The sequence below is a fragment of the Schistocerca nitens genome, chromosome 5 (assembly GCF_023898315.1).
Source record: "Schistocerca nitens isolate TAMUIC-IGC-003100 chromosome 5, iqSchNite1.1, whole genome shotgun sequence".
In the NCBI taxonomy this organism is placed as follows: Eukaryota; Metazoa; Arthropoda; class Insecta; order Orthoptera; family Acrididae; genus Schistocerca; species Schistocerca nitens.
In genome coordinates this window covers 855,944,979-856,089,157 of record NC_064618.1, presented here as the reverse complement: position 1 = coordinate 856,089,157, position 144,179 = coordinate 855,944,979, and the positions used below count along the sequence as shown (strand labels likewise).

General features: G+C 41.5%; 1 protein-coding gene across 4 annotated transcripts; it reads left to right on the top strand.

The window, feature by feature from the left end:
• The first annotated feature begins 25,354 nt into the window (after window positions 1-25,354).
• LOC126259275 (zinc finger protein 84-like) lies at window positions 25,355-101,015 on the top strand. Of its 4 annotated transcripts, none has more exons than XM_049955912.1 (9): window positions 25,355-25,443; window positions 32,788-32,993; window positions 37,181-37,433; window positions 41,225-41,757; window positions 48,272-48,380; window positions 48,465-48,619; window positions 71,579-71,714; window positions 81,830-82,034; window positions 98,583-101,015. In XM_049955912.1, the coding sequence occupies exons 1-9, from the start codon at window positions 25,401-25,403 to the stop codon at window positions 99,541-99,543; spliced, it is 2,601 nt and encodes an 866-aa protein (XP_049811869.1). In that variant the 5' UTR covers window positions 25,355-25,400; the 3' UTR covers window positions 99,544-101,015. The 4 variants fall into 4 exon arrangements, with proteins under 4 accessions (XP_049811869.1, XP_049811871.1, XP_049811873.1 ...); XM_049955914.1 differs by lacking the exon at window positions 25,355-25,443 and adding an exon at window positions 25,567-25,629; XM_049955916.1 differs by lacking the exon at window positions 25,355-25,443 and adding an exon at window positions 29,027-29,153.
• Window positions 101,016-144,179: the final 43,164 nt, after the last annotated feature.

Sequence of the window (144,179 nt, the reverse complement as noted above, 5' to 3'; positions counted from 1 at the left end):
GATACACAGTTGAACTTGGGGGAACATTGTTCCATATACAGGAAACAGTCGCCAATGATAAACGACCACTAAGATCGTCTGCACGAAGGACAAACCAATTAAACTGTGGGCAAAATCAATAAGATTCAATTTGTCTAATGAAGTACTGCAAACCTCAGTGAACTGTAGCATTGGAAGAAGAATTCAGGCTGTGATTGGCGCTAAAGTGAGGGAAATAAGTGGAACTACCTGCCAACATATCACATTTAAAAGTACCTTATGTGGTTTATGTATGAGCCTAATTCTAGTGGTGTATCTTCAGGGAAAACATAAGCACTCCGTCTTCAGGCCACAAGTGGCCCATCGGGACCATCCGACCGCCGTATCATCCTCAGATGAGGATGCGGATAGGAGGGTCGCGTGGTCAGCACACCGCTCTCCCGGTCGTTATGATGCTTTTCTTTGACCGGAGCCGCTACTATTCGGTCGAGTAGCTCTTCAATTGGCATCATGAGGCTGAGTGCACCCCGAAAAATGGCAACACCGCATAGTGACAGGATGGTCTCCCATCCAAGTGCCGGCAACGCCTGACAGCGCTTAGCTTCGGTGATCTCACGGGAACCAGTGTATCCACTGTGGCAAGGCCGTTGCCAGGGAAAACATAAGGCGAACTGTTATTGCAAATACAAAGTTCTGTATTATGTACCTACACAGTGAATGGATAATCTGGTGGAGATACGTGAGGAAATTTCGAGCACAAGAGTTCAATTGAACAGGACCATTTGCTATATAAAAAAAGTTTTGTTAAACGAAGGAGTAAGAGTTTTGGTAATTCTGTTTTACCAGTTTATTACATGACCATTCAGTAAGGTGAGCGTATTTGTGGTTAAGAGGGATGTTGACTAGTTCAGTTATAGGAAGTAGGGACTAGTAAAATAAGGAAACAGTCTGGTAACGAGGGGAAGTAGAACTGCAGGGAAAACAAGTTCTACCATGAAATTTGGCCACATTGGCTATTTCCAGTAGTCGAACACTGCCTCCTGATCACTGGTCCCACTCTGAACATTGGCCAGTGCTTTCCATCATTGGTGTTGCACACCAGCTTGTTCCATGTGCAGAGCTAAACTATGCACAACCAGCAATGTCGCCACCATGCCCTATTGGGGAATGCGCTGACATTGGCACCGCTTCACCTGCTATCCCAATCTGGGTCACCAACACCATTCTGCCATCACCCACTCTTATGGAGCTTTTATTTATGCCTCTGCACCCAAGAACTCAACAAATTGTTTGTCACCACTGGCTGCCTATAACTTCTGTTCCATCCTATCGCTCCCACAAGTGACCATTCACCCACATCGACTCCACACTTCACAACAACTACCCTGTCACTTCCGATTTCTGAGTCACTTTCCTGTCTAGAAATTTCAGAATTTGTTTTTCATTACAAGCACATCTCTATTATTTTCCATCATGCAAACTTTTCCATCTTCATAAACTGTTGACTCCGCCATGCTATTACAATTGCTTTCTCCATTTTTCAAAGATATATTCTTAATTAAAGAAAATTGCTGACCAGGCCACATTTCATAGTTCACCCTTAATCAACATCATCCTATGAGGCGGAGCTACATAAATGCTGACACCATTAATTAATTCTACAGAATTGCCATTTCTGAGGATTATGTGATGACAGGATACCCAACTTTATCGCTCAATTGTAACACCCTCTTCTCCTTCCATACCCATAGAATGTGTACATAGGGTGTCAAGCAAGATGATTTGCAGAAGCTATCACTTTAAGGTTGGGGGTTTGTTAGTTGATAAAGAACACAAGTAGTGTGATACAACTGGACTTGCGATTTTGTTTAACACTTTTTGTCAAGTGCCCTCTTATTAATGTTTGAAACATCAACTCCACTATCTCACAGTGCTCTTCCCACATTTCCATTGCAATCAGTATTCATCTACGTATACTGTAGTTCTACAGTTCACTTCTTTTCTTAATTCTTGGTCAAGTGCCTTAATAAACTCAGACACAGGCAACTTTAATCCATATGGTATAACCTTGAATTGGTACCATTTACCATCAAAAAGGAATGCTGAATATTTTCTATCATCTTTGGTTAACGGTACTTGCCAATAACCATTTCTTGGATTTAAGGTGGTCTTCTATTTCACTCCATTAAATTTCTGTATAATTTCGTCCGCAGTCTACGGCTTGTCGTTCTCTGTGTCCAAGGATATTTAGAATTCTAACAGCGCTTACTAACTGGACACTTCCATCTCGCTTTCCTACCACTACCATTGGCTTGTTATTATTCTCATTTTGACTCCATTCTATTACACCCCATCCTTCAATCTTGTCTAACTCTTTAATTTCTCTCTTCCTCTTTCAATAGGAATAGAGTAAGACTCCACGTTATGTGGCTCATGAGGTTCAGTACTGGGTTGATATCGTATTTCATTACTTGTTGAGGTTGGTCGAAAAATACTTTTATATTTCTCCTTACAACATTCAGTAATTCTCCCACTACATGACTACTCTACGATTCATAGTTAAGTGCCTGGCATAGGGCCATGAGCTGGCTTCCATCTCCATTAAGAATTTTGTTACCATAATGAAGATTGTGATCCAAGATTGGCATTAGGAGCAGCACAACAGATTACGTGGACTGACTGAATTTTAGAAAACATAATTTGCATAACCCAATTTGGTATTAGTTCTATGTTGTATGATTGTTTGAAAGAACTCGAATATCTTTTCTTAATGACTGCAGGTTCTGCACATGCAATGAGTAAGAATGGACATTGTAAATCAGTACTGCTATCACGACAATGGCGAACCGGTGCCACAACGAAGTGCTGCATATTTCCCGCTAGATGCTGAAAAATAAAAGTAATAATACAATGAATAATGAAGTTAAACACGTAGACTGGAGGATTAACAATAAACAGCACCTAAGTAATTCAAAATAAGTCAGTATATTGTGACAGCTCACAATGCTTACATTACGGTGGCTAAAAACAGAACAACAGACAGACTTCTCTTATCTGCTCTTTAAAAAGTTGAAGGTTGCACCTTCCTTTATTACACAGATAACACTGGTATGAACATCGAGTCTTTTATCGCAAAATGTTTTACACATATTTTTACACAAAATATAATTTCTTTTAGAAAGGGGCATTACAGGATTCATCGAACCATCTTCAAGCTGTTTCTCAACCATTGCATTCTCGATCACTATAGGGATGGAAGAAATTTAAATCTTTAGGTACAAGCTTTGATTTATCTTAGTTTACAACAATGGTCATTTCTCTCTGTTTAGATCTGCGCCAACAAAATATTTTCACATTCAGAGGAGGAAGCTCTGACTTGAAATTTTGTGAAAAGATCATGCCACAACAGAAAATGTCTTTGTTTTAATGACTGCCACCCCAATTCAGTTATCATATCTGTGACAATCTCTTTCCTATTTTGTTATAATACATAATGACCTGCTCTTCTTTGAATTTTTTCAATATCCACAGTCAATCCTATATGATGTGGATTCCATACCACACTGCAATACTGCACAAGAGGACAGACAAGTTTAGTGTAGGCAGATTCTTTAATAGAGCTGTTGCATCTTCTAAGTGTTCTGCCAATAAAATCCAGTCCGTGGTTAGCTGCCTCAATAGCATTATCAATGTAATTGTTCCAGTTGAAGATATTTTAGTTGTAATCTCTAAGTATTTAGTTGAACTCACAGTCTTTATATATATGTGATTTGTCACATAACCGAAATTTAGTGGATTCCTTTTAGTATTCATGTTAATGACTTCATGCATTTCATTATTAAGAGTCAATTGCCGTTTTTTGCTCCACATGGATATCTTACCTAAATCATTTTGCAATTGGTTTTGATTATTGATGACTTCAGGTGACTGTACAGGACAGCATCCTCTGCAAAAATTCTAAAAGGGCTTGACCTGTCTTTTAAATCGTTTATAAAGATCCAAAATAGTGGTAGGCCTAAAACACTTCCCCGAGGAACGCCACATACCACTTCTGTTATACTCTATGACTACAAACAGTGACCTTGCTGACAGGAAATGATGAACCCAGTCACACAACTAAAATGACACTTCATTAGCACAAATTTGATTAGGGATGGGGTCAAAAGCCTTCTGGAAATCTAGAAATATGGAATCAATTTTACATCCCTTGTCGATAGCACTCATTACTTCTTGTGAGTGTAGATCTAGTTGGGTTTCATTAGCAAGTCAGAGTCTTTACTGACTATGTGTCAATAAATCGATTACTTTGAGACAATTACAATTTTTGAACATAGTATATGTTCCAAAACCCTATTGCAAATCAACGTTAGTGGTATGAGTCCGTAATTCAGTACATTACTCCTATTTCCTCTCTTGAATATAGATGTGACCTGTGTAACTTTCCAGTCTTTGGGTATGGGTCTTTCAGAGAGTAAGCAATTGCATATAAAGTATGGGGCTATTATATCAGTATACTCTGAAAGGAGCCGAATTGGTGTGGAGTATAGACCAGAGGACTTGCGCTTAGTGATGTAAGCTGATTCCTTTCACTTTGGATAACTAGTTCCAAGTTACTCATGTTGACATCTGTTCTTCGTTAGAATTCTGGAAGATCTAGTTAATCTTCTTTTGTGAAGGAATTTCAGAGAACTGTGTTCAACGACTCCATTTTAGAGATCCCTGTCATCAGTAACATTACAATTGGTATTGTGCAGTGAATCTATAGATTGTGTCTTGCACCAGGTGTACTTTACATCTGACCAGAATCTCCTTTTTGAGGTTCCATTACTTATCCAAGCTTATTGATTATTTATCAAACTTGTCGTTCCCTTTTATCCTCAGTAACCTCCCACTCATTCCTTTGCAGCTCTCCTGCATCTTCATTTCTCCAATTTAAGGGCAATAGTTTTAGTGATAGCACTACTTTTTCCAATCCTTTTTACTATCACTTAGTTAAAAGCTACTACAACTACTTCTTCCTTCCGTTTAACCTGCAAACAGCTAGTCTCACAGTTCATTTGTACTTTGTATTTTTGATCATCCAGTCCATTCCTAGAATAACATTTGTACTTAATCCAGCAATGACTAAAAGCCAATGCTCCAAACTCAGTTGCCCTATGATAAACTCCAGAAATGCTGGCTTCATAATGAGCTTACTCAATTGGCCCATTGACCCTATGACCTTGTAACAGTCACTGGTATCTGTATTAATTTTGATTGGTCTTTCAAAACTTCGAACATGGAGACTGAGACAGCAGGTATTTTGCTAAATGAATCAATTAATATGATCTCTGCCTTGCTGTATAATGTTATATTAATTATGGATTGACATAGATTAAGCTCTTCCTCCAGAATTTCCTCTTCTAGTGGATCTTCTTCTAACATCTCATACTGATTTTCTTCCACTTTTCCCTACCCTGACATTTTTTCATCACTCCTTTGTAAAACAAAAGGCCTCACATTTTTGTCATTCTCTTGGATTAATCCTTTATCTGGTGGCTTTTTCCTCGTTGGCTCTTCAGTTCCTCTGTCATTGCTCTCATATGCTTGGCGATTTACAGATAACTTCAGTCTGTTCTCATCTTTGTCATTTCTGGTTTTGAACACTTCCCCTTCCTTTTATAAAATATACTAATTTGGTTGTTCTTGTCCTTTTCTTCTATTATCACTCGTTTGGTTGCTGGTGTAACTATTTTGTTGTCTGTATGCCCACCATGTAATTCCTCTTCCTGGTCATCTTTCTTCTAATCATCTTCCAACTGCTCCTTAAAATATAGTCAGTCTGAACCCCCTTCACAGTGCTTATCACTTTTTGTCTCATTATTCATTTTCATCTTCTTCATTAACTAAGTCTTCTCTTTCTTTCTTTCTATTATGTCTGCATTTGAACCTTTTACCATTTTCCCCCTTATATTCCAGAAATCCAGTCCACATATGAAATAGCTTGCTCTAACATTTTTCAAACATTTTCCCAGGAAAGTGCTCTTTTGTTCCATATTAACCGAATATTTTCAAAACAAGATGTAACACGACAAACCCAAGCATGTTTCAAAAACGATTGTGCGTTTACATGGGAGCGAAATCTATTGGAGAAGTGGAAAACAGGCAGCTAGAAACAGATTTCCTGGATCGATTTTGAAGCGATTTCATGACCAACCAGGAGCGGTATTGGAAAATTTGTTTACGAAATCCGATTTTGGTAGCCCTATCTAAATGGGGTGCCTGACAGCTGACATTTCACCAACGGTGGTGGGCGATGATGGCTTGCTGGACAGGGTTGTCAGGGCCGAGATCACCTGGTAAAATGCAATTCTCACTGCCAACAGTCCACCTGTATCTCCCCTGCGGTTCTGTCATTAGGAGTGACTGAAACATCACCTCCTCCGAGTCTTCCCCCCACCAAGGGACTCTCACATTGGTTAGTTTTTTTCCTTGTCTCCTATTAACGTATATAACCTTTGTTTTCCCTTCTTTGTCAGTATTAGATTTAACATTATAAGTACTCTGAAGTTATTTTAGAAACATACATTATACATCTCGCTGCCATCCTACTGACGACAGGCTTCTCACCTGTTGCTGGAGCTGGCTCACGACGTCACAGCAAACAAGGCCTTCGGTTTTGGTCCCTTGACGCCTTACTGCACAACATTACTACAATTTTCAAAAACATTCTATTGACATGGAACATAACCGTTACAGTTTGTGATCGAGTCTTCCCCCGTGGCTTTGTTGTTCTTCAGTTCCGTAACAACCTTCCAAAACTCATCAGGGGTAGGACGGGTTGAACTGTTATTTCTTGGGCCTGGAATTATTCTCCGCCATTTTTCGTCTGGGTTCTTCACTGTTAAGTAGTGTCACAAAGTACTTGGCTAGGATTTCACACCATTCCGTATTGTGCACTGCCAGTTTCCCATTGTCACTAGTGAAGTTCAGACGAAGTGGTTGGCAGCCATTTACATGCTGGTTGTGAAAGATCCTCCAGTTGTTTCTTTTTAATTCTGACTGAATACGCTCGATTTCTTCTGTGACTTTTGTCCTTTGGCTTGACAGAGATTTTTTTGCAGTCCCCTTCCACATTTCTTTGTACTCTATGCGTTTATATTCTGTTTTGGATTCACACCACAGTTTTTAGGTTATTGCTCTTTGGTTAACTGCTTTATCGCTATGATCCATCCAGCATGAATGCTTGCACTCGTTCATACAGGTTTACTTTTTTGCAGTATGTGCCATATTCTTTCGGATATTCAGCCAGGTATATGCTTTTCTTTGCTGCAGCAGTTCTTAAAAATTAGGTTTGTTTTTCTTTAGGTTTTTGGGGTCAGTCATTATAAGTTTATTCTGAGGCTTTTTATTATCATTTAATGGGACCTTTACACTGGTCAAGAAAGCGATACAAGTCCAGATTGGTTCCTTTTCTCACTTCTACATTCATAATTACCCTACTCCATTTCGATATTGTGACGTGGTCCAACTGAAATTCAGTAAGATCTGCTCATGGAGAGGCCATGCTTTCTTTTCACTGTGACATGTATTAAAATGAGTTTGAGATCAAAGGCATCACAAACGTCATTATCATTTTCTGTTTAATTGTGGGTAGAGTAATTGCCAACGATATTCGAAAAATGTTGTTCCTTCCCAATTTGTGTGCTGGAATCGTCCATTGGAATTTTGAGACCGCCTGTTGGGTTCTTTGTATTTCTCTCCAGCTGATCTCCGAACATGGCTACTTTTTTGGGGGTTTCTACGGTTGCCTAGCTTTATAGGTGCATGGTCACTGAACCTCTTTTTCATTTTTGAATTTTAGTGTAGAGAGTCTATCAGAAAGGGAGCTGAAGTCTGATATAGAGTCTATTGTTTATTTGTGAACACAGAATGCTGTGCTGAGCTGCTATAGATTCGTTCCCATTCATGTTTTAATCTGTGTATCATGTCTCCTATAATGCATGTTTTTCTATGTTGTTGTTGTTGTGGTCTTCAGTCCAGAGACTGGTTTGATGCAGCTCTCCATGCTACTCTATCCTGTGCAAGGCTCTTCATCTCCCAGTACCTACTGCAACCTACATCCTTCTGAAGTATTAGTGTATTCGTCTCTTGGTCTCCCTCTGCAATTTTTACCTTCCACGCTGCCCTCTAATATTAAATCGGTGATCCCTTGATGCCTCAGAATATGTCCTATGAACCGATCCCTTCTTCTAGTCAAGTTGTGCCACAAATTTCTCTTCTCTCCAATTCTGTTCAATACCTCCTCATTAGTTATGTGATCTACCCATCTAATCTTCAGCATTCTTCTGTAGGACCACATTTCGAAAGCTTCTATTCTCTTCTTGTCTAAACTATTTATCGTCCATGTTTCACTTACATACGTGGCTACACTCCATACAAATACTTTCAGAAACGACTTCCTGACACTTAAATCTATACTCGATGATAACAAATTTCTATTCTTCAGAAACGCTTTCCTTGCCATTGCCAGTCTACATTTTATATCCTCTCTACTTCGACCATCATCAGTTATTTTGCTCCCCAAATAGCAATACTCATTTACTACTTTAAGCGTATCATTTCCTAATCTAATTCCCGCAGCATCACCCGATTTAATTCGACTACATTCCATTATTCCTCCCCCCCATGAACCATGGACCTTGCCGCTGGTGGGGAGGCTTGCGTGCCTCAATGATACAGATAACCATACTGTAGGTGCAACCACAACAGAGGGGTATCTGTTGAGAGGCCAGACAAATGTCTGGTTCCTGAAGAGGGGCAGCAGCCTTTTCAGTAGTTGCACGGGGCAACAGTCTGGATGATTGACTGATCTGGCCTTGTAACATTAACCAAAACGGCCTTGCTGTGCTGGTACTGCGAACGGCTAAAAGCAAGGGGAAACTACAGCCATAATTTTTCTGAAGGGCATGCAGCTTTACTTTACTGTTTTTCTATATCATCTAGAATTCCCCAGTCTTAAGTAGAATTTGTATGTCCAGAATAAGATTTTCACTCTGCAGTGAAGTGTGCGCTGATATGAAACTTCCTGGCAGATTAAAACTGTGTGCTGGATCTAGACTCGAACTCGGTACCTTAGCTGTGAGGATGGGGCACGATTCGTGCTAGGGTAGCTCAGTTGGTAGAGCACTTGCCCGCGGAAGGCAAAGGTCCCGAGTTCGAGCCTCGGTCCTGCACACAGTTTTAATCTGCCAGGAAGTTTCAGTTTGTACTTTGTGTGTTTCAAAATTCGGGCGCTTCATAAGTTGTGAATTAGACCTTTTTACATTGACTAGTGTGTTAGTCTGATTTTTATTACCTAAAGGGCTCCCAGATAGCTCTGACTCCATTGTCCTGTGTGTACTATCCAAAATAATGATAGGTTCCCGTTGCCAGTTACCACCTGAAATAGTTCTTTCCAAAAGTGATTTTATCATGCATATTGTTATTTCACAGTACGTTTTTGGAGGACAGATGTCTCTGTCCATTTCTACAACCATAGTTGTAACCATAGAGCCATTTCTTCCATCCCATCTGCCATTGAGAATGTTCCTTTTCCGCTATCTAGTCCATTCACTAATGTCCTGCCGTCATTATTTGATCCTTGTGTACAAATCTTTAACATATTGCAGCGTGTCAGCAACTGTGAAATGTACAGCAAATAAACAATTTTTTTCAGCCTTCAGTTGCAAGGTAATTTTACTCGTTTACCTAGGTTTCGATTCCAGTAATGGAATCTTCTTCAGAACCTATAAATTAAACCACATACGGACATATATTACTCACTAAAATGCATTATCTGTCTAATGATTGAATATTAAAGAAATTGTGATACTTACAAAAAATTAAATTATTTTGTGAGCCAAACACTGGCCATGTCACAGATTAAAAATTAAAACAATAAAGATGCATAATCATAAGATTATGTCAGTCAAAATTAAAACCATTAAGGCGAACGTAGACGGAGCTACGCCGGCCAGAAATCAGGACCACACGAAAGCGGCTCGAAAACTAGGCGTTGTGAGCAGTTACGCGGCGAGGCTCGGCCGCGGCCAAGCGCATGCGCGAGCGCAAGCGCAGGGGCGAGAGACAAACTGTCTCAAAATTACTTAGAGCAAATATACATATCAACAAAATGTGACAAAGCCGTCCTACAATTGGACAAACCTATCTATTGGTATTGCAACATTAAATAATTTTCCTGAGAAACTACAAAGCCGAGGTATAATTTTTTTTTTTTTTAAATACTATAGTAAGAGGGCGTAGCCCCGCTACAGTAACTAAAAATTAGTGTCAAAACCATGCGTGCTAAGCATAAAATGTCTTTAACATAAAAACGCCTTAGCAAGTATGTGTCATTACCAAGCATAAAACGAAATGCAAAGACACACATGTGCAATCGCATTATAATAAAGGGACAAAGCAGATAGGGAAACAGCATCGGCCATTCGAGGCGGACTGTTGGTCAACTCCACTGGAGTAAAGGTTGAAATCCTTCGAAATAACTTCTATTTTTTAATTGCAGCTGATCATTAAGTAAGTTGTCTCTATCAATACTAAGATGTTTAAAAATTTGCAATTCTTCGAGGGTGTCTAGCCTACATCCCTTTACTTCATTATGCAAAAGCTCTGCGTCTTTTAAAGGCTTGGGAGCATGCGCCTTTTGGACCAGATGTTCAGCAAATGTAGATCCTCGAGTTCCATCACCGCTTTTTGTCGGCAGATGCTCTTTAAACCTAACAGACAGGGCCCTTCCTGTCTGGCCAATGTAATAAGAAGGACATTCAGCACACTTGATTTTATACACACCTGACAGCGATGATTTATCATTACCTTTATCCAGGGAATGAACCAAGTTCTTTTTGAGGTAGTTGGTGGTAGAGTATGAAACTTTACACCCTAGGTTTTTTAATAAACGACCTACCTTATAGGATATGTCACCTATAAAGGGAACTGATATGTATTTTGTTGGCTGGTGTTGATTGTGAGTATCTGAACTGGAAAGGGTGGTAGTCTTCTTTCGTGTTTTTTTATTAAACAACTGTCTCACTATACTGGGATTATATCCATTATTCTGAGCGATGTTTTCGAGGACTTTTAATTCGTTCTGTAAGTTGACTGGCGAAAGTGGAATGGAAAGAGCTCGATGGATACTCGAGTGAAAAAAGGCCATTTTTTGGGCCTGAGGATGGGTGGAATCAGCTGGGATGATGATGTCGGAATAGGTAGCTTTCCGAAAAATTTTAAAGTCTATTTTGTTGCCAATAATGGATAGAGTCAGATCGAGATAGTCTAAGGTCCTATCAGCTGTCTGATTCTCTTGCGTGAGACTGATTTTTTCATGTAGGTTATTGAAAATGGTAAATAACAGTTCTAGCTCTTCATGGGAACCTTCAAACACAAACAGCAAGTCATCTACATATCTCGCATAGAATATTATATTATTTGCCAAATCTGGATAATTCCGAAAAAACATCTGCTCCATTGAGTTTATAAAAATATCTGACATGATACCAGCTAACGGGCTGCCCATAGCTAGACCACAGGGTTGCGAATATATTTTATTATTGAAAGAGAAATAATTGTACTTGAAGGTGGTGCGTAACAGAACCATTAGTTCATCGATCTCAGGGGCCGATAATTTTTTATGGTATCGCAAATTGGTTTCTATAATGTCCATCGTCTGTTCAACAGGTACATTAGTGTATAAATTTTTAATATCAAATGATACGAGTTTTGTGATGTCAGAACAGGCTAAAGTTTTAAGTTTGTTGGCCACGTCTACCGAATTTTTGACGGAGAAATTTTTTTCAAACACAAAATTCTCTTTCAATTTACGATGTAGGAACCTAGCTAGTTTGTGGTATGCACTTTTGGTACTGTCAACGATCGGACGGATAGGATGGGAAATTTTATGAACCTTAAACTGGCTTCTCAAAATAGGTGGTTTCGGATTCATGTTTATAAGGCATTTTTTATAAAATTCACCGATTAACTTTTTTGTACTGCTAAGAGCCAACCTTATCTCTTTTTGGATCACGGGTGTGGGGTCCACCTCGATTGGCACGATGCCATTTTCCTCAAAAAACATTTCCGTTTTACGGATGTATTCGCTTTTGTGGGCGATAATTAGGGAATTGCCTTTGTCGGCCTTAGTTATTAGTGCTTCATTATTTTTAAGCTTAAGATTAATGCTCTTCAACTTTTGATGTACAGCAGAAACAGGATTTTGAACAGAGTAATCTTTTTGGACGATTTTACAGGCGTCATAAGCTATTCTTGTTTGCGCATTTTTTGCTATTTTAGAACAATCAAGCCCAACTTTGAGGTCGACAATTAAATTTTCTACACTTTGAGGAGTACATTTAGGTTGTACATTATACTTTAAACCTTTACATAAAAGCTCGTTCTCAGCTTTGGAGAAACAAATATTAGTCTTATTCACTACGCGTTCGTAAAATTGGGTTAGGGCGGGCGCCCCTTTACATGTGTTAGGAACGCCAGAAACCTCAACACAATTTAATAATTTGGCTAGCTTTCTTTCATTTATAGGTTCTGAAGAAGATTCCATTACTGGAATCGAAACCTAGGTAAACGAGTAAAATTACCTTGCAACTGAAGGCTGAAAAAAATTGTTTATTTGCTGATCCTTGTGTGTTTATTCGGCTAAACAGCCGTCCTGTATGATTACAAGAGCGTTCCCTACCGTCCACTGGGACGCACTGTGTTGGGTTTGGGGCCCAGGCACCAGTCTCTTATTTAGGGTTAAGACCAGCCCTTAGTTCAGAACTAAATCCAAAAGTGAGCTAACTGGAGATCAGTAATATTAATAGTGATTATTATTTCGCTTTTATATGCTTGATTCTGTGATCTCAACTTCTTCCATGAAGTTGAATGTTGGCTTTCGACATTTTTTTCCCGTGAATTCTGTTCAGAGTTCAGGGTGATCTGGAGTAGCAGTTTTAGCGTATGAATTTTAACTTTGCAACTAGCTGCTGTGACTGAATGTGTGGTAGAACAAGAGAGAGCGGCTACAGAGAGTGATAGCGTCCCAGGGTCTGGCTTGTTGCCAGGGTGTTGATATTTTGTGACTGGGTTCATGGCTGCAAGTGCAAGGAAGAGAGAGTCACTAACCAATTCTTTAAAAAAAATGGTTCAAATGGTTCTGAGCACTATGGGACTCAACTGCTGAGGTCATAAGTCCCCTAGAACTTAGAACTACTTAAACCTAACGAACCTAAGGACAACACAAACATCCATGCCCGAGGCAGGATTCGAACCTGCGACCGTAGCTGTCGCGCGGTTCCAGACTGTAGCGCCAGAACCGCTCGGCCACCAGCGGCCGGCTAACCAATTCTTTAGAGTGTGGTTTTCTGTCACTGATATCTTTACTTTGAACATGCAGATATTAGAATAACGAATCTGAGTAAATATGATAACCCTTACAAAGACCGATAGCCACAAAACCTTTGCAACCTACAGAAAAAAAAAACATGAGAGTTCTGTGACAATTAGTGCTTGCTGCGCTATAGGCCACAAAATAACTAATGAAGTGCCTAATAGAATATATATATATATATATATATATATATATATATATATACACTCCTGGAAATTGAAATAAGAACACCGTGAATTCATTGTCCCAGGAAGGGGAAACTTTATTGACACATTCCTGGGATCAGATACATCACATGATCACACTGACAGAACCACAGGCACATAGACACAGGCAACAGAGCATGCACAATGTCGGCACTAGTACAGTGTACATCCACCTTTCGCAGCAATGCAGGCTGCTATTCTCCCATGGAGACGATCGTAGAGATGCTGGATGTAGTCCTGTGGAACGGCTTGCCATGCCATTTCCACCTGGCGCCTCAGTTGGACCAGCGTTCGTGCTGGACGTGCAGACCGCGTGAGACGACGCTTCATCCAGTCCCAAACATACTCAATGGGGGACAGATCCGGAGATCTTGCTGGCCAGGGTAGTTGACTTACACCTTCTAGAGCACGTTGGGTGGCACGGGATACATGCGAACGTGCATTGTCCTGTTGGAACAGCAAGTTCCCTTGCCGGTCTAGGAATGGTAGAACGATGGGTTCGATGACGGTTTGGATGTACCGTGCACTATTCAGTGTCCCCTCGACGATCACCAGTGGTGTACGGCCAGTGTAGGAGATCGCTCCCCACACCATGATGCCGGGTGTTGGCCCTGTGTGCCTCGGTCGTATGCAGTCCTGATTGTGGCGCTCACCTGCACGGCGCCAAACATGCATACGACCATCATTGGCACCAAGGCAGAAGCGACTCTCATCGCTGAAGACGACACGTCTCCATTCGTCCCTCCATTCACGCCTGTCGCGACACCACTGGAGGCGGGCTGCACGATGTTGGGGCGTGAGCGGAAGACGGCCTAACGGTGTGCGGGACCGTAGCCCAGCTTCATGGAGACGGTTGCGAATGGTCCTCGCCGATACCCCAGGAGCAACAGTGTCCCTAATTTGCTGGGAAGTGGCGGTGCGGTCCCCTGCGGCACTGCGTAGGATCCTACGGTCTTGGCGTGCATCCGTGCGTCGCTGCGGTCCGGTCCCAGGTCGACGGGCACGTGCACCTTCCGCCGTCCACTGGCGACAACATCGATGTACTGTGGAGACCTCACGCCCCACGTGTTGAGCAATTCGGCGGTACGTCCACCCAGCCTCCCGCATGCCCACTATACGCCCTCGCTCAAAGTCCGTCAACTGCACATACGGTTCACGTCCACGCTGTCGCGGCATGCTACCAGTGCTAAAGACTGCGATGGAGCTCCGTATGCCACGGCAAACTGGCTGACACTGACGGCGGCGGTGCACAAATGCTGCGCAGCTAGCGCCATTCGACGGCCAACACCGCGGTTCCTGGTGTGTCCGCTGTGCCGTGCGTGTGATCATTGCTTGTACAGCCCTCTCGCAGTGTCCGGAGCAAGTATGGTGGGTCTGACACACCGGTGTCAATGTGTTCTTTTTTCCATTTCCAGAAGTGTATATATATATATATATATATATATATATATATATATATATATATATATATATATATATATTCGTTTAGTCGGTTCTGACTCTTCGTGACCCCATGAACCAAATCACGCCACTTTTTCCTGTCTTGCACTTTCTCCCGTAGACCTTCCAGGTTGGAACACATTGCTTCTGTGATGCCATCGATCCATCTCATCCTCTGACGTCCTCTTCTTCTAGTTCCTTCAATCTTCCCCAGCATTAATGTTTTTTCCAGCGAGGCATGCCTTCACATTGTGTGTCCAAAGTAGGTCAGCTTTTGTTTTAAGATTAGACTTTCCAGGGAGAAATCTGGTTTAATTTGCTCCAATATTGATCTGTTGGTTCTCTTTGCAGTCCATGGAACTCTAAGAAGTTTCCTCCAACACCACAATTCGAAGGAGTCAGTTCTTCGCCGTTCAGCCTTTCTAATGGTCCAGGTCTCACATCCATACATCACAACTGGAAAGACCATAGCCCTCACAATACGGATCTTTGTTGCTAGTGTTAGATCTCTGGACCTTATAACCTTGTCAAGGTTTGACATCGCCTGTCTACCGAGCAACAGGCGTCTCCGGATTTCATGGCTGCAGTCACCGTCAGCAGAGATCTGGGAACCGAGATAACTGAATGTGGTCACTACCTCCATGGTTTCTCCTGCTATATCCCACGAATTGGTAGGTGTAGTTGCCATAATTTTCGTTTTCTTCACATTCAGCATAAGACCAGCCTTTCCACTTTCGTCTTTCACCTTCAGTAAGAGTGTTCTCAAATCTTCTTCACTTTCTGCCAATAGGATCGTATCATCCGCGTACCTGAGGTTGTTTACATTTATTCCAGCTATTTTAATTCCTGTTTCTCCTTCATCTAGCCTCGCATTCCTCATGACATGTTCTGCATACAGATTGAATAAGTACGGTGACAGTATGCAGCCTTGCCGGACCCCTTTCTGAATCTTTATCCATTTCGTTGTTTCATACATAGTTCTCACCGTGGCTTCTTGGTCAAGGTACAAATTCCGTATCAGATGAATGAGGTGATCTGGTACACCCATGTTTTTCATTACGTTCCATAATTTGTTGTGATCGACGCAGTCAAAGGCTTTGGCATAGTCAATAAAGCAGAGGTACACATCTTTCTGGAATTCTCTCGCTTTTTCCATAATCCACCGAATGTTAGCAATTTGATCTCTAGTTCCTCTTCCTTTCCTAAATCCAGCTTGTTCTTCTGGCAGCTCTCGATCTAGATATTGGCGAAGTCTATTTTGTAAGATTTTCAACATAACTTTGCTAGCATGTGAAATAAGTACGATTGTTCGGTAATCTGAGTATTCTTTAGAACTTTTCTTCTTTGGAATGGTGATGAATACTGATCTTTTCCAGTCTTCTGGCCACTGCTGCGTGATCCATATTTTTTGACATATTGAGTGCAGCACTTTTACTGCATCCTTTCCAGTGACTTTAAACAATTCTGCTGGTATTTCATCATGTCCACTAGTTTTGTTATCAGCCATATTTTCAAGGGCCCACTGGATTTCGCTCTCCAAAATATCTGGCTCTAGTTCTAAATTAACATTAACATCAGCAGTAGGAGCCCTGTCATGATGCAGTTCTTTCTTGTATAGGTCTTCTACATATTCTGCCCATCTTTCCTTAACAACCTCTGCTTCACTCAGATCTTTCCCGTTTCTATCTTTTATCATTCCAATTTTTGCCTGGAATTTACCTTTAATTTCTCTAATTTTCTTATAAAGATCTCTTGTCTTCCCCATTACGTTACTATCTTCAACTTCCTTGCACTGTTCATTAAAGAATATATTTTTATCTCTTCTAGCTAATTTCTGAAAATCTTTATTTAATTCAAACATAGCTGATCTATCTCCCTTGATTTTTGCTTTCCTTCGTTCTTCTGCAACTTGCAGTGCCTCAACTGATAGCCATCTAGCCTTCTTACTGTTCCTTTTCTTGGGAATGTGTTTCTCTGCGGCCTCCTTGACAGTATTAGCTACTTCTGTCCACATCTCTTGCGAGCATTTGTCCTCCAGCTGTAATACATTAAATCTGTTTTGTACCTCTGCAGCATAGTCGGAGGGTATAGAGTTAAGGTCGTATCTGCAAGTTGGGATACTTTTTGGTACATTCTGAAGTTTCAGCCGAAATTTTGCAATCAGGAGCTCATGATCTGATCCGCAGTCAGCCCCAGGTCTTGTTGTAGCTGACTGAACCGCGCTCTTCCACCTCTGATTACAAAGTATGTAATCAATTTGGTTCCGGTGTTGGCCATTTGGCGAAGTCCAGGTATATAGGCGTCGTTTTGGTAGTTGAAACAGTGTATTAGTAATTATCAATGAATTTTCTTGGCAGAATTCTAGGAGTCTCTGTCCAGCTTCATTTGTTGTACCGAGACCATATTTTCCTGCTATACCTTCCACAGCTTCATTTCCCACTTTTGCATTCCAATCTCCAACTATGAAGACGATATCCTTTTTTGGTGTTGACAGTAGTAATTCTTGTAAATCTCCATAGAACTGGTCAATAATTTCCTTTTCAGCATCGGTTGTTGGTGCATAAACTTGAATTACTGTGATGTTGAGGGGCTGACCTTGAAGTCTGATGGACATCATTCTATCATTTTTATATTTGCATCCCATCACAGCTTTTCTCACTTTATCACTAACTATGAAGGCTACTCCATTACTTCTGTTGTTATCGTGCCCAGAATAATACACCATATGGCCATCCGAAGCAAATTCTCCCATGCCAGTCCACCTCATTTCACTTATTCCCAATATGTCGATGTTAATTTTCTCCATTTCTCTTTTCACTATGTCTAGTTTTCCTTGATACATGGATCTTACATTCCATGTTCCTATGCAGTGCTTCTCTTTGCACCATCTTACTCTTCGTGAAGCTCCTCTCAACCTGGTTCCCCCCGGAGATCCGATCGGGGAACTTGAAACTCCGGAACATTTTGAGCTGAGCGAAGCCATGGGGTTTTCTTGGGATAGTTCAGTGGTGGTTTCCCGTTGCCTTCCACTGTCCTCCAACTCCTATCTGCTCACCGACTCATATATATATATATATATATATATATATATATATATATATATATTAGACTTGTGTAGAACACAAGTCATTGTTAAAATATGTATCTTCGGTTATATAAACCAATTTTGTCAAAAGTAAATGCCAGAACATTTGTGTAACAGGCTAATTTACTGACAAGTAGCATAACTTATTCACTTCATGTGGTTATGGAATAATGGCCTAAATCCAAAATCTAGAGTGTGGAATAAAACCTGTTGTACAGTCAAATGGCGGTTATGTCTTTCAATAAAATATTTGTGTAAATCTGTGTAACATACCAAAAATATCTGTCTGTATATCAGTTTTCTGCAATAATCGATTAGGGTAATAATACATTTTATTGATGTATTCGTGTAACTGCGGTTTTAAACTCCATGTAAATGTGACATGTGCAAGAATGTGCTACAGAATGATAGATGGGTAAATAAAACTATTGATATTACTATCAAGACGCAACTCTCCTCCCCTCAAAGTCAACACTTTCTTCCTGAGAATCTCTGTTAGATTTTGTTGGAGATTTATGTGAATGCCACTATTTGAAATATGTTGTATGATGTTTTGGCATTCCACTCTGTGATATCCAGTGTGACTCAACATTAGCTTGTAATTTTTTAAAAATATTTTATGTTCTTTCAATTGCACTTAATGACTTATTTCGAAAGCATCATCCGATTTACTCGTTCCCTGGTACATGTTTGGTGTTTTTACTGTGAATTCAGGTACCACGATTAATCTCTTGGTCACTGGGAGATCATATATAGTTGTAATCTTGTTTACCTACAGCATGAATCAAGCTAAGTATACAGTATAAGTTCATAAAAAATATCTCACTCATTCTTAAATTCACTCACTGTTATGTGCTGGTCCCCAGATTAATGTACTAACTTTTCTGTCAGTCAACAGACAGTGTAGCAGAGTTTTTACATGTTCAAGCTAGTTTGTACCATTCGACAGAGTGATCAGTCTGCTCTTAACCAGTGCTACTTTTCTGATAACATATAGCAGCTATAAAAACTAGCATCAACATCTGCTAAGTCCCCATCACCCCATGTTTAGACAGGTCAATTTAAACTTGCAAAATGTCCATGATTATAGACAGAGCAACACCTCTGAAAGTATACATAGCTGTAAACCTCTTCACCAACAGCATTTTACAATAGTTCAGACAGCATCGGAACATGCTGTCTAATCAGCTAGAAAACTTCTTCATATTTACTGACAGACCAAAGCAAGAGCACAGTGTCAACTTCAGGGTGTTAGCCACAGCTAGCTGATGCATCATTTCGCCATATAAGCAGTGTCCTCAATACCGACCCAGCTTTCTGGGCCCTGATCATCCTCCAAGGAGTGTCAGCTTCCCTAAACTATAAGGCAGTATTCGTCTTCCATATCAAATCTACACCTACATCTACATGGTTACTCTTCAATTAACACTTAAGTGCCTTGAAGAGGGTTCGTTGAACCATTTTCATACTACTTCTCTACCATTCCACTCCCAAATGGCACGTGTGAAAAAGGAACACCTAAATCTTTCCGTTCGAGCTCTGAGTTCTCTTATTTTGTTATGATGACCATTCCTCCCTATGTAGGTGAGTGTCAACAAAATATTTTCGCATTCGGAAGAGAAAGTTGGTGATTGAAATTTCGTAAATAGATCTCAGTGCAAAGAAAACAGCCTTTGTTTCAGTGACTGCCACCCCAACTCGCGTATCATATAAGTGACACTCTCACCCCTATTGCGCGATTCCACGAAACGAGCTGCAATGAAGTTTGATGACACTGAAAATATGCAGCAGTGCCGGTCTTCCACTTTGACAAGTCCATGCTGGGTCAGCTGAGCAGGTCATTAGAGTGGCAATGCTATGAATGTCTACCACCATGTGTTGTCTTTGCCAGGGGCTTGTGATGTACTACCAACACAGTTACCTTCATCGCATTCTAACCAATGACCACCTGCTGGAAAACTTGCTGCAACATCATGGTCCGAGCAGTGGCAGAGTTAAAATTTTTGCGCCTGTAGGCACGCAGTAATATATGCGCCACACCAAAAAAAGCTTTAAATAATAACTAAATAGTTTTAAATCACAATGAATGTACTTTAAGTTGCTACTTAAAATCTTATTACAACACGAAATTTTTAAAGCTGATATGAAGACATAAACAAGACTCACCAGTCAGCAAAGTTTGCATCTGACTTTGATGGCAGTAGACTCGTTAATCATGCCTTCATAGCTGAGATAGTCAGTTAGGAGGTCAGCTTCGATGTGAAGAATGGACAAGGATTTCAATCCCTCCCCAGGCAAAGTAGAATACAGGTGTGATTTCAGGCTTTTAAGAGCCAAAACCGAGCAGTCTGCTGACCAATTTCTAAGTGCCGTACATATAAAAATTCTAAGAGCAATATTAACATTCGGAAACATGGACTGTAGTCGCTCCTTTCATAGAATTTTACGCATTTAGACTGGTACATCACTTATTTTACGAGATTTCAAAAGTGCCGCAAAATGTACACTTCCACTTGGGAAGGAAGATTCTCAATCAAATGGTTCAAATGGCTCTGAGCACTATGCGACTTAACTTCTAAGGTCATCAGTCGCCTAGAATTTAGAACTAACTAACCTAAGGATATCACACACATCCATGCCCAAAGCAGGATTCGAACCTGCAACTGTAGCGGTCGTTCGGTTCCAGACTGTAGCACCTAGAACCGCACGGCCTCTCCGGCCAGCATTCTCAATCAGTTTCATATGATGTTTGGAGTTTTGCTGAGTGTTCAGAAATAAAGTCTGGTGAACTATTCTTAAGTTGACTGAAAATTATGAAGAAGTCTAACAGTGTTCTGTAACAGGCCTTCTTCCTCACTACTTCGTTGTACAAGTAGTCAAGTAATGGGCAAAATGTTTCTGCTCAAAATTTCTACCTAGCAGTCAGAGGAACTTCTTCAGTGTCCACTTCTTCATCAAAATGAAGTTTGCGTTTCCTTGATCTTTTATAGATGCATTCATAGTCTATATCAGTCATAATCGCCATAGATTTATTTTCATGATAGTTAAACATGCAAGGAACAGAGCTGGTAAATCCTACAAGTGATTCATATAATTCATGCAGTATTTCAATACCAATATTTACACTTTGCAATTTCACATTTACACAATTAAATTTCTCGAGTATGTCCTTCCAAACTGTCATAATGAATTCTGTTTCTAGTCAACTGAATTGGTTCAGTAAAGCTGAAGCCTCATTTCACGCAAATAGTTTCTGACAGGTAATATTAGTAACATGTGTGAGGGCATTGATAATGTTCTCTCAATTTTCATTTAGACTTACACATGCTTCCTCTGCATTGTGATAAAGTTTTAACTGTTTTACTTCCTGGTTTTATGAAAGAATGGACTTGATACCAGCATCAGGTAGAATCAGATAAAAAAATATAAATGTGTTGCACTAAATTGAAAAATGAACATTGTTCCTGGTGACAGCTTGCAGCACTAGTGCCAACTAATTTCAAATGTGCTGAACAAGATACATAACGCTCTTTCGGATTTCGTTGTTTAGTTGCTTAGTGCCTGCCTGCAAATGTGTATAGGCACAAATTGCTTACAGTGTCATGTGACTGGCCTCTACAGTCAGTAATATCAATGGAATATTTAGACAGGATTTTCAGTATGGCCTCAGCTACATTTGCAGGCTTGTATCCCAGTTTTGGTAGAAACAGAAGGAAGCGTTCAACAGGCTCACCATTCTCGTTTACACATGAAAGAAAATTGATCAATATGTGAAATGTCTGCAGTAGACTCTACTATTACAGAGCAATATTTGACCTGTTTGCTATTACTTATGATAATTCTTTTTATTTGTTCAGAAAGTAGCTCTATTATTTCATCACTTCGTTCAGTGTGCTCTGTGAGAAAAGGATCGAACTCGGCTGTAACTTCAAGAGACATCAGAAATTGGCCATTATATGATGAATAGAATTTTTCAACGTGTCAACTTAGGGAAAGTCCACTACTTTTTAACTTTTTCACTATTGCAAACGCCCTTTTCAACATATTGCTCAGTAATTTTTTTCTGTCTCAGCGTATGACTCAATATAGTTTTTTATCGTTCCAAGTGATATTTTTCTTGTTAAAAGTGAAATTTCATGTGAATTTTCATGATGATATACAATATTAGAAATATCTCTCCAATCTGAAATACCAGTAGTAGCAATCATGGTCTTACCTCTGAACAATTTACATGTCGCACAAAAATAGTGCTACAGATGCATACTAAGTAACTGCGAAAAGTTAAGTCACCATTTAAAAGTTCATGATAAAATAAAATTTTGTTCAAATATCTGGTTTTATTGCCTATTGACATTCGTGAATTAGAAAAAGCACCACTAAAATTTCGATTAATGACACAATGTAAAAGAATGTTGATTGTTGATTCACTAACACACCATACCACAGGATCATCACTACCGCCATTATTTCTTTGTTTGATATATGATTCGGCACTTAGCTTTTGATGAGACTCGAATTCAGGTGCAATTTGTTTTTCTTCATTTTTAACTATTGTTTCGTTCGTATTTGCTGGTTTCACTACAGCTGCAGTGTTGGACCTGTCATCAGTACTACTTGAACTCGAAGTCGAACCAGCAACATTTTTTGTGCATAATTTGTGTACTTTGCCAAGCGTTTTTAAAACATTAGCTTCTCATTCTCGCTTTTCCTGCACTAATTTCCGAAATGCTGCCACTCTTAATTTTGCTTGTCTGTTTTGGTCACTTATTGATGTTACCACCTATGAAATTGTCAACAAACACCGATCCAAAAGCAAATAAGTTTGTAAATAAAAAGTATCCACTTCAAAATCGTACCACACAGCAGACAAGCACAAAGCTTTTTACTTCAAACATGACAGTGATCAACTGACTAGCTTGGATTACTTGACAAAACTTCTATGAAATAAAATGGTGAAGACGATAACGTCAAAGCAGAATAATTTAATTTCATTGTCACCACTTTCTCGATCCTTAATGAACAGACGTTAGAAGCCGACAGCATTCTCAGAGTAATAATGTTTCAAAGCCCATATTATTGGTTGTCTTCCTGATAGCTTACTTTAAAATATTATTGTACAGTTTCATAAAAATGATTCCAGACCGAAATTGAGAGTTTGAATTTCCATTTTGTCACCAAGTAAACTAATAATATTTTCAAGCTTGTATTGTCAATTGTCATTCTTATGGCTTCTTTAAGCTATCAAGTTATTTCATAGTATTAATAATTTTTGTCATTTATAAGCGCAGTTGTTTTAAAAGGTAAAATATTAAAACAAACACAGTGTAAAAAATGCCGCCCTCTAAAGCTGCCGTCTCTAGGCCCATGGTTAGTGGGCCTATATGTAAATCTGCCTCTGGGTCTGAGGTACAAACTGTGGTTCTCTCTTCTCTGTGCCGCTGGTGTCTTTCGCCTCCTGACCCACTGTCATAGCCAATGGTCCTGAGTTCGCCTCATGGGCCACGCAGCCATCTGTCACGTTTTTGAGACACTGGGCCACTGCTCGTTTGCCGCCAATCCGAGCAGAGTGCTGTGACTGCTGCCACTGTATCAGCATCTGGTATGTCGGCATTTGCCGTGTTAAGAGTCCTGCATCTAGGCAGTATGCCTGAAATGCAAGGATAGCTGCCACGGCTCCACACTAACATGGGGATATCACAGGCTGCGCCCAAGCTGAGGGTGCGTACTGAGATTGTTCGAGTAATGTGGAATAATAAATAATTCTCATGTCCACCGACAGTCTTTGTTTAGGCACCACTATGGACTCCTATTTTTTTCCAGCGAATTATTCTGCTGAGTCCGGTGTAGTTCAGTAGACAGAGGTTATGAGCATAACTGGAGTTGTCAAATGTCAATTCACATTGATTCCCCCCTAAACTGAATAATTGTGCTTCTACTCCAACATATTTAAAGGCGTACAACGACTTCAGCATTAGAACATACCAAGTAAGGTTAAACTGAATCCAGGCTAAATACGAAACCAATTTTTTACAATTTTTTCGGATGTATGTTTGTCTCTCAACAGCTACTTTTTGAATGTTATTTTATCGTTTATGTGGCTACATTCCGGTAAATGAAACGGCCGCGTTTACCAACGTCCTAAAAGAACAAGGGAACTATGTGTAAAACCACATGGAGATGAAGAGCAAAGGAGTATGCCTTCTGCACAGTGCTTCTCTAGAAGGAACTATAAAAAAGATCGCTAATATCACCAGGCTAAACATGCGCCCTGTACAATACGAGTGAATTTTCAGCTAACGAAGGCAACTATTTGTCTGAATACAATCACCCCAAATTAGTAAGGTATGAATTTTGTTTCTAGCTTTTATAAATTAAATTATGTAATCTACATCTGTACACTGTGAAGCACTATGAAATGCTTGGCAGAGGCTACTGTCCATTGTATACATATTAGGGCTTCTGTTATCGTATTTCACAGTCCCAAGTCACACAAATAGGTGTGACCTGAGGCTGAGAAAAACAATAAAGGAATTTCGTTACACGATGGTCGCTGTGTTCCCTTTTGTATTAAGATTTTTTCGTGCTCCGTTCGCTCATGGAGAGCGCGAAGGATGATTGCTTAAATGGCCGTGAGGATGTTGGCGTCTGTCTTAAAGCGTACTGGTATGTCAGTTCAGGCTTATCAGCATCTTGGTAGTGTTCTTCCGTTAGTTATACGAACCTCATAGAGTTGAGTAATATTCTGTGATAGACGATACAAGTCTTTTGTAAGCAATCTGCTTTGTAGACATGTTGCATTTTCCACGTATCTGAACCTTCTTTACCTACGACTGAGCTTTTGTCATAGTGACATTTCACGTCCTTACATACTGTAACACCCATGCGTTTATACGGGTTAAATGATTCCAGTTTTCACTCATTGATGTTGTAGTATAGGGATACTTCACTTTTGAGTTTTATGACGAGAAAAATTTTACTTTTATAAATATCATTTAATGCAAGTTGCGAATGTATACCACTTTTAAATTTTGTCAAGATGTGATTGAATATTTGTGAAAACTGTACTCCATTAAACAATATCCATTGTCGCCATAAAAGACAAATATTTATTGATTAGCTTAATTTCTTCTCAAACTTCCTCGTTTCTATATCCATTTACCTTGGGGGGGAAAAAATGCTAACCAATGATAGTGTTGTTTTGTCCAACTTTGTATTTTCTGTAATTATCTTTGATATAATGTATCGCTGAAATGAAAAGTCAGTGTATAAGAAAATGTTTAACGAAAATGCTTTTGAAAATGGGGGGTACCAAAGCAGTGAGTATTATTAGAAAATATTAGATTCCATTGTGATGTGTTTACAATAAGAAATAGAACATTACAATGTACGGTAAGTGAAATAATCTTAGGTAACTTATCATGAAAGGCGTCGGCTGCTAGCGCGTCTCTATGGCGTCTGCTAGTGTACAGAAAACCGCGCCAGACCAGAGTATTTGTTATATGGTATTTATAAAATATTTATGCTCCAAATTTAAGCACTGTAGTATGTTATGTAGTTGATAAGGTTTGCGTTGTCTCGTAAGTCGCCTACGCTCCAAATGAAGGGGAAAGGGCGTTGTCAGTTGAGTGGAATGCCACTGCCTGCATAATCAAAATGACGCCACTTGTACGATCTGGAAGTTTTCATTTTCTTTATATGCGAGTGCCATATTTTGAAGGCAGCTGACATAACTGGTGTGATGATTTATTAATTTAACCTTTTCATACTGATATGTGTCGCCTTCTTCCAAATTCCGCGCCAGTTGGTAAGGTAAAATTTTTTGTAAGGGCTACCAAAATTTCTCTAAGAAATGAGTCTCCTGTTGTGATATCGGGCGTTTGAGTAAGGGAAAAAAAAAGTACCACAGACTATGTGTATTTACCTTATTGTATCCTTAAAAATTAGCCAAACCAGTTGTTTGTTTCCAATAACATTGTCTCTGGACGTTCAAAAACCAAAATGGGTCAATAGATTCTTTTCTTAATAAACCACCCAACGAATTACTGGCCATATATCAACAATACTTCGAAATATCATTACTTACTGTCATTTGCCTTTGGAATATTCGTTGTACAAAGAAGCAATTACTACCTTATAAACAAGGGTCATAATAAACATATATGTGGGAATGGGGAACATACAAGATGTAAAATTCTTTAACGTGTTTCTGAAACTAGATATTCATGTAGGGTTACAAATGCCCACCTTTGTATGACAATGTGCCACTTCAATCAGTACCAGCTGAAACTTACTTGGAGAATAAAATTGTGTTCAGAACCAGGGGCAAATTTTGAATTTTGCCTTTCATAGTCTCTCAGGCACTTTTAATTGTCCAGGCAGTCTGAAAAAATGCACACATCATTGCTGGATGCAAGATTCATTGTAAAATACCGACTGGCCTGTTCTACCTAATAGTATAGTTTATTTAATTATCATAAATAACGGAGCAAAATAGATTCAGAAAGGCTTGACGGAGCATAAGGCAAATTGTTGATGGGAGGCACTGTGTGTCCCTTAATATATTTTCCACCCACAAAAAGGAAAGATCAACTAAAGTGTGTGATGCTGGGTGCTGGTATATCCACTCTTCAGTACTACTGACTTAAGCTGCATTGTTTCTGAATGTGTGTTCTTTTATAACTCTACAATAAACAAAATGTCTATACAACTGAAGCTGGAAGTTACCCTCTCCATTTGCTGTTACAGTGTTCTTTTATGTACATGTTGAGTGGTTGCGCTTGTGCACTATAATATTTGTACAGTAGCGAGTACAAAAGTTACAGTTCCAATTCCTGACCATAAGAAGACTTTTTCTAAGGCACGTACATGACCTCTGATACTGCCCATCTTTACGAATATCAAGAAGAGATACAACTGCTAGAAACTAAATCTGAACTCTGTAGGAACAATAAACTATCCAACATTAATCATGTTGATGTAGAATAAATTTATGTTGTAGCCTAAAATTAACATGTCAGCCTGTACTTTAGGGAGGGGGAGAAATGAATTTTTGGCGTAATATGTGCGTGACTACACTGGCATTTATGAAAGAGTAATGTTTATCTAAATGTGTAACAATTGAGGCCAGTTTATGATGAATTACACTTGTCAGGTAGCTAACAGGAACATCCGGGGATAATATGATAATGGTGTAGCGTTATTTTTCATTATTGTGCAGTAAAATTATAGCTCAAATATACATACATAAGGAAATAAGGATGTTTTTCTGAGGATAGGTCACGTGATTGGCCATGGCCTTGCTGAAGGAACCATTAGCAATTGCCTGAAATTATTTGAGAATACCTGAATCAAGATGCCAGGACAGAATAAACTCTGTCCTCCTGGAAACGAGGTGTCTTAAGTGCATTTCCTCATTCATTTGATTCATAATGTGCAGTTTTCTTTTTCTCACGCACAATTTGCACAAGGTAACTTACAATGAAAGAAATAATTTTACCATGTTACCAAACATCTCCCTACACTTTCACTGTACACACTACTGGCATCTGCTTGTGATTTCAAGATCATGGGCATGATGTTATGCCCCTTGTAATCCCGTCAGTCTATCCAGAAAACTGACTCAGATCATAAACATTCTACCATGCCCCATGCACATCTCTATGCTTTACATCAGTCCGTCTGTATAACTGAGTCAGCACCACTGCATGATGAGTGAGATGTTGCTCAGCTGTAATGGCAAGACATTAGTATCATGCACGTTAGGTCTTTGACACGTGATTCTCTTTTAATAAGCATTACATTGTGCTCATGTATTGTAATGGGGCCATTTGGTGCCAAGTGGGCTCTCATATCAGACTCTTGAGTCACCAGTGAAAGTGTTTGTGCGCTATTTGAATCTTCCGGCAGGAAGTATAGGCCATCGACGATGATTGTAATGTGACAGTGTGTAGTAGTTGTCTTCTGTAGTTATTAACCCTGCTCTTCAGTTCTCTAAGCAGTCTCTAGATATTTTAGTGGTCTGACTGCTTCCAGTGATCTGAAATTGTCTTTCTGCCTATTTATGTGCAATATGTTAAATTTGTTTGTACTTTTGGCACGTATCTCTCTAATAGATATTGTACAATAGGCTTGGACTTTGTTCATTGATAGTCAACATTTTTGATCTCGGATGTGAATTTTTCATGTTGACCACGCAGGAAATCTGAATTTTTTGTCACTTTTGTTAAGCAGAAATACCTTGCTACCTCTCTTTACATTCTTATTTACAGCTGTATTCAGTGATGCTGTAACAACTTAATTGCCACAAATTCTCTGTTTTACTCTTGAGTCCAATGTTTGGGCCTCTTGCTGACTGGGATATATAATTTTTAACATTCACTATTTGGTTATCTGATTAACTGCTCAAGATAATTTGTGGATAAGTCATCAGAACACTTCCACATGATACCCTGCCCCTATCACCTGCATTAAGGAATTGAGTCTATAGCTGATAAGTTTAAATCTCCACCAAGTACTATAATATGACAAGGAAATTTATGCAAAATCTAGCCCCAAGTTTCTGCCACCACCAATCCAGTGGCAGGAGGTCTATAAAAGCATTCAATTATTGTTTATGATCCTATTTTAACACTTTTTACCCAAATTATTTTGCTTTAGGAATCTGTACTAACCTCTGTTTTGGTATATGATATCTTCCACGTGCCTGTTGAAGAAATCTCTTAGTATAGGTTGACACTCTTGGAGGAGGGGAGGGGGGGGGCGCTAAATGGTATTTGATCATTTGCGGCTGCTTACCAACTTGCTATACTCTCTCTAATCAGCACCACCAAACTCCCCTGTCCTGTTGTGGTGCAGATCGTGCTTAGTGTAACAGCATCTCCCAATAATTCGCACAGGTACCAATGCAATGTGAGGACGGTCATTAGTGTGATTTCCATCTCCACATTAACTCGCTGTGCAGGACTGCCAAGAGGAGGCTGATTGTGTTGCCAGAACAGCTTGAACAAGTGCACATTGGTGCTACCAGGTAAGTAAGCTATCTTGTTCATGTCATCACCTGTGTGGTACATCTTGTCCTTATCCAAATTGTTCATTGGCACACCTTATATTACTGTCTGATCACCTTCTGTGAAGTCATTCAAAGGTTTTAAGCCTCTCATGGCCTGATTCAGCCCAGCTCTCGGTTAGAAAGTGCTGGTGTCCTAACACACTGTCCCTAACTGCTCCTATAACTGAGTGTCTGTACCTCTGTCTAGCAGCAAGACTCTCCTCTTCCTAACATTTGTGGTATTTTCAGACCTGCTCAGGGACAGAGTCTGCTGTGCATTTCCTACTCCTACACAATCTTGAGGCTCCTTTCCCCTCAACTCTTGTAACTGGAACCTGTTACTTGTGGACACAAGAAATTTTCCAGACCATGTCCTCATCCTCCTAGCCTTGCTAGCAAGGTAAATTTCAAGAAATGGAGCAACTTTCACCTCTGAAGGAGACCCACAACCTTCGTATTTAAATATATTATGGAACTCGTACATAATCACATTGTATTTTATTTGAGCAGAAAACTGTTTTCACCTTCACAGCAATAATCAGATCTTATAACATGAGACGTGAGGATGCATAATTGTATTAATGTCTGATGATGGCTGTAAAGTTGAAACTATTCATTTATTCTAATAAAATACAAGTGAAGAAGACTGTGAATATTACTGTTTGCTTAGATGAATCTCAACCTTGAGAAATAATTTGGTGTTATCTTCTTGCATTTTTCTTTTCATTAATTTGCTCTTTCATTTGTCATTACATGGAAGGTCTCCAGCCATGCAAAAGAAGTGCCTTTAAACAGTTCCATGGAAGTCAAACAAGTTAATAACTGCTCACAATTTACGCTCTGAAAAGTGAAAAGTTTTAAATGTTTTTCCTAAATCACTTCAGGCAAATACTGAGATGGTTCCTAGAGCAAAGCTATGACCAACCATGTCCTCTCTCCATTAAACGTATGTTTGTAGTCATATGTCTGTGTACATGACTTATGTTTTCTTTGTATTAAGCTGACAGATTAACATGTTTTCTTTCTATTAAGCTGACAGACACATCATTTTAAAATAATCCTTGGATAAATAAATTACTACTGCTACTAGACCTTTCTTTACATGCTGAAGTGCTTGTATTAGAGGCTTTTGTGCAACGAATGTAATTTAATCTTGGCATATAATGCTTAGATTTTCTATGCTCATTTAAAAAATATAAATATCAAATGAGATATTACACAGTATGTAGAGACACGCTTCTAAATTAATCTGACACCATACATTGGAGAACACATTTTCAGGTACACTGTGATTTGTTGGAATATACTGATGTAGATGTTTTGTAGTTCTCATCTGACTCCAAAAATGAGAGGATGGCATTTGCAACAGTTGAATAGCGCAGAAATGCAATGTTAAGCTTCTTCAAGAAACACATTCCCCAGCTTCATAACAATCATGTAAGGCACTGTCCTGTGGTAATGTTGGTGATAATTCCTGACAGTCGAGTGGGCTCGGTGGAGCTGCTTTGCACTTCAGCGTCAACTAATCACGTAACATGATTTTGTATTAGTCTCTGTGGGAATGCCTCAGTGTTGCTGCTCCTCTGCAGATGATTATCATTTTCACCTGCAGCAGTTTGCACTCAGCAATTGTGAAAGCTGGCAACAGTGCTGCTCGCTGTCAGGAATCTTCCTTCTACAATTGTACTGTAGTTATGAGGGGCAGTCAAATGAAAACTGAACACCTGCCACAATGGGTCCATGGAATGGTTCCATTCATAGGTAATCATAACATGCATTGAGACATTCATCTCGCTGGGAGACGAGGCGATCAATTCCTGTTCTGCAGAATCGGTTGGGTACTGATGGATCCACAACTGCACACATTCCTGCACTTCCTTGTCTGACTGAAACAGATGTCTACAAATTTCTTTCTTCAGGTTGCCGAAGATGTGAAAATCGCACAGTGGAAGATCTGGGCAGTACAGAGGATGTTGCAGTATTTCCCAACCAAATCGCCGAATTGAACCATTCGTCGGATTGGAAGTGTGGGGCAGGCATTATTCTGTAACTGGATAAATCATCCGACAGCATCCCTGGGTGTTTTGGCTTTACGGTACATCACAGTTTCTACAAAGTGTCTTCACAGCACTGTGGATTGAGTGTGGTTCCACGCTGGAGGAACTTGATTACCAGAAGGCCCCGGCAATTGCAGGAGGAGATCGTCATGACCTTACCAGAACATGTTTGGAATTCTGTGGTGGGAGAGATGCAGGATGTTTCAGGCTGTCAGAATGCAGTTGAATGGATTTATACAGTTGCACGATAATGCCTATCCCCTCACTGCCAATTATATGAAGGCTGCACTTCAGCAGTTTGGTTGGGAACACTGCAACTTTGTCCTTCCAGCTTGGATATTTTACCATGTGATTTTTACATCTTTGGTGACCTGAAGAAAGACATGCGTAGATGTCTGTTTCAGTCTGATGAGGAAGTGCAGGAGTGGATCTATCAGTGGCCAACTACATTCTATGATAAAGGGACTGATCATCTCGTCTCCCACTGGGATAAATGCCTTAACACTTACGGTGATCACTTTTGAATGGAACCATTCCATGGTTCCATTATGATGGGCTTTCGGTTTTTGTTTGTCTGCCCCCTTATGTTTTCCAAGTAAATCCGTGACCTGGTTAATATTTTGAAGCCTGTGGAGCCCGCTGGTGCTCCCACTCGATTAATGCCCTTACCTTTGTTCAACAGCTCCTCTTGACAGGTATGATTATAATTTTCTTCCACAAAAGGAATAGAAGGACTGTTGATGTAAGTTGCATCAGAAAGCAGCCATGTTGATATCTGCCAGAGATCGATCCTGCAAATGCATTCCGTTCACCATCAGGGTGGTGGAAAGTTGTGCCTACAGAAGTGGGGTGGGGACTGAATAGAGAATAGGGTGCTGTGCTCTTTTCAGGTACAAACATGTGATTTTTAGACTGGGCCACTGCTAAATTTAGATTTTTCAAAGAATAAAATATAATTCCATCCAGTATACTTTTATTTATAGCAGTTTTTCTAAAATGTCTTTAGGCACTTTACGGGACTATTTTAATTTGTGGTACTCTGCAAACATGTATGCATTATTGTCTACACCTTAGATTGTTGTTGCTCTTTGTCACTCTGTGCTAGGCCTGCTGATATGCTGGCTTCTGTTGCCAATTGACCCAAAATTAATGATCATATCTGGTTGTTTTTGTACATGGATTATCTTATGCTGATATTCTTCAAATACTTCTTGTTGTTTGAAAGCAAGTCTCCTCCTCCCCTAGCCTCCACATGTCCCCTCCTCTCTGTCCTCTTAATTGACTCAGTACATCACAGATTACAATTAATCACCATTAGTAAAACATCACACCACCTGTGATTGTGCTGCGAAGTGAAAAGTGTCACAGAACTCCATTGACTCTTGGAAATTCAATACATAATCTGTTACCAGTTGTGTCTGGCTGATGTTTCTAGATATATAATGGCCATGTGGATTGTAGTAGTGGTGTTGGTGAGTGATGGTTTCATTGCTGAAGTCTAGTTTGTTTTACTCATTTTACAAATGCAGTAATTGTGCATATTTTTTTGTGTTTAGTGTCTGGCATCCAGACATCACCTGAAGAAATGGATGAAAGATATATTAGTACTGGCAGCGGTTCTGGTGCTCTCCTGGAATTACTTGCTGAAGTGGCATCTCAGAAACTCCGTTCTGATCCTAGTGTTAAATGCACTAATACAGCTGAGCCACGCATTTCTCCTAGGAATATTATTCAGAAGGGCAAATCCTACATTAAGAAGAAGGTGAGTTGTAGTTTGTGTAGAAATATCCATAAAGTTGTAAAGAATGATGTTTCTACTAGGTATGCATATGTGCTAAGAATCTCATTGTGAAACATTTTCACAGCTGAACTGTTACTCTGTGTCGGGCACTAAAAACAAATATGAGACATGATAAATTTGGATCTTATGATCTGTAAAATGTCTACTTCCTTTATATTCTGTGTCTGACAGGTTGAGCAGCAAGTGAAATATTGATGTATTCAGTATGAATTGAAGAATGTGCCTTAGTTTATTAAATTCAGCAACACACTGATTTGTTTTGCTCCTTAATTATCCTGCCCTAGGAATGACATCTGGATCACAATATTGCTCTTATCATACTCCCTACTCCAGGTAGTGTTTGGCTGATTTTATTGACTGCTTTACCTAGGTATGTAGCTGACACTATTTACATTTCTCCTTCATTGTTCTAATACTCTGCCCCATGTATGACAAGCTATGTTGACTTGGAGTTGTGAGACCTAGCTCCTTGAACCCTTTGACTGCTCTGGACGTGTTAACGTGCATGCCTTTGTACCTGTCCCTGTGTGCTCTGAACATGCTTATGCGCCACCATTCCGTCTACCCGGTACTACGCATAGACACATTCAGAGTACCGGGCAGAAGGACTGGACGCGCGTGTAAACACGTTCAGAGCACACAGGGACAGGTACAAAGGCGTGCACGTTAACATGTCCAGAGCAGCCAAAGGGTTAATGTTTCAGAAAGTCTTTTTGCTGTCAAATGGGGGGATTAAGCTCTGTTTTGAAATAAATTGGTTTTCTTGTTTCTGCAGGAATCGGCAAATTTGTAGCAAAATTCTGCCAAGGTTGGGAAAGGTCTCTGGAAAGGTACTGAATTCTTCAGTGCTCATGCACTTTGCTGGTCTTTGGAAAACTGTTCATAGTTGTTACTTTTTGAAGAAGCTCTCCTTGTCTGAAAGCACATGGAGTCTTATCAGGGTCAGTTACCTACGCCACATGCCACCTTGCAGTGTGTGATAGAGGGATACTTCTGACAGCACTGTCAGATGCCCGTTTGCTGTTGGATTTCCTCCAGAGTGAGTGAGTGAGTGAGTGAGTGTGTGTGTGTGTGTGTGTGTGTGTGTAGATAACAACCCCGTGAGCTCTGCCATTTAGTGAGATGTAGGTTTGTTGATGCGGTCTTCAGTCCAGAGACTGGTTTGATGCAGCTCTCCATGCTACTCTATCCTGTGCAAGCTTCTTCATCTCCCAGTACCTACTGCACCCTACATCCTTCTGAATCTGTTTAGTGTATTCATCTCTTGGTCTCCCTCTACAATTTTTACCTGGTGGCTGTAGGCTTGGATGTGGCGAACAGTTATGACGGCTACACTACCCGCAGTATGGCCTGCAAGTATCTTGTTGTATGGTCTCCATTTCTCGTCTTCATGTCATTCAGTTTTACATACAGTAGCCCAACAACTCACAGGTTTGCTGTAAGCTGTTTGCAGTCTTCATCTGAAGCAATTTTGTACAAATTTGCAGGCAAAGCTTCTCCTGCTCCACATGGTGTTGCCTCAATCACTGCTGCCTACAGACTGTGTGACTTACTTCCCGCACTTGCTGTAGGTAGCATACCAGTTCGCCCTTTCCATCTTTTCCACTCCCTAGAGCCACTTTTGTTTCAAACCAAAGCACATTGGCTTTTGCGTAACACCTATTTCTTACTTTGTTCCTATGCATGACCATTTCTTAAATTGTCAGATTTACATCAACGCGTACAATTTATACACACCAACATTTTTAAATACAAAATGTCACCAGAAAATTATTTAACATAATAAACAAATTACATAGTATTTTGCATACATTACTCACATACACTGCAAAGAACTCCAGTCTAGCACACTTTACTTTACATCTACAGAAAATATAATACCAATATGTGAAAATTTTTAAAGCAAAAAATTTAAATGAACCATAAACAAATAATGTTATAACTTCAAGAACTCACTTTTTGTTATGGTGTTCAGCTCCTCCAGCAATTATGTTATCTCATCAGTAGTTCTCTTTTTTCATGGTTCTCTTCAGCCTCAAAATAGAAATTGCAGGGGGCCATGTCCAGCAAATAATATGGTGGCTGAGGCAACATAACGTTTTTTGCCAAAAAGATCATTAACAGGCATTGGTGTGTGAGTGGGACATTATCATGATGAAATTTCCATGAGGCATCTTACCACAATTCTGGATGTTTTCTTCAAGATTACTTCACGCAAATGGCACATAATTTTCAGATAGTATTCCTTATTGACTGTACGACCGTAAGGCAGGAACTCATGATGCACTGTCCCATTGTAATCAAAGAAAACAGTGAGAAAAACCTTCACACGTGATCGAAATTGTCGAATTTTTTCGGTCTCGGCTCTTCAGGCAATTTCCATTAGTACAATTGGGCCTTGGTTTCAACGTCGTACCCATATACCCATGTTTTGTCACTTGTTATAACCTTCTTTAGAAGTTCTCAATTGCTGTTGACTTTATTCAGCAATTCCTCAGCTATGTCGATGTGACGTAATTTTTGGTTAAAATTCAACAATTTTGGAACAAACTTTGCTGCTACACGTGCCCAATAGTCTGGAAGAAATTCATGGGATGAGCCAAAAGATATGCCGACATCGTCAGCAACATCTTTGATAGTGATTTTTCAGAACCATTTTCGTTATTTCTTCCACATTGTTATCAGTAATTGATGTGCTAGGGCATCCAGGGCGGTCGTCACCTTAAATGTGTTATTGACTCTCTTTGAACTGTTTATAGCACTCATAAACTCTTGTCTTATTGATAGTAGATTAGCCAAAAGCCACAGTCAACATTTCAAATGCGGCGCTGCACTTCATTCCATTTTCCAGACAGAATTTAATGGAAACTTTTTGAACCATGTTTTTTGAAAGTAAAAATTTGCTGAGCACTTAAAAACGTGTTTATCCTTTTCATTTGTTAGCAATAAACTACATATTCAAAACATATGAAAATGCAAACATAAATCAGGAACATGTGTAGGCCTACAAACAACATAAAAAAATTAAAAAATTGAATTTATAAATCTCATGAAATTAAAAAGTTACAGTTACTTTTTGACCACACCACATATGTCTCACTGCCACTGTTTCGTCTCATAGTCTCCTTTTGTCTTTATTTCCCACTGCCACTGCATATGGCATACCTTGGCAGCTCAAAAATTCTTGGGACATGCAATTAATTTTTTCCCCCATATCCATGTGTTTAAAATTTCGATCCCGTCTTGAGCAGATCAGTTTAGCTAGGTTGCATATTGGGCACTGTCTTTTTAGCCGTCACCATTTGTTAAGTGGTACTCCCCCACCATTTTTTATTCATTGTATTCAACCTTAGATGGTCTGCTATTTCCTCATGGAATGCCTTTTTTTTTTTTTTTTACATTCTTGTTTGTGTTTGCCGTCTGAGTTATCAGGCATTTTAGCAAACAACACGTGGGCTGTCGAATGCCTTTTACCTTTTATCCGACGTAGAAACACGGTGAAGGCCATTTAAGTTTTAGTTCAGGACCTCTATTTCTCTATAGTGTATTTGTAGACCTTTTGCCATGTCCCTGTTTTTAGCTGAATTCTCTTCCATTGTTTGGGATTAATGTGTAGTGTTTTTTAACTCCTCTCTTTGTCTTCCTGTTCTTCAGTTCTGACATCGGCGCGTATGACCCTAGTTGTTTTTCCGTCCCAAAACAAAACAGACATGAATAAACAAGGTTACCATGTTAATAGATTTCAAAGCAGGAGATCATAGATGTGACTAGGCAGATAAACTTAAGAAGTTCTAGAGATATAGACAGTTCAGTCACATGTTAATTCAGTTTTCGTGTAATTCTGAATTATTTTATATTTGAAAATGTTGTGCATTGGTAGATCTGGTAACCATACTAAAAATCAACAAATGTTTAGCTGCAACTAAAATAGATGTAGAGAAAGAGACAGGAAGAATTGGTTCTGATTTATGTGCATTTATATTCTTTGCAGGTTAAACATCTAATCACATGTTCGGATGTAATTGCTGTAGGTGCACTTAAGTTTACTTATAAAATTAATTTCCAAAACAAATGGTACTTAACATGTAATATACTAAGAATGAAATGAAATGCACACAAACAATAAACTGCTTTAATACTTATTTCAGCGTACATCACATAGAGGACGAAGTCATGGTGTTGTGGATGTAGAATATGTTAAAGCACTGACTGCAAACCAGCTCATCAAAACATTTTCTGAATTTGATGGGGATGAGATGAAAAGAATGTTCACCTACAAATGTACATTTGACCCTCAGCACTGCAATAAACATTTTGCAAGTTTTGGAAGTGAAGGCAAAGCACGGCAGCAATTAAAGATTCATTTGTTAGAACATGTGAAAAAGTTGGAGAAAAATGAATGTAAGTTTCTACTTATAGAACAATATTTTACAAATATAGCAAAATGTAGTCATTTTATATATAAATAAATATGGTACATTCTACAGAGCAAAATTATTTTACTGTTTGTGCTGTTTAAATGACAGAGATGCCTGTTGATATCTGTGAAAGTTGAATAAAATTTGTGAAAGCACTGTACCCCAATTTGAAACAAATTTAGCATTACCGAGCGAGGTGGCCCAGTGGTTAGCAAACTGGACTCGTATTTGGGTGAACTACGATTCAGACCCGCATCCAGCCATCCTGATTTAGGTTTTCTGTGGTTTCCCTAAATTGCTGGGATGGTTCCTTTGAAAGGGCACACTCGACTTCCTTCCCCTTCCTTCTCTAACAGATGGCACCACTGACCTCACTGTTTAGTTTCCTCCACCAAATCAACCAACCCAAGATTTGCATCAGCAAGCTCCATGTCAATAAGTCACAACTACACTATAGTCAAAACTTATTTTCTTCTTAATTTGACTGCAGATTTTTTGGTTAGCATCAAGAGATACTGTAGGAGAAATGTGGGTGACCGGTAAAGTTGCAGTACAGTTCTTGAAAGCTGATGATTAAATGTCTTCAGTGTTTCGAAACAAAGTGCACACACTACTACTAATAGGGGCAGTTGTATAAAGCAGTTGACCTTAGATCAACACAGAAAATGATCTCAGATCAAGCTGAACTCAGAAATCTGTGTTGATTAGACATTAATTTCTGATGAAATTGCTGTAAACAAGTCATCTTTGATTGGGAAATTTCATGGATCAAGTGAAGTTCAACTGCTATCGTCAGTTTACAATGTGATGACGTTACAAAGCAGTGATTTTGTGTTATATAGATAAAAGTTGAAAGTAAATTTATCTATTGAAGACATAAAGTGACAATGAGTCCATGATCATATTTTGGCACTTTATTTTACATGGTATCGAGACAGACCTGAAAAAATAAAGGAGCAAATGATGAAAAAGTTGTTATTAACACAAAAATGTGAAGTAAATTTGTGAATATCCTACTCTCACTTTGTTGAAGATCTAAACATTTTTTTTTGGTCTGTAAGGTTAGGTAAGCAATGAGTGCAGACAATAACTGATCTCATAATAATTCTTGGAGATGACTCATAATTACTGTGACTAGTTTAAAAGTGTTTTATAGCTACTTAGTGGCAAAGTAAGAAAGATATAGTTGGAATTGCGTGGAGATTGACAGCAGCAAATAACAGTTGAATGCCTCTTACAAAAATGCTCTCTTGATTCGAATGAAACAAGTGCTTAACTGCTATGACAGCTACATACTCATTGATGAAAAATGTTAATAAGCATATGTAAGTCGATTAGCAAAGTGATATTTATCTTATCAAGTAGTATTCTGTTGGCTCAGTTGTTGCATCCTGGAATAGTCACGAGGATCTCAGGTTTTATCCCAGTCAGTCTTTGGAATTTTTTTCCCACTTGTCACTTCTTTTGCCTCTGGCAGTATTTGTTAGTGTGCAAAACGCCAAGTTGTTTTAGGACTCAGAGAAAAACTAAATTGCATAGTAGTTGTTATAGTTGCAGCTTTTGACTTGAACAATACAGTATAGCCGTCGTCCTGAATGCGAGTCCAGTATGCTAACCACTGCACTCGGTGAGCACCAGAACTAGAAGTGAACAGGAACATAATGAATGATATTATAAACTACCTTTTATGCAGCCAGTTGATTTCAAAAAATTAATCTGAACACATTCAAAAGTATACAAACCACCACATACAACTTCTGAATGAAAACCCACATTGTCATATTAGGAGTTGGAAATGGGAATAAATTGTGGTTTCAAGGCTGCAGCTAATCTCTGGCCACTTTCCTTAACAGTAGGCATGACAAAATTACCATCTCTAGTTTTATGCAGCAGCTTTTTCCACCAATAAAACTTTTTCAGCTGTAGAGAAATTTGAAGAATGCATGTTCTTCTGCTTATTTTCCTCCATCTTTACAACCCGCCAGTTTCAATAATGAATACTGAGCACCTAGGATGTACGATTAACAGCTGCAGTCAAAGCACAATAATAGTGTCAATAGCTGGTTTTGGCAGAGAGTGTGTGTGTGTGTGTGTGTGTGTGTGTGTGTGTGTGTGTGTGTGTTTTGTCTATTTTTGATGAAGGCCTTGTTGGCCGAAAGCTCACATTCTGACAATTGTTTTGTTGTGCCTGTCTGCCACTCAGCATCTTCGCTATATGGTGAGTAGCAACTGTCCTTTTCAAAATATTGTTGGGTTTCTTGGTAATTTAGATCAACACTATACCACCTTCAGTTGATCAAAATGTTATACAACATAGCAAATTTGTGAACTATGTTCTTCTTCTGAACGAAGGTCAAAATTAATCATCAGCCAACAATATTTATACAATCAGCTCTTACTAGATTTGGATGATTTAATGACTTTCACAAAATTTCAGTCATGGGAATGTTCTTGATGATGTAGGTCAATTCCATCAGTCACTAAAGAGAATTTTACCGTAGTTTGAAAACTGCAGAGGAACAACTGCTGTATGTTACACTGCTTCTACATCTATACTCTGCAAACCACCATAAAGTACATGGCAGAGGGCACATCCCATTTTATAGATATTAGTATTTCCTCACGTTCCATTCATGTATGAAGGATGGGAAGGAGGATTGTTTGAAGGCCTCTCTGTGTGCAGTAATTATTCTAATCTCATGCTCACAATACCTTTGTGAGTGATTTGCAAGGGGTTGTAGTATATTCCTAGAGTCATCGTTTAAAGCTAGTAATTGAAACTTTGCTAACAGACTTTCTCAGGATTCAGAAAACTGTGACTGATGCCCAAACAACAGGGAACTGACATGCATCGAGACTGGAAAATAGTGCATTGATAATGGCTAGGCATTCTCTGAAATCTGGATTTTCCAAATAAAACCTGTAAAAAAAAAAGGACAACGACTGATTGCGACACTGTATAATTTATAAATTTCTCAGGATAGTTTACGTGTATTTTCAAGAGTTTTCCAGTTCAGTTGCTCCGGTATCCTTCCCACAGAGCAAACAAACCTATGGCCATTTGTGCTGCATTTCTCTATACATATTTAATATCCACTGTTAGTCCTGTTTGGTTCGTGTCCCACACACTTCAACAGTATTGTAACTGGTCACAAGAGTGATTTGTAAGCAATCTGCTTTGTAGACTGATTGCACTTACCCAGTACAAGTACTACCACCTGCTTTACCTAGAACTGAGTCTATGTGATCATTGAGCCTTTTTGTTGTTACATCAAAGACTGTAGCTTACATGCATCACTGTATGATGAAAGACTGACAACTATTTATGTCTGCTGCAGTAATTTTGCTGCCTGTGTTGGCTCCAATGTATTGTCAAGATGGGTATCCTTGGCTGTTAGTGTTTCATAATAGGTCACTGCATACTTAATTTTCTTTTAAAATATGTTAGAATGTAAAGCCATGTTCAGCATATGTGACTTTTCCATGGCAGTGATATAAATTAACATTTGGTTTATTACAAGCATGTTCAAGGTAAAAGATTGTGTACTATTGCTGATTTAAGGAGATATGTTCTTGTTGTTACAGAATAAGATACAAAAAAATGGGTTCTTTTGCCATTTCTCAGGCTTGCAGTTCATTCTATCTCTTTGTTCTATTTTTCTTCAGAATATAGCTATTATTGTAAAATAAGTGAATTTACTCTTTGAAAACATTATTCTGTATTTAACATTTAATTACAGGAGATGTTAATTTATAAGTTGCTGTTCATTGCAGGTGAAAAATATTTTTCATCAAATGTACGTGATACTGAATATACACAAGTAGCTGCCAAGTTAAAGGCTGAAACCTTTAAAAGAACATTCCATAAAGAAGACATATGTGATGAGAATGATAGCAGTTTGTCAAACAAAGAGCTTGGAAGATGCATCGAAAATAATGCAATTAATACATATGTGCTTAGTCCCAATTCTTTGAGAGAAAACAATGTCATAAAGAGGGAAAAAGCCACCAGTTGCTGTACTGCAGATGCCCCTCAGAGAACTGAATTGGCTGAGAAGTCTTCATATGCTAGCAACCACGATAATGAAAAGGAGCTAATACACGATAAAATTTACAATGAACATAATTACACAACATTTGGTGCTAAGTTTTGTAGTGCATCTTCAGACATACATAATTCAGTTAAAAATGAAGGAATGAAACTGGAAGATTCAGATGAAAATTGTGCTCAGCAGGGAGACACATCATTGGACAAGATGCAGTCAAAGTGCCTTGGGAAACTTGCTGAATCTGATGTTTGTGATGTGGTAATAAACACATTTTATTGTATTGTTTCATTCATAGTCATATTAGGATTAAATGCAGTTATTATGTTTGTATGTTTGTTTGCCTGATAAAGATAAGCAACATAGCAGTGATTTGTCTTCAATTCTTTTTGTATTTACATTCATTCAGGTATGCGCAGATGTGTCAACAAGACACCAGAAAAGCGAATGTGATGTACATGTGGTGCTTTCTTTTCATGTCTCTCGATACCAGATTTCTTGTTAGGATCTTCTTCCTTAACTGAGATGGCTGAACTTTCCATATCACATATAATGCTTGGAAGAGGTTTCCATCCCTTGTACCAGATGTTAGGGCTTCTTCCCATTCCATGAAAGAATGGAGCACAGAAAGAATGATTGCTTAAATACCTATGTGCATGTTGTAATTGGTCTGATATTGAATTCCCACTTCCCTATTCTGTGAATATTTCGGGAGTTATAGTACATTCCTCGATTCTTCACTTAACTCTTTCCCTGCTACAAACGTGCGTATCACAGGCCATGTTGATTGCTGTGTCATTATGTCCTAAGAAGACTATCTCACCTGGACCATTCCTAGTGGACGCTTCTGTCTGTGCATGTTAGCACAATAATTCATTCACATATAGTTCACAAGAGAAATGAAGTGCTTGGTGTAAGAAACTTCTGACATACCCGAATAAGTTTAGAGTGTGTTGCTCTCAGGTGAACTTAAAGGCAAAAAATCAATATTTTCAAATATAGTCTTTCCTTCACATTGAAATAATTTGCTCTTATTATAAAATATGACTCTGCATAATTTTTCTTTTCTTAAAAAGTAATGAAATTTTAAAAATTAACAGTGCTAAGTACTTGCTCTCTCCTGCTCAAGTTTTTAGGTTGTCCTTCATGAATTCTTCAGCTGAATAATAACATTTCTGCACTATTTTCTCATATAAGGTTTTTTTCAGCATTTCTAAGTTTATATTGAACAGTTCTCTTCCTTTCACTTCATCGTAAATTTTCATACCCATGCACTATGGAGTTTGAGCATAAGGTTTTAAATGATAATATGATTTGCTACAGATAATTCTTTATTAATAGGTAATACTTCATTATAGATGACTACACCATCTGTGAAAAATCTGAGATTACTATTAATATTGGTAGCCAGGTAATTAATATACAACATGAACAGAAAGGGTCCCAACACACTTCCTTGGATCTCTCCTGAATCCAATAAATCACTAGTCCATTTCAAAGTACCTTCAGCAATAGGCATGATACTACTTCAAACACTTTCCAGAAGACAAGAAATACTGCATGTATTGACTGCCTTGATGCAAGGGTTTCGGGATGTTATGTGAGAAAAGTGCGCGTTGGGTTTCACATGATTGATCTTTTTGTAATCCGTGCTGGCTGGTATGGAGGAGGTCATTCTGGTCAAGATACCTCATTATGCCTGAGCTCAAATGGTGGTTTAAGGTTTTACAACAGATGGATGTCATAGATATTGGATGTTAGTTTTGTGGGTCTCTTTTACTACCATTTGTGTTGATAAATAAGACATCTGCTTTCTTCCAACTGCTGGGCAAATTGTTTTGTTCAAGGCATCTATGGTATTATGGTTAAAAGAAACTCTACCTCAGCCACAACTTCTGTACAGAATCTGACCCAGATTGCATGGGGCCCTGAGGGATGTTCAGTATTAGTGATTTCAGCTGCTTCTCAGTGTCACTGACAATAGATATGTCAGTAATCTTTGCAGTAGTATGAGAATTGAGCTGAACCAATATTCTGCAATTTTCTTTTACAAAGGAATGTTTGAAAATGGTGTTAAGCAATTTGCACTTTTGTTGTGCTGCCCTCAGTTTCAGGTCCCGTGCTGTCTGTGAATGTCTGTATATTAATGTTGATGCCATTTATTGCCTTCACATATGACCATAAGTTATTTGAATTTTGAGAGAGATTTTTCAGTAAGATTCTGCTATGGTGGTCAATGATGGCTTCAGACCAAGCTCTTTTGACAGCCAAACACATTATTTATCATTTCTCCCTCTATAGTCCTGTGCAATATTTTACATCTGTTGTGCATTTGTAGCTGCTTCTTTAAAAAATGTTGACACTTGCTCTATACCATAGAGCTGTACCTCCCAATCAGGAATTGTTGTACTATGTACATATGTATCCAGTGCCTAGTCAACTATTCATCTGAAGTTCAGCCACAGTTCCTGCACATGCTACTGTCCGTAGCTGAATTTTGAAGTTCGTAATTGAGGTATGACACTACTGCCTCTTTATCTAATTTGCTGAACATATAAATGTTTCTTCATTTTATAGTTTCCCTTTGTACTTTAATAATCATTGTTGCTACAAGTGCCTCATGGTCACAGATACCAGTTTCAGTGGTCAACAGCTTCAAAGAGGTACTTTTGAAGAAGGCATTTAATATTGTTCATTAAATGTCATCCTGCCCCCCCCCCCCACTTCCAAAACTGTAATCATCCCAGCTGATTGTCAGCTGGTTAAAGTCACCTCTGACGATGACATTATGAATGGGGAATGTATACACTAGGGAGGGAATGTTTTCTCCCCATAAAGCCATACGGGATAAATTGATAGATCTTAAGCAAAATGAATCAGTGCCGGTATGGTGTTCATTCTGTTGTTCCTAATGAGAAGCATAAGGAGTGTGTCTTACATATTGGTACTGTTTATATACTAACTTGTTTATTTGGAATGCTGTGAAAGTATGCCTGGTGTGACATGATTTAGTAATGCATGTTGATAACAACACGTTTGAGTGAATGTCTGTTTCATACACTCTGTGTCACTCTGAACACCCCCCCCCCCCCCTTTTCCCCTTGTAGATTGTGGTAACTGAACATTGCAAATATAAATTGAAAATGCAGGTTGATGGATTGGTTCAGTGATAAGCAGCACTACAAGTTGACTAGAGCTTTCTGAAACAAATCTTAAATAGTGCTACAATAATGTGAAAAGGTTAGATTGCTATTCACCATACAGATGAGGCTTTGAGTAGCAAATAGGCACATTAAGAAAAGACTGCCAGATATTATTAGCTCTTGTACTAAGGCTGTAATTAGACACACACACACACACACACACACACGTGTGTGCACACTGTCACCTCCGGCACTAAGGCTTAACTGTGACTGCATCTAAGGTGAGCAGCGATCATTACTATAGGTACAGAAAAGGTGTGTAGCAGGGTACGGGCAGTGGAAGATGCTAGTGTTGCATGCTGTAGTGTGCAGGGACATGGTGGGTACAGGATAATTTGCAGGGGATGGTGGTGGTGGCAGAGGGGGAGGAGAGAAGTAGAGAAGGGGGATAATTTGCATGTGTAGAGCTGGGATGGTAGCAGGGAAGGGGGTAGACAGCTGGAGGACAGGGACTAGCAAAGATTGAGGCCAGGGATGTTACAGGTGTGAAGGACGTGTTGCAGGGATAGGTCCCACGTGCATACCTCAGAAAAGGTGGTTTTGGTATTAAGAATCTAGATGGAGCAGGCTGTAAAGCAGTCATTAAAATGAATAATGCCCCGTTAAGTGACATGTTCAGTAACTGAGTGGTCCAGGCATATCTTGGCCACATTTCGGTAGTGACCATTCGTGTTGGCAGACAGCTTGTTAGTGCTTGTACCCATGTAGAATTCCTTACAGTGTTTGCAGCTAACTTTTTATGTCATATGGCTGCTTTCAAAGGTGGCCGTGCCTTGGATGGGGGTAGCAAATTCTTGTGGTAGGGACAGACAAGGCTATTGTATAGGTTGGGTGGGTGGCAGAATACCAGTATGGGGAGGATTGTGGGAAGGATATTTCTCAGTTAAGGGCACAATGAGAGATATTCTAAACCCTGTTAGAGAATTCAGTCAGGAGGGGGCTGCTCCTACATGACAGGACAGAGGATGTGTGGTGGATGATAGGTGACTGGGGAGACAAGGGACAGGTGGTTAGTTTGTGGATGCAATGGGGAGGGTAAATTTGGTCTGTGGAGACCACAGTGAGACCTGTCGTATTTGGAGAGAAACTGCTTGTCATCACAGGCGTGATTACCGTGAGGTCTAGGGTTTAGGGAAGGGACTTCTTGGTGTGGCGTGGGTGGCAACTGTCAAAGTGAATGTATTGTTGGTCTTTGGTAGGCTCGGCGGGGACGGATGTACTGATGTAGCCGTCCTTGAGGTGGTCAACATCGAGGAAGTTGGCTTTTTGAGCTGGGGAGGAGAAGCAAATGGAGGAGAAGGTGTTGAGATTATGGAGGAATACGAATAGGGTGACCTCATCCTGCGTCTAGGTCGTGAAGATGTCATTAGTGAATCTGAACCAGGTGAGAGGTTTGGGATTCTGGATGGATTTCTCTAAGTGGCCCTCGAATAGGTCGCCATAAGTTGATGTCGTGTGGGTGCCCATTGTTGTACCAAGCATTTGTTTCTAAGTGATGCCCTCAAAGAAAAAGTAATTTTGGGTGAGGATATAGTTGGTGAAGGCGATCAGGAAGGGAGCTGACAGTGTGGAGTCAGTCATGCACCGAGAAAGGCAGTGGGGGGGGGGGGGGGATGTTGATGTAGAGGAAGTAATCAACAGAGATGAACAGGTTACTGGATAGTAAAGGAACAGGAACTGTGAAAAATTGGTGTACCCTTCCCACCCTCGTACAGTGGTATTTCTCTGCCCATTCACTCTGTGCAATAACCTTGTCTGTTGTTATTCCTCTCCTGCTCCCAACCCCTTGCCTCCATGGCTCATACCTCTGAATATAGACATATCCTACTCATCCTCCCACTACCACCTACTCTAGTTCTGTCACAGGCATCTCCTACCTGTCACTGAAACCATATGACCTACCAACTTCACTGCAACTGCTGTGCAGCACTCTGCATGCTCATGACCGTTAGCAAGCTGTGTGAATGGTGTGCACATCTCTGTCTGCCACATTTTAACAGAGTGAATTTTATACCATGATGCAAGGGCAGAAGCAGAAATTGGTGGGGATCTGCCCTCTATTTTAGCTGATGATGAGATGTGTGTAACTAGGGTATTAAAGTTTTGAGATGTGTCTGGACTCTGGCCTAAACTATTAGGCTGGAGGTTTTAGTGTATTGCAGAGTGGCTGGCTCATTCCTTTTTTCCTTGTGGTCAACCAGCCACTTCCATCTGCTATATGTTTTAGCTCCTTCTACCACTTCCTTCCTGTGCCATTCGTGTTTTACTACCGCCGCAATGCTTCATCCCGTGCTTCTGTGTGGGTACGCACATAGTTTTCCGACCTTTGTTGCCTGTGTTTTACATTCTGTTTTATCTTCCTGTTCTGGGTATTTTCTTGACACCCGTCTCAACCTGTTTCTGCACGGGCGCTGAAGACCTTTCCATCTTGTGCCCGTACAAACCTCTGCATCTCCAGCTCATCACCTCTCATCACCCAACTTTGAGCAAGAAATGGCTGGATCACCTATTTGCTGAGGATGCCACCCACCATGATGTGCTTGACTGCCACAAATGATTCCCAACCTGTGCCATGTGAGTTCTTCCCAAAACTATCAGATTTTCAGAATTGCACTGTTGGAAACTCTCCCTGCAATTTATCCTTCATTGATGTAACCCCTCTAACTTCAACCTTTGCTGGTCTGTCCTCCACCTGTCTACCCCCTTCCCCCTGCTTCTGCTCCAGCCCTACATGCACACAGTCTCCTGCATATCCCCCCCCCCCCCCCTCCTCCAGCACAACCTCCTATTGCTGCACCAAGCAGCCCACTATGATGTCCCTGCAAACTTCGAGAGCCAGCGCTAGCATCTTCTACCACTGCTATCTGGCTATCTCTTCCCCAATCTGCACCTTTTCTGTACTCCCACTACCCACCCCAGGAAAGATCACTGCTCTCCACAGTTGCAGCAATAATGACCAAGTGCGTGTGTGCGCGCGTGCGTGCATGTGCGCACGCGTGTGGGTGTGTGTGCGTGCGTGCGGTAAAGAAAGCAATAACAATCACATACACTTATACTTTTCTTTGAGTGGAAAAAATACCTTTTGAAAGAGGTCTAAATTAGGAAAACTTGTAAATATACTTTTATTTGTTGATGACTAGTAGTATTAGGAACTAAAAGGGAGAAACTGGTGAAAAAGAGTTTTGTTATTAATTGACAAAAATAAACAAAGATTGAAACTGAAAGGCTGCATAATATAGTCTAGAATCCTGTTAACTTATCAAGGAAAAAAAAAAAAAAAAAAAAAAAACTGAGGTTGTCCCACAAAACTGTTGCTTTATGCTAGTGCTGACTTAGTAATTCTGACAGATTTATTAATGTAATTTTAGTTTAGATACATTTTTGGTAAAAATAAGTTTCAGGTGTCTGTTTCTGAAGTAGTAATATGACTTATTTAAATTTAATAGTACATAAAAGTTGATATGTTTATAAAATACCCTTAAAACGCATTCAGTGGACTAGAGAAACCTATTAGAATTGGTAGAGTAAATGGTATTTGTACATTAAACACAGCATTTAATTGAATGTTTCAGGTAACAGTGAGTCTAACAGGAAAGAATCAGTTTAATTCCTCCCAGTTGCCATGTGTTGGGCAAGAAGTGGATGTGAGCACTTGTGTATCACTGAAAAATACAGAACCAGGTAGAAAATGAAATGAAACCAATTACATACCAGGTGCTTAACGTGTGCCAAATAGTTCTGTGAAAGTATGTCATTCTGTTACAGGGACTCATTTCATGTTGCACAACAAATCTGAAAAAATTGAGGCAAAGACTGCAACATTCAGAGAAGTCAATAAGAATGTTGAGAGAGATGAATATCGTTTAAAGAAGAAACCAAAAGGGAAAGCAAAATTTATTGGGCAGTCAAAAGCAGAAAAGGTTAGTACTTAATGTTTCTGATAAGCCTTGTGCCTGAACTGAAGAAAATACACTGTCACTGTATTTTTGTTAGGCAGTCCAAAAAGATACATAAGAGCTTCTGAAAGTAAGTTACACATGTCATCCCATACTAAGACATTTGCGTAACAAGATGGTGCATTGTCAGAAGAGAGTAAATGTTCTGGGTTTCTGCAGACATAGTTCTGCTGAACTGGGATAACAGTTGCATCACAGTGTGGGAGTGAAATGACATGAAATGACACGGAAGCTGCCATACTAAGTTTACTCTAAAGTTGGGACAGTATTGTTCTTATGGGAAAAAATGTATAAATTGCAAACACATTCATTGCGAAATTAATGTGGTATATGGACCAAATGTTGTGCAACATGCATCTATAGTTGTATGGTCCCAACAATTTGACTAAGGCCCCACAGATGTGGGTTATTGTGATCAGTAAGTCAAGATCTTGTACCATGTCATTTATATCATTTTGGCAAGCTGAAAGAACGTCAGGGGAAAGAGCTTTTCCGACAATGAGGATGTTCATCTAGTGGCTCTGGAATGGCTGCACAACCAAGGAGTGATTCTCTGTTGTCATGGAAATGGGCAAGCAGTAGAATATTCGGACAGTTGTTTACAGAGACTTGGTGACTATGTTGAAAAAATAGTGCCATTTATGTGTGTCACTTTGAAGTAGAAGTGCAGCATCAAATAAAAGTTACTTGACCTTCTGTAATAATATGTAACTTACTTTTTGAAGTCCCCCTGTAGCTTTTATTTTCCTGTTTTGTTTAGGGACACTTATGCCCAACTTAGTATACCTGTTGATTACTAGTGAAACTGTGCAATTCAGCTTGCACAGCTGTGCTAAATGACTCCTGAATTCTAAATGAATTCAGTAACTAATTGAAGTCTTCTATGTGCTCTTCCAGCAACTCATTTTATGAGTTTGTTTCTGTTTATAGGGGCATACTTTGATGTTATTGTTGTTATTATTATTATTATTATTATTGGTTAAGTAGCATATTAGTAATGCTCTAGTCTCCATTTCTTAACTGCAGACTCCCCATTCATGCAAACTGATTATCCCTGCCAGTTATGTGGCATTTATTGCATAGAACCTAAGGGCCATTTGATTAACCAGACAGACATGTTTTCTAGGTTCTACTGATAATCGTTAAATCTAGTCAGCTGTATCATGACAGTGATAATTGCTCTATCCAATATTGTTTAATACTGGAACAGCCAAGAATAACACGTGTGTCCAGACCACTCTTGTCTGAGTCGACACTTTTCCCACTACCATACCACAATTGAATAGCTTCCACACGGCTTGGTTTCATTTTAAGCTATATAAGGAAATTTGAAAATCTGAAGTTCTGTGCAATATATTGTGAAGAGCAATATTGTACCATTACTGTCGGTACAAGAGAATATGCCCAAAAAAAAAAAAAAAAAAAAAAAAATAGTTATGTTTGGTTTGCAGCTGCTGCTGTCTTGACTAAGAATCCAGTATTAGATGCTATTCCGTCGCAACCAAGGAGAAATAATATAATACAACATGCAACTAGCTCCTAGAAAGAGCAGGATATCGTACAGCTTGTCTTGAACAAATGTTTTCTCAGCATCGGATTTGGTACAGAGATCTGATAGAAATATAATTAGGTTGTGGATAAAACTAAACAAAGTTGTTTTGGAATAACATGCTAACATGACCAAATTATTTGGGCAGCTGGAATAAAGCACCCTACAAGAGCACTTAACCTGAAATGCTATGAAAGTTGCAGGGGTTGTTGTGTGCAATGTTAAAAATGTTGTTTTCTGTTGCTCTTGGGTGTCCAGTCATTTATGAAACACAGTATTTTGGCAGCGTACCTTGCTGTTATCTTCAGGTGATAACTGTAGAATGAGTGTCTTAGCTGCATCGCCCTCATTCTAAAATATCACATGAAGGTGATGGCAAAGTACACTGTCCAAATATTATGCGTCATAAACATCTGTAGCCACTAAGCAGTGAAAATAGTTGACTTAGTGAAAAGCTAAAGATCGCACATTAAAAATGTCAGCTGTATGCAGAGCCTCCAGGTTTAAGAAATAGCTGCACTGCTCTCTCCAGCAATTAACTATTGCCATTCAGCGGTTCCTGCTCCATACACAGCCTCAGTCCATCAACATGGGTATACCTACTTTTTGTAATTTTATAGCTAATTTTAAGTTCTTGTGAGGTATCCCTCTAATTTTTATCCTATGTTGTATTTCAGTTGTACATCTGAAGATGATCATGTTGTTGTTGTTGTTGTTGTGGTCTTCAGTCCTGAGACTGGTTTGATGCAGCTCTCCATGCTACTCTATCCTGTGCGAGCTTCTTCATCTCCCAGTGCCTACTGCAGCCTACATCCTTCTGAATCTGCTTAGTGTATTCATCTCTTGGACTCCCTCTACGATTTATACCCTCCACGCTGCCCTCCAATACTAAATTGGTGATCCCTCGATGTCGCAGAACATGTCCTACCAACCAATCCCTTCTTCTAGTCAAGTTGTGCCACAAGATCCTCTTCTCCCCAATTCTATTCAATACCTCCTCATTAGTTATGTGATCTACCCAACTAATCTTCAGCATTCTTCTGTAGCACCACATTTTGAAAGCTTCTATTCTCTTCTTGTCTACACTATTTATCGTCCACGTTTCACTTCCATACATGGCTACACTCCATACAAATACTTTCAGAAACGACTTCCTGACACTTAAATCTATACTTGATGTTAACAAATTTTTCTTCTTCAGAAACGCTTTCCTTGCCATTGCCAGTCTACATTTTATATCCTCTCTACTTCGACCCTCATCAGTTATTTTGCTCCCCAAATAGCAAAACTCCTTTACTACTTTAAGTGTCTCATTTCCTAATCTAATTCCCTCAGCATCACCCGACTGAATTCGAGTAAATTCCATTATCCTTGTTTTGCTTTTGTTGATGTTCATCTTATACCCTCCTTTCAAGACACTGTCCATTCCGTTCAACTGCTCTTTCAAGTCCTTTGCTGTCTCTGACAGAATTACAATGTAATCGGCGAACCTCAAAGTTTTTATTTCTTCTCCATGGATTTTAATACCTACCCCGATCTTTTCTTTTGTTTCCTTTGTTGCTTGCTCAATATACAGATTGAATAACATCGGGGAGAGGCTACAACCCTGTCTCACTCCCTTCCCAACCACTGCTTCCCTTTCATGCCCCTCGACTCTTATTACTGCCATCTGTTTTCTGTACAAATTGTAAATAGCCTTTCGCTCCCTATATTTTACCCCTGCCACCTTCTGAATTTGAAAGAGAGTATTCCAATCAACATTGTCAAAAGCTTTCTCTAAGTCTACAAATGCTAGAAACATAGGTTTGCCTTTCCTTAATCTTTCTTCTAAGATAAGTTGTAGGGTCAGTATTGCCTCACGTGTTCCAACATTTCTACGGAATCCAAACTGATCTTCCCCGAGGTCGGCTTCTATCAGTTTTTCCATTCATCTGTAATGAATTCGTGTTAGTATTTTGCAGCTGTGACTTATTAAACTGATAGTTTGGTAATTTTCACATCTGTCAACACCTGCTTTCTTTGGGATTGGAATTATTATATTCTCCTTGAAGTCTGAGGGAATTTCGCCTGTCTCATACATCTTGCTCACCAGATGGTAGAGTTTTGTCAGGACTGGCTCTTCCAAGGCTGTCAGTAGTTCTAATGGAATGTTGTCTACTCCGGGAGCCTTGTTTCGACTCAGGTCTTTCAGTGCTCTGTCAAACTCTTCACGAAGTATCATATCTCCCATTTAATCTTCATCTACATCCTCTTCCATTTCCATAGTATTGTCCTCAAGTACATCGCCCTTGTATAGACCCTCTATATACTACTTCCACCTTTCTGCTTTCCCTTCTTTGCTTAGAACTGGGTTTCCATCAAAGCTCTTGATATTCATGCAAGTGGTTCTCCTTTCTCGAAAGGTCTCTTTAATTTTCCTGTAGGCAGTATGTATATTACCCCTAGTGAGATAAGCCTGTACATCCTTACATTTGTCCTCTAGCCATCCCTGCTTAGCCATTTTGTACTTCCTGTCGATCTCATTTTTGAAACGTCTGTATTCCTTTTTGCCTGCTTCAGTTACTGCATTTTTATATTTTCTCCTTTCATCAATTAGATTCAATATTTCTTCTGTTACCCAAGGGTTTCTACTAGCCCTCGCCTTTTACCTATTTGATCCTCCGCTGCCTTCACTATTTCATCCCTCAAAGCTACCCATTCTTCTTCTACTGTATTTCTTTCCCCCATTCCTGTCAATTGTTCCCTTATGCTCTCCCTGAAACTCTGTACAACCTCTGGTTCTTTCAGTTTATCCAGGTCCCATCTCCTTCAATTCCCACCTTTTTGCAGTTTATTCAGTTTTAATCTACAGTTCATAACCAATAGATTGTGATCAGAGTCCACATCTGCCCCTGGAAATGTCTTACAATTTAAAATCTGGTTCCTAAATCTCTGTCTTACCATTATATAATGTATCCGATACCTTCTAGTATCTCCAGGATACCTTCTTTCATTTCTTAGCCCCAATCCATATTCACCTACTGTTTCCTTCTCTCCCTTTTCCTACTCTCGAATTCCAGTCACCCATGACTATTAAATTTTCGTCTCCCTTCACTATCTGAATAATTTCTTTTATTTCATCATACATTTCATCAATTTCTTCATCATCTGCAGAGCTAGTTGGCATATAAACTTCTACTACTGTAGTAGACATGGGCTTTGTGTCTATCTTGGCCACAATAACGCGTTCACTATGCTGTTTGTAGTAGCTTACCTGTACTCCTATTTTTTATTCATTATTAAACCTACTCCTGCATTACCTCTATTTGATTTTGTATTTATAACCCTGTATTCACCTGACCAAAAGTCTTGTTCCTCCTGCCACTGATCTTCACTAATTCCCACTATATCTAACTTTAACCTATCCATGTCCCTTTTTAAATTTTCCAACCTACTTGCCCGATGATCATATGATGATTGAAACTGGTCACCTTCAATAAATGTGCCTTGCGATCTAGACTGTTACAATTAATTTCAAAGATTATTGTAAGACAGAGATTTCAGAATCAGATTTTAAATTGTAAGACATTTCCAGGGGACGATGTGGACTCTGATCACAATTTACTGGTTATGAACTGTAGATTAAAACTGAAGAAAATGCAAAAAGGTGGAAATTTAAGGAGATGGGACATGGATAAACTGAAAGAACGAGAGGTTGTAGAGAGTTTGAGAGTGACTATTGGGGAACGATTGAAAAGAACAAGGGAAGGAATACAGTAGAAGAAGAATGGGTAGCTTTGAGAGACGAAATAGTGAAGGTAGTAGAGGATCAAGTAGGTAAAAAGACAAGGGCTAGTAGAAATCCTTGAGTAACAAAAGAGATATTGCATTTAATGGATGAAAGGAGAAAATATAAAAATGTGGTAAATGAAGCAGGCGAAGGAAATACAAACATCTAAGAAACAAGAGTGACAGGAAGTGCAAAGTGTTTAAGCAAGGATGGCTAGAGGACAAATGTAAGGATGTAGAGGCATATATCACTAAGGGTAAGATAGATAGTGCCTACAGGAAAATTAAAGAGGCATCTGGGGAAAAGAGAAGCATCTGTATGAACATCGACAGCTCAGATGGAAAGCCAGTCCATAGAAGGGTAAGCAGAAAGTTGGAAGAAGTATATAGAAGCTCTATACAAGGGAGATGTACTTGAGGGCAATATCATGGAAGTGGAAGAGGATGTAGATGGAGAGGAGATGGGAGCTACAGTACTGTGTGAAGAATTTGAGAGAGCACTGAAAGACCTAAGTCAAAACAAGGCCCCGGGAGTAGACAACATTCCATTAGAACTATTGATAGCCTTGGGAGAGCCAGCGATGACAAAACTCCTCCATCTGGTGAGCAAGGTGTATGAGACAGGCGAAATACCCTCAGACCTCAAAAAGAATGTAATAATTGCAATTTCAAAGTAAGCAGTTGTTGACAAATGTGAAAATTACTAACTATCATTATAATAAGTCACGGTTGCAAAATACTAACATAAATTCTTTACAGAAGAATGGAAAAACTGACAGAAGCAGACCTCAGAGAAGGTCAGTTTGTACTCCAGAGCAATTGGGAATATGGGAGGCAATACTGACCATACAATTTCTCATAGAATATAGGTTAAGGAAAAGTAAACTTACATTTATAACATTTGCAGACTTGCAGAAAGCTTTTGACAATGTTGACTGGAATGCTCCCTTTGAAATTCTGAAGGTAGCAGGGGTAAAATACAGGGAGTGAATGGCTATTTACAACTTGTAAAGAAATCAGACAGCATTTATGAATCGAGGGAAATTAAAGGCAAGCAGTGTTTGAGAAGGGAGTGAGACAGGGTTGTAGCCTGTCCCCAATGTTATTCAATCTGTACATTGAATAAGCAGTAAAAGAAACCAAACAAAAATTTGTAGTAGGAATTAATGTCCAGGGAGAAGAAATAAAAACCTTGAAGTTTGCTTATGACATAGTAATTATGTCAGAGACAGGCAAAGGACTTGGAAGAGCAGTTGAACGGAATGGACAGCGTCTTGAAAGGAGGATATAAGATGAACATCAACAAAAGCAAAACAAGGATAATAAAATGTAGTTGAATTAGATCAGGTGATGCTGAGGGAATTAGATTAGGAAATGAGACACTTGAAGTAGTAGATGAGTTTTACTTTTTGAGCAGCAAATAACTGATGGTGGTCAAAGTAGATTGGCTATAAAATATAGAGTGGCAATAGCAAGAAAAGTGTTTCTGAAGAGGAGAAATTTGTTGACATTGAATGTAGATTTAAGTATCAGGAAGTCTTTTCTGAAAGTATTGAGGATGACGGTTCAATCCCGTCTCTGGCCATCCTGATTTAGGTTTTCTGTGATTTCCCTAAATCGCTTCAGGCAAATGCCGGGATGGTTCCTTTGAAAGGGCACGGCCGATTTCCTTCCCCATCCTTCCCTCACCCGGACTTGCGCTCCGTCTCTAATGACCTCGTTGTCGACGGGACGTTAAACACTAATCTCCTCCTCCTCCTCCTGAAAGTATTGTATGGAGTGTAGCCATGTATGGAAGTAAAACATGGATGATAAACAGTTTAGACAAAAAGAGAATAGCTTTTGAAACATGGTGCTACAGAAGAATGTTGAAGATCAGATGGGTAGATCTTGTAACTAATGAGGAGGTACTGAATAGAATGAAGTAGAAAAGAAATGTGTGGCATAACCTGACTAGAAGTAGGGATCAGTTTGTAGGACACATGCTGAAACATCAAGGAATCACCAATTTAGTACTGGAGGAAAGTGTGGGGGATAAAAATCATAGAGGGAGATGAAGAGATAAATACAGTAAGCAGATTCAGAGGGATGTAGGTTGCAGTAGTTACTCAGAGATGAGGAGGCTTCCGCAGGATAGAGTAGTAGCATGGAGAGCTGCATCAAACCAGTCTTTGGACTGAAGATCACATTAACATCTTGTGATTGATTTCTCCAATAACGTTTTTAAAAAAATGTGTACAGTTAATGGCTAAAATTTAGAACTCTTCTCCTGCAGTAGCCTCACATACTATGCAACTATTCTCTACCCAATTAGAACCAATACTGTCGGAGTGCAATGATGATGTGTGAAATATCTGCAATAGAATTCAGTAACAAACTTCACTGTAATTCATGTCACCTCTGCAATCCATTATTATAGAAAACTTCGCAGTGTTTCCAGTGAGATGTGGGGTGTGATACTGTTGCACATCTTTTCCGGTAGTGTCTCTTAATGTTTTAGTCTCTTGTGTACTTGTGTGCTGTGAGGAAATGTTATTCACCTAATGGCATTAGTTAGATGTATTCACACACTAAGTTAGTAAATGGAATGTTATTGAAAGTGTACAAAGTTTGGAGACTGTTGGGTAAAACTGTTACTTTTCTGTGAGTAAGAGTTCATGTAAGTGGTATTGCGTGGAATTGTAGAGGTTTAGTAAGTCAGCAGACAAAATTAAATGTGCCATCACAGCAATGAGTAAAAGATAGGATTAGTTTATGGGAGGTAGAAATGCGTATGGGCTACAACCATTACAAAAAATGTTGTTATTCTGAGGAGACCATGATTTAAAAGTTTTAGAAATTTTCAGAAAATCATGGTTTGCACAAAGCCATATTGTCACTTTATTAAACAATCAGTTGTCATACATGTACCATTGTCTGGTATAATGTAACATGATAATCCGTCATAATCAGATGTATGACAAACTAAAACTATTATCTAGTGTCACATCATAAACCAACATGTTAAATTAAGAACCTGGAGTATGTATAGCATACAGTAGATTTGTAGTGAAGCACATTGCATGACTGTGAAGTGTCATGTCAATTCTGTACTTCATATGTGCTCCAAATTTATATTTGAAATAACATGTTGGTTTATGACATGATGCTTGTTAATAGTTATGATGTCATATATCTGATTATGAAATCATATTATACCTGAGGATGGTTTGTTTATGACTGAACCTGGTTAAGTGAAAGTTATGATCAAAACTGGTTGTTTAATAAAGTGACAATACAGCTGAGTGCAAACTGATTTTCCAGAAGTGTTTCTCTCCGGAAATGTACAGTCTTGTAGCAGATTGCATGCAGACCCTGGTGCTTCTGTGGCGGTTTTATGAATGACTTCCTTATCACTGTAATTATCACCTTTAGTGCTTCATGGACCCACCTTGAGCTTTGAAAGACTGATACCATAGTCTCTTTGTTGGTGAACAAATTGCACTTTCAAGCCTTGGTGAAGACAGAGCTGTATCTGTGTAATTATATTTTCAACCCTATTGTATTGTTGAAACTAATGAGAAACATTCAAAATTACCTTCATTGCAGTATTCATTCTGTATCAACCATATATTGAACTGAGAACATTTCCAAAGCTCTTCTACAATTTCGATGTAGCACTGAGTGTATTACTGTGAGATTGCATTTGGCATCTAGATGCTTTTCTCCTTTCGTAGCCACAGTCTTTCTTTTATTCATTGATATCAGATGCAGTATCAATTCTATGCAAGTTGATCTGAGCATTCAAAAACTGCTGCTATCGAATGAGCTCATTTTGTGTTCAGATAGTGAATGAAGAGTATGCCAGCTGTGTATTTCAATACATTCAGTTATATGATGATTGTGCATAAATTTTGTATCAGAAATAATTGTAATCTGTTGATTCCAATGTTGGGCGGTTTATGCTTGAAATACGAATGAATGAATGTTGATGCAGATACCTGTACTGTGAAACAATTTGAAAAATACGTTAGTCTATAATTCTTTGGACATATCATTCAGTACACTGATGTTGGCTGCTACAGCCTTTCAGCTAAACAAAATCAATGCCTTCAAAACTTTTACTTAGTCTTAGGTATCATTGGATGTGTGTTTAATTGAAAACTCTAGGTTGGAATATTGACAAGTGAACCACATCCTTCATCAGGGCTCAATGCATCATCATGCCCTGAAATCCTATCCAGGATCCAGTCCACCCCTCTGAAGGTGGTGTTCCATCACCCACCGAACCACCTCAACATCCTAGTCCATCCCTATGCCATTCCCAAACCCTACTCCTTGCCACAAGGATTCATATCCTTGTGGAAGACCTAGGTGCAAGACTTGCACAATAAACCATCCCAGCATTTCCTATTCCAGTCCTGTCACAGGGTTAATGCTGCAATCATTGCACAGCTTTTGTATTGGTACGATTACCAACCAGCTGCCCACCAATATGAAGGACCACCATCAAACAGTGGCAAAGAGCAAAGTGAATCACCCTGTGGCAGAACATGCAGTTGCAAATAACATGCTTTATTTCAGTAGCTGTCTCACAGTCTGGGCCATCTGGATCTTCCCCTCTGCCACCAACTTTTGTGAACTGCCAAAATGGAAGTTATGCTTAAAACACATATTCCACTCACAATATCATCCTCCCCTCAACCTATGGTAACCTACTACCCCTATGTCTTCCACCCAGTTGTTTTTGGGGCCTTTGTCATATAACCTCTGCCCAGTTCATGTCCCTGTCACCCTCATTGTGTTGCTCTCTGACGACACACCCACCTGTTGTTACCGTTCTTTGCTGCTCTCCTTTCTGCTCCCCATCCCCCCTTCCCTCCCCCCTCTCCATGGCCTTGTGATGCTGTGTGTGGCAGTCTTGTCCTGCCACATCCAATTCCAGAACACACTGCCAGGCAGCCCTGACATCTCTCCCCACATTCGTACCCTGCTATCCCACCGACTTCCACACCCCACTTTGGATTGCTGCTTCCATTTGACGTGACACAGTTGCATTCTGACTGGAGTGGTTGGAAATAGTGGACATGGGTACATGAGGTGTGTGTGTATTTTTCCTTCCTGTTTTGGTTTTTTTTTCCTCCCTGAAGAAGGTTTTGGCTGAAAGCTCAAATGTGTACCAATATTTTTGTAGTAACTGCCTGCAACTCTCTGTATCATATTTAACACATGTAGCATTTGATTCTTTTCATGATACTATTAACTGAAAAGTGTGGTTGGGGCAGCATGTCCACTTGTTCTGTTTGAAACAAATCAAAGCTCTTGGTTGTTTGTGAGCTGGTGATTTCTAGTACAAATGGAAATGAGTTTTCTGTGACTGTGGATATTTCAAACTCTAAGAGGGAACAACTTAATCAAACAATGTGATATACTGTGCATTTGTTACTTTCAACTATATCTGTACTCCTGAAGCCACTCTGAGCATGTGGGAGAGGGTACATTGTGTAGCAGTTTCATGCACCCCCCCCCCTCTCTGTAATTCCATTTAAAGCTGACATGCAGAAACATGGATTGTAGGTATCCACCTGTAAGAGTTCAAACTTATTTAATTTTACTTCTGTTGTTAAGCACATTGTGAGAGTAAGATCACCAAATTAAATGCTAGTCACTTTTAAAGATCAAGCTGGTAGCTTTAGAGCATTTTAGAGTGTGTGGAACTGGTTTGCTAGGTTCAAATGTATCCAGTGCTGGAACATGTGATTCCCTGTCCCCTCTCCTCCCTCCCCCCTCCCACCCTCACACACACACAGCAACACTTACGTACATCATGGCAATAAAGCAGTGTGTATATGACAGTCAGTTATATGGAATTGGCACAGAAACATGGGTCGACATGGAGATTTGATGGAATGGTATAAATAAGCTGTAGTGTTCATGTCTGTCAGTGAGAACACCAGGAGTGATGTTATCTGATTTGTTAGAGTATAAACACAGACTGCCCAGTGTGTATACAAGGAGTAATCCAGCATTGTGTAAGAACAGGACCGGAGACAATTGGTGCTGTGAATTGGTTTAAAATCCCCAGAAATTGCTGTGGTCAGTGAATGAATGGCACTCTATCTCAACCAGTTTCCAAGCAAACATTGCAAAAGAAACTGCTTGCGATGGATATTTGATGCCAAGTGCCACACAAAAGGCCATTGGTCACTCTGACACACAAAGCATTTTCAGTTGGTCTAACAACACACAAATTGAACAGTAGCTGCTGGTGGGAGGCTCGTAGTGTGATTTGATGAGTCAGAATTTTGCTTCCTTTCAAGTGATTCGAGGCCTTGAATGCGCCGATAGCCCAATGAGGTATTTAACCCACAGACTGTAGTTAAATCTGAGATAGTTCTTTGATGTTTTGATGCCACAACTTGGACCTACTCATTCGGTTTCTGTGAACATTCTCAGTGACCCAGGTATTGCCCTTCCGTCTGTGTCTTCTTCATGAGGGTACTATGCACACTACTCTTCCCCAAGGTGATGACAGCCATGTTCACATGGCTATGCAACACTTCAGCATCTATTATACATTGACTGACCCACTAAATCATTGAATCTTAATACCGTAGGAAAGTCTAGGATTATTTGGATCAATTGGTGAGATATAAGTCAGCATCCCTACAGTTGTATAGCTCTGTGATCTCACCTTCAATAAGAAGCCCAGCTGGATATAGCATACCTGAAGAAACTTGCATACTCTCTTCCTCACAGAATCGAGCCTGTGAAGTCAGTCTGAAACCTCCGGGCAGTTTTACCAAGTATGAGTGTGATGCCCCTTTGGGATAACCAATTTGTCAGCGGGCGTGGCATGTTTATTGACTCATTTTGGAATGTGGACTCTCAGAATTTCATAAGGCTCTCCACTATGCACAACATCTTCCTTGTAGTTTTTACCTATGTGTCTCAACGACACATTGGTCAAACAAACCCATTACAGATTGTGTAGTTTTTCTTTAATCTTTTAATCTCTTATATTATCCAACATGGTGAGGACCTGTACCAATGAACAGTACTTTGAATTCTTTAAACAAGTGTTTTGTAAACGACATCCTTTGTGTGTCACTTGTACTTTGTTAAAACACTTCTGTTAAATCAGAATGGGTTTTAATTAGTCGGTGCCTGGGGAAGACATCTTGATTCTTATATACGATTTGTTTTGTCTCCAGAAATGTAATCATGCAAGTACAGTATATGTTTCCATTCTACAACAAATTGAGGTCTGTGAAATAGAGCCATTGTTCTGCTTAATGGTCTTGCAATCTTTCTCATACATAGGAACAACTTGCACCTTTTTAGAGTCACATGATGTGGTTAGTTCTTCCAGTGACCTACCTGAAACTGCTGCCATTTCCTTTGCCTAAACAATCTAATGGGCACCCATTGAGACCTGCGACCTTTCCTCTATTGAGCTGTTTTTAAGTTTCCACAGCTGTGTGATCATCATATGTAGAACCATTGTGGTCTTCTTTAGTATACAAATTTCAGAAGACAAGACTTATTATTTTGCCCTTCACCTGCTGTTTTCTATTTTGACAGCACGAAGGTTAATGATGGACTACTTTGTTCCATTGATTGATTTTACGTAGGAGCAAAACTTTTTAGAGTTTATGACAACTCAGCAGATAAGATCTTGCTTTAAAACTTACTGAATGATTCTTTCTAAGCTATTTTGTTTGTTTGGCACGTTCAGCTTTCATTTGTCAGTTAGGATTTGGCTTCATTTGAATCTGCTATGTGACACATTGATTTTGTAGTAACTTCGTAATGTCATTGTTGAAACATGGTGAATCATTTGCAGATCTCACTGTCTTCCTTGGCACCAACTTATGTAACACAAGTCGTCATGACCAGTTCGAGAACATTTTTCCATACTAACAACTTATTAGAACTCCTCTCCCCCGACCTCTTCCCCCCTCCCCCGACCTCTTCCCCCCTCCCCCGACCTCTTCCCCCCTCCCCCGACCTCTTCCCCCCTCCCCCGACCTCTTCCCCCCTCCCCCGACCTCTTCCCCCCTCCCCCGACCTCTTCCCCCCTCCCCCGACCTCTTCCCCCCTCCCCCGACCTCTTCCCCCCTCCCCCGACCTCTTCCCCCCTCCCCCGACCTCTTCCCCCCTCCCCCGACCTCTTCCCCCCTCCCCCGACCTCTTCCCCCCTCCCCCGACCTCTTCCCCCCTCCCCCGACCTCTTCCCCCCTCCCCCGACCTCTTCCCCCCTCCCCCGACCTCTTCCCCCCTCCCCCGACCTCTTCCCCCCTCCCCCGACCTCTTCCCCCCTCCCCCGACCTCTTCCCCCCTCCCCCGACCTCTTCCCCCCTCCCCCGACCTCTTCCCCCCTCCCCCGACCTCTTCCCCCCTCCCCCGACCTCTTCCCCCCTCCCCCGACCTCTTCCCCCCTCCCCCGACCTCTTCCCCCCTCCCCCGACCTCTTCCCCCCTCCCCCGACCTCTTCCCCCCTCCCCCGACCTCTTCCCCCCTCCCCCGACCTCTCCCCCCCTCCCCCGACCTCTCCCCCCCTCCCCCGACCTCTCCCCCCCTCCCCCGACCTCTCCCCCCCTCCCCCGACCTCTTCCCCCCTCCCCCGACCTCTTCCCCCCACCCCCGACCTCTTCCCCCCTCCCCCGACCTCTTCCCCCCTCCCCCGACCTCTTCCCCCCTCCCCCGACCTCTTCCCCCCTCCCCCGACCTCTTCCCCCCTCCCCCGACCTCTTCCCCCCTCCCCCGACCTCTTCCCCCCTCCCCCGACCTCTTCCCCCCTCCCCCGACCTCTTCCCCCCTCCCCCGACCTCTTCCCCCCTCCCCCGACCTCTTCCCCCCTCCCCCGACCTCTTCCCCCCTCCCCCGACCTCTTCCCCCCTCCCCCGCCCACCTCACCCCTCCCCCGCCCACCTCACCCCTCCCCCGCCCACCTCACCCCTCCCCCGCCCACCTCACCCCTCCCCCGCCCACCTCACCCCTCCCCCGCCCACCTCACCCCTCCCCCGCCCACCTCACCCCTCCCCCGCCCACCTCACCCCTCCCCCGCCCACCTCACCCCTCCCCCGCCCACCTCACCCCTCCCCCGCCCACCTCACCCCTCCCCCGCCCACCTCACCCCTCCCCCGCCCACCTCACCCCTCCCCCGCCCACCTCACCCCTCCCCCGGCCTCCTCCCCCCTCCCCCGGCCTCCTCCCCCCTCCCCCGGCCTCCTCCCCCCTCCCCCGGCCTCCTCCCCCCTCCCCCGGCCTCCTCCCCCCTCCCCCGGCCTCCTCCCCCCTCGCCCGGCCTCCTGCCCCCCCCCTCGCCCGGCCTCCTGCCCCCCCGCTCGCCCGGCCTCCTGCCCCCCCCCCCCTCGCCCGGCCTCCTGCCCCCCCCCCTCGCCCGGCCTCCTGCCCCCCCCCCCCTCGCCCGGCCTCCTGCCCCCCCCCCTCGCCCGGCCTCCTGCCCCCCCCCTCGCCCGGTCTCCTGCCCCCCCCTCGCCCGGTCTCCTGCCCCCCCCTCGCCCGGTCTCCTGCCCCCCCCCCCTCGCCCGGTCTCCTGCCCCCCCCTCGCCCGGTCTCCTGCCGCCCCCCCCACGCCCGGTCTCCTGCCGCCCCTCCCTCGCCCGGTCTCCTGCCGCCCCCCCTCGCCCGGTCTCCTGCCGCCCCCCCTCGCCCGGTCTCCTGCCGCCCCCCCTCGCCCGGTCTCCTGCCGCCCCCCCCTCGCCCGGTCTCCTGCCGCCCCCCCCCTCGCCCGGTCTCCTGCCGCCCCCCCCTCGCCCGGTCTCCTGCCGCCCCCCCCTCGCCCGGTCTCCTGCCGCCCCCCCCTCGCCCGGTCTCCTGCCGCCCCCCCCTCGCCCGGTCTCCTGCCGCCCCCCCCTCGCCCGGTCTCCTGCCGCCCCGCCCTCGCCCGGTCTCCTGCCGCCCCGCCCTCGCCCGGTCTCCTGCCGCCCCCCCCCCTCGCCCGGTCTCCTGCCGCCCCCCCCTCGCCCGGTCTCCTGCCGCCCCCCCCTCGCCCGGTCTCCTGCCGCCCCCCCCTCGCCCGGTCTCCTGCCGCCCCCCCCTCGCCCGGTCTCCTGCCGCCCCCCCCTCGCCCGGTCTCCTGCCGCCCCCCCCTCGCCCGGTCTCCTGCCGCCCCCCCCTCGCCCGGTCTCCTGCCGCCCCCACCCTCGCCCGGTCCCTTGCCGCCCCCCCCTCGCCCGGTCCCTTGCCGGCCCCCCCTCGCCCGGTCTCTTGCCGCCCCCCCCCTCGCCCGGTCTCTTGCCGCCCCCCCCTCGCCCGGTCTCTTGCCGCCCCCCCCTCGCCCGGTCTCTTGCCGCCCCCCCCCCTCACCCGGTCTCTTGCCGCCCCCCCCCCCTCACCCGGTCTCTTGCCGCACCCCCCCCCCTCACCCGGTCTCTTGCCGCCCCCCCCCTCACCCGGTCTCTTGCCGCCCCCCCTCACCCTGTCTCTTGCCGCCCCCCCCTCGCCCGGCCTCTTGCCGCCCCCACCTCACCCGGCCTCTTGCCGCCCCCCCTCTTGCCGCCCCCCCTCACGCGGCCACTTGCCGCCCCCCCTCTTGCCGCCCCCCACTCACGCGGCCTCTTGCCGCCCCCCCCTCACGAGGTCTCATGCCGCCCCCCCCTCACGAGGTCTCTTGCCGCCCCCCCCTCACCCGGTCTATTGCCCCCCTCCCTCACCCGGTCTCTTGCCGCCCCCCCCTCACCCGGTCTCTTGCCGCCCCCCCCTCACCCGGTCTCTTGCCGCCCCCCCTCACCCGGTCTCTTGCCGCCCCCCCCTCACCCGGTCTCTTGCCGCCCCCCCCTCACCCGGTCTCTTGCCGCCCCCCCCTCACCCGGTATCTTGCCGCCCCCCCTCACCCGGTCTCTTGCCGCCCCCCCCTCACCCGGTCTCTTGCCGCCCCCCCTCACCCGGTCTGTTGCCGCCCCCCCCTCACCCGGTCTCTTGCCGCCCCCCCTCACACGGTCTCTTGCCGCTCCCCCTCACCCGGTCTCTTGCCGCCCCCCCCCCTCACCCGGTCTCTTGCCGCCCCCCCCTCACCCGGTCTCTTGCCGCCCCCCCCTCAACCGGTCTCTTGCCGCCCCCCCCTCACCCGGTCTCTTGCCGCCCCCCCCTCACCCGGTCTCTTGCCGCCCCCCCTCACACGGTCTCTTGCCGCCCCCCCCTCAGCCGGTCTCTTGCCGCCCCCCCCCCACACGGTCTCTTGCCGCCCCCCCTCAGCCGGTCTCTTGCCGCCCCCCCCTCTCACCCGGTCTCTTGCCGCCCCCCCCTCTCACCCGGTCTCTTGCCGCCCCCCCCTCTCACCCGGTCTCTTGCCGCCCCCCCCCTCACCCGGTCTCTTGCCGCCCCCCCCCCTCACCCGGTCTCTTGCCGCCCCCCCCCTCACCCGGTCTCTTGCCGCCCCCCCCCTCACCCGGTCTCTTGCCGCCCCCCCCTCACCCGGTCTCTTGCCGCCCCCCCCCTCACCCGGTCTCTTGCCGCCCCCCCCCCTCACCCGGTCTCTTGCCGCCCCCCCCTCACCCGGTCTCTTGCTGCCCCCCCCCTCACCCGGTCTCTTGCCGCCCACCCTCACCCGGTCTCTTGCCGCCCCCCCCTCACCCGGTCTCTTGCCGCCGCCCCCTCACCCGGTCTCTTGCCGCCGCCCCCCTCACCCGGTCTCTTGCCGCCGCCCCCCTCACCCGGTCTCTTGCCGCCGCCCCCTCACCCGGTCTCTTGCCGCCGCCCCCCTCACCCGGTCTCTTGCCGCCGCCCCCCTCTCCCGGTCTCTTGCCGCCGCCCCCCTCACCCGGTCTCTTGCCGCCGCCCCCCTCACCCGGTCTCTTGCCGCCGCCCCCCTCACCCGGTCTCTTGCCGCCCCCCCCTCACCCGGTCTCTTGCCGCCCCCCCCCTCACCCGGTCTCTTGCCGCCCCCCCCCTCACCCGGTCTCTTGCCGCCCCCCCCTCACCCGGTCTCTTGCCGCCCCCCTCACCCGGTCTCTTGCCGCCCCCCCCTCACCCGGTCTCTTGCCGCCCCCCCCTCACCCGGTCTCTTGCCCCCCCCCCTCACCCGGTCTCTTGCCGCCCCCCCCCTCACCCGGTCTCTTGCCGCCCCCCCCTCACCCGGTCTCTAGCCGCCCCCCCCTCACCCGGTCTCTAGCCGCCCCCCCCTCACCCGGTCTCTAGCCGCCCCCCCCTCACCCGGTCTCTTGCCGCCCCCCCCTCACCCGGTCTCTTGCCGCCTACCCCTCACCCGGTCTCTTGCCGCCTACCCCTCACCCGGTCTCTTGCCGCCCCCCCCTCACCCGGTCTCTTGCCGCCCCCCCCTCACCCGGTCTCTTGCCGCCCCCCCCTCACCCGGTCTCTTGCCGCCCCCCCCTCACCCGGTCTCTTGCCGCCCCCCCCTCTCACCCGGTCTCTTGCCGCCCCCCCCTCTCACCCGGTCTCTTGCCGCCCCCCCCTCTCACCCGGTCTCTTGCCGCCCCCCCCTCTCACCCGGTCTCTTGCTGCCCCCCCCTCTCACCCGGTCTCTTGCCGCCCCCCCCTCTCACCCGGTCTCTTGCCGCCCCCCCCTCTCACCCGGTCTCTTGCCGCCCCCCCCTCTCACCCGGTCTCTTGCCGCCCCCCCCTCTCACCCGGTCTCTTGCCGCCCCCCCCTCTCACCCGGTCTCTTGCCGCCCCCCCCTCTCACCCGGTCTCTTGCCGCCCCCCCCCTCTCACCCGGTCTCTTGCCGCCCCCCCCTCTCACCCGGTCTCTTGCCGCCCCCCCCTCTCACCCGGTCTCTTGCCGCCCCCCCCTCTCACCCGGTCTCTTGCCGCCCCCCCCCTCACCCGGTCTCTTGCCGCCCCCCCTCACCCGGTCTCTTGCCGCCCCCCCCCTCACCCGGTCTCATGCCGCACCCCCCCCACCAGGTCTCTCGCCGCCCCCCCTCACCCTGTCTCATGCCGCCCCCCCCCACCCGGTCTCCTGCCGCCCCCCCCTCACCCTGTCTCCTGCCGCCCCCCCCACCCGGTCTCCTGCCGCCCCCCCACCCGGTCTCCTGCCGCCCCCCCTCCCGGTTTCCTGCCGCCCCCCCCACCCGGTCTCCGGCCGCCCCCCCCACCCGGTCTCCTGCCGCCCCACCCCCACCCGGTCTCTCGCCGCCCCCCCTCCACGTCTCTCGCCGCCCCCCCTCCCCTGGCCTCTCGCCGCCCCCCCTCCCCTGGCCTCTCGCCGCCCCCCCTCCCCCGGCCTCTCGCCGCCCCCCCTCCCCCGGCCTCTCGCCGCCCCCCCCTCCCCCGGCCTCTCGCCGCCCCCCTCCGCCGGCCTCTCGCCGCCCCCCCCCCCGCCGGCCTCTCGCCGCCCCCCCTCCGCCGGCCTCTTGGCCGCCCCCCCTCCGCCGGCCTCTTGGCCGCCCCCCCCTCCGCCGGCCTCTTGGCCGCCCCCCCCTCCGCCGGCCTCTTGGCCGCCCCCCCCCTCCGCCGGCCTCTTGGCCCCCTCGCCCCTCTTCCTCTCCCCCGCCCCATCCCTCTTCCCCCCCTCCCTTGTATGCTTTCGCTGTCATCTTTCACTATTTAATTGGGATACATGGTGTGTTAAAGTTTTGCACTTGGGTATCCTGGGCGACATTCTCCATTTGGTGCCCCAAGTGGCTACTATGAATTAATAAGACTTGTATGGAAATGTCAACAGTTGTGGCATCTTTAGCACCCCCTCTCAGCTTGGCACTCCCCCTTAAACTGGCTCTGCATGGCTTCAAAACATCTGAATTTCTGTGTGAGATCCCCCATGTGTGAAAGGTGAAATCAAACTGAAATGGGCGTGAAGACCCAAGAAGAAGAAAAAATAAGTAGAAAGACTGTAACGGGGTTGCATGTCTGTGGGTGGATAAGTGTGAAGAAGGGGGACGGCAGATCTGACTAGAGTAGGTGAAGTTAGTAGGTGAGAACTGGAATAGAAAGGAGGAGTGGGGATGGGGAGGGATTTCTAGGATGAGATACAACTTCGTATGGCCCAGGAAGCTATGGGAAGTAACACGACTGGAAGAGTGACTATTTGGAGGTATAGGATTAACAATATTGCCAGGAGTAATGCAGGACATGAGGTACTACACAATCAAAGTGGTCTTGCAGTTGTCTGTTTTACTCGGCTGAGATGGTTGATATGGTGTGTCTCATAAATAGAGTATGCAGTATTGTTTGTAAGCTGACAACAGAAACACAGGAAAGAAGAGAAAGAAGGCTGGACACTGAGTATAGTAGTGCATTAGAAAATAGTAACAAAGGAAAAACAGCACTGGGTTACAGGGTGGAAGAAGAGCCGTGAAGAGTAATGCGGGACCCGAGATGCTGCACAAACAGCATTCCTATCTGAGATGAATCAGCCAGGTCTAGTACATTGGTGTCGGGTTTCCCACTGAATGTGTATGGAATGTGACATGAGAAATCCTATTGTCACTAAAGGCTTGGTCATTAGTCTGAAGTTTGTCAGCTGTGGCCAATGCTGCTTTTATTATATGAAGACTGTGGCCAGTATTCTCCCTACATCCATCCATACCAAGCACATTCCAAGTGCATATTTCTCTATTAAATAAATGTAATTAAGTACATGAAAGAATTAAGATCATATAAAGATGTCTGTTCTATTCGTTTAAGGAACTAAGATGATGAAAATGTGTAAAGGTGGCTGAAATGCTCTGCATGACTAGAATTGGAGGACATCAACACCCATAAAATTAAAAAGCTGTACTTAGTCAAGATAAATAGTTACTGTTCACTTCTGCACAGAAGTAGCTGTAAAAGTCTAAACTGGTTGCAATATATAAATGGTATAACATTGCAGTTGATTACTGCTCACAGTAGTGGATGATCACTCATTACATGTCATGTGGGTTTGCAAAAGATACTAAACTGTACTTTTGAAGCCATAGAATTGGGCCTTTTATCATAATGACATTTTGAAATGGGCATGTATAGGTAGTACTTTCCAGGAATTGTGGAATGTGAATATAATTCCTTTGTTGATGTTAATAGTATATTTTTGTGGGAGTGGGTAATCTGACACCAATCAGCCCTATGTTATTGGTATTTGCTGCCCGACATTTAATTGAGTAATGGGGCTGGTTAAGGGCCACTGTTAGTCACAACAGTGGACAACATTGAACCTGTCGAGGCTATTAGTGTGCATCTCGAGACTCCCCTAATAGTATTCAAACTTGTGTTAACTCAGTGGCTCCTGCTTGATGGTCTGTTGACTGTGCTGTGTAAATAACCATCCTCTTCATTTGTGTGATTAAAATGTTATCAAATTTTCATATAATTCTCACATGTCTTACTAGGTAATCCATCTTGTGTACTTGGCAATCTAGTGCAGGATAAATGAATTACTTGAATTTTAGGAGCTTCCTAATAATGTTCAAGTTCCCAATTATGTGACGAACGATGTCAGTGCAATCGTCTGATTTCAGTTTTGCTTTCCAGTCACAAACTTCAAACTTTAAGTCTTATCCTTCCTGGTAGTGACAATTTCAGAAATAGTTGTACAGCGGAAACTTACATGAGAACTTGAAAGATTATTTTAAAATCTTTTAATACTTGCTTTGGTAAATGTCAGGTTGGTATCTGAGAAATGCGTAAAACTTATTTTGGTATTGAAATTTGTAAATCTCAGGGCATGGCAACAGAACAATGTGAAAATTTAATTTTGAACGGTAATATGTGGAGCTCACACTACACAATGTGAAATCCAGAGTAACTGATACATTAAACAATTCATCTACAAGGAAGCAATCTGTTTTTAATGAAATTACCATATGTCATCTGACTACAAAACAAATGACTGAGATTAAAATGTTAGTCCCGAATATTGCTAATCCTTATCTTTAGTCTTGCAAAAAATCACTGTACCAGAACTGCTATTGTAATTGCACAGCAAATGAACATAAAAATTAATGCATCTGACTTTCTGATAAAACTGCATAAAAATTTGCAGGCTAGCACTTTACTGAAACCTTCTACTGGTATTAAGCCTCTGAAGTGATATGATATTAGTTTCACAAATAAACTCTGACAATCAATGTGTCTTACAATGAACATAAGCCTTGGTGGTAATTAAATCCATTGGGTCATGTGTACATGGAAAGCTTGTCTTCCCTGCAACCGGTTGCTATTGGGAATATTGATGTGATTGTCAATAATCAAATTTGATTTGCCATACTTGCGATGTGCAGTGCAAGATGGTATTTTACCAATTTTCATAAAATGCTTCTCAGTACCCCACTCATGATGTGCAATGGAAGTGTGCAGAGAGAATCATGTAAGTACAAATGCAAAATGAGGAACTAGACATAACAACTGATAAATGAGAACAGATACTCCAAGTTTAACTAGGCTTCATTAAGCCACGACAACACTACACCTTTTCATAAGTTCTCACACCCTACAAGTTAGCAAAAATATTTCTGAATAACTCTTGTGTACAGCTGTCTTCCTGGATATTTGTTTCAATTATTGGACAAGTCCGTGTGCTTCACTATAAAATTTCTACAGCAAACTTTAACCGTACGTGCCGGCCGGAGTGGCCGAGCAGTTCTAGGCGCTACAGTCTGGACCTGCACTGCCGCTACGGTCGCAGGTTCAAATCCTGCCTCGGGCATGGATGTGTGTGATGTCCTTAGGTTAGTTAGGTTTAAGTAGTTCTAAGTTCTAGGGGACTGATGACCACAGATGTTAAGTCCCATAGTGCTCAGAACCATTTTAACCGTACACAGTGTTCTAACAGCAAGAAACTCCACAGTTACAAGTATATAAAAAAAGCTGGGTTACCTTAAAAGTTGACTTTATCATTTTTCCATAAATCTCATTTCCTCAGTATTTTTACTCAAAACATCTTATTACAAAATCCCTTTTAAATAATGCTGCCTCCATTATACGGTACACCAGGTTCCATTTATTTCAAACCAAGTACATTGCCAGACTGTCCAGCGTACACTGACTGCTACTCTCTGCCGTACTCTGACCAACATATTTGATCTCATACACAGTCTTACAAAGAATATGGTTATGTCAATATCTCAGAAGTTCAGTACTGTTACCAAATTCACAACTTAATTCACATTTATGACCAGTACTTACTGAAAATCAAAATGGCAAAAAGGACAGCACCCTTTCAAACTGTAACAAAAAATAAGCATTCACTAAGAACTTAAAAGCCACCATATATATTGTGAAGCTTTCTCCATCGAACAACAATGAAATATTGGTAAAAAGAAAAAATTATGACTTCCGACCTTATAAATTATATTTTTTTCACAGAACTTGGAATGTTTGGTTAGTTCTATGTAAAAGCATTTTGAATTTTATACTTTCAGGAGAAGCAAATAAGCAGAAAATATAAAACAAATCATTGCCATGTCTTATACACTTGTGGCTATTACAGTAAAGTGAGACACAAGTTGCAGAAGAAACCAGTTATCTGGAATAGGAACTTACTTTTACTCTTTCTGCCTTCACCTGTCCTTAAATGAAGATGCGCAACATTTGTGTGATTGTTTTGAAGAGAAGAAGAAAAAATTATTCCAGAATTGTAATACCAAAAGCTGTGGTATTTTTCAACCAGTTATAATGAAAGAGAGTAACATGTACTATTCTTAATAGAGTCATTATTTCAGGAAATGGCTATCCAAATGATTGATTCAATGAAGCGCAAAGAAAATGTTGTCGAATCATTAGAGTGCCACATCTGCAACCCTCCACGAACATTCACTGCTCCTACAACACTTATCAGTCATTACAGGAGCCATGCAGGTAAATGAAGAAATAGTGTACATATTTGTTTAATTATTTTTACTTACAATTTTTTGCATTTAAATAGTCAGACTGACATCTTAGCTTTAATATTGGTCTTGCAGTAGTATATTAAATGTAATATTGCTTATGGTAGTAATAATAATTATTAATTGTGTGCTTCCAGGTGTTGTGCTGAGCTGTTTCCATTATATACACAATATTTCGACAGCTGATCCAGCTGTCTTCCTCAGGTGGTGTGGGTTTTGCTGTTAGGTGTAGTCATTGCTAACCATTTAGGACCCCAAGTAGCGACTACACGTAACGAACCCTGAAGCCGACTGACCTTGTGGTCACATGAAACATGTTTCATGAGGAAAACATCTGGATCGTCTGTTGTGTGTGTGTGTCTGTCAAAAGTCAAAAGAATCCATCCATTCAATCTTTATTTTGCAGCCTGGCGGCAGACATTTGTTTTGAGGAAGCGGAGGTTTCTTTTTGTAGGCAGGGTCTTGACATGAACACCCGTTTCATTATCATTATAAATATGGTCCTTAGTGTAGCCTTCGGTGTAATCTTTATGCTCTGTTTTGTAAACATCAACTGTGTCTGGATCTGTAGATAACTTCTCTTAATATACATACAGTTGCCAATTGCTGTATCTGTTCTTAAACCTGTCTAACCACCCAGAGCTTGGATAAAATACATTCCTGACCTGACATCTCAGCTGACATTGTAACATTTTCCTACAGTATCTTTCTATGAAGATTTTTTACAGCTTGTTCTCGAATATAGATTTAGAATTCAGCCATTCTGATGTCAGGTTTGTTGACATTGTCAACCAGAGTTGTGAGATCTGCTGTGAATTTTTTTGTGTTTGGGATTGAAAACCCAGAAAGTCAAGATCACACATGAAATCTCTATTTGGATTGATCCAAATAAAGATGCTTTCATGTGCAATCTTGACTTCATGGGTTTTCAATCCCTTACATTAAAAGAAAATCTGAATGGTAGAAACACAGACTCTGTAATGAGCTGCAACAATTTTCCTTTTTCAGCGTGTTTGTTACCAACTAATTTATAAGTGAAAGTAATCATAACATGTGTCTGCTTAGTTACCATAGCACAAAAATATGCGTACAACAATCTGACTGCATTTTTGTTGGCAGTGTAGCTATATTTAGACTAGTGAGCAGGTAGCTGTAGAAGCAACTCAAGTTCATGTGTTTACCCCTCCCCGCTAGCCATAACTGATAACTGAGCAACCCCCCCCCCCCTTCCCACTCCCCCCCTCACCATGGGGGCTCACCACCCTTTGGTGGGTTTGTGCTTGGCTACCACAGGGCCCCAGCCTTTGCAGCATTTTTTCCCTACCGTGCTGCATGTGTATTCTCTTGCTATTCTTTTTCCCCTCCCTTTGGGAACAAGTCTCAGGTATTATTGGGAATGTTCTGCATTCTGTCGCTGACATAAGCACAGTCTCACCTTTTGTTTTTCACTCTCTTTTCCTTTATTTGTTTCCCTTCTCCTCTCATTCCTCTGCTTCGGTGTTTGAGGATCCTCATTTCTCTTTTTTCTTCTTCCTCCTTGTGCGCCCCTGAAGGCCAGCCCATGCGTCTGACGTGTAACAGGTGACTGGGTAACGTGTAATTCCCAGCCCCAGGTCTACAGAGAGGATTCACGCATACCCCTTGGTACAGACCAGGCCCAATGAGGGGAGATTGCCTGAGCTGTAACCTTTCCAAATTGCCGATTGGTCCCTCTGTTAGATGTTCGGGAGGTGTGACCTGAGGTGTGAACAGTCACCTAAGGCGGGTGTGCCCCATTGTGCAGGGGGCCTCCAGTTGGAAGGAGCGCACCATCGGAGACGCTGGCAATCGTGGGAGATTTCCTTGCGATGAGTCAATCATCTTCCCACTCCACGTCTACAAAACTTGAACATAATGAGGCTAATGATTCCAAGAGCCTTACCACTGCACCACGGCCCCTCCTGGTCTCACATGCGGAAGATTGTCAGTCCTTCACCACTGTCAATCCGTTTATTATTCAAAAGGGTATTGATGCAATTGCTGGCCCTGTGAAACCCTGCTCTCATTTACGGAATGGCACTTTGCTTTTCAGGACCAATTCTGATGGTAGGGCACAACAACTGCTTGCTGCCTCGCTTCTCCCCAGTTACGCTTTTCATGTCAAGGCCCGTAGAACTCTGAATTCTTCCCGTGGTGTAATTTACACCAGGCTGCTCGACAGTCTCACAGAGGCCGAAATCCAATCTTACCCCTCTAATCAGGGTGTCATTGCCGTCCATTGTGTAATGGAAAAGGTTGATTCCTCCTTAGTGCCTGCCCGATCTCTTTTTCTCACTTTTGATAGAGTGGTGCTTCCATCCGAGATCAAAGCAGGCTATGAAATTATCACAGTCCGGCCGTACATTCTGAACCCAATGTGTTGCTACCAGTGTCATCGTGTCGACCACACTAGAACGTCTTGTCGACACCCAGCCAAATGTGTCACCTGTGGTAGGGATTCACACGAGGGCGATTGTCCACCTCCTTCTCCCCGTTGTATCAACTGTAATGGTGGCCATGCCCCCCTCCTCACGGGATTGTTGCATGTATCTTGCTTGGTGAGTGGGCTGTTAAAGAGATCCGGGTAAAGGAAAAGGTGCCTTACCCAGTAGCTCGCAAGTTACTGGCTAGTCGCATACCCTGTGTTCTCCTGTCTGGTACCTATAGTTCTGTTGTTGTTACCCCTCGCTCCATGAAGGACATGGCCAAGCAGACACACAACCTCCGATCCGAGGTTGTGAATTCACGCAGTGTCAAGGTAGCATAGTCATCTCCCTGTCCAGCTGTGCAACAAGCCGCCAAACTACCACCTCAAGGGGCGAAGCCACCAGCTATACAACTGGTAGGCCGGAAAGGACAGAAGGAGTACTCCGGTGAAGACTTCCTTTGTCCCTCCAGCCAAACAGCACCTGAGTCTTCCTCTAACTGGAAGGGCTTGAAGAAGTCCACCAAAGGCAAATGGTCTTCTCCTTCACCAGTTCAAAGGTCCCTTTCGATGGTGTCACCACATTTCTCCCTCCGCCACACACCGTCAGGTGGCTTGCGGAGTATGGATGTAGATGTAGATACCCTAGCTCGGCCGGCCTCTGCATCACTCCCCACCGGCTGTCACTTGGCATCTGCCGAGTTGACACCTCCACATCTCTTACTCCTCATGACTGTCCTCCAATGGAACGTTCATGGCCTTTGGTCCCACAAAGAGGATTTACGGCTGCTTTTAACTTCACAGGATCCCCTTGTACTCTGCTGTCATGAAACGAAATTGCGCCCTCACAACCGCTTCGAGGTTTCACATTACTTACCGATTTGTTCTGACCTTCTCCCTGAGATCCGCATTCCATCTCATGGGGGCGTCATGCTCATCATACAGGATGACAACCGTAGTCAACCCATCTCCCTGATTACCCTTCTTCAAGCTGTTGCAGTTCGCCTTTTCCTTCCCCGCCTGACTTTTTCCCTCTGTACCATTTGTGTCCCTCCGTTATTCGATGTCACCAGGGCAGACTTCCTTCAGCTTATTGGGCAACTACCTCCTCCATTTTTGCTACTCAGTGACTTTAATGCGCATCATCCCCTGTGGGGTTCTCCCAGGACCTGTCAGAGAGGTGCCTTCTTGGCTGACCTTCTCAACCTCTTCTGCCTTAACACTGGAGCACCCTCTTTCCTTTCTGCTCCTCACACACCTATTCCCATTTGGACCTATCTTCTGCACCACCCAGCTTGCCCATCATCTTGAGTGGTCCCTTCCCAGTTGTGATGACCAGTTGGACTATCTCACCAACGTTATCCTTACTGCTGCTGAATGTTCCATTCCTCGCACGTCCTCTTTACCACATTGTGTCCCCGTCCCTTGGTGGACTGAGGCATGCCGCGATGCAATTCGCACACAGAGACGTGCCCTTCACGTTTTCACTGTCGTCATACGGTGGTGAACTGGATTCATTATAAACAGATTTGTGAAAAGTATCGTTGCATTCTTCAGGATAACAAGCAGCTAGCTGGATTTCATTCACTAGTTCTTTTAACAGTTCCACTCCTTCCTCTCTCGTGTGGGCCAACCTTGATAGCTCTCTGGGACCAAGATCCATTCCCCCATTTCCGGCCTCACAGTAGCAGACGATGTTATCATGGACCCTATTGCTATCTCAAACACGTTGGGCCACCATTTTGTGGAATTTTCAAGCTCTTCCCACTATCACCCTGCCTTCCAACATTGTGAGTACGGAGGAGGCTCGGGCGATACCCTTCTCTTCTCCGAATCATGAGTGCTACAATGCTGCCTACGAGGGAGCTAAAGCATGCTCTCAGTTCATCCTGATCCTCCGCCCCAGGGCCAGACGCCATCCACATTCAGATGTTGCAGCACAATTTCTCTTGTGGGCAAGCACTTTATGCTTAACACATACAACAGCATCTGGGCAGAGGGCACATTTCACGGACTTTGGTGTGAAGCCACTGTCACAGCCGTACCTAAGCCCAGTAAGGACAAAAACCTTCCTTCTAGCTACTGGCCCAACTCACCAGCTGCATTAGCATAGGTGATGGAACGTATGATTCATGCCTGGCTGGTATGGTGGCTCGAGTGTCGCAATTTACTGATGAATGCAGTGTGGGTTTCGAGCCTGGCGTTCTGCAGTTGACCATCTCATTACTTTGTCCACCCATGAAGGGTTTTCTGCAGAAATCCCAGACTGTGGCTGTGTTTTTTGATTTGTAGAAGGCCTGCGACACCTGCTGGAGAACTGGTATCCTCCGTACGCTTTACATTTGGGGCTTCTGTGGCTGCGTGCCCTATTTCCTTCAGGCATTTTTAAAATATCACATTTTCAGGGTGCATGTAGGATGTGCCTTGTTGGACACCTTTATCCAGGAAAACAGTGTGCCTCAGGGTTCCGTCCTGAGTGTCATCCTCTTTGCTATTGCATTAACCCGATCATGACCTCCCCACTGGGCATCTCCAGCTCCATTTTTGTTGACGATTTTGTCATTTATTGCAGCTCTCCATGGACCTGTGTCACTGAGCAGCATCTTTAGTGATGTATTGATCATCTTTACTCCTGGTGCATTGACAGTAGCTTTTGCTTTTCCACTGACAAAACTGTCTGTATGAATTTCTGGCGAAGCAAGTGGTTTCTCCCACCATCTTTACATCTTGGGCCTGTTGCCCTTCTATTTGTTGAAACAATGAAATTTCTCATGCTCGATAGGAAACACTATTGCTCCTCCCATGTGTCTTACCTGGCAGCCCGCTGTATGCAGTTGCTCAATGGCCTATGTGTCCTTAATGGTCCTTCCTGGGGTGCCGATCGAACCACCCTTCTCCGTTTGTACCGGTCCCTTGTCCGTTCGAAACTCGACTATGGGTGCTTGGTTTATGCGTATGCACACCCATCCCTCTTAAGCCATCTCAACACTATCCACAATTGTGGCATCCGTTTGGCCATGGGCGCCATTTACACCAGCCTGGTTAAGAGTCTGTATGCTGAATCTGCTGAATTGTCACTGTCCTACTGCCGTGACTTTCTCCTCAGCAGGTACACATGTCGTTTGTCTTCCATGTGTGGCCACCCATCCTATGCCTCCTTCTTTGATGATTCCTTTGATTGTGAGTATGGGGCTCGTCCTTCTTCTTTGTTACCTCCTGGAGTCTGCTTTCATCACTTGCTATAACGGCTTAACTTCACACTACCTGTACCTTTCCTGGTGGGTGTGAATCCTTCACCGCCTTGGCTTCATGAAGCGGCCTATGTTAACCTAGCCTTCGTTCGCTTCCTAAGGACACTTCTCCAGCCTCGGTCTATCGCCTTAAGTTTCGTGACCTCCACATGGCACTTCGTGATAGTAAGTTTGTGTACACTGATGGCTCTCTGACTGACTGTGTTGTCGGATGTGCCTTTGTCATTGACATCCTTGTCTATATCAGCTTCCAGCACAGTCCTCAGTATTTATAGCCGAGCTCTTCTCCTTGTATCAGGCCATGGAGTACATCCAGTGACATAGCCTTTTCAGTTGTGTCCTCTGCTCAGACTCACTCAGTGCCCTTCAAAGTCTATGTGTGCTGTTCACCATTCATCCCTTAGTGCTGGACTCTACCTCCTCTTGGCCCTCCTGCTGGGAGGAGGTTATTTTTAACTCTGCTGCATATTGGGCACTGCCTTTTTAGCCATCATCATTTCCTAAGTGGCACTATCCCACCACTTTGCACACACTGCGCCCAAGTATTAACTGTCCACCACTTACTGATGGCATGTCCATTTTTTAACCTTTAATGTTCCCATTTGGGTTTGCCATCTGAGTTAATATCTGTGTTAGCAAATGACGCACAGGCTGTTGACCGCGTTTTACTTTTTATCCGCCAAAGCAATATGGTGAAGGCCATTTAATTTTAAGTTTTGGACCTACATTTCTGTATGGTGTCTTTTTTAGCCCTTTTCCCACATGCCTGTTTTTAGCTGTCTTCTGTTATGTCAATTGGGACTGACACATAGTAGTTTTTTAACTCCTCTCTGTCTTCGTGTTCTATAATTTCGACTTGGGCACATATGACCCCAGTTGTTTTTGTGCCCTAAAGCATAGCAAAACCAACCAATAACTAAGCACACTTTTGCCCTTGAGTTATTCTCATGCAGTAAAATATAATTTTTTCGATTTGCAATGTTTGGAGCGTTTTGAATAACCTGAGTTTCTGTTGGTCCACGTTCAGTTAACTGGAGTTCCACTTTATTATTATTATTATTATGTGTAAATCGTGTGCTACTAAATTATGTTGTGACATTTTTGTTTTGAATTTTGATATTGCAGTTACTTTGGGTTTATTTATTGATTGTCATTTTATTATTTGTACGAGGGTAATCCCAAAAGTAAGGACTCCTATTTTTTTTTATAAGTACATAGACCTGTTTATTTCTACAATGGTTTACATCAGTTTACAGGTTGAACATTTTGCTATTTTTCGACATAATCACCATTTCTGTCGATGCATTTTTGTAGATGCTGTGGCAGTTTTCGTGTGCTCATGTCATATCAACTTGCCGCCATGCTATTCAGAAAGTTGTTGCTTGGTCGCGGATGTAAAGTGGTATGCCCAGGTTTCGTCACTCTTGACAATTGAGTCCAGAAAGTTGTCCTGTTCAGCTCCAAGGCGGTGAAGAAATGTGCGGGAAGCATCAACTCATTGCCACATGTGATCCTCAGTCAGCATGCGTCGCTTCCATCTTGCGCACACCTTCCGGTAGTTCAATGTTTCTGTTTTCATTAAAATTCTGTGAGCGGTGCTCTGGGAAACCTCAGGAACCAATGTGTAGAGATCATCCAGGGTGATCCATCGATCTTCACACATGCTTTCCTCAACCTTCAACACTGTCTCCTTAGAAATTGCCAGTTTCCCACTCCTTTGTTTGTCGTGAATTTCGGTCTGACCAGCTGCAAACTCTCTACACAATGTATGAACATTTTTGACATTCATGCACGACTCACCACAAACTTCCATCAATTGGCGATTGCTTTCAATCGGCACAGTGCCCTTTGTGTTCAAAAACTGAATAACTGCACGCAATTCCATGCGGCTTTTCGCGGATGATGCTGTAGTATACAGAGAAGTTGCAGCATTAGAAAATTGTAGCGAAATGCAGGAAGATCTGCAGCAGATAGGCACTTGGTGCAGGGAGTGGCAGCTGACCCTTAACATAGACAAATGTAATGTATTGCGAATACATAGAAAGAAGGATCCTTTATTATATGATTATATGATAGCGGAACAAACACTGGTAGCAGTTACTTCTGTAAAATATCTGGGAGTATGCGTGCGGAACGATTTGAAGTGGAATGATCCTATAAAATTAATTGTTGGTAAGCAGGTATCAGGTTGAGATTCATTGGGAGAGTCCTTAGAAAATGTAGTCCATCAACAAAGGAGGTGGCTTACAAAACACTCGTTCGACCTATACTTGAGTATTGCTCAACAGTGTGGGATCCGTACCAGATCGGGTTGACGGAGGAGAGAGAGAAGATCCAAAGAAGAGCGGCGCGTTTCGTCACAGGGTTATTTGGTAACCGTGATAGCGTTACGGAGATGTTTAGCAAACTCAAGTGGCAGACTCTGCAAGAGAGGCGCTCTGCATCGCGGTGTAGCTTGCTGTCCAGGTTTCGAGAGGGTGCGTTTCTGGATGAGGTATCGAATATATTGCTTCCCCTTACTTATACCTCCCGAGGAGATCACGAATGTAAAATTAGAGAGATTAGAGCGCGCACGGAGGCTTTCAGACAGTCGTTCTTCCCGCGAACCATAGGCGACTGGAACAGAAAAGGGAGGTAATGACAGTGGCACGTAAAGTGCCCTCCGCCACACACCGTTGGGTGGCTTGCGGAGTATAAATGTAGATGTAGATGTAGAATTCACACTTGGTGGTAACATCCAATGGGAGCTCCATTCTCAACGGCTGCCAAGCCTAGACTGAGTACCTCAGCGCAGCATGTGCGTGTTTACACACATTGTGTGAAGCACTCTTCATAATAGTGTGACCAACTGCTACACAGACAGAGTTCTGTACTTATAAAAAAATAGGAGACCTTACTTGTGGGATTACCCTCGCAGTTCATTGTTGTTGTTTGAGTTTATATTTAGTCATTTTGTCATTTGGAGAAACTAACTGAAGCTGTGGACTCCAGAAAATGGAGTACCAAGTGGGAAAAATCAGATCATTTCTGACATTCTTCTGTTTGAGTTCAGTAGTGGAGTGACAGTAGTGGAGACAGCCAGAAACATGTGCACCACGTATGGGGATAACGCCAGTAGACAGTGTGTGGCAAGAAAATGGTTTTCTCATTGTAAGGAGGATCTTTTAGACATTAGTGACTCTCCATATTCAAGAAGACCTTTGGGGTGTAACGAAGTGAATTTAAACACATTAATCCACAATGATCCATGTCAGTGTACTCGAGAACTGGCAGATGTGATGAACTATGGTTATTCCACCATCATGCGACACTTGCATCCAATGGGGACGTTTCAAAAATTGGATGTATGGGTACCTCATGCTCTAAGCCAAAACTACAAAAATCTGTGAAAGGCCTTATGTGCATCTCTGCATGCTCATCATCAATTGGCTCATGAACAACAGCAACTATTACTGTCCTGTATCATTACTGGTGCCGAGAATGTCTTTAAGGTAACAAAAGGAACTGTTGAGCCCAAACAAAACAGCAACTCCCCATACAAAGACCTTCATGCATCAATAAAAGGGAATGTTATGCATCTGATGAAACTGCAGTGGTGTGGTGGACTACAAATTGCTTCTCTGAGGTCCAGCCATCACTGCTGACATTTATTGTCAACAACCGAGACATCTTGCAGATGCAATCCAAGAACAACACCCAAGAAGACCGCATGAAGTGATGCTACTCCACCATCATGCCTGCCCATATTCTGTTAGACTGACAAAAACTGCTATGTAGGAGTTGGGTTTGGAAGACATTCTGCACCCGCTCTATTCACCTGATCTTCTGCTCTCTGATTTTCACCTTTCCTGCTCTCTATCGAACAACGTTCAAGGAACTTCCTTCCTGGATGAAAATGCGATCCGACCATGACTCGAGGAGTTCTTTGTCTCAAAATCACTTGATTTCTACTGTTACAGAATCGATAAGTTACCCCAGCATTAGCACACTGTTCTAAATTATGAAGGAGAAAATATGTTATTGATGATTATAGTCTCTGTTATGTGTTTCTGTTATGGAAAAATGCTATGAACTTGTGCACTAAACCTATGCTCCTGTTGTGCTAAGAAGCATAAATATTTATAGATCTAATTTTAATTTCTACTCACCAAGCAACAGCAGCAGCAGCAGCAGCACACACACACATAAGACTGTTGTGGTTGGCAAGCTTTTGGAGCCAGTGGCTCCTCCTTCAGGCAGAAGGGTTGAAGGTGAAGGAAGAAGGGTGAAGGAATGGGACTGGAGAGATCTAGGGAAAAAAATAAAAAATCACCAATACTTGATTGTTTTCATTGTTATATAATTTTAATCTCTCTAACATAATAATGTTCTGAAATATTGTCTTTTCTTCAGGTATAAAACCATATGAATGTAGGCTATGCCGTTCTGTCTTTACGCGCCAACATAGCCTCAACTATCATATGCTAATCCACACCAACCAGACGCGTTTCACCTGTGGGGACTGTGGTCGCAAATTTCGACATCCCTCACATTTCAAGGAACATAGGAGGCGGCACACAGGAGAGTCACCATATGAATGCTCTGACTGCATGCTCAGGTGTGTAGATGTAAATAACATTTGTAAGGTACAAATGCAAGTGATATTTAAAAAATTTATTAATTTATATCTTACATAATACATTTACTTCTAATGTAACTTTGCATCTAGTATCCTTTATTTTCATTATTACTGAATAACGTATTGTGAAATTTGGTCTTTGAGAAATTTTTATTCACTGGATTTATAAATTTTAATTTCTAGAAGTTTAAGATCAAATTTTTTTGAAATTAATTTTGGCTATGTCTCTGTATATACTACTACTATTTACATTTCTGATATCATCTCAAATATTGAACAGACTGTGGGGGTATTTGTCAGATACAAAAGCAGCTTGTGTATGTCAATTTTTTTTTATTAATTATTTCATTTAATCAAAACATAGTTGCCTTCCCTGACTGCCTCTTGAAGAAAATTGTTTTGATATTTCTTGGCTATCTGTATCTACATTTACATCTACATACATACTCCACAAGCCACCATATGGTGCATGGTGGAGGGTAGCTTGTACTACTACTACTACTAGTCATTTCCTTTCCTGTTCCATTTGCAGACCGAGGAAAGAATGGCTGACTGTATGCATTCATATGAGCCCTAATTTCTCATATCTTGTCTTCGTGGTCCTCACATGAAATCTATTGGTGGTGGTAGAATCGTTCTGTGGTCAGCTTCAAATGCTGGATCTCTAACTTTCTCAATAGTGTTCCTCGAAAAGAATTTTGCCTTTAGTCCTGGGTCTCCCATTAGAGTTCCTGAAGCATCTCCGTAATGCTTGCGTGTTGTTCAAACATATAGGTATCAGATCAAGCAGCCCACCTCTGAATTGCTTCAATGTCTTCCTTTAATGTGGTCTAGTGTGGATCCCAAACATTAGAGCAGTAATCAAGAATAGGTTGCACTAGCATCCATCAAACAATGGAAAACCCAGGATGGAGTGTAACAATATTATGAAAAGGAAAGTTGTTACTCACCAAATAGTGGAGATGTTGAGCGTGGTTTCAGTTGCCTGAGGTAGCAGTCTTGTGTGCGAGTTGTGTGTGTGTGTGTGTGTGTGTGTGTGTGTGTGTGTGTGTGTGTGTGTGTGTGTGTGTCGTCTATCTTTGACGAAGGCCTTACTGGCTGAAAGCTTTATTTTTGACTGTCTATTTGCTGTGCCTATCTGCGACTCTGCATCTGTGCTACGTGCTGAGTAGCAACTTTCCTTTTCATAATACTATGACACTGGCATCCTATATGCAGTCTTCTTTACAGATGAACCATACTTTCCTAAAGTTCTCCCAATAAACTGAAGCTGACCATTTGACTTCCCTACCAGAATTGTCACATGTTCATTCCATTTCATACCCTTTGCAACACTACACTCAGATATTTAAATGACCTGACTGTGTTGAGCAGGACACTACTGATGCTGTATTTGAGAATAAGTGGTTTATTTTTCCTACACATCAGCATTAACTTATGTTTTCGACATTTAGAACTACCAACCATTCATCACACCAACTAGAAATTATGTCTAAGTCATATTTTATCCTCTTACAGTCACTCAATGATGACACCCTTCCATACAGAACAGCATCATCAGCAAACAACCACAGATTGCTGCCCAGCCTGCCTGCCAGATTGTTTGTGTATAGAAAATAATAGCAGTTCTATCACATTTGTCTGGGACATTCCATATGATACCCTTGTCTCTGATGCACACATGCCATTGAGGACAACATACTGAGTTCTATTAGTTAAGAAGTCTCAGCCACTCGCATATCTGGGAACCTATTCCATCCTTGTGCTCGCACCTTGGTTAAGTCTGCAGTGGGGCACAATGTCAAATACTTTCCACAAATCTAGAAATATTTAATCTGCCTGTAGCTCTTCATCCATAATTCAAAGTATATCACGTGAGAAAAGCTATGAGCAGGTCATCTACGTGCAGAATCCATACTATTACTTCTATAACATTTCTCTATTACTGTGCCTATTTAATCCATGATTGTTCTTCACTTCTTCCTGGTCAAGGCTATTAGTCTATGTGCTATTCCACATCAGTACCCCACAATACTGGCAGTGTTGAATTATCTCTGGACAAAGATTTGTTTGCTGTGCCACCTATTATTATCTATCCAGCTCTAAAAAAGGTAGAGACCATTCATTATATTCCTTTCATCACCCATGAAATTATTTTAGAATATTGATATGTTTACTCTGAAACATTGGGTTTTCAGGGAGACTGTACTGAGGAAATAGTTTAGGTTTGCCATTTGATTGCTATAAGTATCTCTCTTGTGTACCATAAGAGCAATTACTACTTTTCAATTGGATTAACAGTACCAATTCATCAAGGTGACAGTAATCTGTTATCAGGTCTTAGGAAGAGTTTTTTTTAATATTTACAAAGTTTAAACAAAAGCTATGGATAAATGGAAAAACTGTTTTGAAAATGTCCTGAATGTGGACAAAACTGTCAACAGTGTTGCCACAGCAGGAACGGAAGAAGGAGAGGAAGAATTGTACGGAGAAAATTTAGTGATGGTGCAAACTGGGAGAATGAACTGCTGAGCACGGAAGAGGTAGGAGAAGTCATAAAAATGCTGAAAAACAGAAATGCACTAGGGAGAGAGAGCATACTTGCAGAGACACTGAAATAGGGAAGAGAGATCCTACAAGAGGAGGTGTACCACTTGATCTGTTTAATTTTGAGGAGAGGAAGGATCTTGGCTGAATGGAAGCAGTCTGGCGTCTGCCTGATACTTAAGAAAGAAGACCCTATGAGACACAGCTACCAGAGATGAATTACTTTACTATTTACAGCTTATAGGACCCTGAGACTATTGTTGTTGAAGTAGATAACACTATATGTCAAGGAGGTATCTGGATTCCAACAAGAAGGGTTTAGAAAGGGAAAGTCAACCATAGACCAATTGCATGCAGGAAAGGAAGTGCTATCAAAGAGCTGAGAATTTTGCAGAGAAGTTTACTGTCTTTTTGTGGAATTTCAAAAAGTGTGTGAACAGGCAAAAAATATGATAAGGAGAGCAAAGGGTGCAGAGTGGAAATATGTCAGAAGTGAGAAGTGTCAACAGGGAGGCTGCCTCCCCTTGTCCATTTGTTTAATCTGGTTACAGAAAGAGCACTGAGAAAGGTAACAAGCTTGGAGACAGGAATTCAGCTGGGTGGAAGGGTCAACACCCTGACGTATGCGAATGATGTAGTTTGAATAGCACAGAATGAGAAACATGTGAGTCAGATGGCAAGAGTGTTAATGGAAGAGGCAATGAGAGCAGGCTTGAAGATGAATATGGATAAGACAGAGTTCCTTGTAGTAAAAAGAAGAGAACAATGACAGACCGTTAAATGTGAATAGTGAAATATTTGAAAGGGTATGAAAGTTCATATACCTCGGGGATTATTCAGTGAAAGAAATACACTAGGAAATAATAGCAAGAATTCAAATAGGGAACGGGTCAAGGTTCGCACTCGGAAAGCTGCTCAAGTACCAGCTTCTATAGAAATCCACAAAGATTAGGATCCACAGGAATTTATTACAACCTGTGGTCCTGTACAGAGTAGAGACCTGGACTCTGACCCAAAAATAGAAAGCAAGCTCCAGACATATGAGAATGCTGTTCTGAGACTGATGTTTGGACCAGGGCATGTGGAGATGGCTACAGAAAAAGGCAAAACTCCAAATTGCAGGAATTGCACAAATTGCTGCACATTGTGAATATGATTAACGAGAAGAGACTTGAAGCAGTATGGGCATGTAATGTGTTGAGAAGGCCAGGTCTACGCACAGGTGGTGGAAGAAGACTTCAGAGATAAAATGTTAAGGGGAACACCATGGCTGAGATGGATTGATGGGATTAGCTGGGCAATTTGTGTGACCAACCTAATAAGTATACACAGTACAGGGAATATTATGATGATTAATTTGTGTTTAGCACATCTGAAATGTTTTGTTATGTCGGGTGCAGATCATTAGCACCAGTTCTTCGTGTAATCTGTTGTTTTATATTGTTTCATAAACCTGGTAAATTTTATATCTTTTCATATGTCTGGAACAGGTTCTGAACAATTTTCTTGTACGATTCCTTTTGTTCCCTGAACTGGCCTTAAAAAATAGTCTGTTTTAATAAGTAGCTTTCCTTTATTTAATTATTCACTCCCAGTTTGTGACTTTTTCTCTAATATATCTTAAGAAGACAGGTTGTGTAGGTGACAACTGACAAATCATTTGATGCTGAATGCTTCATTGATACAATGGGTAGCAAAGTATATTGATGTGATATTATACTGCTCAAGGATGTTTTTCGAAAGGCTTTTTCTTGCTGAGGGGACTGCAAAGGACTGCCATCAGCCTTATGAGAACACCACTACCTCTTCTATACAGATGCCCATTGATGCTGTTGGCAGAAGATGACAAAGCAGTGCATGTTCCAAGGGGGCTTGATTGTGATGTAGTGAATGTAGGACAATTCCATGAAGTATAGCAAATGTTGCATAATTCTGCAAAGTGTGGTATATATATATAAAAATTTTGCTAGTAGCAGAGTCCGCACATTTCATTACTTTTTGGATCAACACATGCCCTCAAAATAGCTGTGTGTGTGTGTGTGTGTGTGTGTGTGTGTGTGTGTGAACTAAATACATTGTTGTTATGTTGTTACCAGAAGACTAAATTATATACTGTGCAATAAAGTTTTGAAAAATACAGTTTATGTGAGAATTTGCATATCTCATCTATTTAAAGAGCATGTTTTATGTATGAAATAGAAAACAGAACAGAAAGAAAGAAAGAGGACTGGCAGTATTCCACACTCCTATGTTTCAGTCAGTCTGAAAATACACAGGATTCCATCTCATACTGTGGCAAATGTCACTGTGTCCTGGTCTCCTGGTTGCAGCTGCTTCAATATTCATAATTCTAATTAAATATGTAGTTACTTAAGGAAATACAGTAGCCAGTCACTTTTTATATAGCTTTACTTATGACAAGCCAAGTATTGGGCTTTCATCAATCTTCAGTTGGCATAAACAATTATTTCTTCGCCACTAAAATGTTTCATTGACTGCATTGTGAATGCTGTAGCTGCTTTTTGTTCGATGCCTTGTAGTTCATTTTTCTGCCTTTTATGCATAGCAGAAACATTTTTACTTTCGATAATGCACTGATGCTGCACAGCATTTGCTGTGCGAATACTGTACTGCAGCAGTGCTTTGGTGAAGCTATAAGTGTGTTTGTGTGCTTTGCCCATAAAGGAGAAAGGAGCTACAAGTTACTGAAGCCGAGACAACTGCAGTATTCAAAATGCAGCCGATAAAAAATTGTACCGGTGAAGATATAAATGTATTATGCGAGTTGAAGATAGATGAATGTGTGGAACTTTGCATAAATAATACTATATAAAATCCTTCAAGTATTTCAGTGTACAACCACGGATCTTAACTTTCGTGAATATGGATAAATTAGTGTACGTCATCAGATCGGAAGTATCTGGGTACTCCTATGTAATGCAGAATTGACCACCAGGTGTCACAAATGGCAGACCCACCAGTAAAAAGGAGGCAAGAAGTGTTGTGTTGTTAGTAGAGATCCAGTAACAGCAGAGCTCAAGGACTTCGAACATGTACTAGTAATTGGATAGAGACTCTTGAACATTGCAGGAGGTGGTTGTAAAAAATCACACAAAAAATGTAGAAAGAACGACGTGTGCATTCCAGAGTGCTACCGGCAGTCCAGCTGGTGCAATTGGCTGTGCACAGGGAGTTACAAAGAATAGGGCACAGTGGTCGAGCAGCTCCTTGAAAGCCAGAAATTTAAGTGGTGTAGAGAGAGACACCACCGGATGGTGGGTAACTGGAAATGATCGGTTTGGGGTGAAGATTCGTGCTACTTGCTGTGGCAATCTGATGGAAAGCAGTGAAGGCCAGCAGAACGTTACCTATCGTAATGTGTAGTGCCACTAGTGAAGTACGGAGGATGTGGTATTACGATGTGTAGATCTTTTCTCGGTTAGGTTGTGGGTCCCGTACAGCACTAAAGAAAACACATTTTCCAGCATTGACTACTGTGTACAGTGGAGGAATAGTTATGATTGTTTGTATCAGAGTGACAATGCACTCTGTCATAAATCAGCATCTGTGAGACAATGGTTTGTGGACAATAACGTTCCTGAAATTAACTGACCCACCCAGAGTCCCAATCTGAACATTACGGAACACTTTTGGGACGAGTTAGAGTGCCGAATTTGCTCTGAGCTCCAGTGTCACGTCACTGCTACCGGACTGACATTCTTCCGTATACATTCGGACACCTCACTGAGAGAGTCACGAGCAAAGTTTGAGCCACCACAAACGCAGAGGGTGGACAATCACTTTATACTGTCCACAAACAGATGTCCGGATATTGCCGATCAGATAGTATATATATTCAATGCTGCGAGGATCGTACGAAACGTGCACTTTGAAGGACAGCATTTTGTGATGCCGTTCTCTCTGCATTTTTCCACGTAGATTTAGGAACTTTTGTAGTTTGTAGTGTTGGTTTAGTAAAAATTAAGCATTACTGAAAAAATTACTTAAATGAGCTATATATTAAGCATAATTCAAAATGAAACAAGCAGGGGGCTGTAAAATGAAAACCACTGAGGTGATGATAATGTCACTCACGTGGCAACAGAGCTAGTACGTGCACACTGATGCCCTCCATTATTGAAGAATGGAGAGTTATGGTGGCAGTCATTTCCCCAAAAGTCGAACCACCGACCTTTGGAACTGTAATGTACATTAAGTGTTCTCTCTCTGCTTGGGTCATTCTTCAATGAATTTCCATTCCTTGCACTCCTTCCATAGTCAGAAACTGCACTACAACCTTTCACTCTTGTTTTGAAGCCTCCATTTCCCTGTTTCCAGCACGGCCGAGTGCAGTGGATGGTCAACGCGTGCACAGTCCTCTAGCGACAAGTTTGGAGCCTAGGGATTACACCATCTTCCGTAGCCATTGCATTGTGATACCTTCAGCAGTTTCCATTTCAGAGCCTTCAGCTCCTTTCTTTCCTAATGACCCTGATAGATTAAACAATATAGATAACCATACTGTAGGTGCAACCACAACAGGAGTATCTGTGAAGAGCCCAGACGAACATGTGCCTCCCTCCAGAGAGGGCAGCAGCATTTTCAGTAGCTGCAGGGGCAACAGTCTACATGGTTGACTGATCTGATTTTGTACCACTAGCCAACTTGGCCGTGCTGTGTTGTTACTGGGAATGGCTGAAATCAAGGTGAAACTGCAGCTATGACTTTTTTCCACGGGCATTCTGCTTTTTTTTTTGGTCATCAGTCTTCTGACTGGTTTGATGTGGCCCACCACGAATTCCTCTCCTGTGGTAACCTCTTCATCTCAGAGTAGCACTTTCAATCTAAGTCCTCAATTATTTGCTGGATGTATAATTCTGTCTTCATCTACAGTTTTTGCCCTCTACAGCTCCCTCTAGTACCATGGAAGTCATTCCCTCATGTCTTAACAGATGTCCTATCATTCTGTCCATTCTCCTTATCAGTGTTTACCACATGTTCCTTTCCTCTCTGATTCTGCACGGAACCTCCTCATTCCTTACCTTATCAGTCCACCTAATTTTCAACATTCGTCTGTAGCACCATATCTCAAATGCTTCGATTCTCTTCTGTTCTGGTTTTCCCACAGTCCGTTTCACTACTGTACAATGCTGTACTCCAGATGTACATTCTCAGAAATTTCTTCGTCAAATTAAGGCCGACATTTGATTTTAGTAGACTTCTCTTGGCCAGGAATGCCCTTTTTGCGATTGCCAATCTGCTTTTTGATGTCCTCCTTGCTCTGTCCGTCATTGGTTATTTTACTGCCTAGGTAGCAGAATTCCTTAACATCATTGACTTCGTGGCCATCAATCCTGATGTTAAGTTTCTCGCTGTTTTCATTTCTACTACTTCTCATTACCTTCGTCTTTCTTCGAGTTACTCTCAATTCATACTCTGTACTCATTAAACTGTTCATTCCGTTCAGCAGATCATGTAATTCTTCTTCAGTTTCATTCAGGGTAGCAATGTCATCAGCAGATCGCATCATTGATATCCTTTCACCTTGAATTTTAATTCCACTCCAGAACCTTTCTTATATTTCCATCATTGCTTCCTCGATGTACAGATTGAATAGTAGGGCCAAAAGGCTACATCCTTGTCTTACACCCTTTTTAATACGAGCACTCCATTCTTGGTCGTCCACTCCTATTATTCCCTCTTGGCTGTTGTACATATTGTATATGACCCGTCTCTCCCTATAGCTTATTCGTACTTTTTTTACAATTTCGAACATCTGGCACCATTTTACATTGTCAAACGCTTTTTCTAGGTTGACATATCCTATGAACGTGTCTTGATTTTTCTTTAGTCTTGCTTCCATTATTAACAGCAACGTCAGAATTGACTATCTCGTGCCTCTACCTTTCCTAAAGCTAAACTGATCGTCATCTAGCGCATCCTCAATTTTCTTTTCCATTCTTCCTTATATTATTCTTGTAAGCAACTTGGATGCATGAGCTGTTAAGCTGATTGTGTGATAATTCTCGCACTTTCATCTCTTGCCGTCGTCAGAATTGTGTGGATGATGATTTTCCGAAAGTCAGATGGTATGTCACCAGACTCATACATTGTACACACCAACGTCAATAGTCTTTTTGCCTCCACTACCCCCAATGATTTTAGAAATTTTGATGGAAAGTTATCTATCCCTTCTGCCTTATTTGATCTTAAGTCCTCCAAAGTTCTTTAAAATTCTGATTCTAATACTGGATCCCCTATCTCTTCTAAATCGACTCCAGTTTCTTCTTCTATCACATCAGACATACCTTCCCCCTCATAGAGGCTTTCAGTGTATTATTTCTACCTATCCGCTCTCTCCTCTGCTGTCAATTCTGGTAACAACCACCTTGTCACTGAACTGTTCACAGTAACACCCTCTCTGCCCCACCTTCCTATTCATAATGAATCCTACTCCCGTTATAACATTTTGTGCTGCTGTTGATACTCATCTGACCAGAAATCCTTGTCTTCTTTCCACTTCACTTCACTTCACTTCACTGACTCCTACCATATCTAGATTGAGCCTTTGCATTTCCCTTTTCAAATTTTCTAGTTTCCCTACCATGTTAAAGCTTCTGACATTCCACACCCTGACTCGTAGAATGTTATCCTTTCATTGATTATTCAATCTTTTTCTCATGGTAACCTCCCCCTTGGCAGTCCCCTCATGGAGATTCGAATGGGGGACTATTCTGGAATCTTTTGCCAATGGAGATATCATCATGACACTTCAGTTGCAGGCCTCATGTCCTGTGGATACATGTTATGTGTCATTAATGCAGTGGTTTCCATTGCCTTCTGCATCCTGATGCTGTTGATCATTGCTGATTCTTCCCCCTTTAGGGGCAGTTTCCCACCCCTAGGACAAGAAAGTGCCCTGAGCCTCTGTTCCACTCCTCTACCCTCTTTGACAAATAACTGAAAGAGGAAGCTTCCTAACAGAATTTTGCATAGAGCATAACTTAACCATCACCAACACTTCGTTTGAGAATTATGTAAGGCGGTTGTATATGTGGAAGAGACCTGGGGTCAGTGGATGTTTTCAGATTGTTTATATAATGGTAAGATAGAGATACAGAAACCAGACTTTAAACTACAAATATTTCTAGGGACAGATGTGAGCTATGGCCATAATTTATTGGTTTTGAACTGCAGACTAAAACTGAAGAAATTTGAAGAAGTTAGGAAATTAAGGAAATAAGCCCCCTATACATTGAAGCAACCAGTGGTTGCTAAAAGTTTCAGAGGGAGCATTAGCCAGTTAACTGAAACAGGGGAAAGGAACCCAATAGGGAGCAAATGGGTAGCATTGAGGGATGAAGTAGTGAAGACAGCAGAGGAACAAATAGGTAAAAAAGACAAGACCTAGAAGGAATCACTGGATAATAATTTGATTAAAGGAGAAAATATAAAAATGCAGTAAATGAAGCAGGCAAAAAGGAACACAGGCATCTAAAAATGGAGATTGACAAAAAGTGCATAAATATTAACCAGGGGATGGAGAACAAATGCAAGGCTCTACAAGCTTACATAACTACAGGAAGTTAGAGAGATCTCTGGAGAAAAGAGAAGCAACTGTCTGAACATAAAGAGCTAAGATAACAAGCCATTGACATGCAAAGAAGGGAAAGCTAAAAGATGAGAGAGAAATATAAATAAGACCTCTACAAGGAAAATGAAGTTGATGAGAGTATTATAGAAAGGGAAGAGGACGTAGATGAAGATGAGGTGGGAGATATGGTGCTGTGAAATCAGTTTGACAGAGCACTGAAAGACCTAAGTGGAAACAAGGCTCCTGGTGTAGTTGAAATTATCTCAGAATTATTGAGATTACTGGGAGAGCCAGCCAGGACAAAATTATTCTACTTGGTGTGCAAGATATGAGACTGGCAAAATACACTCAGATGTCAGGAAAAATGTACTATTCCAGTTCCAAAGAGGCCAGGTGTTGACAGGTGTGATTCCTACTATTGGCCATAAGTCAGGGTTTCAAAATATTGACATGAATTATTTAAAGAACAGTGGAAAAATAAGTGGTAGCTGACCTTGGCGAAGATCAGTTCGTATATCGGAGAAATGTAGAAATGCGTGTGGAAACACTGATTCTGAGACTTTACCTTAAAGAAAGTTTGAATAAAGGCAAAGCTACATTCATAGCAGTTGTAGATTTAGAGAAAGGTTTTGACAATGTTGACTGGACCATACTCAGTGAAATTTTAAAGGTAGCATGAATAAAGTGCAGGAAGCAAAAGGTTATTTACAACTTGTACAGAAACCAGAGTACAGTTACAAGAGGTGAAGAAAATGAAAGGGAAGCATTAATTGAGAAAGGAGTAAGACAGGGTTGTAGCCTATCCCTGATGTTATTCAACCTGAACATTGAGCAAGCTGGGAATGTAACCAAGGAGAAATTTGGAAAGGGAATTGAGAGTTGAGAAAGAGAAATAGGAACATTGTGGTTTGCTGATGACATTGTAATGTCAGATATGTCTAAGGAATTGGAAGAGTATTTGAATGGATTTTCTTGAAAAGAGTAAAACAATGCTAATGAAATGTAGTTGAGTAAATCAGATCATACTGAGGGAATTAAATTTAGAAAAGAGACACTTAAAGTAGTAGATGAGTTTTGTTATTTGAGCAGCGAAGTAACAGATGATGGCTGCAATATGAAAGAAATAAAATGCAGACTAGCAATAGCAGGATACACATTTCTGAAAGAGTGGAATCCATTTCTAATATTAAACCAAAGTGTTAGGAAATCCTTTCTGAAGATATTTGTCTGGAGTGTAGCTTTTTTGGAAGTAAAACATTGACAATAGTGCTTCAGACAAGAAGAAGATAGACGGTTTTGAAATGTAGTGCTGCGGAAGTATGCTGAATATTAGGTGGGTAGACTGAATAATAAATGAGGGGTTAACAAAAATGTACAAAAAGAGAGATTGTTACACACCGTAAACATAACATGCTAAGCTGAAGACAGCACCATTAAGACCCTTACACATAAGCTTTCAGCCACAGCCCTTGTTGGCAAAGAGAAATGCCCACCATTCATTCACACAAGTATTAACGCACACGACTGGCAGCTCATGCCAGAATGACATGATGGGTTAGTGTATCAGTTGGGGAAAAAAAAGAAATTACGGCAAAACTTGACTAAAAGTAGGGATGGGGCATCAAGGAATTGTCAGGTGTGTGTGTGTGTGTGTGTGTGTGTGTGTGTGTGTGTGTGTGTGTGTGTGTGTGAGAGAGAGAGAGAGAGAGAGATAAAAACTGTAGGGGGAAATTAAGATTTGAATACAGTAAGCAGATTCAGAAGAATGTAGGTTGCGGTAGTTATGCAGAGATGAAGAGGCATAAACAGGATAGATTAGCATGGAAAGCTGCATCAAATCAGTCTTAGGACAGATGACGACTGCAGCAGCAGCAGCAGCAGCAGCAGCAACTTTGAAGTATCATTGTGTGATTTCCAGATGATTTATAATAAATAAGATTTTATGCCCCCCCCCCCCATGAACCATGGACCTTGCCGTTGGTGGGGAGGCTTGCGTGCCTCAGCGATACAGATAGCCGTACCGTAGGTACAACCACAACGGAGGGGTATCTGTTGAGAGGCCAGACAAACGTATGGTTCCTGAAGAGGAGCAGCAGCCTTTTCAGTAGTTGCAAGGGCAACAGTCTGGATGATTGACTGATCTGGCCTTGTAACAATAACCAAAACGGCCTTGCTGTGCTGGTACTGTGAACGGCTGAAAGCAAGGGGAAACTACGGCCGTAATTTTTCCCGAGGGCATGCAGCTTTACTGTATGATTAAATGATGATGGCGTCCTCTTGGGTAAAATATTCCGGAGGTAAAATAGTCCCCCATTCGGATCTCCGGGCGGGGACTACTCAAGAGGATGTTGTTATCAGGAGAAAGAAAACTGGTGTTCTACGGATCGGAGCGTGGAATGTCAGGTCCCTTAATCGGGCAGGTAGGTTAGAAAATTTGAAAAGGGAAATGGATCGGTTAAAGTTAGATATAGTGGGAATTAGTGAAGTTCGGTGGCAGGAGGAACAAGACTTCTGGTCAGGTGACTACAGGGTTATAAACACAAAGTCAAATAGGGGTAATGCAGGAGTAGGTTTAATAATGAATAGGAAAATAGGAATGAGGGTAAGCTACTACAAACAGCACAGTGAACGCATTATTGTGGCCAAGATAGATACGAAGCCCACACCTACTACAGTAGTACAAGTTTATATGCCAACTAGCTCTGCAGATGACGAAGAAATTGAAGAAATGTATGATGAAATAAAAGAAATTATTCAGATAGTGAAGGGAGACGAAAATTTAATAGTCATGGGTGACTGGAATTCGAGTGTAGGAAAAGGGAGAGAAGGAAACGTAGTAGGTGAATATGGATTGGGGCTAAGAAATGAAAGAGGAAGCCGCCTGGTAGAATTTTGCACAGAGCACAACTTAATCATAGCTAACACTTGGTTTAAGAATCATGAAAGAAGGTTGTATACATGGAAGAACCCTGGAGATACTAAAAGGTATCAGATAGATTATATAATGGTAAGACAGAGATTTAGGAACCAGGTTTTAAATTGTAAGACATTTCCAGGGGCAGATGTGGATTCTGACCACAATCTATTGGTTATGAACTGCAGATTGAAACTGAAGAAACTGCAAAAAGGTGGGAATTTAAGGAGATGGGACCTGGATAAACTGAAAGAACCAGAGGTTGTACAGAGTTTCAGGGAGAGCATAAGGGAACAATTGACAGGAATGGGGGAAAGAAATACAGTAGAAGAAGAATGGGTAGCTTTGAGGGATGAAGTAGTGAAGGCAGCTGAGGATCAAATAGGTAAAAAGACGAGGGCTAGTAGAAATCCTTGGGTAACAGAAGAAATATTGAATTTAATTGATGAAAGGAGAAAATATAAAAATGCAGTAAATGAAGCAGGCAAAAAGGAATACAAACGTCTCAAAAATGAGATCGACAGGAAATGCAAAATGGCTAAGCAGGGATGGCTAGAGGACAAATGTAAGGATGTAGAGGCTTATCTTACTAGGGGTAAGATAGATACTGCCTACAGGAAAATTAAAGAGACCTTTGGAGATAAGAGAACCACTTGTATGAATATCAAGAGCTCAGATGGAAACCCAGTTCTAAGCAAAGAAGGGAAAGCAGAAAGGTGGAAGGAGTATATAGAGGGTCTATACAAGGGCGATGTACTTGAGGACAATATTATGGAAATGGAAGAGGATGTAGATGAAGATGAAATGGGAGATACGATACTGCGTGAAGAGTTTGACAGAGCACTGAAAGACCTGAATCGAAACAAGGCTCCCGGAGTAGAAAACATTCCATTGGAACTACTGGCGGCCTTGGGAGAGCCAGTCCTGACAAAACTCTACCATCTGGTGAGCAAGATGTATGAAACAGGCGAAATACCCTCAGACTTCAAGAAGAATATAATAATTCCAATCCCAAAGAAAGCAGGTGTTGACAGATGTGAAAATTACCGAACTATCAGTTTAATAAGCCACGGCTGCAAAATACTAACGCGAATTCTTTACAGACGAATGGAAAAACTAGTAGAAGCCGACCTCGGGGAAGATCAGTTTGGATTCCGTAGAAATACTGGAACACGTGAGGCAATACTGACCTTACGACTTATCTTAGAAGAAAGATTAAGGAAAGGCAAACCTATGTTTCTAGCATTTGTAGACTTAGAGAAAGCTTTTGACAATTTTAACTGGAATACTCTCTTTCAAATTCTAAAGGTGGCAGGGGTAAAATACAGGGAGCGAAAGGCTATTTACAATTTGTACAGAAACCAGATGGCAGTTATAAGAGTCGAGGGACATGAAAGGGAAGCAGGGGTTGGGAAGGGAGTAAGACAGGGTTGTAGCCTCTCCCCGATGTTATTCAATCTGTATATTGAGCAAGCAGTAAAGGAAACAAAAGAAAAATTCGGAGTAGGTATTAAAATCCATGGAGAAGAAATAAAAACTTTGAGGTTTGCCGATGACATTGTAATTCTGTCAGAGACAGCAAAGGACTTGGAAGATCAGTTGAATGGAATGGATAGTGTCTTGAAAGGAGGGTATAAGATGAACATCAACAAAAGCAAAACGAGGATAATGGAATGTAGTCGAATTAAGTCGGGTGATGTTGAGGGTATTAGATTAGGAAATGAGACACTTAAAGTAGTAAAGGAGTTTTGCTATTTGGGGAGCAAAATAACTGATGATGGTCGAAGTAGAGAGGATATAAAATGTAGACTGGCAATGGCAAGGAAAGCGTTTCTGAAGAAGAGAAATTTGTTAACATCGAGTATAGATTTAAGTGTCAGGAAGTCATTTCTGAAAGTATTTGTATGGAGTGTAGCCATGTATGGAAGTGAAACATGGACGGTAAATAGTTTGGACAAGAAGAGAATAGAAGCTTTCGAAATGTGGTGTTACAGAAGAATGCTGAAGATTAGATGGGTAGATCACATAACTAATGAGGAGGTACTGAATAGGATTGGGGAGAAGAGGAGTCTGTGGCACAACTTGACCAGAAGAAGGGATCGTTTGGTAGGACATGTTCTGAGGCATCAAGGGATCACCAATTTAGTATTGGAGGGCAGCGTGGAGGGTAAAAATCGTAGGGGGAGACCAAGAGATGAATACACTAAGCAGATTCAGAAGGATGTAGGTTGCAGTAGGTACTCGGGAGATGAAGAAGCTTGCACAGGATAGAGTAGCATGGAGAGCTGCATCAAACCAGTCTCAGGACTGAAGACCACAACAACAACAACAACAACAAGATTTTATGATTTATAATAAGTAAGATTTTATTTCTTATCATAAGTTATTAATAGAGCATAAATTTTTAACTGGAAATAAAACAAAATTTGCTATAAATAAGTGCAGAGAACATCTTCCTTTTCAAGAATTAAGTGTTCATTATAATTTTAGTTTCCATTTCCTTGTGTTGATTGTGCCATTGAAGTCAAATTTAGCAGCTGTGTCATATTGTGTCAACGGTAAATAGCTTTTTCATCATCTTTAATTTGTTGAAACTGTGTTGACAAGATGCTGCTCTCATGGAAATTGTTTAAGTAGTGTGTAAGTCTAGGGACCGACGACCTCAGCAGTTTGGTTCCTTAGGAATTCACACACATTTGAACATTTTGAACACAAAATGGGTTTTCAAGGCAGCAATCAGAGCGACTGAAAGAAATAAAGTACGATCCAGGACAAATGAGTTAAACAGATCCATTTTTGGAAACAAAAATGGTAAATTAAAAGAGATGTGTCATATAAACCTGAATTCAAATAAAGAATTATTTGTTTCTAGTGAGTCAAAAATTTTGATCCCATCCTAATTGTTTCTAGTATGCAGAGGAGTGGGTGCTGTAATAATTTCATGGTTGAACAAGCTGTAAAATTGAACTCGTAGATTGGAATGATACACTTGCAAATTTAATGTTTTATTTTGTATTTGAAGTGAAAGTTAAAATTAAAGTACATATTTGTTGCTGATGCTGTAAAGTTAAGAATAGATAAAAGCTTTCTTGTATTTATAGGTTTCGAAGTAACCCTGGACTGTCCCCGATAACAGAGATCATGTTAACTGGTGTTTTGTATTGTTAATGTGACATTAAGTAAATAATGAACAATCGGAATGTATTTTGCCATTTTTCCAACTCTTTGACTAGTGAAACAGAGACTCTGAGAAAGAAACTACCATTATTTAATTAACAGTAAGAAGCTCTAATACATTAATTAATCTCAAAGCTTTTCTGTAGTCTGGGCTCTAATTTAAACTATAACTCTTTATTTTCTTCTCTTTTTCTATCGCCATTAACATGTTGTCTTTTTTGAGTTGTCATTTGTTCTTTTGCTATTTGAAATGTGCATATAATATGCTTACAGTAATCTTCTTCTCCCGTTCTAGGTTCAAGACACGAAATACTTATAAGCGGCACTTGAAAACACGTCATGGTAAAGTTTTAACAACTTCAGGAGGTTTAATTGTTCTCTCAGAGGAGGAGTTCAAGAGTGTGAGAACATCACCTCGTTCAGTTGATTCAAATAACAAGAGCACCGCTAGGAAAAATTTGCTGAAGGGAAAAGTTCTTACTAAATTTAGTTCAAAAAAGAAAAATGTAGAGCAGGGTGGAGAAGACCGTAAAGAAAATAAATGTATTACTCACAGCTGTACAGAGGAAAATGAATCACCAAGGCATTGTGAAGTGGGAGACAATTCAGATATGGGAAAATACAGAAACTGTGAAATGGATTACTTAGAAAACAGCAGTGATTCAAATGATGATGATGAGAGGCAGCATTCAAAATACTTTCCTTTTGATGTTGTGGAAGTAGCAATGAGGCAGAGTAATATTTCATTTATGGAAGACAAATCTGATAATTCAAATGATGCAGATGCCATTTCTGAAAAAGAATTTGATTCACAGAAGTCTAGAGACTGTATTAAATCGGATAGTTATTTGGAAGAATCAGTGAGCACACTGAATGTTACTGTTAAAGAAACATATGAGTCTGATGATAAAAAGGATGAACAGTTCCAGAAAGATGTGAGTAATGTGGAAAAGGCAACATTCCTTGCTGGAAACAGTAAGTGTATTGCACAGTTGTTGCCACAGCCCCCTGCTGAACCTCTTCTTGTTACTAATAGTGTAGCACTGAGTCCAGTTTTTATAGAAACACTTTTTCCAGACAAGCAGACTGTAAGTTCTAAGCTGAAAGACAATCATTCTTCATCAAGTGTTCTTACCGTAATCAGACGGCAGCACTGTGAAAACAGTTCCCAGTGGAGAAACAGATCAGAATCAAAACATTTATCACATGAAAGCAATGAGGGCCGCACTGTAGTAGTTGTTGCAAACACTTCTTAGAAAATATAATCTTGGTTGAAGCAGTCTTGACGGCTTTCAAACGTTCAGACAATGGCTGTGTTTTCAGATTTGATAGCACAAATCTTTGGGATCTTTTTTACACCTCAGTGTATTCTTGGAGAATTCTTTCGCATCACAAACGCCAATATTCTGATAAAATGCTATAGAAGGCAACAGAATATTCACATAGAATGCTCATTTGAAGAAACTATTTTTACAAAGATCTTTGAATTAAAAAAAAAAAAAAAGTCACAATTTGTATTTGGAGCAAAATATAGATAGATTTAAACTTTAATGGCAGTTTGAACCAAGATGATTATTACCTACATTACAAAATTTTAACTTTGTTATTAGTTCCCATAAGAAACTTGTGTATAATTTATTTAATTTAAGGTGCACTTCTGTTAATATATTAGAGTGACTTACAAAACTTGCTGAAGTGGAAGCATCATGACAAGACGTCTACTGTTGACAAAATCAAGCTTTAGCTTTAGGTTATGTATGTTATAAGTATGTAGCATTTTAGTGCCAAAGCTATAATTTGTTTCACAAAATTTGATTAGCAGTTTTTCCTTTGTGAGTGCAAGTATGAAAATGCATTCATCTATTTACTGTTAATCACAGCACGTAACATTTTGTTAAAGTAATTTCTGTTCATTATTTAGTAATATTTCTTATATCTTTCAAGAGTTTATCCAACTCTAAACCTTCATGTTTCTTGCATACAACTGTGATTTTTGTTGTTGTATCACATGAAAAATATTTTGTTGAAAAGAAAGTGCATTTAAGAATTCAGCTGTGAAAGACTTTTTCATAACTTGTAGTTTGTGTAAGATGAACAAAAATATAATTTTTAAAATATTTGCATTTTTTAATATATGTGAGTAAGTTTTTAATGAAATGTTTGTATTTTGATAAAAATTTAATTTTGCTTAAGAACAAACTTGAAACATAAGATTCATAATGTTTGCTTTGAATATCTTGTAAAACTTTATATGCATTTATATTACACTATTACAAGACTGACTATTGATCGACAGCGTTAAGAAAGTGATGATTATTTCAGTAATGTTCTCCTGCAATTTGAAAGGTGACAGGTAACACTAGTAACACAGATTTTGATTGAAGATTCAGAAGTAAGTTTTGGATTGTGTATTTTAATACTGTCATATCACATGCACTGAATGACTATACAAATGATTTGAGATTGACTTAAAATTTTCTGCTCCATGAATAACTTGAAAATCACAACAAATACTTTTTCTGACAATGTGATGGTTATTTGTTAGACTTTTATGCAGCATTACTGTATTTTTTTATTGAAGTGTAAAGGTAGAGGTCTTCCAGAAATACCAGTTTCTAAAAATTCCATGGACTTTGTAGAAAAAATATACAAAGATAAAATTAAATAGATGATTATATATTTATGTACAATTTTTCCATATGAAATAAAGCATTTATATGATTTGTAAGCTACTTTTATGTTTATTCTCCCTCTATTAATTCATACTGGTCAGACGTTTATCTTTCAGCCTTTTTGTAGTCATTAAAGTAAAGTGAACTGCTCCTAGGTGCTTTTTTGTTTTGTTTTGCTTTGCAAAATAAGCGATTGTGACACAGGAAACAAATGCTAGTGACAATATTAGCTTTATTTACTTACACATTTCTGCTAGAAGAGAAACGACATTTTGAGTAAGACCATTATATTTCAAAGCAAATTTAATATTGTCGTTGCATTTTGCTCATTAAGATATTACTTGTGCTAACACCTGTAAACTATTTCAGATGCCGTGAAGTGTTTGTATCATAAATATTGTTCTATGTTTATCCAGTATTATAGATTTACTGCTTTCTCATTATTTCATTAAAAATTGACATTTTGAGAACTGTCTGTAGTTCGGTCAGGTGTGTTAAACGACTGCCAGCCATAGGTATGGCTTACAAAGTTTTATCCGAATGAAACACGCCTGGTTTTGGATTTCTTACAAATCCATCTACAGGTGAGTGTTACAGGTTTCGTAGTTTGTTTGCTTGGGTCTCGTTTTATATTGGTTATTGGTTTGCTGCACTAGGATAGCACTATGTCGTAAAATGTATTGGAGATTTAGTACTTACGACCTCTACCAAAGTATTTATGAAAAGCTTTTAAAGCTATTAAAATGTGAAATGTGTTGAAAACTTATGTGCCGTATAATTCCAGGTGCAGAAATTGCTCTGTGAGTGCTGTTCAGTTCACTGGAAAACACCTTGCACCACACCATTCTTTGTTTAATTGCAGCGTACATGATAAACATTTACGAAGTGTGGCCCAGCTTCATGTGATAACATAAACAATTTATTCAAAGATTCTTAAAAAAAGAAAAACAGCCAAGATTGCATAAAATATTTCTTTATTTAAGATGAGCGGTTTCAACAGACATAGCTATCATCTTTAGATCTGTAAGAAAGTGCATATACATCGAATATGTCTCATAAGCAATGTTGTAACATTTGATACAAAAGTTTTAGTTTGGTACTATAAAAACGGGAAGTGGACCTGTACATTTACATGCCTTAAAATATTTTTGTTGTAAAACAAGTTCATTTTACACCGAATCTCACACACATGATGTCAAGTGGATAAAAATCAGGACATTATAAAAGGGGGGATGATGATGATGATGATGATGATGATGATGAGTCCCATACTTCTTTACAGAGCGTAGGGGGGCGAAACGGGAGACCCACGCCGCCTTACTAGGCAAGGTCCTAGTGGAGGTGGTTTGCCATTGCTTTCCTCCGACCGTAATGGGCATGAATGATGATGATGAAGACGACACAACTACACCCAGTCATCTCGAGGCAGGAAAAATCCTTGACCCCGCCAGGAATCGAACCCGGGACACCGTGCTCGGGAAGCGAGAACGCTACCGCGAGACCACGAGCTGCAGGTTTGTCATCACTGAAATATTTAAAAACATAAAGCACCTTGTGCCAAAGGTCCTGTCCACATACGTATTGCTCACAGGTCCTTGGTACATCAAACAAACACGGTACTCAACAGCACACCTGTTTGCATATGCTGGACATATTCTAAACAGTGCTCATCCACTTTAAATGGTGTATAAGGTACACCTGACTGGTACTACAGCAAAGATCACATTTGTATTGTGTGTTACAGTCACTAGATGGCTCTTAAAAGTGGAACCACGTAACATATCATAAATTCTTCTCTTTTCGTATTTAAAATTAGTATCTTTAGTGAGTGGCCTTTATGTATGGTAAAGACTGCAGAATTGTACTTTACTAACAACTGAAACTGCTTATGTACATATTTCGTTTGCAGCAGGTAAGTGCCACCACCACCACCACAACAACAACAACAACAACGTTTATGCACGCAGTAATAAGAACGAGTAAAGGGGAATGTGAGAATTAAATATGTGCTTCAGTTGTTAGTAAAGTACAATTTTGTAATTTTTACTGTTCTTAAAGGTCACTCACTAATGTTAAAGTAGTTAATTTTAAATATGAAAAGAGAAGTATCTACGATCTGTTACTTGGTTCCGATGTAAGAGCCATCTAGTGGCTGCAACACACTGTACAAATTTTGTCTTTGCAGTAATACCTGTCAGTTGTACCTTAAATGCCATTTAAAGTGGATTAGGTCTGTTCAGAATATGTCTAAGATATGTAAACAGGTGTGCTATTGTGTACCATGTTTGTATGCTGTAGCAAGCATCTGTGAGCAATGTGCATGTGGACATGCCCTTTTGCACAAGGTGTTTCATGTTTTTACATATTTTAGTGATGACAAACCTTTTACAATGTGCTGATTTCTATCCACTTGACATAAATGAACAAAAAGATTTTAAGGTACGTAAATGTACAGATCCACTTTCAGTTTTTGTAATTCCAAACATAAAACTTTTCTGTCAAATGTTACATCTTAACTTACGAGACATACTCGACATATATGCACTTTCTAACGGACCTGCAGATGACACCAATGTCTGTTGAACAGATCACTCTTCAGTGCTCTCAAAATGAGAAAATTCAAAGATGTTATAGTTTTAAAGATGTTAGGTTACTGAAGCTGTGAGAGTGTATGGGAATAGTAAGATATGTCTTTGCTAGTGTAATGGAATTAATTTAAGAAATGAAAAACGAGTAAAATTATTTGCAATAATTTTTAATATGTTGCATGGCTAGCACTACACAGACTAAGGTTATATATAAACAATACCAAACACTGTGGACAGTACACAAGCACAATAAGATAAGTTTTCTATTTTCATGATAAAGCTAAGTTTGAACCTAAATAAGCAGTAGTATCAGCTTCTCATAGACCTTAAAATATCCAGCACAAATAACAAACTTCACTTTAACATATTCCATGGATGTTACCATCAGTAATACATCCTGCCACTCAAACCAGCATAAAATGGCTGACTTCAGGCCAGTGCTTCATTGTATGCATAAAATCCCCCTTAGCCCCATCAAACACCAAAAGGAAATCAGCATAATTAAATCAGTTACCATAATAATGGATCTGATATCTCAGTTACAGATACGCTCTCCCAGAACATAGAAGCAAGAATTGCTGACAACAAATCTTTGCAACCAACAACATGTACAGCAACTGTGAAGGACACAAAATCAACAAAATATGCAGTCATACCATATATTGGCCCAATTTCATCAAAACTTTCCAACCTATTCAAACAGATGTACGTCAAAATAAACTTTTCCACCAATAACAAACTACACACTCTTCCACACAATAGTGTCCTCCAAAATAGATCAGGAATCTATAAACAGAACTGTAATAAGTGCCCCCAAATTCTGTATTGGCCAAACAGGTTGCAACAAGGTTGAAGGAAAACCTGTATGCCCTGTGACTAAACAATTTAAGCAAATCACCCTTTGCCAGCCACACTACAGAAAATAATCACACAGTAGACAGTATAGAAAGCAACCTGCTGATCTTACATCTTACAGATAAGGTGGCACAATGAATCTTACGGAGAAGACAGATTCATATACAGAACAGTGCTTTACCCAACCTCATTCTGAATGAACAGTCATCCAACACCTCCTTCCCAAATAATTTCCGAGAGGTCTTGCCACCATTTAAACCAACTCGATATTCCCATAGTTCGAGATAGCCATAGTACTTTCAAAACTGTTTCATAAACAGGAATGCATGAATGCAGTATAAACTACTTATACCTTTATTGTTAAATTCACATTCAAATGAGATTCATATTCTATTTTTAACGTAAAATGTATTCTATTTTTAATGTAAAATGCAACTATAGATCCATTGTTCAAACTTAGCTTTATCACTAAACTCTCTCAGCATCGATGAGGTAACATCTTTACAACTGTAACATCTTTGAATAAATTGTTTGTTACTCATGTGAAGCTGGAACACACTTTGTAAATGTTTATCATGTGTGTTGCAGTTACACAGAGAATGGAGTGGTTTAAGGTATTTTTCAATGATTAGAATAGCACTCAGTTGTGCAAGTCCGCAAATGTGTTGATTATAAAATTTGTAATAAAACACACAATGATTTTGTAACCTAGAATTGTACAGCACATAAGTTTTCACCACATTTTAATAACTTTAAAACCTTTTCATAAATGCTTCGATAGAGACATCAGACTAAATCTCTAGTAAATTTTGCCAAATAGTGAACAAAAAACTTTTGTGTCTGCTACTGCAGCAAACTAATAACCAGTATAACACAAAGCCCCAGAAAGAAAACAACGAAACCTGTAACAATACTCTGAAGATGGATTAGTAAGAAATCTGAAACTGTTCATGGTTTTCTGTTCATCCATTAATGCAGTTTTGCATTGTCCAAAATCTGTTATGGTTATTTTCTCTCACGAATAGATGAATTTGTGTTCTTACACCTTTTTATTTTATAACTTTAATATAAATAGACCGTGGACCTTATAAATGAACCATGGACCTTGCCGTTGGTGGGGGAGGCTTGCGAGCCTCAGCGATACAGATGGCCGTACCGTAGGTGCAACCACAACGGAGGGGTATCTGTTGAGAGTCCAAACAAACATGTGCATTTTCAGTAGTTTCAGGGGCAACAGTCTGGATGATTGACTGATCTGGCCTTGTAACACTAACCAAAATGGCCTTGCTGTGCTGGTACTGTGAACGGCTGAAAGCAAGGGAAAACTACAGCCATAATTTTTCCCGAGGGCATGCAGCTTTACTGTATGGTTAAATGATGATGGCATCCTCTTGGGTAAAATATTTTGGAGGTAAAATAGTCCCCCATTCGGATCTTCGGGTGGGGACTACTCAAGAGAAGGTTGTTATCAGGAGAAAGAAAACTGGCGTTCTATGGATCGGAGCGTGGAATGTCAGATCCCTTAATTGGGCAGGCAGGTTAGAAAATTTAAAAAGGGAAATGGATAGGTTAAAGTTAGATACAGTGGAAATTAGTGAAGTTCGGTGGTAGGAGGAACAAGACTTTTGGTCAGGTGAATACAGGGTTATAAATACAAAATCAAACAGGGGTAATGCAGGAGTAGGTTTAATAATGAATAAAAAAATATGAGTGCGGGTAAGCTACTACAAACAGCACTATTGTGGCCAAGATACACGAAACCCACTCCTACTACAGTAGTACAAGTTTATATGCCAACTAGCTCAGCAGATGATGAAGAAATTGATGAAATGTATGATGAGATAAAAGAAATTATTCAGGTAGTGAAGGGAGATGAAAATTTAATAGTCGTGGGTGACTGGAATTCGGTAGTAGGAAAGTGGAGAGAAGGAAACATAGTAAGTGAATATGGATTGGGGGTAAGAAATGAAAGAGGAAGCCGTCTCGTAGAATTTTGCACAGAGCATAACTTAATTGTAGCTAACACTTGGTTCAAGAATCATAAAAGAAGGTTGTACACATGGAAGAATCCTGGAGATACTAGAAGGTTGTTGTTGTTGTTGTTGTTGTTGTTGTTGTTGTCGTTGTCGTCTTCAGTCCTGAGACTGGTTTGATGCAACTCTCCATGCTACTCTATCCTGTGCAAGCTTCTTCATCTCCCAGTACTTACTGCAACCTACATCCTTCTGAATCTGCTTAGTGTATTCATCTCTTGGTCTCCCTCTACGATTTTTACCCTCCACGCTGCCCTCCAACGCTAAATTTGTGATCCCTTGATGCCTCAGAGCATGTCCTACCAACCGGTTCCTTCTTCTTGTCAAGTTGTGCCGCAAACTCGTCTTCTCCCCAATTCTATTCAGTACCTCCTCATTAGTTACGTGATCTACCCACCTTATCTTCAGCATTCTTCTGTAGCACCACATTTCAAAAGCTTCTATTCTCTTCTTGTCCAAACTATTTATCGTCCATGTTTCACTCCCATACATGGCTACACTCCATACAAATACTTTCAGAAACGACTTCCTGACACTTAAATCTATACTCGATGTTAACAAATTTCCCTTCTTCAGAAACACATTCCTTGCTATTGCCAGTCTCCATTTGATATCCTCTCTACTTTGACCATAATGTTATTTTACTCCCCAAATAGCAAAACTCCTTTACTACTTCAAGTGTCTCATTTCCTAATCTAATTCCCTCAGCATCACCTGATCTAATTCGACTACATTCCATTATCCTCATTTTGCTTTTGTTGATGTTCGTCTTACATCCTCCTTTCAAGACACTGTCCATTCCATTCAACTGCTCTTCCAAGTCCTTTGCTGTCTCTGACAGAATTACAATGTCATCGGCGAACCTCAAAGTTTTTACTTCTTCTCCATGAATTTTAATACCTACTCCGAATTTTTCTCTTGTTTCCTTTACTGCTTCCTCAATATACAGATTGAATAACATCGGGGAGAGGCTACAACCCTGTCTCACTCCTTTCCCAACCACTGCTTCCCTTTCATGCCCCTCGACTCTTATAACTGCCATCTGGTTTCTGTACAAATTGTAAATAGCCTTTCGCTCCCAGTATTTTACCCCTGCCACCTTTAAAATTTGAAAGAGAGTATTCCAGTCAACATTGTCAAAAGCTTTCTCTAAGTCCACAAATGCTAGAAATGTAGGTTTGCCTTTCCTTAATCTATTTTCTAAGATAAGTCGTAGGGTCAGTATTGCTTCACGTGTTCCAACATTTCTGCGGAATCCAAACTGATCTTCGCCGAGGTTGGCTTCTACCAGTTTTTCCATTCGTCTGTAAAGAATTCGCGTTAGTATTTTGCAGCTGTGACTTGATGAACTGATAGTTCGGTAATTTTCACATCTGTCAACACCTGCTTTCTTTGGGATTGGAATTATTATATTCTTCTTGAAGCCTGAGGGTATTTCACCTGTTTCATACATCTTACTCACCAGATGGTAGAGTTTTGTCAGGTTTGGCTCTCCCAAGGCTGTCAGTAGTTCCAATGAAATGTTGTCTATTCCCGGGGCCTTGTTTCGACTCAGGTCTTTCAGTGCTCTGTCAAACTCTACATGCAGTATTGTATCTCCCATTTATCTTCATTTACACCCTCTTCCATTTCCATAATATTGTCCTCAAGTACATCGCCCTTGTATTGACCCTCTATATACTCCTTCCACTTTTCTGCTTTCCCTTCTTTGCTTAGAACTGGATTTCCATCTGAGCTCTTGATATTCATACAAGTGGCTCTCTTTTCTCCAAAGGTATCTTTAATTTTCCTGTAGGCAGTATGTATCTTACCCCTAGTGAGATAAACCTCTACATCCTTACATTTGTCCTCTAGTCATCCCTGCTTAGCCATTTTGCACTTCCTGTCGATCTCATTTTTGAGACGTTTGTATTCCTTTTTGCCTGCTTCATTTACTGCGTTTTTATATTTTCTCCCTTCATCAATTAAATTCAATATTTCTTCTGTTACCCAAGGATTTCTACTAGCCCTCGTCTTTTTACCTACTTGATCCTCTGCTGCCTTCACTACTTCATCCCTCAGAGCTAACCATTCTTCTTCTACTGTATTTCTTTCCCCCATTCCTGTCAATTGTTCCCTTATGCTCTCCCTGCAACTCTGTACAACCTCTGGTTCTTTCAGTTTATCCAGGTCCCATCTCCTTCAATTCCCACCTTTTTGCAGTTTCTTCAGTTTTAATCTACAGTTTATAACCAATAGATTGTGGTCAGAGTCCACATCTGCCCCTGGAAATGTCTTACAATTTAAAACCTGGTTCCTAAATCTCTGTCTTACCATTATATAATCTATCTGATACCTTCTAGTATCTCCAGGATTCTTCCATGTATACAACCTTCTTTTATGATTCTTGAACCAAGTGTTAGCTATGATTAAGTTATGCTCTGTGCAAAATTCTACCCGACGGCTTCCTCTTTCATTTCTCTCCCCCAATCCATATTCACCTACTATGTTTCCTTCTCTCCCTTTTCCTACTCTCTAATTCCAGTCACCCATGACTATTCAATTTTCGTCTCCCTTCACTACCTGAATAATTTCCTTTATCTCATCATACATTTCATCAATTTCATCATCTGCAGAGCTATTTGGCATATAAACTTGTATTACTGTAGTAGAGGTGGGCTTCGTGTCTATCTTGGCCACAATAATGTGTTCACTATGCTGTTTGTAGTAGCTTACCCGCACTCCTATTATTTTTATCCATTATTAAACCTACTCCTGCATTACCCCTATTTGATTTTGTATTTATAACCCTGTATTCACGTGACCAAAAGTCGTGTTCCTCCTGCCACCGAACTTCACTAATTCCCACTATATCTAAATTCAACCTATCCATTTCCCTTTTTAAATTTTCTAACCTACCTACCCGATTAAGGGATCTGACATTCCACGCTCCGATTCGTAGACGCCAGCTTTCTTTGTCCTGATAATGATGTCCTCTTGAGTAGCCTACCCCCATGGTTCATGGGGGTAGGCTAGAAGGTATCAGATAGATTATTAAATGGTAAGACAGAGATTTAGGAACCAGGTTTTAAATTGTAAGACATTTCCAAGGGCAGTTGTGGACTCTGACCACAATCTATTGGTTATGAACTGTAGATTAAAACTGAAGAAACTGCAAAAAGATGGGAGTTTAAGGAGGTGGGACCTGGATAAACTGAAAGAACCAGAGGTTGTACAGAGTTGCAGGGAGAGCATAAGGGAACAATTGACAGGAATGGGGGAAGGAACTACAGTAGAAGAAGAATAGGTAGCTCTGAGGGATGAAGTAGTGAAGGCAAAAGAGAATCAAGTGGGTAAAAATACGAGGGCTAGTAGAAATCCTTGGGTAACAGAAGAAATATTGAATTTAATTGATGAAAGGAGAAAATATAAAAATGCAGTAAATGAAGCAGGCAAAAAGTGATACAAGCGTTTCAAAAATGAGATCGACAGGAAGTGCAAAATGGCTAAGCACGAATGGCTAGAGGACAAATGTAAGGCTGTAGAGGCTTATCTCACTAGGGGTAAGATACATACTGCTTACCGGAAAAATAAAGAGACCTTCTGAGAAAACAGAACCACTTGTATGAATTCAAGAGCTCAGATAGAAACCCAGTTCTAAGCAAAGAAGGGAAAGCAGAAAGGTGGAAGGAGTATATAGAGGGTCTATACAAGGGCGACGTACTTGAGGACAATATTATGGAAATGGAAGAGAATGTAGATGAAGATGAAACGGGAGATACGATACTGCGTGAAGAGTTTGACAGAGCATTGAAAGTCCTGAGTCGAAACAAGGCCCCGGGAATAGACAACATTCTATTGGAACTACTGACAGCCTTGGGAGAGCCAGTCCTGACAAAACTCTACCATCTGGTGAGCAAGATGTATGAGACAGGTGAAATACCCTCAGACTTCAAAAAGAATATAATAATTCCAATCCCAAAGAAAGCAGGTGTTGACAGAGACAGCAAAGGACTTGAAAGAGCAGTTGAACGGAATGGACAATGTCTTGAAAGGAGGATATAAGATGAACATCAACAAAAGCAAAACGAGGATAATGGAATGTACTCGAATGAAATTGGGTGATGCTGAAGGTATTAGGTTAGGAAATGAGACACTTAAAGTAGTAAAGGAGTTTTGCTATTTGGGGAGCAAAATAACTGATGATGGTCGAAGTAGAGAGGGTTTAAAATGTAGACTGGCAATGGCAAGGAAAGCGTTTCTGAAGAAGAGAAATTTGTTAACATCGAGTATTGATTTAAGTGTCAAGAAGTCGTTTCTGAAAATATTTGGATGGAGTGTAGCCATGTATGGAAGTGAAACATGGACGATAAATTGTTTGGACAAGAAGTGTATAGAAGCTTTCGAAACGTGGTGCTACAGAAGAATGCTGATGATTAGATGGGTAGATCACATAACTAATGAGGAGGTATTGAATAGAATTGGGGAGAAGAGGAGTTTGTGGCACAACTTGACAAGAAGAAGGGGCCGGTTGGTAGAACATGTTCTGAGACATCGAGGGATCACAGATTTAGCATTGGAGGGCAGCGTGGAGGGTAAAATTGTAGAGGGAGACCAAGGGATGAATACACTAGGCGGATTCAGAAGGATGTAGGTTGCAGTAAGTACTGGGAGGTGAAGAAGCTTGCACAAGATAGAGTAGCATGGAGAGCTGCATCAAACCAGTCTCAGGAGTGAAGACAACAACAACAACAACAACAACAACAACAACTTGTTCTGATATAATACCTTGCATAGTTTCAATTTGAGTGTGTCATGTTTTAATGCCTGAACACTTGATTGCACCAAAAGTGGTGGTGGTGGCTGAAATTTGAATTTTGTGCCATGTTATGCAGGAGCCAAACACATCAGAGTGCACAGTACTGATAAGAAAATTAAGAAATTTGTAATTTTGATTGTAACTGATTGAAGTATGCCTCATTGAGACTCAGCTTGAAATATTCACCCACTAAAAACAAACAATAAAATATGCTCTTTATCATTATAGGATTGTTGCAGTTGTTGTTGTTGTCTTCAGTCCGAAGACTGGTTTGACGCAGCTCTATGTGCGACTCTATCCTGTGCAAGTCTCATCATCTCTGAATAACTATTGCAACATACAACCTTCTGAATCTCCCTACTGTATTCATCTGTGGTCTCCCTCTGTGATTTTTACCCCAAACACTTCATTCCATTATTAAATAGGTGATCCCTTGATGTCTCAAAATTTGTCTTACCAACCGATCCCTTCTTTTAGTCAAGTTTTGGCACAAATTTCTTGTCTCCCCAATTCTATTCAGCACCTTCTCGTTAGCTACGCAATCTACCCATCTACTCTTCAATGTTCTTCTGTAGCATCACATTTCAAAAGCTTCTCTTCTCTTTTTGTCTAAACTTTATTGTCCATGTTTCACTTCCACACATGGCTAACTCTGGACAAATACCTTCAGAAAAGAATTCCCAACACTAAAGGCTGTATTCCTTTTTCTTCTTCAGAAATACTTTTCTTGCCATTGCCAATCTATATTTTATATCATCTCTACTTCGGCCATCATCTGTTATTTTGCTGCCCAAATAGCAAAACTTACCACCTATGATGTAATTCAACTACATTCCATTAACCTTGTTTTGCTTTTGTTGATTTTCATCTTGTAGCCTCCTTTGAAGACGCTGTCCATTCCATTCAGCTGCTCTTCCGACTCCTTTGTTGTCTGTGACAATTACAGTTTCATCAGCAAACCTGAAAGTTTTTATTTCTTTTCCCTGAACTTTAATTCCTGTACAGATTGAATAACATTGGGGATAGGTTACAACTCTGTCTCACTCCCTCCTCAACTACTGCTACCCTTTCATTTTCTTCAACTCCACTTACTGCCGTCTGGTTTCTGTACAATTTGTAAATAGCATTTTGCTCCCTGTATTTTACCCCTGCTACCTTCAGAATTTCAAAGAGAGTGTTTCAGTCTAGTCAACATTGTCAAAAGCTTTCTGTAAGTCTACAAATAAATATAGGTTTGTCTTTCTGTACCTATCTTCTGAGATTGGTTGTAGGGTCAGTATGCCTCGTGTGTTTCTCCATTTCTGTGGGGTCCAAACTGATCTTCCCTGAGGTTGGCTTCTACCAGTTTTTCCATCCTTCTGTACAGAATTTGTGTTAGTATTTTGCAACCATGACTTATTAAACTGATAGTTCAATAACTTTTGCAACTGTCAGCAACATCTTTATTTGGAATTGCGATTATTACATTCTTCTTGAAGTGAGGGTATTTTGCCTCTCTCATATATCTTGCACACCAGCTGGAAGAGTTTTGTCATGGCTGACTCTCCCAAGGCTATCAGTTGTTCTGATGGAATATCGTCTACTCCTTCTGCCTTGTTTTGACTTAGACCTTTTAGAGCTCTGTCAAATTCTTCTCGCAGCATCATAGCTCCCTTTCTCATCTCCATCTGCTTCCAAATCCTTTTCTATAATATATCCTTCAAGTTCGTTTCCCTTGTATAGGCCCTCTATATACTTCTTCCACCTTTCAGTTTTCACTTGTTTTCTTAGGACTGGTTTCACATATGAGCTCTTGATGTTTATACAGATGCTTCTCTTTTCCACAGGTGCCTCTTTAATGTTCCTGTAGGCGGTACCTATCTTTCCCCTAATGAAATATTCTTCTAAATCCTTACATTTGTCGTATAGCCATTCCTGCTTAACCATATTGCACTTCCTGTCAATCTGATTTTTTAAACGTTTGTATTCCCTTTTGCCTGTGTTATTTGTTGCATTTTTATATTTTTTCCTTTCATCAGTTAAATTCAATATATCTTGTGTTATCCAAGAATTTCTACTAGGCCTTGTCTTTTTACTTATTTGGTCCTCTGCTGCCTTCACTGTTTCATCTCTTAAAGCTACCTATTCATCTTCCACTGTATTCCTTCCCCTGTTCTAGTCAACCATTGCTTAATGCTCTCTCTCAAACTCTTGGCGACCTCTGGTTCTTTCAACTTATCCAGGTCCAACCTCCTTAATTTCCTACCTTTTTCTTCAGTTTTAATCTGCAGTTCATGACCAGTAAATTGTGATCAGAGTCCACATCTGCACTTGGAAATATTTTACAATTTAAAATCTGATTTCTAAATCTCTCTTACCACTATAAAATCAATATGGAACCTTCTGGCATCTCCAGGCCCCCTCCATGTAAACAACATTCTTTTATGATTCTTAAACAGAGTGTTGGTGATGATTAAATTGCACTCTGTGCAAAATTCTACCAGGTGGCTTCCTCTTTCATTCCTTACCCCCAGTCCATATTCACCTACTGCTTTTACTTCTCTTCCTTTTCATACTACCGAATTCCAGTGTCCCACAAATAATGAATTTTTGTCTCCCTAAACTGTCTGAATAATTTTTAATACCTCATAATACATTTCTTCAATCTCTTTATCATCTGAATAGCTAGTTGGCATATAAACATGTACTACTGTGGTAGATGGGGGCTTTGTGTCTATCTTGGATACAATAATGCATTCGATATGCTGTTCATAGTGGCTTATCTGCATTCCTATGTTTTCATTCATTCTTAAAGCTACTGCTGTGTTATTTGACTTTGTATTTGTAACCTTGTCTTCACCTGACCACGGATCCTGTTCCTTCTGCCACCGAATTTCACTAATTCCCACTATATCTAACTTCAACTGATCCATTTCTCTTTGTAAATTTTCTAACTTACCTGCCCGATTGAGAGACCTAACATTCCACACTCTGGTCCATAGAATGCCAGTTTTGTTTCTCATGATGACAACATCTTTCTGAGTAGTCCCCACCCAGAGATCCAAATGGGGGACTATTTTGCCTCCTGCATATTTTACCCAAGAGGAAGCCATCATCATACAATAGAGCTGCATGCCCTCGGGGGAAAATTATGGTGCTAGTTTCCCCTTGCTTTCAGTGGTTCATAGTACCAGCAAAGCAAGGTCACTTTGGTTGATGTTACAAGGCCGGATCAGTCAATCATCCAGAATATTGCCCCTGCCTCTTCAGGAACCACACATTTGTCTGGCCTCTAAACAGATACTCCTACATTGTGGCTGCAGCTATGGGACGGCTGTCTGTATGTCTGAGACACGCAAGTCACCCCTCCAACAACAAGGTCCATAGTTCGTGGGGGGTGTTACAGATATGAAAAGAGCACTTAAAGTCAGTGGCATAGTTGATAGACTGATGAGCAAATGTGTGACAGCGGAATTTGGATCGAATCCCAGTTTTGGCAGTTCTTTTTTTCATTTTACTGCATTAATTTGTTCAAACTACAGAAGCCATGGCATTAATGTAATGAACACTTCACGGTACATAATAAGATTTTTTTGTGACCCAGAGAAGGGCATATCATGAGGCTTCTTTAGCGTTTAATATCCTCTCCTAAGACCTTCCACGTGTACGACATCTGCATCCTGCGAAGAATGGAGTCTGAGGCGAATAATAAATCTTTCTTTTCCCACCACCTCAGTCCAGGCATCTACAGCTATGTTCCAGTGTTTATTGTGTATTCTTTGTTTGGTGCCAGGACAGTTATCCCAGACAGTTTGTTTTGTCTCCACCCAAACCTTTTTACTTGTGCTGTGGTCTTGTACAGGGGTTCTGTTGAGGAGAGAGATCGTATTTTGTCGTGAAAACCATTCTTGCACCATAGTTGACATGTGTATAGAAGACTGTCCAGTTGGTTGGTTTAATTTCTCAGAGTATAGTTGTCATATGATGGGATCATAACATTATCCATACTTTGGGCACACCAGGCTCATTAAGTTGTCCAATTATCCTGTGGAGCAGTTCAAATCCACAGAAACACATCCAGCCCCAAACTGCCAAGTCACATGGCCATTGTGACATGACTTGTGGATGTATTTGGGGTTGAAGCAGACATTGTGCGCTGTGAAAAATAGTGATTTGTCGGAAAGCATCACATTCTGTGAGTTACAACAGATATTTTTCTCAGCAAATGCTAATTGGTAGACTCAGAGATTTTCATGTAGATTCTCCTCGATGGCCCCATTTTTGTTTTATAGTCCACCCTCCTGCAGCTACAAGTGAACCTTTTCAACCAACAAAGTAAATGTGATATAATGTGGGGGGAGGGGGAGGAGGGAAAGCAATTTTTGCACATGGTGACAATCACTATGAAATTTTAAAGGCAGTCCCTTCTTGACTAGGCAGACAAAATAATCCCTTTGTACACTTCATTGAGCTGATTAACACAGTAATTTACACCAATGAAAGAAGCCATTTGAAGAATATTAATCCATTTTGAATATATCTGAAGAAAGATTACCATGTTTTACTACATGCAGATACAATGGCACGGGTGGGGTATGTCATTGTGGCTGTGTAGTGACGGGACACTTCATTGTGATGACTAACGTGTACAGAATGTCACTAGAACAGAACCGAAGACTACTGAGTAGTCGGGATTCGTGGGACAACAGAGTTCGCTGGAAAGTCTGTGGGGGTGAGAACCGTCTTGATTCGGCAGAAATCTTAAGTTTTTCCTGGTGCAGTTTAGCTGTCTATGACAGGACAGCACCTAAGAGTATGTCGGTGCAGGCAGCAGGCAACTTCGAGTCAGCACCAGCAATGTCCAGTAGCAGTTGTGGGCAGATGGTGAATACATCTACAGTCCACAGCAGCTGACAGAGAGCAGCTTTGTTGGGAAAAATAGTAAGTGTTAGACCTAATAATGGTGAGTGTAGTAAAATCAATGAATTGGCACGGAAATGTGAGATTCTCCAAAGGTTAGGGAGTTGTAATCATAAGCCAAGTCATTTTCCCACATTTAAAAATGAGCGAATCGTACACACTACCATTTTTATGAATGCTCTGAAGATGCCCTATCATCCAGATGCAAGAGCAGGAAGAAAGTAAGCCTTACCATAGGATATTTGGAAGGTGTAACTTTGGGAGTGCTGCATGCTAAAGAGCAGCACAAAAATGCTCCTATCAGAGCACAAAAAAGGCACATAACCCACTGCTTAAAAAACTCTGACTGAAAACTGAGATATGAGCAGACTCATTCTATCTTCTTCAGAATATTTAAAAAATTTCTCAAAAATTTTGGCATGCAAGCATTTTTGCACTCTTTATAACATGCAACTCGACTCTCACTCCCACAAGCTGTCCATACTGTAACTGTCCAAAAATGTATGTTAGTAGACAGTATAATATCCCCTAGTAACAATCCTTATAACTTTCCTTTAATAATGTTGCCAAAGAAATTGGATGTGAGTGGGCAACAAAAGTGGAGAGTGGTAGTTGACTACAGAAAGTTAAATGTATTGACAAAATACTGGACAGCTTAGGAAAAGCAAAATACTTTTTCGTGTTGGACCTGACAAAAGGATACTACCAAGTGCTTATTGACAAAAAAGATCGTGAGAAAAGCATGTTTAGCATGCCCACAGGTCATTTTGAATATAATAAAATGGCCATGCGACTGAAGACTGCACTATCCACATTCCAAAGACTGATGAACACTGTATTGACAGGGATACAGGGTAACCAAGTTTTCATATATTTAGATGATATAGTCATCATGGGAACTTTGCTCGAGGAACATAATACTCGATTAGAGGCAGTGTTTGAACAACTGACACAAAACACTTCAAAGCTTCAGATAAACAGCATTGGTCATAACAGTCAAGATTAGGTATTTTGTGTATGATAAATTTATTAACAGTGCATAACAATGTTTCATTCTGGCAGCATATTAATTCTGTAAATATTAGCAGTTGCAGTTTAATGTAATCACCTATTGTGACAATCTCCTGACAAATGACCTGGGTGGTAAGTATTATATTCAAATGTTTTATGTTTTTTATGTTATACTTTTTGACATGTTCCACACCCACAAGAATCATCTCAATTTTGGTCTATGGAAGTAAAACTGAATCTAATGTAATCTAATAGATAAGTGCAAATTTCTGAGAAAAGAAATCACTTTTTTGTGTCATATGTTGACGGCCAAGGGACTTCAGCCAGATCCATCCAAAGTGGAAGCCATCAGGAAATACCCACAACCTCAAACGACAACACAGCTGAAAGCATATTTAGTCCTGGTGGGGTACTACCAGCATTTTTTAAGCAACTACATTAAGACAGCCAAACCGTTGTATGAACTGTTGAAGAAGGGAATTCCGTATAGCCTGGGGACTTAACAGAGAGGAGCTTTCCAGCAGTTAAAGGAGAAAACAATTAGACCACCTATATTACAGTACCCAGATTTGGAACAAGAGTTTGTAGTGATCACGGACGCAAGGCTATACGCTATCGGTTCTGTACTCAGTCGAGGACCAATTGGCAAGGATCTACCAGTAGCCTTTTTATCCCAAACATTCAACAAAGCTGAAAAAATTACAGCACAGTGGAGAGAGAACTACTTGGGCCACGAAGTACTTCAGACCTTATCGTTTGGAAGACATTTGTAGATAGTGACAGATCGGAAGCCATTCACATGGCTCAGTAGCATCTCTGATCTTTCTTCCCACTGATAAAGTTTAGACTGAAATTAATTTTGTACAAAGAAGGCAAACAAAATAAGGCTGCAGACTGCACCTGAAGTAGAAAGTGACACAGCAACTAGAGCAATGGGAAGCACCACGAGTGGAGAAGATAACACTGTAGACACAGGCAGTGCGACAAACGCAACAACCCAGGCCACCAGTGATGATTCACAGATAAGGCGAGGAGACAGCAGTGCCATCTGACTGTCAGAAACTCTGCACGAGACTCTTCACGAGAAAATGCAACCTACCAGGACTTTTGCAAAAGAAGCCGACAAATGTTATCTATAACAACCATGATTACATCACAAAGATGCCAGAGGATTCAGTTGTTACACCAAGAGCCGGGCAGCCACACAAGAAAGTAAAGAAAGGAATAAGATTCAGTATGACAGAATGCAAAATCCAAAGACATTTAAGGTTAAAGACTGAGTGTTATTGTATAATGAGAGTGTCCGAAGGGGCAGATCAAGGAAACGAGACAGCCGATGAAGAGGATGCTATCAAGTGGTTGCTGTGGATGGACAAAATGTGACAATTAGGATAAAGGGACAGAAATGTAAGAAGGTACATGCAAATAGGCTGAAGGAATTTTTCTAATTACAGATGGCAGGAGTATGAGACTTGTGGGGATGGATAATTATTGGCAATATGGTAACCAGCATAGTGGGACAAACAAAGATGGCAAGGGACATACGGTTACAATGATTTCAGTCTGCACCTGGGATTTATTATGACAACCAATGAAAAGTTAGTTTGTACAGTACTACTTGGCACATAGTGACGTATTTTAACTTGTAGGACATGCATGATAAGTTTGACAAGACTTGTCAAGCCTCCAAGCTAGCAGTGTAAACCCGCATAACAAAATTACATACAGTAGAGGTGGCCACAGTTGAGGGTGAACATGTGCACCAAGCCATAACGTGGCATGTACAAAAAATAAGTAGAGTGAAAGAATTCGTAGGGCAGTTAGCGAGACATGAAACCATCAGATGGAAAAGAGGAATTTTAAATTTTATAGGGGAAGCAAATAAGATTTTGTTTAGCACTTTAGATGAGAAGGACGTGTCATTTTTCAAGGCTAACTTAGATGTTCTGGAGGAACAATAACGGAAATTACTAAGGCTGTCCAAGGACCAAGTGACTAGTGAAGGCCTCCCTAGCGAGTTTTAATCAGACGGTCAATGTGGTCATGAAGCATGAGAAAATAATCGCTGAAGGAATTCAAAAGTTAAGTAAACATGTGGCAGATTATGAAAATAGTACATCTGAAAAGTTGCAGCAAGCCTTAATTCTGATAATGGTGACTGAACAGTTTGTACAGTTCACAGCAATGTTTAAAGAATTGGAAAGGGAATATTATTTGCAAAATATGGCTATAGTGAACACACAGAAAGGCTTGTTAGAGCCTTACTTAATAAACCCAGTACAGGTAGTGTGATACCCAGAGTTAATGAAAGACAAGAGGTTCCCCATCGCGCTAACTGAGGACCAGGTTTACCAACTGGTACGTGTTATAGATTTAGATGTATTTTTAGCCGGCAGTACTTTAAGCTATGTTCTAAATGTACCTCTAGTGGATAGCAATGAGTTTACTACATATAAGGTGTGGCCATTACCTGCAGAAGTTGATGCAACTAAGAGATTGTTTACATATATTACTCCCACAACAGACTTCTTAATAATTGACAAAGCCAAAAGGCAGTACACTCAGCTGTCTCTTAAACAATTAAAATGTAAACATATTAATAATAAGCATAAGATATGTAAGCAGAGTTTCACACTTACATCTACCCACGATAATGAGAGATGCGAAGCACGAATGCTGCAGCCGGTTCAAGAGGTGCCTAAGAATTGCAATAAAAAATACATAATTCTGAACAAAAGTATCTGGGTGCAGATGCAGGAGAATGAATGGTTATTCATGGCTCCCAAGGATGAAGGATTAACCATTTTGTGTAATGAGTTACAACTGACCGATGTCATAGTATGCGGTACCGGCAAGTTAACATTTCTAGGAAAATGTAAGGGCTATGGAGCTCAGATCATGGTGCAAACAGAATGTATGCTATGGACGAGTATAAGTAATGTAAATATAGTACCTGCCTTAAACATAGAAGCAGACTGTTGTATTACAGAAGATGAAAAACAGAAAATATCAGAAATACCTGTAATCTTACCTTTAGAGCTTGTAGTTCGACAGCTGCAGGGCATAAGATTGATGAGTTGCAAGATGAAATTAATCATCAGCAAAGAATGACCTTCAAGTGATGGTCAGTGAGTGAGTATTCCACCAGGGGATACTCAGGATCTGCTATATTATGTATAATTATGATTTTGTGTTGCCTGTGTGTTTATTGTAGATGCTGTAGGACATATGGTAAGAAACTGTGTCAAATAGCCAGTACAGATTCTTGTACTAGGATTTGTGTAACAAATACCATTGTAAATGATTTTGCCCCAGACACAAGTGTCAGACATAGCCCAGCTTGGCAAACTGATGTGAACTATGAGGAGAATGAGCTGGACTCTTACAACACTAGGTCAATCCAGTATCCTGCATAAGGTGAACAATGAATAAGAAGGGCTACCCATTCTCTGTCAAGGAGGATTAGGGAGAATGACTCCCTCACCCCTATAACAGATTCCCCACAATTACGCATCGATAAGTGATAAATTCCCAACAGACTGGACAGTGATGTTTGCAGCATTAAGATGTTGAATTATTTTATAAATGTGTAACTATGTTTTAAATGAAAAATAAGACCAGCTATACTTCTAATGATGTAAAAATGTATGTAATGTTGCCTAGTCCTGTTGACAATGGGAAAAATGAATGATCACATGTAACGATGTATATCATGTTGCATAATTACGCTGACAGTACAGAATGAATATAAGGAATGGAACCAGTGATCTGATGGCACTACCGATGATGCAAACAGAGAATTTTACAGTCCCTGAGGACAGGTTCTAAAAAATTTTTCCAGGGGGATGGGAGATGTCGAGAAATCCACTAATAAGAGATGGAATACGGCATTAAATTCAAAGTTCCAAGCAAGGGGCTGCTTGTGAAGACAGTGGAGGAGTTGTCACAGTGTGGTATTTAAATAGCGACAGACTGGCGGCGGTTGGTACACAGGCTACGAACACGTGGAAACAGCCTCCGGTCAGCCAGCACATTCCGAGGTCACGCACAGCAACTCATGACAGTGACACAAGTGCGTTGTGAGTTTCCCATATATGGTAATGTACGCTCCTCATTGGTGATGAGTGTCAGAGGGAATGTTCTAGAAACTCGATGAGAGTTATAAAAAGGGGACCCACCCCAACCCAAGGGGGAGCGCAGTTGGTAGTCATGTGGGATGCTACCCCTGTGCCGGGCAGAAGAGTTATGGTCATGTCGGGATTGAGATAATACAGAGAAGATAGTCCCAGAACTGTGAGATAGAAGGCAGTTGACAGAGTTATGTGAAGCTGTACATAATAACATTGTGCACTGAATAGAAGAAGCTAAAGTCAGTAGTGCCAGAAGTTAACTTCCAATGAACTTGATTACTCTGAGCTTGATTAGACCTGAGTCTCCTCATGCTGTACACCGAGTTCTGTGTCCCTGGACACCCTCTTTAGCTTGTAGATTCTTTACAGGGTGGAGTTCTGCAAGCTGCCTACGTGAAATTCACCTATCGATTACATCAATCGAGGTAAGCCCTTGTAATTATAACGTGTCCTTCTCACTCCCTCTCAGGACATAACAGAGGGCTCCAGATTGTGGTGTATAACATGGTATTGTGTAACATAATTGTGATGGTGCATGAGAAACAGTGTGCTGCAATCAAATTTCGAATTCAAAGTGCTTATCCACACATGGACCTTCCTCTTCTTCAGCATGACTCTGTCAAACCACACACTAGTACTGCAACATCTGCAACAATCCGGTGCCTTGGTTTCACTGCCACTGATCATCCTCCATACAATCCCAACTTGGCATCATTCTATGTTTATTCATTTCCAAAACTTAAAGAATACATTTGATGAAGTGGTGCAGGCAGAGGTGAGGCTGTAGGTACACGAATGAAGTCAAACATTCTACAGTGAAAGTATCAATATACTCATCTCTTGGGAGAAATGTCTTCATCACCAATTTGACTATGTGCAGAAATAAATATGGAGATGTGATGAGAAAAGATGTAGAATGTTAATAATATTTGCTTAAGAGTTGTCACACAAAAATTTGGAGGAATTTCTTTTCAGCACACTGTCATAGAACTGCATTCATCACACTGTAATCATCAGCCCACTGAAAACAAAAGCAGCAGAAGTCAGAGCCAGCCATATGAGTGGACTAACAGCAAATGTTGCCATCTGTTTTATCACACTTGTCACCACAAGTAAGTGACTGCTGTTGCTTCACTGTCTTCAAACTGTCACATGTATCAAAGAAAATAAACTACTCCCCATCAAAATAGAGAAATGTTTTCCATATAGCACATCTCTTATAGCAATGAGTGGAAAAGCTATTTAAACTCAACATGAAATTGATCCATGCATAGAAAGCCTGCACATTGACCACTCAAAAGGCCAGCAAAAATGTCCCTGTTAATGATGTTTTAAGCTATAGTTTATAGCAGTATATTGTATTTGCAGAAAATTTTCTCTCCCTTCTTTAAATAGGTCTAAAATACAAAAAGTACCATTTTTGCATAATATTTCAAGTAATAATTCCTCTTCTGTGTATTCTTGATGTAATCCAGAAAAATAACATGATGCATTTTGTTCGTGTCAGTGTCTCACTGGACTTTGACTGCAGTTTTCGGCTGCCACTTCTTTTACTTTAAAGTGTACATCTCATTTGAAATTTAACGCCACCACCACATAACTCAAGTTTCCGGCCAAAACTGTGTTTGACATTCTTTTCGCTGTGTCTTCTGTGACTCAGCATCTCCACTATATGGTTGTAGTAATCTGTCCTTTTCATAATACTGTCATTACTCCTTTTACATTATGTAAGCTATGCAAAGTCTCTTTTGATAGGAAGCGGGTGTGATTTTGGATCACTTGTGAAAGATGATGCTGATGTTATGGTATCTGCAATATTCTACAAATATATGTTGCAATTTGTTAAATTTGGAGCAATTTCCTTCACGTTTTCTATTTTCATGTCGGAAACATATGTATTATACCTAGTTATGTCTATATTATTTTTTCCCCGGACTTTGCCACCTCCAATGCATTTTATGTTCGTTGATGAAGTTCATCTTCTGTGTAGGAAGCTAGACACAGTTGCCCAGTTGGTACTGATGCTGGTTTTCTCCGAATCATATGAATATCATCGTGATCAGTGTAGCCCCATCTTGCTAAATCAATCTTTGATCTGCCAGATCTAGATCTCAGTCTATTCAGGGACTTCCAAGTTGTTCATTCCTCATCGTAGCCAGGAGGTAAAGTTTGAAAAACTCTTTTCCAGCCCTCCATAGTTGCAACCTAGCTTTTTGACCTGTGGTTCTAAGCGCTGCTGATGTTCTAAGGACCACCTCCTTGACCTGAGGTTGGTGCCGCCCATACTGAGGATGGATCCTCTCTTGTTCCACTATCTTTCTTTCATCATTTGCTGCTGTCCACCCCAGGTAGCTGCATGCCGCAGAATAGCATAGTGTAATTGCAGAAGTTCGTATAGTCTCTTGTTGACTACCACACTGCGATCAAGCTATTTTCATTAGAAGACTTCCTGGTGGAAACTTTTGACTTGCAGTTCATGCAGTTCTTCTTGAAACTAAGAGATCAATCAAGGGTCACTCCTAGATGTTTTTAGGTCTCTCAGTGTATCAGTTCAACATCTTTAATATGTGACTAGCTTACCTGTTTCTCAAATGAAAAGCACGCACTTGTGTATTTGAGTAATTTGGTTTCATTAGGTTTGTGTTGCAGTATCTGGAAAGTTGTTTATGGGCATTCATGAACATGTTCTCCTATGATTCAAATACTGTGCTCTGGATGGCTAGAGCAAGGTCATTGGCATACAAGAAGCTCGTGCTACTGGCTGCTAGGGATTGGTCATTCATGTACATAGTGAACACAATTGAAGCAGAAAGCAATTTTTTTTGCAATTTCCATCAACTACACAGTTCCTGAATGGTGATGAAAAACCTGTGATTCTACAAAAGAGTGACAACAGGCCTAGTTAGGTTAAAATCCTTGATCAGGTTGCAGAGCTTGACAAGTAGTAACTGGTGACTGAAGATATCATATGTTGCTGCTAAGTCAACAAATATAATTACTGTCACATTGTTGTTGTTGTTGTTGTTGTTGTTGTGGTCTTCAGTCCATGCTACTCTATCCTGTGCAAGTTGCTTCATCTCCCAGTACATACTGCAACCTATATCCTTCTTAATTTGCTTAGTGTATTCATCTCTTGGTCCCCGTCTACGTTTTTTACCCTCCACACTGACCTGCAATACTAAATTGGTGATCCCTTCATGCCTCAGCACATGTCCTACCAACCGATCCCTTCTTCTAGTCAAGTTGTGCCACAAATTTCTCTTCTCTCCAGTTCTATTCAATACCTCCTCATTAGTTATGTGATCTTCCCATCTAATCTTCAGCATTCTTCTGTAGCACCACATTTCAAAAGTTTCTATTCTCTTCTTTTCCAAACTATTTATCGTCCATGTTTCACTTCCATACATGGCTACACTCCATGTTAACAATGTTAACTCGATGTTAACAAATTTCTCTTCTTCAGAAACGCTTTCCTTGCCATTGCCAGTCTACTTTTTATATCCTCTCTACTTCGACCATCACCAGTTATTTTGATCCCCAAATAGCAAAACTCCTTTACTACTGTAAGTGTCTCATTTCCTAATCTAATTTCCTCAGCATCCCCCGAGTTAATTCGATTACATTCCATTATCCTCGTTTTGCTTTTGTTGATGTTCATCTTATACCCTCATTTCAAGACACTGTCCATTCCATTCAACTTCTCTTCCAAGTCCTTTGCTGTCTCTGACAGAATTACAATGTCATCGGCGAACCTTAAAGTTTTTATTTCTTCTCCATGGATTTTAATACCTGCTCTGAATTTTTCTTTTGTTTCCTTTACTGCTTGTCCAATATACAGATTGAATAACTTCGGGGAGAGGCTACAACCCTGTCTCACTCCCTTCCCAACCACTGCTTCTCTTTCATGACCCTCAGCTCTTATAACTGTACAAATTGTAAATAGCCTTTCGCTCCCTGTATATACTGTCACATCATGAGCTTCAAATCCTTCTTCTCTTCCTCACAGTATGGTTTCAGATCCAGACTTTCTACACTCAAAGCGGTTGTGAGTATGGTATCAAAAATATACAATTGTTTTGAAAATGAAGATATTATCTGTGCAACACTGTTGGACATCAGGAAAGCTTTTGATATGGTCTCCCACAATATTCTCATAAAAAAGCTCTACCACTAAGGAGTGAGAGAGAATACTCTAAACCTAATGCAATCATACTTGGACAATAGAAAACAGTTAGTTAAGGTAAACAATCAAATATCAGAAAGTCACCCAGTTGTAAAGGGCATACCTCAAGGATCTGTTCTTGGACCTTTCCTTTTCATTATTAATGTAAATGACTTAGAAGCAGTTGTATCATGTGATGAAGTGCTATATACTGATGACACAACACTCATCACGTGATACCAATCTTGAAAATGTTCAACGCTGCATGACAGTGGCAATGGAGAGGTGCACTACTTGGTTTTTGATTGTGGACAACCTCTTGGACATTTATGGGATAACAACCAATGATGCCAGGTTTATCTGTCTTTTGAGCCACCTCCATAACTGCACAGACCTCATAAATGACTTATTCCTGGCACCTCTGATACACTGCAAGTACAACATAGCTAATTCAACCATTATTGGTCATGCTCTCTGTGCAAAGTATACGTCATACAATCTACAAACAGCAATTGGGCACGAGATTGCCTTCACAACTCTGGCATCATCTATGGGCACTAGTAGTTATGCCAGATGTCAGTCTGTTGCCTCTGTGGTTGTCCGACAGCTTTAACTACAGCTCCTTTCCCACTCCTCTCTATGCTGTTCAATTTTGGAACACAGCCTATGACCAGCTTAGAGATAGAAGTGATGACACTTTCTGCAGGACCATCATTTTGCAGGACAATGTTGTGAAATACATCCATCAAGTATTTGAAGATAAATGCTTTGCCCAAGTGACTTTTTATGACCTAAGCAAAGCCTTTGACTGTGTAGAACATACACTACTACTCGAAAAAATGGACTTTTACGGTGTTAAAGGTAACAGCCCTAAGCTATTAAGATCATATTTACAAAACCGTAAGCAAGCCGTCTGTGTTGGGAAAGAAATGTCCAGTATAGAACAAGTTGAGGTAGGTGTTCCGCAGGGATCCGTGCTGGGCCCTTTCCTTTTCCTAATAATGATAAATGACCTGCCATCATTTATCAAATCCAGAACAGTACTCTATGCTGATGATACAACATTTCTGAACAGCAGTAATGATCTTAATAGCCTTAAAACATGTGTTACAGAGACAATTGAGCAAGCTTCACTCTGGTTTAAAGCAAATGGGTTCTTGCTTAATGAAAGCAAAACCCAGCAGATGGTATTTAGTTTAAAAGACAAGTTTCCATCAGATGATCCTAATTGTGTTAAATTTTTGGGGGTATATTTGGATGATAAACTTTCTTGGAATCCACATATTAAGTATATTAGCGGTAAATTGTCTAGGGTAATCTATTTGTTAAGGCGATTAATGCACTGTGTACCTAAAAATTATGTTAGAGTATCTTACTACTCATTTTTCCAAAGCATCATATCCTATGGCATTATTTTATGGGGAAATTCCACTTGTGTGCATGATATACTATTGCTGCAAAAGAAAGCTATTAGGATAATTACAGGCTCACCATACAAGGCTCATTGTAAACCTTTGTTTACTCAACAAAAAATCATGAAAGTAATAAACCTATATATTTATTATGTTTTAATCTACACAAAAAAGAACTTACCTAAAGTAAAACGCACGGCAAATATACATTGTTACAGCACTAGGACAAACAGCTCTATCTATACGCCCTACCACAGACTGTCAAAATCAGTTAACAGTTATGAACTTATGGGCCACAAATTATTTAACAAACTTCCACAAGGTATACAAAATTTACCAGAGCAACAATACAAACAAACACTTTATGACTGGTTAGTTGTAAACCCATTCTACAATGTAAAGGATTTCATGACCTGTGATATTAAACTGTAAAGTTCTTAACAATTCTGTCCTTCTATAGCATGTACTGTACTGTATTGTATTATATGTATGACTTTGTCTATTGCTGTAATGGCTTAAAGACAATAAAATTATTATTAGCTCAAGCACGTACAGTGCAAGCTGTTACTGATTTTGTTCGGCTGATGGGTTTGCTAACTGCTATACCACCTACTGCACTCCCCTGACTTAAACCCTCATAAGATCAACTCGATTTCTAAACTGAAGGAAACACCATGGCATTCGCTTCAGAACTGCTACAAATTCGTCGGGCAATAGACCGCGCTGCTCGAACTGTCGACACAACTGGCACTGCTAAGAGTATCCTACGACTTCCACATCACTGGCAACAGGTTATACACAATGCTGGTGACTACTTTGAAGGTCAGTAAAACTCTGATACATGTATCTATTTTGTACAAGCTGTAAATAAATAGTTGCCACTATTAAAGTTCCAACCCTCATACTATGCAACCACTCTGCATCTTTTACAGAAAACTTATGCTGTCACAATGCAGGTGGTCTGCATTCGACCACCATCCTGAGCTTCTAATATTGCAGCAGGACCCCAGCTCATTGATTATCATTGAGGCACATTGCCCTTTTGGTGGTTCTCTTCCATTTTGTGAGACACATCTACTGGTAGCCTCTGGCCACTTGTTCTGGCTTCCCTCTGCCAAAAGATCTTTTCAGCCCTTCGCAATAGGGTACACCCAGGTATTAAAGCCACCGTGTGTCTTGTCAGACTGCTTCATTTGACCCACTATCAGCAAGCACTGACATATGTGGCCTTGAACCTGCATTCCTTGCTGAAGTGGTGAAGCAGGAAGCCATGCACAACCCCCACTAGGCACCTTCAACATACCAAGAGGGAGGCTCCGACACTTGCACCGGGACATCGTGGGCTACTTCCACTGTCTGATGGTTGCCACTATACATTTTCAGCTGTTGATCTTATGCCAAGATGAGCTGAAAGCACACCATTGTTGGGTACCACAGCTGATTCCATTGCCTGTGCCTTCATCACCTTGTGGATCGTGCACTTCAGGTACCCCTCTTCAACAAAGACTGATCATAGTGGGTACCCCTCTTCAATAAAGACTGATCGTGGGTGCCAGTTTGATTCCTCCCTCTTTGCCATGCTGCATGCCATGGCTGCATGGGTAAGTTCCAAACCACTGCTTTCCACCCACAAAGCAACGGGCTCATGGAATACTGGCACCACACACTCAAGGTGGCGCTGATGAGCCTGGCCTCCACTCTGCACACGAGGAGGATTTGAAGACTTCTCTAGCAGAGACCCTGTACAGCAAGCCACGAGTGTTACCAGCTGAATTCGTCAAAGATACCAAACTCACATGTCAGGATGAGCTCCCAGCTCTAATCTGCGGCAACTATCAACCCGAGGAAGTGAGCTCTATGCCTTGTGAGACTAAGCTCTTTGACTTGGCCAGTTCTGTTCAACTGTTTACTTGATGTGAAGCTTGATATCATACATTGGTATCAATAAATGTGTGTATCGAGAGATTCTGTTGGTTTACTCTGTTTATCATCGTCACATTAGGAGCAGAAATCCACATCTCCATCACGGCTGCAACTTTCTTAAGCCAACCTGTGATATGAAATAATTTATTCTACTGCCACTTTTGTAACATTTACTGCCATCTTGTTCATGTACCAATTGTTAGGGATTTTCCCCGTCCCATTAATGTTTGCTGCAATTAATCAAATCTTGTTCTCACAATCCATCTGCAAGCAGTGTGTAGGGGGTTGTGGTATATTTCTAGAGTCACTCTTGGTCTTTGAAACATTGCAAGTAGGCTTTCTTTGGATAATTTACTATACCTTTAAGTGTCTAGATGTAGGAAACTACCTCCTCTCATTTTGTGAAGGGCCCAATTTTACAATTCAGAACATTTGAGTTAAGTTGCCAATCTGTGCACTACTTTAAAATCTTGTCAAGGTCTTACTGAATGTTTCAGTTTCTTTCAGACTGTACATAATTGCAGATAACTGTATCATCTACAAAAAACCCGAGGTTGCTATTGACATTGTCTTCAAGGTCATTAATAGACTACATGAAAAGCAAGGAACACAGCATACTTCCCTTGGGTACACCAGAATTCACATACACATGTAGATAACACTCCATCTGATAACTTGCTGCATCTTCCAAACCAAAAAATTCTCAATCCAGTTACAAATTTCACTTGATACCCCATATGACCATACTCCAGATAATAAGCGTAGATTGGTACTGAGTCAAATGATTTTCAGAAATTTAGAAATACTGTACCTGCCAGACTCTCTTGGCTCGTGGCTTTCATATATCATGTGAGAAATATGCAAATTGGGTTCCACATGATCAATATTTTTGAAATCCATACTGTTTGGCATGGAAGATGTCATTCAGTTCAAGATACCTCATTATGTTTGAGTTCAGAATACGATCTAAGATTCTATAACAAATGGATGTCAAGGTTATTGAATGGCAATTTTGTACAACACTTCTATATCCCTCTTCTAGACAAGTGTGATCTGAGTTTCCTTCAAACTACTGGAATTTTCGTTTTTGAGTTTTCTACTGTTACCAGAGAGGCTAACTCAGACACAAATTGAGAATACAGTCTGATATGAATTCCATCAGGCCTTGGGGCTTTGCTCAGTTTTAGATTTCAGCTGTTTCCCAATGTGACTGGCACTAATATCTCACTTATCTTTTCAGTGGTACAAGAATTAAATTGGGACAATACCTATGGGTTTCCCTTTGTAAATGAATATTTGAAAACAGAATTCAGCATTCACACTTTTGCTTTGCTACTCTCAATTTCAGCCCCTGTCTCATACATGAGTGACTAGACATCAACTGTGGTGCCACTAACAGCCTTTGCATATGACCAGATTGGCTTTGTGAAAGGTCGTGACAGTATTCTGCTATAGTAGTCACAGAAGACTTAACACACTGCTCTTTTGACAACCAGACACATTTCATTCATCATCTCTCAACCCATAGCACACTACTGCATCTTTGTCTAGTTTTCAGAACATATAAATCTTGCTACTTGTTTTAGTTGTCCTCTGTACTCTGGCATTTGTTGTTGCTATAACCACCTCATGATCATTGATACCAGTTTCGATGCAGACATCCTCAAGGAGGGCAGGTCTATTTCTTGCCATTAGATCTAATATATTTTTATCACAAATGGGGTTCAGAACAACCTGTTCTAGGTAGTTTTCGTAGAAGGCATTTAATAATGTTTCACAGTATGGCTTCTCACACCCAACCGCAAGAAAACTGTAATTTACCAAATTGATTATTGGATGGTTAAAGTTTTACTTTGATGTGTACAGTATGATTGGAGTACTTACACACAAGCAAGCTGAGAGGTTTTCTCTAAAGCTTCCAGTTACTTCAGGAGTCTGGCAGTTGATAAAAGCAATAATTATAATTTTTTGCTCACTCGTGATTCTGAGTCTTGCCCAAACAATCTCATATGCAGCTTTTATTGCTGTCTCTGTGGATTTAAGTTTCTTATCTACTGCGGCAAATACACCATCTGTATTTTCCATTGGCCACATCTGAACTGCTGCTGTCTAACAGACCCATATGTATTTGCACTTGCCTGCTCTTCACACGAAACATAGCAGGTTTTCCCACAGCTGAAGTGAGTCTCACTGGCTCAGTTTCAGTTTCACTTTCAGTGGAAGACAGCACCTCAAAGCTGTTTATACTTCTCAAACAGCTTCCCATACAGGGATGACTGCAATCAGACTGGCAGAATGTGTGAATGGACAAAAGAAACTGTCTTCCTTGGGGATATCTAGTCAAAATTCGAAAATGGTTCAGAGCACTATGGGACTTAACATCTGAGATCATCAGTCCCCTAGACTTAGAACTACTTAAACCTAACTAACCTAAGGACATCACACACATCCATGCCCGAGGCAGGGTTCGAACCAGCGACCATAGCAGCAGCGTGGTTCCGGACTGAATTGCCTAGACCCGCTTGACCACAGTGGCCGGCAGTAAAAATTGATGAGAATTCTGTATAGCATGACTCAAAAGACATCAATGTCTGCTATACCACATCCCATTTCAGTGCTATCACCTGAATTTCACCGGGCACTGATGACCATGCAGTTGAGTGCCCCACAAACCAAACACCATCATCACCTGAATGTCACAGACAAGAACTTGCTCTCCAACATGTTGTCTTATTCTTCCATCCACCTGGGCTTAACCTCAGTTAGCTGAAGCTGGCACTGCGCTTACTAATGTACAGTCTTTGACACACCATATCCAGTGTCTTTTATTCCCTTCCTCCTCACAATACATGAATCTGTCTTAGGCTGGGTGTTGAGTGAATTGTCCACCACTCCTCACTCCGTTACAAACTTCTTCCCTTGCCTTTCCCACAAAACTGTCTACATACTTTTCCCAGCACCTCTCTGTAATTGTATTTATGTGCCTATAACTTCTTACTTTTTTCTTAGTTGTCTCCATCTGCCCAGCAGAGCAATCCCCTAAATGAAAATGGAAAAAAAAAACACTCCTCAGTATACCTCCTTGCTGGTTGGTATATTTCATTCATTCATTCATTCATTCATTCATTCATTATGTTTCTCAGGTCTTTTTAGAACACTTGAGGCATGTGGACCTAATCAAGATATGTATCTACTGGATGACAATTATTGAACTATGTGAAAAAAAGTGTAAATTAGTTGCAAACTGTGGCACGCAGAATCTTTATTCAATATATAGACCTCACTACAGATATCCAGATTTAGGTTATGACTTGTTTGATATGCCTACCACCATTGGTGATGTGGCACAGACAAATAGCGAAATTATACATGACCTGCTGAATTGTTGGAACATCAATGCTGTCAATGACCTCCTCACTGGCTGTTTTCATCTCAGTAATAGTTTTGGCGTTATTGCTGTACACCTTGTCTTTAATATAGCCCCATAGAAAAGGAGTCTCACGTGTTCAGACCTGTAGAATATGGCGGCCAATCGAGGCCCCTGCTAGTGGCCTGTGGGTACCTCAGAGCCAGAATGCAGTCCCAAAGTGCTCCTCCAGGACATCAAACACTCTCCTGCTTCAATGGGGCTGAGCTCCATCTGGCATGGACCGCATCTTGTTGAAATCAGGGTCACTTCGGATAATGGGGATGAAATCATCTTCCGAAGCCTTCACATACCATTTGGTAGTCACGTGCCATAAATGAATATCACACTGATTATTCTGTGACTGGACACTGCACACCACACAGTCACCTGTTGAGAGTGAAGAGACTTCTCAATAGTGAAATGCAGATTCTCAGTCCCCCAAATGCATCAATTTTGCTTATTGCCAAACCAATCCAAATAAAAGCGGGCTTGCTAAACCAAACCATACTAATTCCCATCATGCCCTGTGGCCAACCATGCAGTTTGAATGTCCTAATGCAAACCATTCAAAAGTGATCATCATCACTTTTATTTGATATGGTTCAATAATCGTCACCCTGTATAAAAGGGAATGGTTGTTAGAAACTAATTTTATGCACTACACTAATGATTAACTATCACTAAATTGCTATACTCCCAGAGGGCTCATCACTCTTTGGTGGACTACCACAGGGCCACAGCCTTTGCAGCATCTTTTCCCTTCCATGCTACATGTCTATCCTCTTGCTATTCTTTTTCCCCTCCCTCGGGGAACATGTTTGGGGTGTTACTGGGAATGTCCTGGATTGTCTGTTGCTGATATAAGAACAGTCTCGCCACTGTTTTTTCACTCCCTTTTCCTTTCTTTTTTCCCCTCTCCTCTCATTTCTCCACTTTGGTGTTTGAGGTTCCTCTATTTCTTCTTCCTCCCTGTGTGGTCCCGAAGGCCGGCTCATGCATATGACACGTTAGCAGGTGACTGGGTAACGCATAATTCCCAGCCCCGGGTTGACAGGTAGGGTTTGCACTAACCCCCTGGTACAGGCCAGGCCCAGGGAGGGATGACTGCCTGAGCTGCAACCTTCCCAAATTGCCGATTGGCCCCTCTGTCACATGTTCGGTATGTGTGACCTGAGGTGTGAACAGTCACCTGAGGCTAATGCACCCCCTTGTGAAGGGGGCTTCCAGCTGGAAGGAGCAAGCCATCGGAGACGCTGGCAATCATGAGGAATTTTCTCGCAATGAGCCAATCATCTTTGCAATAAATGTCTACAAAATGTAAATGTAATGAGGCTAATGATTCAAAGACACTTCCCACTGCAACACGGTTCCTCAAGGTCTCACCTACTGAAGACGGTCAGTCCTTCACCATGTAAATCCGTTTATTTTTCAGAAAGATGTTGACACAATTGCCCTGTGACGTCCTGCTCTCGTTTACGGAATGGCACTTTGCTTTTGGAGACTGCTTCCGATTCTCTAGCGCAACAACTGCTTGCTGCTTCACTTCTCCATGGCTACCCTGTTCGTGTTGAGGCCCATAGAATTTTGAATTCTTCCTGTGGTATTATTTACACTAGGCTGCTTGATGGTCTAACCGAGGCCGAAATCCAATCTTACCTCTCCGAGCAGGGTGTCATTACCGTTCATCAGGTGACAGAAAATGTAGATTCCTCCTTAGTGCCCACCCACTCTCGTTGTCACACCATTGATGGAGTGGTGCTTCCATCCGAGATCAAAGCAGGCTATGAAATTATCACAGTCCGGCCGTACATTCTGAACCCAATGTGCTGCTACCAGTGTCATCGCGTTAACCGCACTAGAATGTCTTGTTGACACACAGCCAAATGTGTAACCTGTGGTAGGGATGCACATGAGGGCGTTTGTCCATCTCCTTCTCCCTGCTGTATCAACTGCAATGGCAGCCATGCTGCCTCTTCTCCATTGTCCCATGTATCTTGATGAGCAGGCTGTCCAAGAGATTCTGGTAAAGGAAAAAGTGCCCTACCCAGAAGCTTGCAAATTTTTGGCTGGTCGCAAACCCTGCATTCTCCTGTCTGGCACCTATAGTTCTGTTCTTGTTACCCCTCGCTCCATGAAGGATATGGTCATGCAGACATGCGACCTCAAATTCAGCTCTGAGGTTGTGAAATTGCCCAGTGTCAAGATAGCATCACCATCCCCCCATCCAGATGTGCAACAAGTCATCAAACTCTCACCTCAAGGGGCGAAGCCACTAGCTACACAACCACTAACACCCGAGTCTTCCTCTAACTGGAAAGGCTCGAAGAAGCCCTCCAAAGGCAAATGGTCTTCTCCTTCGCCGACTCGAAGATCCTCTTTGATGTAGTTGCCATGTGATACCTTAGCCCAGCTGGCCTATGTCTCACCAGTGTGCACCACAAACTGTTTTTCAGTGTTGGACTCCACAGACTGACAGCACAAGCAACCCAATGCTTCTCTGGACCCCACGGAGCAGGATTCTCCTGCGTCTGTGCCCTGTAGCAATGACTTTTCACAGGCAGTTCTCGGCAGCCATCGAGGTGACACCCCTACATCTCTTCCTCCTCATGACTCTCCTCCAATGTCACGTTCATGACCTTCAGTCCCACAAAGAGGATTTATGGCTGCTTTTAGCATCACAGCGTCCCCTTGTACTCTGCCTTCAGGAAACGAAATTGCGCCCTCACGACTGCTTTAAGCTTTCACATTTCTTCCTGGTTTGTTTTGACCTTCCCTCTGAGGTCAGGATACCATGTCATGGGGGCGACATGCTGCTCATATGGGATGACATTCACAGTCAACCCATCTTCCTGGCTACCCATCTTCAAGCTGTTGCAGTTTGCCTTGTTCTTCCTCAACTGACCTTTTCCTTTTGTACCATTTATGTACCTCCGTCATTTGATGTCACCAGGGCAGACTTCCTTCAGCTTATTGGGCAGCTACCTCCCCAATTTCTGCTACTCGGTGACTTAAATGTGCATTGTCCGCTTTGGGGTACTCCCAGAACCTGTCTTCTTAATCAACTCAACCTCTTCTGCCTTAACACTGGGGCACCCACTTTCCTTACTGACTCCTCACACACCTGCTCCCATTTGGACCTATCCTTCTGCACTGGCCAGTTTGCCCATTGTCTTGAGTGGTCTGTTCTACATGATGCCCACTCGAGTGACCATTTCCCATGTGCTCTCCGTTTGCTGACTCCTAACCCACCTGCATGCACACCCAAATGGTAGCTTACTAAGGCTGTGTGGCGGCTATACTCCTCCCTGGTGACCTTCAAGGAACAAGATTTCCCAGTTGTGATGTCCAGGTGGACTATCTCACAAATGTTATCCTTACTGCTGCAGAATGTTCCATTCCTCACACTTCCTCTGTACCACGCCAACTCCCAGTCCATTGGTGGACTGAGGCATGCTGTGACGAAATTTGCACACGGAGATGTGCTCTCTGCGTTTTTAACCCACATCCTACAATGGCGAACTGCATTCATTATAAACAGATGCATGCAAAGTGTCATCGCGTTCTTTGGGATACCTAAAACGCTAGCTGGATTTCATTCACTAGTTCTTTTAACAGTTCCACCCCTTCCTCTCTTGTGTGGGCCAACTTCCGATGGCTCTCTGGGACCAAGATCCATTCCCCCATTTCCAGCGTCACAGTAGCAGACAATGTCATTGTGGACCCTATTGCTATCTCCAACACTTTGAGCCGCCATTTTGCGGACGTTTCGAGCTCATCCTACTATCACCTGCACAGTGGTTAGCACACTGGACTCGCATTCAGGAGGATGACGGTTCAATCCCGTGTCCGGCCATCCTGATTTAGGTTTTCCGTGATTTCCCTAAATCGCTCCAGGCAAATGCCAGGATACCCTCCTCTTCTCAGAATTGGTAGTGCTACAATGCCGCCTTTACTATGAGGGAGCTAGATCATGCTCTCACTTCATCCAAATCCTCTGCCCCAGGGCCAGACACTGTATACATTCAGATGTTGCAGCACCTTTCTCTTGTGGGCAAGCACTTTCTGCTTAACACGTACAGTCGGATATGGGCAGAGGGTACATTTCGCGGACTTTGGCGAGAAGTCACTGTCATACCCGTACCTAAGCCCGGTAAGGACAAAAACCTTCCTTCTAGCTATCACCCCATCTCTCTCACCAGATGGCTTAGCAAAGGTGATGGAATGTATGATTCATGCCCGGCTGGTATGGTGGCTCGAGTCCCACAATTTACTAACGAATGCACAGTGTGGATTTCGAGTGCGGTGTTCTGCAGTTGGCTATTTCATTACTTTGCCCACTCATGTCATTAATGGTTTTCTGTGGAAATCCCAGACTGTGGCCATGTTTTTCACTTTGGAGAAGGCCTACGTCACCTGCTGGAGAACTGGTATCCATGGCCGCCAGCCCTGTTTCCTTCAGGAATTTTTAAAAGACAGAGTTTTCAAGGTGCTTTTGGGTTCTGCTTTGTCAGACACCTTTATCCAGGAAAACGGTGTGCCTCAGGTTTCTGTCCTGAGTGTTGTCCTCTTTGCTATCACCATTAATCCTATAATGGTCTGTCTCCTATCAGGCATCTCCAAATCCATTTTTGTTGACAATTTTGCCATCTATTGCAGTTCTCCACGGACCTGTCTCACTGAGCGGCGTCTTCAGCAATGTCTTGATTGTCTTTACTCCTGGAGCATTGACAATGGCTTTCGTTTTTCCACTGACAAAACTGTCTGTATGAATTTCTGGCGGCGCAAGTGGTTTCTCCCACCATACCGCCATATTTACATCTTGGGCCTGTTGCCCTTCTGTTCATTGAAACTACGAAATTCCTGGGGCTCATGCTTGATAGGAAACACTCTTGTCCCTCCCATGTGTCTTACGTGGTTCCTCAATGTCCTACATGTCCTCAATGGTACTTCCTAGGGTGGAGATCGAACCACCATCCTCCGTTTGTACCAGTCCTTTGTCTGTTCGAAACTCGACTATGGGTGCTTTGTTTATGCGTCTGCATGTCCATCCCTCTTATGCCATCTCAACACTATCCACCATCGTGGGATCCATTTGGGCATGGGCAGCTTTTACACTAGCCCAGATGAGAGTCTGTATGCTGAAGCTGCTGAACTACCACTGTCCTACTGCTGTGACTTTCTCCTCAGCAGGTATGCATGCCGTTTGTCTGCCATGCATGGCCACCCATCCTATGCCTCCTTCTTCGATGATTCCTTGAGATGCCAGTCTGGGGCATGTCTCTCTTCTCTGCTACCTCCTGGAGTCCACTTTTGGCACTTGCTATGGTGGCTTAACTTCACACTACCTGCAACTTTCCCAGTGGGTGTGAATCCTTCACCACCTTGGCTCCGTGAAGCGTCCAATGTTAACCTTGGCCTTCATTCGCTTCCTAAGGGCACTACTCCAGCCTCACTCTATCGCCTTCAGTTTCATGACCTTCACATTGAACTTCATGATAGTATCTTTGTTTACACTGATGGCTCTCAGACTGACCATGGAGTCGAGAGTGCCTTCGTCATTGGCACCCGTGTCTTTCAATATTGGTTTCCGGCACACTGCTCAGTATTTACAGCCTGGCACTTCACCCTCTATCAGGCCGTGGAGTATGTCTGGTGACACAGAGTTTTCAATTGTGTCCTTTGCTCAGAGTCACTCAGGGTCCATCATAGCCTATGTGTGCTGCACACCCCCCCCCCCCCCTCCCCATCCCTTAGTGCAGTGGGTCCAGGAAAACTGTCTCTCACTCTTGGTGGAGCCACTGTGATGTTTATGTGGGTTCCTGGTCATGTCGGTCTGCCAGGAAAGGAGGCTGCTGACCCTACTGCCAAGGCTGCAGTCCTCGTACCTCAGCCTGCTAGTTCCTATCTTCCCTCCGATGATCTCTGTGTTGCTGTCTGTCAGGAGGTGGTGTCCATTTGGCATTGCCAATGGTCCTCCCTTCACGGGAATAAGCTCTGGATTATTAAGCCTCTCCCAGTGGCTTGGACTACCTCCTCTTGGTCCTCCCACCAGGCGGAAGTCATTTTAACTACATTGCGATTGGGCACTACCTTTTTTAGCTATCGTCATTTGGTAAGTGATATTCTTCCTCCACTTTGTACATATTGCGCCCAAGTTTTAACTGTCAACCAATTCCTGATGGAATGTATAATTTTTAAGCTCTTACGTTCCCACTTGGATTTGCCATCTCAGTTATCAGCCACTTTAGCAAATGACACGCAGGCTGCTGACCACGTTTTACTTTTTATCCACCAAAGTAAAATGGCAAAGACCATTTTATTTTAAGTTTTGGACCTCTGCTTCTGTATGATGTCTTTTCGGGCCTTCCACCACATTCCTGTTTTTAGCTTGTCTTCTCTTATGTCAACTGGGACTGACGTATAGTCATTTTTTGACTCCTCTCTGTCTTCGTGTTCTAGGTTAGGTGAGTGTTGTTTAACGTCCCGTCGACAACGAGGTCATTAGAGACGGAGCGCAAGCTCGGGTTAGGGAAGGATGGGGAAGGAAATCGGCCGTGCCCTTTCAAAGGATCCATCCCGGCATTTGCCTGAAACGATTTAGGGAAATCACGGAAAACCTAAATCAGGATGGCTGGAGACGGGATTGAACCGTCGTCCTCCCGAATGCGAGTCCAGTGTGCTAACCACTGTGCCACCTCGCTCGGTTTCGTGTTCTACAGTTTTGACTTGGGTGCATATGACCTCCGTTGTTTTTTTGCGCCCTAAATCAAAACAAAACCAAACTAAACTGCTGTGCACTATTTGTATTTCCTCAGGCTCAAATAAACATAGTAAAATGGGAGGAGAGCTAAGACTTAAAAAAAGAAAAAAAAGGCTTCCTAACTTATAGTCAATCACCATTGTTCAACTACTGATGCTGTGTTAATATTTGTGTGATTCCAGTGATAATGAAAATAATCACAGTCATCAATGTCTTCTTCCATTCATTTGCTTTGATTTTATTCTTCAACATCAAGCTTGTATTCAGCTCTTCATATCTGTATTGGATTTGTTTAAGTGTGACACAATGACATTGTTGTTGTTGTTGTGGTCTTCAGACCTGAGACTGGCTTGATGCAGCTCTCCATGCTACCCTATCCTGTGCAAGCTTCTTCATCACCCAATACTTACTGCAACCTACATCCTTTTGAATCTGCTTAGTGTATTTGTCTCTTGGTCTCCCTCTACAATTTTTACCCTTCACACTGCCCTCCAGTGCTAAATTTGTGATCCCTTGATACCTCAGAACATGTCCTACCAACCGGCCCCTTCTTCTTGTCAAGTTGTGCCACAAACTCCTCATCTCCCCAATTCTATTCAATACTTCATCATTAGTTATGTGATCTACCCATGTAATCTTCAGCATTCTTCTGTAGCACCACATTTCAAAAGCTTCTATTCTCTTCTTGTCCAAACTATTTATTGTCCAAGTTTCACTTCCATACATGGCTATACTCCATACAAATACTTTCAGAAACGACTTCCTGACACTTAAATCTATACTCGATGTTAACAAATTTCTCTTCTTTAGAAACGCTTTCCTTACCATTGCCAGTCTACATTTTATATCTTCTCTACTTTGACCATCATCAGTTATTTTGCTCCCCAAATAGCAAAACTCCTTTACTACTTTAAGTGTCTCATTTCCTAATCTAATTCCCTAAGCATCACCCGACTTAACTCGACTACATTCCATTATCCTCGTTTTGCTTTTTTTGATGTTCATCTTATATCCTCCTTTCAAGACACTGTCCGTTCCATTCAACTGCTCTTCCAAGTCCTTTGCTGTCTCTGACAGAATTACAATGTCATCGGTGAACCTCAAAGTTTCTTCTCCATCGATTTGAATACCTACTCCGAATTTTTCTTTTGTTTCCTTTACTGTTTGCTCAATATACAGATTGAATAACATCGGGGAGAGGCTACAACCCCGTCTCACTCCCTTCCCAACCACTGCTTCCCTTTGATTAGATTAGATTAGATTAGATTAGTTTTCGTTCCATAGATCCATGCTGAGGAGATCCTCGTGGATGTAGAACATGTCAATGTTTTTTTGTTTTAAGCTGAAATAACAGTACTAATAGTATGAATATATACAATACATCATTTGTTTCTATTAAAAAATTCGTCAATGGAGTCCTCGACTATTATAACTGCCATCTGGTTTCTGTATAAATTGTAAATAGCCTTTCGCTCCCTATATTTTACCCCTGCCATCTTTAGAATTTGAAAGAGAGTATTCCAGTTAATATTGTCAAAAGCGTACTCTAAATCTACAAATGATAGAAGCGTAGGTTTTCCTTTCCTTAATCTTTCTTCTAAGATAAGTTGTAAAGTCAGTATTGCCTTACATGTTCCAATATTTCTACGGAATCCAAACTGATCCTCCGCGAGGTCGGCTTCTACCAGTTTTTCCATTCGCCTGTAAAGAAATCGCATTAGTATTTTGCAGCTGTGACTTATTAAACTGATAGTTCGGTAATTTTCACATCTGTCAACAGCTGCTTTCTTTGGGATTGGAATTATTATATTATTCTTGAAGTCTGAGGGTATTTTGCCTGTCTCATACATCTTGCTCACCAGATGGTAGAGTTTTGTCAGGACTGGCTCTCCCAAGGTTGTCAGTAGTTCTAATGGAATGTTGTCTACTCCCAGGGCCTTGTTTTGACTTAGGTCTTTCAGTGCTCTGTCAAACTCTTCAAGCAGTATCGTATCTCCCATTTCATCTTCATCTACATCCTCTTCCATTTCCATAATATTGTCCTCAAGTACATCACCCTTGTATAGACCCTCTATATACTCCTTCCACCTTTCTGCCTTCCCTTCTTTGCTTAGAACTGGGTTTCCATCTGAGCTGTTGATATTCATACAAGTCGCTCTCTTTTCTCCAAAGGTCTCTTTAATTTTCCTGTAGGCAGTATCTATCTTACCCCTAGTGAGATAAGCCTCTACATCCTTACATTTGTCCTCTAGCCATCCCTGCTGAGCCATTTTGCACTTCCTGTCGATCTCATTTTTGAAACGTTTGTATTCCTTTTTGCCTGCTTCATTTACTGCATTTTTATATTTTCTCCTTTCATCAATTAAATTCAATATCTTTCAATATATTTTCTGTTACCCAAGTATTTCTACTAGCCCCCATCTTTTTACCTACTTGATCCTCTGTTGCCTTCACTACTTCATACCTCAGAGCAACCAATTCTTCTACTGTATTTCTTTTCCCCATTTCTGTCAATTGTTCCCTTATGCTCTCCCTGAAACTCTGTACAACCTCTGGTTTAGTCAGTTTATCTGGGTCCCATCTCTTTAAATTCCCACCTTTTTGCAGTTTCTTCAGTTTTAATCTACAGTTCATAACCAATAGATTGTTGTCAGAGTCCACATCTGCCCCTGGAAATGTCTTACAATTTAAAACCTGGTTCCTAAATCTCTGTCTTACCATTATATAATCTATCTGATACCTTCTACTATATCCAGGATTCTTCCACATATACAACCTTGTTTTATGATTCTTGAACCAAGTGTTAACTATGATTAAGTTATGCTCTGTGCAATGAAATTACACTAAAATGTTACTGTAGCAATGGCATGCACATCACAGTGCTTTTGCATCTGAGGGCTGATGCATTACTCTGTGCTTTATGTTATACATTTTGATGACTGCATATTACACACTTTTCCATGTGTGTGAAGGTGTTTTCACATAAACAAAGTTTATTAGACTAACAAGCTGAAGAAATCATAATCAGATTATTACTCTGTGTTGAGCCAAAGAAGACCGTGGACCCTCATACGAAAATATTCAGAAAATGTCAGTGAACAACCTCTGAAATTTTGTTGGTGGAGTCTGAGTTCTTCTTGCATATGTAAATGATCTAGTGGACGATATGGGAAGCTCAGTAGGGCAGTTCTCGCATGGTGCTGTTGTTTTTGAGGAAGTGCAAGAAATTTGTAGCAACATGTAAGAAGACCTGCAGAAGATCAATACTTGGTGCTGGTACTGGCAACTGACCATCAACATACTAGAATGTAATGTATTTTACATAAATTTATGACAAGATCCATTATTGTTTGAAGTCATTATTCGTGATAATTCATTGTAAACAGTAAACTGTGTAAACTATCTTACAGTATCCACCCACAGTGAAAATACATGTAAAAATAGATTCAAGAAAAACAGTTGCCAGGTTGATATTCATTGGAAGAATGCTAAGGAAGTGTAATTCACACAATATATGTTTAGTTTAATTGTTGTGCTCATTAGGCAAGCCATGACATAATATCAGCTGTCAATCTGCCGTCCACCATTTGTTGTGCCACTACATAACTCTTTTTCACTTTCACCTTATCTACAAACTGGTATAGTTTCCTCTATCTTTTCTGTTCTCTTGTCACTGATCCCTCTGAATGATATGACAGTAGGCTTTGTCCTGCTGGACAGTGCCCTAACCAGTTCTTTATTCTCTTTAAAGTCTCCTTTAATATTTTCTTTTTTCACCAACCCTCTAAACTCTTTCTGTCCAGCTTGTCTTCTTCATCCCCTTATGTATTCACATCTTGAAGGCCTCCAGTCATTTTTCATCTTCCTTTCTTAATGTCTCTGATTTTTCACTGTATAAAACCACGTCCTACAGAAAACTTTTTCTTAGCTGTCTATTCAGTTTCCACACAATCTTCTTCTTCTTATTGAATGCTTATTTAGCAACTGAAGTTCTGATTTCAGTTTCTTTGGTTCATGGCATTTCTCCTTTTATTCAGATTGTAAAGTATTTACAACTTTTTTACTTGTTCAATTGTGGCCCGTTGTAATCTTATGGTTCTCTTCTTTCACTCTGAACCAATAACAACACTCTTGATTCTATCACCCAAGTGGACCAAAACCAGCAAGTCCAAGAAGATGATCAGTGGCTCTGAAAATGGAGGAGGTGTAATGTAACGGACTACTGAAACTACCGATACCACCGGCTGGCGAGGTGTGTGGTGCCGTCAATCAACTTCCAGGAGCAAGTGAACTTTAACTACGTAAACATAAAGTGAAATATTATTATTTTGTTACAAAACTGTTAATATGACGACAATAATGAGGTATATTGCCACAGAACTATATTATAAACACTTTTCATTTTTCATACTTTGTTTTTCATATATGTATACTTGCGATGCATAAAATATCAATATACAACCAAGGTTGGCAGTACTACACAGTTTGTAAGCTCTGTGAACAGGAGGTGGTTGTTGGCGGGTGTCGAGACAATGGGCAGTTGGTGTTGAGACGTCTTGTAATACGCATGCTTTGAGAAGGTCTAGGATAGAGGGAATGAAATGATGTATTGGAAAAGTTGTCACATTCAAAATTATTGAATATTCATTGTGATCAGCATTTATAAAATAAAAGTTGGAAGTTTAACTATGTGTCGGTTCTTATGCAGCAAAATACACACCCTGGACCTCAAATTGGTTTAACAAACAGCGGATGGCGAGATTCATCACTGGACAACGAGCGTGCAACAATGACCAATAAAGGTAAGAAAGTTATATTACTTTAAATTCAAATTGTGATGATACTTATCTTTCTCCATGTCTTCAACCCTGCATGTACTCTGTTGTTAGAGTGAACAGCGTGACGGGGACTGGTGGTTGACTAGGCACACCAGGGAGACCACACAGGTTTAAAATGATAATTTGTAGCTTAATATACTACTATTGATAATAATTAATATTTGTCCCCCGGAGAAAGAGGTGTATTACAAGGTGGAGGGATCATTATCTTCTGGCATTGTCTGTACTGCAGTGATGCGACTGTCAGCACAGTCTGCTCTGTAATGGATGACTGAAATCAGCTGAGTATCTTACTGCCTATGTAGAAAGAAACAGAAAGCTGCCACAGGTGATGAATCCTTAATGCAGCATCCTGGCTGGGGTGTTTTTCCCCCACTGGCAGCCAGCTGGTGACAGTGCTAG

Coding starts and splice junctions, on each gene's coding strand:
- LOC126259275 (XM_049955912.1), top strand. CDS start 25,401: ATGTTTAACGAAAATGCTTTTGAAAATGGGGGGTACCAAAGCA. Junction 48,381..48,464: donor ACTGAAAAATACAGAACCAG/GTAGAAAATGAA, acceptor ATTCTGTTACAG/GGACTCATTTCATGTTGCAC. Junction 71,715..81,829: donor TCATTACAGGAGCCATGCAG/GTAAATGAAGAA, acceptor TCTTTTCTTCAG/GTATAAAACCATATGAATGT.